The sequence below is a fragment of the Zootoca vivipara genome, chromosome 9 (genome assembly GCF_963506605.1).
Source record: "Zootoca vivipara chromosome 9, rZooViv1.1, whole genome shotgun sequence".
In the NCBI taxonomy this organism is placed as follows: domain Eukaryota; kingdom Metazoa; phylum Chordata; class Lepidosauria; order Squamata; family Lacertidae; genus Zootoca; species Zootoca vivipara.
The window spans coordinates 61,287,765-61,411,796 of record NC_083284.1 but is presented as its reverse complement, the minus strand read 5'-3'; the positions used below and the strand labels follow the sequence as shown (position 1 = coordinate 61,411,796).

Here is a 124,032-nt window from a genome sequence, read left to right as displayed (position 1 = left end):
TAAATGTTTGTTTGCACCCTCTTGGCTTGGCACCCTGTGAAGGGGAACTGCCTTCACCACCCATAATCCGACACTGCTCTAGAAAATGCCGAATTACAGGTTTAGAACTCATAGGATGTAGTAGTAGTAGTCTTCTTCTTTGGTGATCAATTGTAGCGGAGTAAGATTGTCTTCCATAGACACGGTTTTAACAATGAGTCCGTAAGTGACTATGGAGGCCAATTCTGGATCCACACGTCCTTCCACAGTGAGGACATAGGTTTCCGGGCGGGAGTTGATCACGGTGTGGATTTGCCAAGCATGCCTTCCTCTTAGCATCCACCTGGTAAAAGCTGTTCTCCAATTGGAGCGCTTGCAGGCCAGTGTTTCCCTGTTGTCAGTGTTTATACTACTTTTTTTAGATTTGCCTTGAGACAATCTTTAAACCTCTTTTGTTGACCACCAGCATTACACTTTCCATTTTTAAGTTTGGAATAGAGTAGTTGCTTTAGAAGACGATCATGAGGCATCCGCACAACATGACCAGTCCAACGAAGTTGATGTTGAAGAATCATTGCTTCAACACGGGTGATCTTTGCTTCTTCCAGTACACTGATATTAGTTCGCCTGTCTTCCCAAGTGATGTGTAAAAAATTTTGGAGACACCGTTGATGGAATCTTTCGAGGAGATGGAGATGGTGTTTATAAGTGGTCCATGTTTCACAAGCATACAGTAAGGTTGGTAGTACAATAGCTTTGTAAACAAGCATTTTGATTTCCCTGCAAATGTCCCGGTCCTCAAACACTCTGCACTTCAATTGGGAGAAAGCCGCACTCGCAGAGCTCAGGCAATGCTAGATCTCGGCATCAATGTTAGCCCTTGTGGAAAGAACTGCCTAGGTAGGAGAAGTGATCGACATTTTCCAATGTTACATCATTGAGTTGGATTTGTGGCGCTGCAGAGGGGTTATTTTGTACTTGTTGGTGCAGCACTTTGGCTTTTTGGATGTTGAATGATAGATAGGCCAAGCTTTCCGTAAGCTTCTGCAAAGATATTTAGGATGGTTTGGAGGTCATCCTCTGAGTGTGCGCACACTACATTGTCATCAGCATACTGAAGCTCTATGATGGAAGTTACGGTAACCTTACTCTTTTCTTTCAGCCTGCTCAGACTGAAGAGCTTTCCATCTGTTAGATGTATGATTTCTACTCCGATGGGGAGTTTCCCTTCAGCAAAGTGTAGGATCATGGCAATGAAAATAATTAATAGAGTTGGGGCAATAACACAACCCTGTTTAACACCTGATCCCATTGTGAATGGTTCACTTTGAGAGCCATTGTTGCTGTCATATTATCATGGAGGAGCCGAATGATGTTCACAAATTTAACTGGGCAGCCAATTTTCAGAAGGACAGTCCACGTGGCATTATGATTTACAGTGTCGAAAGCCTTAGTCAGGTCAATAAACGCCATATACAGGGGTTGGTTTTGCTCTCTGCATTTTTCTTGAGGCTGTCAAACAGTGAAAATCATGTCCATTGTCCCCCTAGAAGGCCGAAAACCATTTTGGGATTCAGGAAGGGTCACCTCAGATATTGTTAAGAGGCGGTTTGCTAAGATCCTTGCAAGAATTTTGCCGGCCACAGCTAATAGAGTGCTCACTAGTCTAAGAAATTCGTTTCCCAGACTCCCGCTGATAAGGAAGCACAGTTGTGGCTTACTTCTTGCTGGGACTCGGACAGCCCCCTCCAATTTGTACTTTTAAATTGGCATGGCAGACTTATAAAACCGCAATTGGTAAAATCATGCACGAAGTAATGGGTGTGAGCTAAAGCTTGCTTCATAATTTTTATGTATGGGCTTGTTTTTAAGTGGAAGAGGTGTGTAAATGTTTGTTGTCTGAAAGAGGCTGTAAAAGGCCAAAATTTCTCCAGAGAGTAAAAGGAGAATGTGTGGGTTGTTGTTTTTTCTACAGTAACCCTTTTCCTACAGTAAAGGGGGACAGGATCAGTAGGTGGGAACATTGATATACAGTAGTTGTCTTAAATATAATTGATTATCATGGCATTATGGCTTCATTTATTTGCACAATTCAAAGCCTGTAACCAGGATGCTTGAAGGAAAACCTTTCTCCACATAGGCCTGTTGGGCACTGCAATCATAATCTGCTTTGTTTAAGTATTATATTTATTGTTTTTACCGTCTAAGTCACCCTGATAATATTTACATTGAAGGAAGTATGGAATTTTGGAAAGAGAAAAAATGTTAAGCTGAGATGTGATGAATCTCAGTATAGGTAAATTTTCAGGACATGGTGATTAATTAGACTTAATTTGCATCTTAGCTGATGGTCTTTAAATGGCTAACAATAAAAATGCTTTATAGACCTGTACTCTGAATAGAAAGGATTGATTTGTAATTCTTTCCAAAATTAATTGTTCAGCAGCACCATGGGTGATTATTGTGACTTTATTTTATTTTTTTAAAAAAATGTACACCGAAGACAGCAAAATTTAAAAAGAAATGAAGAGAATTTTAAAATATGTTCTTACGATAGCAGTATTAATTTGGTTGTATAGTCCGGTCACGAAGAGTCGGATGCGACTAAACAACAACAACAATAGTCGAATTACAAGTGATCAGAATTGTTGGCACTAAATCCACAGCTGAGCTGTTAAAAAAGATTTATAGCTTCGTTTATATAATTTCATTTGCTGATGTACTAAGCAGTAGAACCCCACCCTTATGAGGGAACTTTATGATCTAAGATTCCACCCTTCACAGGCCTCCAGTGCTGTGAGAATATTTTGCTCCACCTTTGTGAATGTTGGCAACTTCATTAATAAAGACCAGTTTTACTGCATTTTTCTGTAATTAAGATACTGTATATTTAAATAAACGCATGTGCATATACTTGGAAATCATTTCAGGATCACACTGTAAAAAAGGCATTTATCCGTAAATTCCCACATTAACAAAAAATTATCCACATTGAAAATTGTGTTAATACTTTATAATAATAAAGGGCTAAAAATATTTCAAATTCAATATATTATATCCCTGGTGTACTTCTTAAGCATTGCGGTTAAATTAACTTCTTACTCCAAGAACACTGAAGAACTAGCTAAAAGGAATGTACTGATAAAATATCGATATGCAGGAGGATGAGCATGCAGAAACTTTTGTTAGCCTTTCATTAGGCTGCACTTTCAACACAAGGTTGTGCAGTCTTTTCACAGTACTGTACTGGGAAACACACAGTGTTTCAGATCCCATATGATTATCAGGAGCATACATTTTTCTGACCACTTCACTGGTTCTATATACTAGGTCAGTGATGGGCAACCTTTTGAGCTTGGTGTGTCAAAATTCGCCAAAAAACTGAGCATAACTCGGGTGGTGTGTCAATTCGAGAAAAACACCACAATTTCACGATATTTAGAGTTTAAATAACAAAAATGTATAATTGTAATATATAACTGTATTTAATAAACCAAAAACTAATTATTTAACTTATTTTTTAAAATAATAATATTTTTTAAAAAATAATAATTACCCCCCCACACACACTGAGCTACTCTCACAACGGCTACCAAGCCAATACTTACGGTAGCCATGAGAGAAGGAGGAAGGTAATGAGGCTCAGCAGAGGCTGCAGAAAAATTCCCTCCGAAGGCAGGGGACGTTCCTCCCTGGGATGCCGGCAGCAAGCGCGAAACATAGAAGCCGCTGAGCGGAGAAAGAGGGTTTGAATGCTGCTGTGCTGGCCTAAACGTTGAGAGCAGGGATAGGCTGGAGCAGGGGGCCGAAACATGCCCCCCTGCTGAAGCAGATCCTGAGGAGAGATCTTTCCGCCACCAGCCAGAGATCATCGTGTGTCACTGGAAATAGCTATGCGTGTCAGTGCTGACACGCGTGTCATAGGTTCGCCATCAGGGTACTAGGTAAAGGTAAAGGGACCCCTGACCATTAGGTCCAGTCGTGACCGACTCTGGGGTTGCGCGCTCATCTCGCATTATTGGCCGAGGGAGCCGGCGTATAGCTTCCAGGTCATGTGGCCAGCATGACAAAGCCGCTTCTGGCGAACCAGAGCAGCACACGGAAACGCCGTTTTACCTTCCCGCTGTAGCGGTACCTCTTTATCTACTTGCATTTTGACGTGCTTTCAAACGTCAAATAATCATACTAGATGATTATTAATAAACAGTTATATGGGCCAAACTCTTGTATTCAAAGTTGTTCATAGAGTGGTAGACCCATTGAAATTAATACAGGTGACTGGTAATTTAAGTGGGTCAACCCTAAGTATGACTAACATCAGATACAATCCTAAATGTGCATGCCCAAGGCCCTTTGCTTGAATTTATGTTTAATTTATTTAAGATATTTTTCTGCTACCCTTCAATAGAAACAACAGCCCAGGTTATTGCCCCCAGGGTGGGTTACTTTGCTATATTTATTACACAGTATGCCAACTAAATACAACAAATTCCATTACTATGTATGGGCTGATGGATTTAATTAAAAAAAATAATGTTGAATATATGCAAGGCTGGACCCTTGAACCTTGTTGCAAATTTGGCCATGAAAACGACAATGGTACCATCCACCTTACAGCACTGTAGCCTCCAGGATCCAGCCATTTCCACTAAGATTCCAAAAGTACATCCTTGCATATGATGAAGTAATCTACCCTCTTTACAGCAGTGTGCCATGTCTGTCCTGCTCCTCCCACTTCTTACCGTCTTGCAGCTGCCAGGTGATCCAGCAACAGCATCTTCAAACATGCATTACAGTCTAGGCTTTGAGGGAAGACTGAACCATTTCTGTACAGCTACATTGCTATACATAATAAGGTATCATTGGGACGCAAGTGCAGGGGTGTAGCTAGCTGCTCCAGCACCCAGAGTGGCAGGGGCGGGGAGATCCAGCCATGGGGGTGCTGCGGCGATCTACGCACAGGGGCGGCACAGTGAGCTCCCCACGGAGTTCGCCTGGTGGATGCAAGCCCTACCCTGCCATTTCAGGAAGTGCGGGGCCCCAAGCCACTGCGTCACTCCCAGGAGAGACACTTGGCTTGGGCACGCTGCAGGCCAGACCCCGCGGTTAGTGCTGACCCCCGCAGTGTGCCATTTTGTCACCTGCCTCAAGGATGACACCCAGGGCAGACCGCACCCCCCGCACCCCCTTCCTATGCCCCTGCGCGGGTGGCACTGGTCTAAACCACTCAGCTTCTTAGGCTTGCCGATCAGAAGGTTGACGGTTCAAATCCCTATGATGGGGTGAGCTCCCATTGCTCTGTCCCAGCTCCTGCCAACCTAGCAGTTCAAAAGCACACCAGTGCAAGTAGATAAATAGGTACCACTGTGACGGGAAGGCAAATGGCGTTTCCATGCACTCTGGTTTCCGTCACGGTGTTCTGTTGCGCCAGAAGCAGCTTAGTCATGCTGGCCACATGACCCGGAAAGCTGTCTGTGAACAAATTCTGGCTCCCTCAGCCTGAAGCAAGATGCGCGCCGCAACCCCATAGTCACCTTTGACTGGACTTAACCATCTAGGAGTCCTTTACCTTTTTACCTAATATGTCATAAACTCACATGGATCCTAATTTATAAAGGTGTTGTATTTTTAATATATAACTTCATGGAATGTATGCAGTACTAAGGTAAACAACCTATATTGTAGTGCAGCTCTTCCTTACAACCTCTAGAAAAACCTGAGGATACTAAACTCTATATTTGCATTTGTACTCACATGTAGAAAATGTGACAACCATAGTAGTCAAGCACCATCTAGTGGCAAGTGTTCATAGTGTCATTTACTGTACTCAGAATTACGGTAGTAATAAAGCCTTTTGTTACTTGAACACAAGCCATTTTCTAGTTTGATTACAAAAATTGTATAGTTTGGTAACATTAAGTTAGCTGTAGCAGCATATGAAATGATCTTCAAGGGCTTAATTGCCACACTGGGAACTGCTCCCATTCTCTTGCTGTCAGATACCACCATAACAGCAGAGCCATATATTTTTCAGATTAAAGGGGTGAGTTGGAATGAATGTACTGTAGACTTTGAAAATATTGTTGCTACAGAAGACATCAAAATTGTAACACACTTTTGTTCTAAACTTAAAAAATAAACACAGTACTCTCTGTGTGACAGTGTGTCTATGTTGGGGAGTGGGGGAGCCCTGGATTTTGGAGTTTTAAATATCAATCTCAGTAACCTATTTATGTGTGTATATAGTATAGGTTACCTATAGTTATACTATCAATTCTAAAAGTGGGAATTGGTGTGTAAAGAGGGGCTATAAAGACCACGGACCTGTTTTTGAACTCCAAATGTCAATTTAAAATAATTAAAATGTGTCAATATCCCTGTGATTCATAGCTGTCAAGTTTTCCCTTTTCTCGCGAGGAAGCCTATTCAGTATAAGGGAATTTCCCCTAAAAAAGGGAGAACTTGACAGCTATGCTGTGATTATACAGCAATCCCGAGAAGTCCCTTGGTGTTCTACTTGCTTTACCCCATTGACATGATATATAGCAGAATTATCGTTGATTTGCCTTGTAAATAGATGACAACCCTAAACCTCAAATGAAATGTTATCAATGCAGGCAAGCAGGCATCTCTTCAACATAAACTAGATGTTTTCTTTATCTCTAAATGATAGAAGAATTAATGGTTTCTTTCTTAAGAGAGTACACTTTAGGGCTTCCTCTTTCCTCTTACCTCACTGGCCCCATTAGTGTTTTACAAGTCTGTTTGTCTTGCTTCATGACAAATGAAGATCAAGATAGATCATGATTTTTAAATAATTACCCAAGGAAAATGAGAGGGATATTCACAACCATCTGGCATTGAATATTTGACCAGACAAAATTTACAAGACCTTTTGAGACATCTGGGGATAAAAAGTAGAAATTCAATTATTGGAGACACATAATTATATACAGATCACTTTTTCCTCAATTATAGTATTTCATGTCAGATAAGATGAATGGTAATGTTAAACAGGTCTGTTTGACATTACAGATGGCAAAAAAGTTTTTCTAAGGATGTTTCCCCTACTTATCATGCAAGTGTTTTCATTTTGTTCTCTGAAAAGCTAATGAAAGCTAATGTGAGCTTTATATGAGACAAAAAATCATGAACAGGTTTAGTTGTCAATTGGTGATGTATTATATGTTTCTGATGCTTTCCTGCAACCTTCTAAAATCTAGACCAATGTCTGAAAGTGGAATTTTATCACATGTATTACAGGATGAAATCTATGTACTTATACAAAAATGTCATATATATATAGGATCCAGCATAATTATAATTTTATAATACAATCCTAAACAGGAACTTCTTTGCTTGCAGAGACAAAGGATCTGTGATGTGCATGCAATGTTTTTGAGTTTGTCAATTGCTTCCTTTAACCCTTTATGTTACCTGTAGCTCTTAAATGTGACACAGTCATTTTATAGGTTTTGGGGGGGGTCAGTCTGGATGACACCCAAGGGTTCCTTCCAGATATATGATCCTGTAGAGGGAATGGTAAACTCTATAAGAGGACATCAGCCAAATCAGTTTCTTTTGTTAAGGCAATAGACTAAACCTTCGTTAGTCAGTTAAGTATTTCCTTTAACATTAAAAAGCGGCTGCCCTGTTGCCATACAGTCAAATGGGAGTAACCCCTGCTCACCTAGTAGGAAGCTACCTCAACTTGAAAGGTACTGTAGAAGAATATTAGCCAGTGTTATGTGTGTGAGGTTGGGCTGCTGCTGGAAGCTGGATACAGAAAGGTGTGTCTGCTCTGTGCTCAGGGCCATCTTTAGCATATGCAGCGCCAGGGTGCAAAGATCCGCCCAGCGCCCCCAAATTTAGTTTAGCTGCCCCCATATTTTTAGAGGGGGCGAACTTAATTTTGTTGAGTTTTTTTGGGAGGGGGGAGGCCAAAGTTGTTGACTTTTTGGGGGGGAGGAAAATCGCTTACCTGTAACAACGACGCAGCAGAAATGCTTTTGTTTCCTGACTCATCGGAAATATTTGACACTACAGAGTAACAGAGCGGTGGAGGAGGGGGGCGGGGCTCCATTGCTTTTCACTGCCGCTGATCGTGAGGGACTGGTATAGAGTAGGTATACATTTGACGCCCCCCAGAATACATTTGCCCCCCCCCCGAATTCAGTGTCCGGGTGCCCGACACCCCTTGCACCCTCGGGTAAAGACGGCCCTGTCTGTGCTGTACCCAAAGCTGAGTTTGGGGCTTCCCTGGAAACTTAAAGGGGAAGCAAGATCAGCTGGAGCATAATTGTTGTGAACCCCTTCATCCTATGCTCAGGTTGTTTATATGTGTAAAGAAAGACATATATCCTAAAGGTAGCATAGTGCCCATTGAACTTCATTCCAAGGAAACCAAACATGGGCTAAACACAGGAACCCCGGAGTCTCTCACTGGTCTGAGATTGGGATGCACACATCAATATACAGTGGTACCTTGGTTGTCAAACTTAATCCATTCCGGGAGTCTGTTTGACTTCCGGAACCGTTCGAAAACCAGGGTGTGGCTTTCGATTGGCAGCAGAAGCTTCCTGCACTCAATTAGAAGCCACAGAAGCTGCTTCAGATGTTCAGCTTCCAAAATTTTTAAGGAAAATGGAACAGTCACTTCCGGATTTGTGGCATTTGGGAGCCAATTTGTTCGGGAGCTAAGCTGTTCAACAACCAAGGTACCACTGTAAATGACTATAGAGTCTGTTGTCCTGGCAAGTACTACCCTTCTGTCACTAGAGGTCAGATCATACATAGTTATGCATACTTGAAAGTCTACACAGAAAAAAATAATCCTCAATATAAAACCATTTGTGTGTGTTAACTAACTCTGAAAGTATCACAAAGTTTCCTAAAATTATTCATGAATTTAAGCTCCCAGGATGGAGAGAAGTATTTGACAAGGATATAGTGGCATAATAACATCACTTCCAGTTTTTCTTTGACACTCTTGTGACATACTGTTGAACCGTGTCTAGATTATTGTTACATGCCCCCAATCTTTGAGTGGTGAGAGATTTCAGAGTGTGACAGAGGGTTTGGTTGCTGTAGAATGAAGGCCACTGGAGATGGTTGTGTCCTTCCGACGGCTGAGTTCAAATAATGTGAGCTAGCTTCTGCTAAAAGTTATTTTTTTAAGCTTATGAAATTATTATAGACACCTTGCTGAACATGTACTTTCACCCTAATAGATGTGACGTGCACTTCGTAATTCATGTGATTCCATCCAGATTTGGTTACTGTTAAGTGCTTTATGTGGGCATGCCTTTAAAAGCACAATTCAAAGTGTTGGTGTTGACTTTTAAAGCCCTAAACGGCCTCGGTCCGGTATACCTGAAGGAGCGTCTCCACCCCCATCGTTCTGCCCGGACACTGAGGTCCAGCTCCGAGGGCCTTCTGGCGGTTCCCTCGCTATGAGAAGCCAAGTTACAGGGAACCAGGCAGAGGGCCTTCTCGGTAGTGGCACCCACCCTGTGGAATGCCCTCCCACTAGAGGTCAAAGAGAACAACAATTACCAGACCTTTAGAAGGCATCTCAAGGCAGCCCTGTTTAGGGAAGCTTTTAATGTTTGATGGATTTCTGTATTTTAGTGTTTTGTTGGAAGCCGCCCAGAGTGGCTGGGGGAACCTGGCCAGATGGGCGGGGTATAAATAATATATTATTATTATTATTATTATTATTATTATTATTATTATTATTAAGAGTGTTAGGAGGGCGGGGTATAAATAATATATTATTATTATTATTATTATTATTATTATTATTATTAAGAGTGTTAGGAAAGTTCATCTGGTTCTAGGCTGAGAATCTGAAGAAGGAAGAAATTATTGTATCTCACCAATACTTAAGTAATGTCATTGGCTTCCACTTTGTTTCCACACTCAAGTTAAAATGTTGGTTCTGAGCTATAAGCAATCCTCAGTTTTCCACCACTTACAGTAAAGGAGTTGCAGCCTGGACCACTATTCTTGCTTCTCCAGACCCCCACCTCATGCTTGGCCCTTGTTCTAAGGTAGGTATAGGGAACTTTTAGCCCTCCAGATATTGCTGAAAGACAACTCCCGTCATCCCTGGCCCATTGGCCAATTTGGCTGGAACTGATAGGAGTTGTACTTCAACAACATCTGGAGAAACAAAGCTGAAGTTAGTGGCACCTTTTAGGCTCTGGGATGAACTCATTTTTAGTAGGCTAGATTAGATATTTAATGGCTGTTTAACTTGATTAGCCAGTCTCCTTAATTGTGATACTCGTTTTAGTCTAAATGAGTTTAACTACTGTTATGTTTCTTTGGTTCTTATTTGATGGTTTTATTAAGTCATTTAATCATTTTAATTATATTAAAAGCTGCCTTGGTTGGCTTTGTTGAATAGCAAGGTATAAATATTTTAAATGAAATCACTGATAAGGAAAGCGTTGAAGAGTGGGAAGAAGAAAATGTTAGGTTAATTTTTTAATATAGTTTGGGGAGGGGAAGATATTATTATTGTTGTTGTTGTTGTTATTGTTATTATTATTATTATTATTATTATTATTAAATAGTCAATTGTTCAAGTAGCCAGACAAGTACCATAATGGTCCTAAGTATGGGTTCTTAGTATAAGAAATAAAGCTGCTCTGTTCCAGAGGGCAAATGGATGGGACTCCCATCCATAGTTAGAAGAATAAAAGTCAGAACCTCTGTGTATGTGCTGTTAGGATTTCATAGTAGATTCTGTTCCACCTTAAACAGGAACAGGCTTGGCAGAGGATGTTGAATGTATCACATGATATATATTTTCGTGGGTTGTACTATTGTTATGCTGTTAGTTAGTCTTGCTTTCGCTTTTGAGGATGGAGACAGACCCGTTTGGTCTATCTTCCGAGATGCTTTAGATGCTTTGTAATAAACGCTTGTAAATATGCAAGGACTTCTCTCTGAGTATTCCTTCTGCTGCTGCTGCTGCTGCTGCCACACCACGCTAACGCTGGAATGAGCTCTGCTGATTGCGTGCTCAGGTCACAAAGACCTTGAGTCGTGTTCCATGGGAATCACCGGGACTGAGAAGAAGAGGAGGCTGCCGGCTGGACCTCCCAATGGTGATATCTCAACAAAGGGTTATGGGCGCCAGACTATGGATTCCTGGACAAAGGATTAACGGGCCCAGTGGAGACGGTGAACAAAGCGTCATGGGCACCAGACTATGGATTGCTGGGCAAAGGGTTCCGTGCCCAGGAATGGAATGGCTAATCGCCCAGGAGGCAGCAGGAAAAGGCAGTGTGTTCCGAAAGCAGCTGGTATGCTGGAAAACGTCGGACAAAGTGGAGAGGAGAAGGTATGTAAAAGCCGGTGCTTTTACAAGCATGCCGCGGCAGGCACGCAAGCAAGAGACTTTGATCTGCGTAGCCTGAAGTTTTATGGCTGGCAGTAAAACTTTCACAGTGATTAAAGACTGTGAGGACAGGGCACTGTGGAGAGCTGCAAGCATTTTTCCCAGTTAGTAAGAGAGAAGGGAAAAATTGAGTTTTTGCACAGCTCTGGCTCTGAAGAGATAATTTTCTTTCATGGTGAAAATTATCAGAATTGGGCAAAATGTACACAGAAAAGGCTGCAGGATGCTGGAGTGTGGTACACAATTGTCGCAAAAAGGGGAAGTGAAAATACCCCAGACCAATTCCCCAGCTGGAGGGAAGATGATTCTTTTGCGAGAGGATTGATTATCACAAGTTTGTGTCCGGGACAATTGATTTATGTTGGTGCATGCAATTCAGCTTGTGAGATGTGGGAAACATTGAAGCTAGCTTTTGGAGGGGGAGGAAGCTGTGATGGCAATTCCCCAAATGATTGCTGGAGTGCTGGGGCACCCGGTTGCAAACCACAGGAAGAGCTGGCTGTGATGTCAGACGTGGTGGGGGTGCAGTCTCCAGTGAATGCAAAAGCTGACGGCGCCACTTGGGAATTGCAGCAGGAGCTGGCTGTCGCGTCAGACCTGGAGCAAGTGGCTGCACAGAGTGCTTCAATTGAAATTGCTGAGGGCGCCAGTTGCAAATCTCAGGGGGAGATGGCGTCATCATCCCACACAGACGTGCAGTCCCATGGGAACGAAGGTCAGTCTTCAAAGTTTTTCCAGAAGCCGACACGTATACAGAAGCTTGCAGGTGCAGCAGCTTTGTCGCTAAGGAGGGGCGAGGGGAAGCCCACAAATGTGAAGCTTGTTGCTAAGGCCCAGCCGAAGGGGGAAGAATTGCAGCCGACAACAGTGTCACGAGGGCAGGAGCAGGGGGGCAGAGAGTTGAAGCCCACAACGGTGTTTACTGCAGCTGGCAAAGAGAAAAAGTCTTCGGCTGGAAAGAAGAAGGGGGGCGGCCAGGAGCAGAAGCCCACACAGCAGCAAAACGGGACTTTGCTGGCTGGAAGAGTTCAAAGCAAGTTTGTTGTCAGTTCCACAATTCAGAAGCACATTTGCAATGACAAAAATTTGTTTACTTGCTTTTCTTCACAGGATGATTTCGTGAAGTCTAATGGAGAACTTTTACATGTGCAGGGAACTGGAGATGTCTACATAAAAGGACTTAACTTGACACTATGTGATGTTTTGTATGTGCAAGATGCACAAAATAATTTGCTTTCCATTTCACAGATGTCTGAAGAAGGGTATGGTGTTTCTTTTGAAAATGGAAGCTGTCTCATCAAGAAAGGAGATGAGGAATTTCTGAATGCTCCAAGAGTTGATAATCAATATGTGTTTACTTTTGATTATGATGATGAAAATGTGGTTTATATACCTGAAGAGGCCTGTGATGCTAACACTGATCAGTTTCTTCTTACAGGTGGTTTTGATCACACCAATGGTCACCTGAGTTTGCAAGAGGTGTCCAATGAGGAGCCTGGAAGGGTTCAGGGTTTAAAGGTTCAACCCTGTGATTCTTTTGCTGATTGCAATAATGTAATTGCTGATGATGGGAAGCTGTCTAGCAGACAGACTTCCACACCCTGTGAAGTGATTCATATTGATCTAGCTGATCAAATGACACTTTCAGGGGATGAAGTTGCAAATGGCCAAGATGGTCAACTGACTCCCTCGGAGTGTGAAGAGGGGTACATCAGGAGTGATGATAATGCTGATCCCATTGGAGTGAAATGCTCCCATCCCAGTGAAGGTGAATTCACTTCTCAGGAGCTAGATGCTTTCCTGGATGAGAAGCGAATTCAGAAGGATCTCCCACATCCCAAAAGTTCTTGGGAGGGTAGTTTGTGTGAGGGAACTGGGAATTCTGGAAAATCAATGCAGCAGGGACTAACACCCTTGTTGCACAGTGCCAATCCAGAGAAGATGCAAAAGGAAGGTATTTCCATGGTTCACCCAGATGGTGATGTCAATCCCAAGGGGGTGGTAAAGGAGGAAATTTCCCTGGTTCACCTAGGTGGTGCAACCAATCCCATGTGGGAGGAAGGTGGGGGAATTTTCCTGGTTCATGCAAATGATGTAATTCACCCAAATGAGGATGTAATTCATCCAGGTGAGGATGGAGCAGCACAAGCTGCAAATGATGGTCAGGATGGTTCTAATTCAGTGGGAGGTAGTGGTACTGCTGTAGCTGGTGATGCAGCAGGCTACAAAGGTGTTGAAACCTCACTCAGACCTGCATTTAAGTCTGACACTGAATTGGGAGAACCACTGCTCACCATTGATCATTTTTCTCTTGAGAAAGAGGAAATGAGTGTTTGCAAATCTGGAGGGGCTACAACAGGCAAACAGCCTGAGAGATTTGCTGTTGAGTTTGCTAAGACTGCTGATGCTGTTCTTAGTAGCTCAGAAAAGGTTTTTAAACCTGCAAGTTTCAAGGAGGTTCAGGAAATGACCTCAAAAGATGCTCAACCATGGCTAGCTGCCATGAAAACAGAGATTGATTCCTTAGATAGGAATCAGACCTGGGAACTGGTCAAAATGGTCCCAGGAATGAAGCTGGTAAACAGCAAGTGGGTCTTTAAGGCCGAAGCTGACCAACATGGCAAGGTAGTGAGGCACACAGCCAAACTGGTCACAACAGGGTTTTCACAGGTTCAAGGTGAAAACAACATTGAGACTATTGCACCCGATGTGAAGTATGAATGCTTAAAGCTTTTGCTCAAGATTGCTTCGCAGGAGAAAATGCACGTATCACATATTGTATTGGATACTAATGATGAAAATGTTTTGACTGGGATTTTGCAGGAGGATCTGTTTTTACTTCCACCTGCAGGAGTGCATGTACCACAGGGGATGGTCTGCAAGTTGAAGAAATCCCTATTTGGTCTCAAGAGGAGTGCCAGGTGTTGGGACACAACACTAACAGAGATGTTGCTTTCTCTAGGTTTTCACCAAAGTATTGCTGTTTCATGTGTGTTTGTCAAGGAAGAGGGGGAGCACAAACTGTATTGCTTTTGTTATGATGCTGAAATGCTTATCTTCTGGAAACACAAGGATTTGTACCAGCGTACACTTGCTAAGTTGCAGGAACACTACACCATGGAGGATCTTGGTGAGGTTTCCAACTATTTTTCTCTAGAAGTTGAGAAAGACACAGAAGGTAATTTTCTGGTGCACCAGACCCAGAAAATTACAAAGGTATTGAACAGGATGGATTTGAGTGATGCAAATCCTGTAGACACACCTATGGTGCCAGGTTATCGGAGAGATGATAACGCAGAAGCATTTTCTGACACCACTTTGTATAGATGTGTTCTAGGCAAGCTATGCTTCATTGCAAAATGTTCAAGACCTGACATTGCTGCAAGCTGTGATTTGCTTGGCAGGCATGCTGACAATCCTACGGTTCGGGATTGGCAAGCTCTGCAGCGCATAGGTTGCTATCTTCGAAGCACTATGCACTACAGGCTGAAGTTGACAAGTCAGAAGACTGGAGGTCTTGAGATTTTTGCAAAAGCAAGTTTCAGAAGTGATGCCACAGGTGGCACAAGCTCTTCTGGCGTTTGCTACTTGTACAACCACTGTCTGATTGGCTGGATGTGCAAGGAGCAAACAATAGTGAGTTTGAGTTCCTATGCAGCGGAACTCAACACTCTCTCATTCTCGCTCACAGATTGCGAGTGGTTGATGCAACTGTTTCAGGATGTCAAAGTCAAGGTGACTTGTCCAGCACAGGTGTATCAGGACAACATTTCCTGTTTGGATTTGCTAGCTTCAGAGGGTTGCAAGCAAAGGTCCAGGTTCTTGCAAATGAGGGTACGTCATGCAAGAGAGTGTACCAGGAAGGGACTGGTTCAAGTGTCCTACATGCCAGGTAATGATTTTCCTGCAAATGTGTTGTCCAAGGTTGTTAATGGAGAACAACTAAAGATGGATGTGCCAAAGCTACAGTTGGGATTACTGATGTTTAAGGTTACACAGAATGGGGGAGTTTTGTTAGGATTTCATAGTAGATTCTGTTCCACCTTAAACAGGAACAGGCTTGGCAGAGGATGTTGAATGTATCACATGATATATATTTTCGTGGGTTGTACTATTGTTATGCTGTTAGTTAGTCTTGCTTTCGCTTTTGAGGATGGAGACAGACCCGTTTGGTCTATCTTCCGAGATGCTTTAGATGCTTTGTAATAAACGCTTGTAAATATGCAAGGACTTCTCTCTGAGTATTCCTTCTGCTGCTGCTGCTGCTGCTGCCACACCACGCTAACGCTGGAATGAGCTCTGCTGATTGCGTGCTCAGGTCACAAAGACCTTGAGTCGTGTTCCATGGGAATCACCGGGACTGAGAAGAAGAGGAGGCTGCCGGCTGGACCTCCCAATGGTGATATCTCAACATGTGCGCGTGCACATGCGTACGTGAGAGAGAGCACTGGGTTAGAAGCAGGCATCAGGGAGAAGCCTGAGAAGGAAAGACATACTTGAATCCGAGGTTGTAGCTATGGGAGAAGCAAGACCTTCTGAGTTGTTAATGCTGTGAACCCCTCCACAGACTCAGGTTGTATATATGTGTAAAAAAGCCATATATCATAAAAATGCTACTGTCTTTGTTGTCCCTCATTCTGAGTGCCTGGAAGTTTGCATCTCCAAGCCTTCGTACACAATTCCCCAGTATAGCACAGAAAGGATCACAGAATGCAGCACAGACTGAATCTTTTGTGAAATTATAAAGACAAATAATGTGGCTAAATACTGACCTCAACACACCTAAATTTACTTCTTGGCTCTGAAATGATGGAATACAGCTGTTTACTAGGATTTATGAGCATGTTCTGTTGTTGTACAGCATGATGGGAACAAAAACATTGTACTCCTGTGATTGTACACATCTTAAAATGCTATGCCAAAATGATCAAGAAAGCCAAACCCTTGGTGGAAGAATCAAAGGCAGAGCTTGCTTTTATTTTTAGTGAAGAATGTTGCCATATTTTCCCTTACAAGATTTCCCAGCAGAAACAATGTGGGTTGGCTGGCAGGAATTAGGTGTTTCCTCTGGGTTAGGTTCCTACTATTGTTAATGAGTGAACTGTTAATGGAATGATCCTTTTTTTGTCATGCTACAGATATCTGCTACCAAACACATGCCTATGTTTAAAAACATAAGGACAGAGGACTGTTCTTTACAGACTTATTTCTCATAACATTGTAGCATGAAGACAAAACCATACATACATTTCTCAATAAAGTTCTTGTTAGCTTATTAAAGTTTTTATGGGGTGCCAAGTACAGAAATATTTTCCCATTTAAAAGCTCTCTTCTTCCCTGCAAGTTTTGTGTGCGTGTGCTAGCAGCAGGGTTAAATTATACTCATAATTTCCACTTTTGAAAGAGTTAATACCAAAATTCCAATGCCTTTCAATTCATTGCTCAGAACACTGAAAGGCAGGAGCATATTTACTTGATATAATACAACAAAAAACCTACAGACCGCATCTCTATGGTTCTCCATATGACTACAGCTCCCATCATTCCTGAGCAGCGGTTATGCTGGGAAGCATAGACATTAGGCAGTACAGTAAAGTCTTGTTTTGAGCAAGTACAGCTATGAAGTAAGCTGGCTCCACTTTCTTAAGAAGAAACAGGCTACAACTTGGAAGTAAGTTAAAAATATATATAATCTTTGTACTTATATTCATGCATTGGTTCGCAGTAATGGCAGCAGCAAATCTATGCAGACAAAATACTTATATTTACAGTCTAACCAGCTTCAGGCTGGTGATGGGTCTCTCTGAAGCATGGGGAAACCAGTCCCTCAACTGAATCTGGCTCAGCGGCTGCAGTCCCTGGTTTGGTGGGTTCAGTTCAAGGGTGCCAAGAAGACTCAGTGGGTTCCTTGTTTTGGTGTTGGGGTCCAGCCCAGTGCTTTTACAATCTGCATTCTTGGACCTCCTGACTCAGCTGGCCCTTTGCCCAACACAGTATTCAGGTTACCCAGGAAAGGGTTCCCAAAGGTGTATGAACTTCCACCCTGCCCTCTCCCAGGCAGGGCCTATTTTGACACCTCAATGGCCCATGTTTATTGTGCCCACTTTTCCATTATACTGAGCCATCTATCCAGAATAGGGTGAGAAATGCCACATATTAATGCTTATCCTCAAAGGAACATGCCACAACCATGAAAGCACAAAAGTCTGCTCCGATGTGAGCACAATTATGTCATAGCTTAAGTGGTTCCGACTACCACATTTGGAGACAAAGGGGGATTCTCCTGCTAGGAAAATAGGCGGCCGTTGGTTGAGGAGGTGAAAATCTAATGGAAAGGGTTTTGAGTTTGGACTGTTCCAGAAAATGGGCCAGCATCCTCTTCCTCTTCCATCTTTTCAGGCCCAAGACCACACATTTTGAAGCAGCTTTCCTCCACATCTTACCCTGCACCCACACCAGAGGAGGTGCCAAATTGAATAAAATGGGGTGGCCCATAGATGTCAAGTTTTCCCGTTTCTCGCGAGGAAGCCTATTCAGCATAAGGGAATTTCCCTTAAGAAAAGGGAGAACTTCCTTGACAGCTTTGGCCCGGCCCCACATAATCGATCACATGACACGCCCCCCCATTAAATGGCAATGCCCATCAGCCCATCAACTGGGGGGGGGTTCTAGTCGCCTCAAATATTTTATAGGGGGAGCCGAAAGGACCTCGGGCCCCTAGGAGTCGGCTCCTGTGACCCGCACCATCCGCACGCGCGAAACGCTCTTTGCGCGAAGCACCTCCAGGAGGCGCCATGACTGCGCCGGCGGGAAACCCAAGCGCTGGCTTTGGGCAGCCTGCAAGCGCGGCGAGCGAAGACCTCGTAGCTGCCGCCGCTTCCTTTTTCCTGCGCTTCAAGAAACCTCCTCCTCCTCTTCTTCCTCCTCCTCCACCGACGGAGCCCAACTGATCGGACGGCGTGTGCAAAGGAGAGAGAGGGCAAGGAGAAGGAAGGAAAGCGGCTGCCCACTTCGGTGAGCTGAGGGGAACGGAGACGGCGGAGCTCCCTCGCCCACGCCCGCCTTCCGCCTCTTTCGGCAGCCGCACTTTCGGCTCCCTGTCGCGGGCGCCGGCCAGAGCCATCTTCGGGTAAGAGCAGCGCGGCGGCGGCTCCTCCCCTTTCGCAACTGCTTCTTAGCGCTGCAAGTTGGCGAGGAGACCGGGCGGCTTGGCCGGCTTCGGGTTGCCGCCTCGGACCGGCCGGCGGCGGGCAGCGGCTCTGTAAGTCGGAAGTCTTCATCCGTCGCTGCACCTGTTACCTCAGGTTTTTTTAAGTGTGTGTTTAAAAAGTACCAGCAGAGCAGTGTTTCCTAAACTTGCGTCTCCAGTTTTTTTGGGCGAGGGAAGGGAACGCGACTATAATTCCCATGATCCCTGACCCCTGGTCCTGCTAGCTTGGGATGATGGGAGTTGTAGTCCCAAAAAAATAGCGGGAGACCCAAGTTCGGGGAAACCCTGGACCTAGAGGAGGCTCTGCTGATCAGAAGAAGGAAAACTCTAACGAGATCAGTCCTACCCTCCCGGGCTTGTTGTGCGCCGCTATTTTCATCCTCATTATCTGTGCACGTCGCTCAAGATCCTCCTCCTCCGCCTGAGAGAGATTGAGTTCACAAGTTAGGTGCCTGACTCGGCTTGCGAAACGGGAGCGGTAACTGCGGGCGCAACCTTGGGGATGGTTAGTAGGACGTTCTAGTCCTCCGTTCGCGTTTATTATCCCCGTGGCTGCGGTGCAAAAATTCGGTGGCATTTAATATCCGGCCCGGGGTTCATTCGAGGGCTGTGCTGTGTGGAAGGGCAGCAGGGTGCAGGAGAGGTGACTGAGGATGTTTCACGAAGGGCTGGGGAGACCAAGGTTCAGTTCCCTAGCTGGCTAGGAAGCTCAATGGGTCATTCGCAAGCTCTTGGCCCAAACCTGTCTCACAGGATTGTTGTGAAGATAAAAGGGGGTGGGGTGGGGAGACAATGAATGACAGGAATGGGATCTCCAAATGTTCGCTGGACTCCCAAGTCCCACCAGTCCCAGCCAGTATGGTGAATAGGCAAGGCTGATGTGAGTTAGCATTGCTGTTTCAGCCCCAGGTTGCAAATTCTTTCCTGGCATTTCCGTCAAGGCGACCAGGCAAGTGGGCTAGTGCGGTGTTTTTGTTCAGGGAGTACAACAACTTCATGGTGAGTACCAGTACCTTAAAAAAACACAAAACACTGCTATTTACAAACCTGATGCAACCACATTTTGGGAGTGTGTGTGTGTGTGTGTGTGTGTGTGTGTGTGTGTGTGTGTGTGTTTCGGGCTTCTATACCTTTCTGGCATAGCTGCCCCTGGCTTTCCAGCTCGACTAGGGAAGCTTTCATTTGCTGCCACAATATTCCGGGAGGGGCCTTCATATGAGAGCTCAAGGCGGACATTGTACATAGTATGGCGAAAGCTGTGTTAGAAACTGAGATATGAAAACTAGCTAAATGGCACCTTAAACCTAGGTTATGGGCATCGCAACGAAATGTCTAGGCACACTTTTTTATAACCAGAATACAAAGCTGAAAATGAATGAACTGCAGCTAAAATGTTATATTCATTTTTCACATGGTCTAGTCCTCATCCGAAGACTGCAAAAACAAAGCCATACTTCCTCTGCCCACCCCATAATATTCTTATGAGGGTCTCTTCTTCAGTCCCCAGACAAGTGGGGAGGCAGGAAAAAGCTCCTCCTTTTCTTCCAGCAGTGGCAGTTTTAATTTGGAAACATAGGCACAGTACTGCTCCCAGAGCTCAGAAACTGCTCGCATTAATGAAATTCCTAGAACAGTGGGAGTTTCGAATGCTGGGAGAAAGTGAAGAGAGAGGTTTTTTCCTTCTTTCATAATGCTGGAACACAGGACTACCCAATCAAGCCGAATGTTAGAAGATTCAAAACAAGCAAATGAAAGTACAGCGCAAAGTTAAAACTGTAAAATTCACTCCCACCAACTTGATTAGCTTTAGAAAAGGATTACTATATACAACTTCATGGAGGATAAGCCTATCAATGGTGACTAGCCACAACAGCTATACCTGTATTATGTTTCCATTAGATGTATAAATGACCTGATAAGGCAGCTTTCTTTGCACTGTTGGAGGCATTATGCTTCTTTATGACAGTTTTTGGGAATCACAAGTTGGGATAATAAAGTGCCAGTGTTATCCTTCCATCCCAAACTGGTTTTTTGCCACATGGCATATTGTGACCCATCCTTTCACTTTCTGCCATATTAAAGTGGCAGCAGCTGCTGCAGGAGGAGGTGCTGAAAAGGCCATTTTGGCTTCTCTGGAAAAGTTGTGACGGCGTGTTTCAATAAAATATTAAAGGCTGCAATTTAAAGAAGCAATATGCATGCACAGGAAAACTGCAAATACAACTACAACTTTTACCACAGCAGTTTCCACTGCTGATGAGACAAGTTAGCTTTAAAAGGCAGTTTGGCTTTTAGTACCGGTAGTAGTAAGTGCTGACCTAACAGTGTCAAACACAGTTTCAGTTATCTTCACAGTACTCCCTTCTTGTGTGCAAATTGCCTCTATTGGTTGCTGTAAAAATGCTCTGACAATTTAGCTACTAATGGGTTTATATGTCACTAATAAGTTGCTAAAGCATTCTTTGACCAGTTTCATCTGAGACACATGCTTAATCTTTCTTGGCATACCAGCCCACACATTTCTTTGTCAATCATTTGTGATCTACAAGGAAAAGGAAAATAACAAACTTTTCTAAAGCTAGCCCTAACCACTGAAAAGGGTGTTAAAAACTATTTCATGTATACTTTATGTTTTAGAATTTACACAGTAGATCACTCTGTAGTTCTTTTATAATACAGTGGTGCCTCGCTAGACGAATTTAATTCGTTCCACGGGCCACGGGTCTTTTCTTATAACGAAAAATTTGTCTAGCGAATCCCATAGGAATGCATTGAATTTTTTTTTATTTTTTGCCCATAGGAACGCATTAATTGAATTTCAATGCATTCCTATGGGAAACCGCGATTCGCTAGACAAATTTTTCATAAAACGAATTCGTCTAGCGAGGCAACCTCCGCTCGGAAAATCCTTTCGCTAGGCGGAAATTTCGTTAAGCGGGGCATTCGTTAAGCGAGGCACCACTGTACGTAGTGTTACCTGCACAGTGGTAAACAGTGTCCCCCAATTTATCCAATTTCTGCCTCTTACCATTTACAACACTCTGGGTGGCAGGAAGAAAGTCTTCCTGTGATTGATAGGAATCTAAATCTCCCTAACAGAAAAGGTTGAAAGTCTGGGAGTTGTTCTTGCTTTTGTTCCAACCCTGCTTTTTGAGAAGATGGTTGCCAGAGTAGCTAAAATGCTTTCTTTCTGCTCTGTTTGTTTCAATGCCTTGACCTTTCTTGAGTAGAGAGGAACTTGCAATACTAATCTATGCTTTCTTAACTTCCAAGCATAGCACTCTAAATGGGGCCATTCCTGAAAACAACTCAGAGGTTTTAGCTAGTGCAAAATATTGCCACACATCTCCTTACATATAGGGAACAGCACGGTTATATACAGTCAGTCTTGCTTTAGCACAGGGGTAGGCAGCCTGAGGCCCGTGGGCCGGATGCAGCCCATTCACTTTCTCAATCTGGTCCACAGGTGGTCTGGGAATCAGCGTGTTTTTACATGAGCAGAATGTGTCCTTTTATTTAAAATGCATCTCTGGGTTATTTTTGGGGGCATAGGAATTAGTTCATCCCCCCCCAATATAATCCGGCCCACCACATGGTCTGAGGGACAGTGGACCCCGGCCCACAGCTGAAAAAGGTTGCTGAGCCCTGCTTTAGCAGCACTAACTGGCACTATGGTTCAGTTCAAGTTGCTGCTGCTTAGGCTTAGCTATAAAACCTTTCATGGTTGGCATCCAATGGTGCCACTTGTTCCCTACTGCAACTTCAGTCCACTTAGCGATGCTGTTGCAGCAGGTTTCCTGTATTGGACTAGATTACCTTTGATTGTACCTTCAAAATCTATTATTGTTCTCATGCTGTTCTCTAGTCCTTACTCCACATGAAATGGAATTTGTTGTAGAGACTTTTACTCTAGGAAGGGAACTCAGGCGGGGGCAGATCAAGTGACAGTACTTTTTCTGTGCTGGCCTCACCACTATAGAGCTCTCTCTCCTGAGATATATTATCAGCTTCTTAGTGCTTCTTTTCTAAAAAAAATATATGTTTAGGGGTACTCTCATTTTGACTCAAGAAAATTACCATTTATAGTTCAAATTGGGAAAAATAAAGACAGTAAATGGACAAAAGTATAAAGATTCACAAAATGTTTAGGGGTATACGTACCCCTGCATCCCCCCATAAAAAGAGCACTGAGCTTCCTCCTTGGTAGTGCTTAGGTGGGCTCTAAAAACATGTATTTTTAGGCTTTATTTTAATGGGATAGTTTTATAAGCAGTAGACTCAGTAATCCTAGCTGGCTGCGATACATTGATCTGAAATGTTTTAACTACTGCTTCTGTACATGTGATTACAGGTGAAACTCGGAAAATTAGAATATTGTCGAAAAGTGCATTTATTTCAGTAATGCAACTTAAAAGGTGAAACCAATATATGAGATAGAGACATGCAAAGCAAGATATGTCAAGCCTTTATTTGTTGTAATTGTAATTATTTGTCGTTAGGCGGGTCAATTATAAATGGAATGTAATTAATGAAATGTAATAGCAATGTTTATTTTTGTATTATTGTAACTGTTTTATTACTGTGGAATTTCCAAAAGAAAGCATTTGTAAAAATTAAAATAAAAAATAATAAGTTTCATTACTGAAATAAATGCACTTTTCGACGCTATTCTAATTTTCCGAGTTTCACCTATATGTTGTTTACATATTGTATGGTTTTAAACTGTTTTAATTTGTATAAGCTGCTGTTCTCAGCAGCACCTTTCTTTCCAAACTGGCCTGCCAGCAAGTTTTAATACCACAGATGCTACTTCTTTCACAACTCTTTGGCCTCTGGATTGTTAGTTTCAGGACCAAGAAGTACATTTGCAGGTTCAACTTTGGCCCAGATGCCTCTACTTGCTGAGCCAAATTGAGGTTTTATTTTTACATGACCACAGATGGAATTAAGAAAGTGCTGATTTAAGCCTCATGCGCAAAGGGGCCCCTTGTCCATTTTTGTGTGTGTGGTAAATCATGTAAATCTAGCTTCCAAACAAAACCATTTCAAAATGAAAGACATAGTGTATGCTACCATCATTGTTGAATCTAATGCCAAACAGTTAAATTTGCATTCTACCAACCAAGTATGTAGTGACCAGTGTTAAAGTAGGATTTGGCTGCCACTATAGTTTGCTTTTGTGTGTGAAGGGATGGGTGGGTGCCATCTTATCCTTGGCTTCAGGCGCTAAAATGTGGGCCAACAGGGCCTGCCCAAGACATATCCCACTAGAGGCCACCGTCCCTGTGTCTCAATCCAGCACGGTCCACTGCTTGCACCCTCCCTCCACCACAAAAGCAGATTTCTAGTCCCATTGTCATCATGGTGGTTTCAAAAAAGAAGCCAACCTTTCACTTGAGTATTGCATATGGGGGGTGGGCAGCTACCGCTGGTGGTGGTCCAGAGCTGAGCAGGAACATCATTAGTGAGCCAAGCCCAGACATTTTAGATATTTTCAAAATGTCATTTTGTATTCTACGAAAGGAGGGGAGGGAAACTTTTAAAGCCTGTTGCTGCCCTACCACACTTCTGGAGTGTGTTGTTGTAGTCCTTTAATACCTCCAAAACACATGAGTGTAAGAAGTACCTGCTGGGTCAGACCAATGATCTGTCTAGTCTAGCCCAACATCTTTAATGACTGCTAAACTTGTGGCAGCCAGTTCCATAGTTCATACCCCGTGTAAAGAAATACTTCCACCAGTCTGTCTTGAATCACCTGCGCAATGAATTTAATTAAATATCTGGAGTATTTGTTATTAAATATTTCTCTCTAGTCAGTTTCTTCAAGCTGTACGTGATATTATAAACCAAGGGTCAGCAACCTTTTTCAGCCGTGGGCTGGTCCACCACCCCTCAGACCATGTGGTGGGCCGGACTATATTTTGAAAAAAATAATGAACGCATTCCTATGCCCCACAAATAACCCAGAGATGCATTTTAAATAAAGCAACACATTCTACTCATGTAAAAACACACTGATTCCCGGACCGTCTGTGGGCCGGATTGAGAAGGCGATTGGGCCGCATCCGACCCACGGGCCTTAGGTTGCCAACCCCTGTTATAAACCTCTTAACATATAACTACTTTTTTTACCTCCCCTGTTTAAAGTTCCAAAGGTAGTCCTTCCTAATTTTGGTTGCCCTTTTCTGTACCTTTTGTAGTTCCACTACTAGAACTGTATGCAGTATTCCAAATGTGGCCATACCAAGGATTCATATAAAGACATTAAAATACTGGCAGTTTTATTCCTGATCCTCTTCCAAATATGCCAGCAAGATAATCCCCTTTCCCTCAGGGCTCTACAACCCTTTCACATTTTTCCTGTTTTGTGAATTCAATCTTCCGTCATTTAGTGACTTGCCACACAATTGGGTAGTGAGTGATTTTGCTTCATAATACTGCTAACTGTGTGAGGGTAAGGCTCTTGCTGGTGGTGCAGATCAAAGTTAGCCCAAATGCTGCACACTGGCCTTAAACAGGGTTGTTTTTTTTAAATACACCTGGAAAGGCACATAGGTATGTAGGTATTTTGTGGATATACTTATGATTTTGTGGTGTCTGACGCATATACCGCAACCAGAAAGGTTCAAATGCTAATATTTAGTTAACAAAATTCATATACAGTCGTACCTCGGAAGTCAAACGCCTTGCGAGTCAAAGGTTTTGGCTCCCAAACACCGCAAACCTGGAAGTGAGTGTTCCGGTTTGCAAATGTTCTTTGGAACCTGAATGTCTGACGGGGCTTCCGTTGCTTCTGATTGGCTGCAGGAGCTTCCTGCAGCCAATTGGAAGCCATGCCTTGGTTTCCGAATGTTTTGGAAGTGGAATGGACTTCTGAAACTGATTCCGTTTGACTTCCGAGATACGACTGTACTGCTTGATTGTAGTAACACCCCTAACTAAGCATTTACAAGAAATATTAAAATTGCCAATAAAAACAACTAAAAAATCTAAAAATAATTAAAACAAACAGCAAAAGAAATTAAAATGCACCAGCATTTACGTATATGGCTTGGCTAAACAAAAATGTTTTAAGCAGGCACCTTATTCTGGGGTTTTAATTTTGTGTTTTTCTTAGTTTTTGAGCTTTCAAAGGAGCACCATGCTTGGACTTGAGCATGATTAATATGCTGCTATCATTTGTCGAGGCATTGTCTTGCCTATCCAAAAAAAGGGAAAAAGAAATCCAAACTGGATATGTTGAATATTAGCACAAAACGTAACCAACATACCCAACTGTACTCTACAGGTGAAACTCGGAAAATCAGAATATCGTCGAAAAGTGCATTTATTTCGGTAATGCAATTTATTATTTTTTATTTTTATTTTTACAAATGCTTTATTTCAGAAATTCCACAGTAATAAAACAGTTACAATAATAAAAAAATAAACATCGCTATTACATTTCCTTAATTACATTCCATTTATAATTGACCTGCCTAATGACAAGTAATTACAATTACAACAAATAAAGGCTTGACATATCTTGCTTTGCATGCCATCCATCTATCTCATATATTGGTTTCACCTTTTAAGTTGCATTACTGAAATAAATGCACTTTTCGACGATATTCTAATTTTCCGAGTTTCACCTGTAAGCTTGGAATGAAAGATTTGGCTGGTTATTAATTTACAATCCATATGTAGTTTGTTGACTGGCTTGTTTCTACGTTCCTTCCCTTTCTGACTACTGTCTTTCTCATTCTTTCTCCTTTAACTCATCTCTTTGATTTTCTATTATTTGCATCTCTCTGGACCATCCCTTCTTCCATCTCTTTGTTCCTATTTCCACCACCACCCTGGCACCTATCTATTGATTCATTAAAATTATATGCTTCCCTTCCTTTAAAAAGTTTGAGGTAAGCTAAGGTAACAGTAAGCTAAAATCAAACACTAAAACAACATAATACACAAAGATACAATGCAGCCACTGAAAGAATTAGGCAATGGAAACAATTCTCATTGTTTTCATAGTGCAGCAAGTTTAAAATAACAGAGATGCAGTACAGGAAATGAAAAGCTAGCCTGGCAAGATGTGAGAGGGAATTTTCAAAGACAAAATTTGCCCCACCCCTCAATATTTCTTACTTTCACAATATTTTTATTTTGCTCTTTTTAACAGATCTTCTCAGTAGGTATCCATAGAAATATAGGCTGTTGTTGTGGTGGTGGTTGTTGTTTTGTGCCCCCTCATCTCAGTGCCCTGTGTATGGGAATCACCCACACCTCCCTAAATTGGCGCTGTTGGTCGCAACTAAGAATACACACATGGGTCTGTGGAGAAGAACTTAGTAGGCTCAAATGGGAGAAAGTAGCCCTTCAAATATCTTGGTTCCAAGCCATGAAGGATTTTAAGATCATCACCATTTCTGATATGAACCTGGAAACAAATTGGAACTTGAGTAGTTCAGTAAGGAAGTCACACACTCCTTATGCTTATTTAAAAAACAATGACATTAATAGGTGTGTTCCTGATTAACAACCCAGACTCTGCATTTGGAACCAATATCACTATCTGGACACTCTTCAGAGGCAACTATGGAGAATACACAACAGAAGCCCAGATGTGCTATTACAAGGGTGTGTGTGTCACCTAGCCATGTTTGCAGTCCTCAGAAATGAGCATACTTGGTACATTGACTGCAGTTAAGCAAAGGCTCCCTTGGTCACAGCTGACGCCTGGGCATTTAGGGACAATGCTAAGTCCAGAGGAACCCCACATTCCTTTTTATGATCTCTTAGACCATGAGTTCTTCCAGCTTTTCCCCCTCTAGGCCCTTTGATTTGTATCACCTTCTATAGGATCTGAACAGTCAATGGCAACTGGAGATCTGACTGCTTACACTACTCTCCTGTAGCATTAGAACATCTCAGCCAATCACTTCTTACAGCCATATAAAAAAAACCCCTTAGCGTATTATAGTGGAGATGGCATTCTATAAACCTTTTGTTCTTGGCCCGTTTTTCCGCAGATAGCTTTTGTGTGTGTTAATCATGAACGAAATAAAGACATATGAATTGGGGGTAAGGAGGGGAACGCCACACAATAATTTTAAATTGGCGTATATTTTGCATGTTGTGGATTTAGACTTCCGAAATTTCACTTCAGCATATGGAGGTTAAAATGCTGGTGTTTGTAACAATATAAATACGTACAACATTTTATATGTTCCTATTTAAGAGATTAGAAAATAGTTAGATGCTGAGCCATCACATGCAATTTTCATATGGGCGCTCAGATAGCTAAACCACTGGTGTCCGTCTTGAGAAGTGCTTCCTCCCTCCACTGCATGCTACTTCCTCTTTCTCATAGTCACAGGGTATGATGGTGGTTTCCCCCTTCCTCCTCTGTGGGTTTTTTCTCTAACTCCCTGTTTTTTCCTGATTGTCTTTCATCTTAGTCTCGGTTCCCTTGAGGCATTGATCCTCTTTGTCCATGTGCTTCGTCTGTTGGTCACTTTATGGAGTGAGCTGAAGAATAATAATTTCATGAGACTGATTTCCTGCTAGAGAGAGCAATTCTATTCCATATAGTTTCCTGCAGTGGGCACAGAATCGCCCCTCCATTTGTGCAGCTGCCATGACGTGCTGGATCAGAGACCAATGGAAGAGAAAAAGGGCAGGCAAAAAGGTGGGTGAGGCAGCAGTAGTATTGCAGTAGTGATTTTTAAATCTGCCCCGTACAATTACTGTGCATTCCTATAAGCATTTTATGTTCTTTTCTCTCTGTCTTTCAATAACAAAAGCTTGGCCACATCATCATAGCCAACCTCTACATGCTGGGGCTATCATTTGTGTGTCTACTTATAAAGTGGGGTGAGGGCTCAGGTCTGGATACACACCACAAGCTTAAAGTAAATCTGTCCCCCCCCCCCAATAATCCTGAAACTGTAATTTATCCCCCAGAGCTACAGTTCCCAGCACCCTTAACCAACAGTTCTCAGGATTCTTACACTGTGTGTATGGTCTATATGTAACTTAATGACATACTTAAAACAGTTAAACAAGGGCAGGGACACCGAGCTCTCTTGTGTGCACAAATTACTTAATACGCCTCTCAGTCCATTTCGCCAATCATGTTTCTCTCTTCCTTGGCTCTGATACAAGTGAGCTAGGAATTCTCCTACAGGCTACTTTTACTGTTAAAAATAAAACATAGGCACTGCTTTATTTGCGAGTAGGAGAGATACACGGATGAAAAGAACAAGGGGTTTGTCACTGTCATGTCCGCTTTGATCCTGAAACTCCTACATGTATCTGACTTTTGGTAAAATGAATTCCTATATTTCCCAACATAATGTTACTGAAATCAGGGACATATAATGGCTAAAACAGGCACAGGCAAACTCCTGCCCTCCAGATGTTTGGGACTACAATTACCACCATCCCTGACCTTTTAGCTAGGGATGATGGGAATTGTAGCCCCAAACATCTGGAGGGCTGCAGTTTGCCTATGCCTGGGCTAAAACATGTAAGAATGGAAACTGTTTTACTTTCTGGAGTGTTGTCTAATTTTGAATATATTGCATTAGTAAATTTTATAGCTAATGGTTGGATCCAAAGTAAGTTGGCCAGACTTGGGTTAGTGGACCTACCGTGTTTCTCCAAAAATAAAACACCGTCTTATATTTATTTTTCCTCCAAAAAACGCACGGTGGCTTATTTTCAAAGGATGTCTTTTTTTTATTAAGTATGGTACAGTTTAACCTACAAGGTTAAACTGCCTATCACTATGGCTTATTTTCGGGGTATGGCTTATTTTTCGGAGAAACACGGTATGTGCAAACTTTATGTGTTTTGCCCTTTTCTTTATTCTAGAAATACCAAATATCTATTGAAATTGCATGCCCAGATACTATATACTATATTCTGCATTTGCTCTGGACACTTCCTCTATTTGCGGACAAATATGGTGTTCCATAAAGCGTGACGAGACTTTGCGTGGGTGGTTGCTCTATTAAGTTGATTTTCAGGCAATATATAGTTGCACGTGCTTGGCACAGCTGCCTCCAGAAAGCAAAAAATACCACAATTTCAGTCACCTCGGAATAACGTATCACTCTACAGAAGCTCATTTGGGGAGACAGTTATGAAAACAAGTGAAAAGATCTTGTAAAATGGCTGCCTTAGTCTTATCCAGCACCTACATAATGTGGTAGACCAGCGTTTCTCAACCGCTGTTCCGCGGCACACTACTGTGCCGCGAGACGCTGGGTGGTGTGCCGCGACGTGCGGCGACGAGAAGGGCGATTTGCAGAACTACCGTACCTATGTGCGGAGAACCTTCTCAGCATGGCTGCGTTTGAGCGCGCCCTTCACAAGATGGCAGCGATTCCTGTCATAACCCGCCTGCCTGCCCCGCCCGCACCACCACCAGTCTCCGCTCTCTCTTTTATCTCTATGGTTCCTCCTCGAGCGTCCCTTTGACTTAGTTGTCTATGGTCTTCCGCACCCAATCGAAAGCCGTCGAGCGCTCCCCCTCCCCTACTCACCATCTCTGCAGCCGCAACCTCAGCCCAGACCCCCCAGAGAGGAAAAAGCAGCAGAACCCCCAGTATCCCAACATGCACCGCAACCTCGGGACGGCCCAGCCGGGTTCGACGGGAGGAGCGGAGCCATGTGGAAATGAAACGATGCATTTTGTAACGCATAAAAATCGCACAGGGACTCCATAGGTGCAAAGAGAAGAGCCTCTTTTGTCCAGCCAGCATCCAAACTGTCACTCTGTCAGGGAGTGAGCGGCCTCTTCGGCGAGGAGCACGTGCTGGCAGAGAAATCAGCGGCTTGTGAAGCCTTATTACAGGAGATTGCAACCAACACAGCAATTGGCAAGTGTTTCTAAGACTTACAGTCATAATTATAGTCAATATAGGGCGGCACAGAGTTAAATTTTTAAACTTTTTTAATGGTGGTGTGCCGCGTGATTTTTTTCACGGAACAAGTGTGCCGTGGCCGAAAAAAGGTTGAGAAACACTGTGGTAGACAGCATTCTCTGAAGAAGAACTCAGATTAAGATCTCCTGATTAATTTAACCCAGAGGAATTGATGATGCAGTTTTCACAGAAGACTAGTCTTTTCCTTTCGCCTTTTTCTTCTGGTCTTAGCTGGTTGTGGAAGGTTTAGCATAAATAACTGTTTATTGCTAGGTAGCATGAGCTGTTGTCAATAATTTATCTTAGATTTTGATACTATTAGAGGTTGGCATGGAGGAGCCCGGTGCTTGCAAATGCCACATATGGGGGGAAAGTTAAGCAGATTTTATGATATGGTATTGCCTCACCCTGCAATAGGATTCTAATCAGTGTGTGAAATGTCACATACCACCTTCTGAGTCGCAGTGAAAGTAGAATGTAACTTCTTTTAATGACACAAGAAATCTGTATTGCAGTTATTCTGGTCAAGTTCCAGATCTGCCTTAAGCCCCATTGGTTTCATTTGGAAAGGTAAGCAGGCACCTGCTTGAAGCCCATGGAACTTAAGGAACAGCTTCAATGAACATAGAGGGACTTATTTCCATGTAAACATGCATGGAATGTGAGAGAGTTCTTTTTATATTTTACTATATCATAGCCTGACGGAATGGAAAACTGGGACCCAGAACCTCAGGGTCTGAGGAGAGCTATCCAGGACTGTAGACCCTCCAAGTGTCCCAATTTTCCAGGGACAGTTCTGGAATTACAGAAGCCATACTGGTTTCTGATCTGATCCTGGAATGTCCTGGTTTTCTTTTCTGTTTTCTCCTTTCCCCCAAATATCGGGAATATAATTAAAAGTGGTGGAGAGATCAGGACCCCCCCCCCATCCTTATTGGAAACAGGAGCCTTTGCTGTGTGTAGGTGCAAAAAAAGAGTCCCGTTTATCCTGAAAATAATATACCTGCACTAAATGAAGCTGGCATCCGAGGCCTTTTTTTATTTTTAAAGGAAAATGTAACAAATCCACTTTAAATCCTTTAATTGCAATGTTTCAGCAGCCAGCATTTTTTTAAAGGAAATGTGTGGAGTGTTTATTCCTTTATTGTAAATTGAGCCTTACACTGCAAGCCTTTACATGTCTACTCAGAAGTAAATTCCATTGTATTCAATAGCATTTACTCCCAGGTAACTGGGTAAAGGCTGTGCAGTCTTACACTGCAATCCTAAGCATTTTTACTCAGAGGTGAGTCCCACTGAGTTCAATCGGATTTACTCTTTGGTATGTTCCTGATCATTCTCAGTTTCTATTACAGTAGAACCTTGGTTTTCGAACGTACATGTAATCTGTTCCAGAAGTCTGTTCGACTTCCAAAACGTTCAAAAACTGAGGATCAAAGGGCTGTCACGTCAGCAAGTTCAATGGGGAAAATTGAGAAATGTGCCTTGGAAGCTGTTCGACTTCTGAGGTGTGTTCAGAAATGGAAGCATTCATTTACGGGTTTTTGGCATTTGGCTTCCAAAACGTTTGGCAGCTAAGACGTTCGAAAACCGAGCTTTGACTGTAGTACTGTAGCAGCAGCAGTATTTCCTGCCTCTTCCCCTGACTCAAGGCTGATTATAGCTAAAATTTTATTTCATCCCATTTATCTGTTGAAGGTATTGTACACGATCCCTTCCCTTTTTTTCTTTACAACAATCCTGTGATGTAGGTTAGGCTGAGAGGTTGCAATTGGCTCAAGGTGTCAGTTGTATGTGTGTATATGACGTATGTGTGTGTGGGAGATCAAACGCAGGAGAAGCTTCCTGATGTAGAATAGAACATTCCTATTTTCATCTGAGAAAAGTTGGAGAGTATGGGACTGTGTGTGTTCAGGAATAATTGGTAGGACACAGGAGCAGTGTGCTTCAAAAATCCAGTATCAACAAAGGCCAGATAATGCAAGAAGTTACATACCGGTATATACTGTAACATATATATGTTATGCAAATTAAACAAGTTGTGCATAATAAGAAAATTCCTTCAGTAGCACCTTAAAGACCAACTAAGTTTATATTTTGGTATGAGCTTTCGTGTGCATGCACACTTCTTCAGATACACTAGAAACAGAAGTGTCAGACCCTATATATATACAGAGGGTGGTGGGGGTGGGTGGGAATGGGAGATGGGCTGATGGGAGTGGTAAACCTGTAGATGGGTGTTAATGGCTGCTGATGGCTGCAATTAGTCCTGGGCTGAGGTGCTAAAGAAAGCTTGATCATGCATAATGAGATAAGAATCCGATATCTCTATTCATCCCAGGTGCTTCCATGGTTTTAAGCTTGGTAATGATTTCCAATTCAGCAACTTCCCTTTCCAGTCTGTTCCTGAAATTTCTCTGTAATAAAACAGCTGCTTTGAGATCTTGTATAGAATGTCCTGGGAGATTGAAGTGTTCTCCTACTGGTTTTTCAGTCTTATGGTTCCTGATGTCAGATTTATGTCCATTTATCCTTTGGCGTAGGGTTTGGCCTGTTTGTCCAATATAGAGAGCTGAAGGGCACCGTTGGCATTTGATGGCATACACAATGTTAGAAGATGAGCAATTAAATAGTCCTGAGATGGTATGTTGGATGTTGTTGGGGCCAGTAATGATGTTGTCCGGGTGTATGTGGCAGCAAAGTTGGCATCTGGGTTTATTGCAGGCTCTGGTACCAGTGTCCATGTTAAGTCTGGTGGTTGTATTATTGTGGGTGAGGAGTTGTTTAAGATTGGGTGGCTGTCTGTAGGCAATGAAAGGTCTTCCTCCCAGAGCTTGAGAAAGGGAGCTGTCATTGTCCAGGAGAGGCTGTAGATCTCTGATGATGCGTTGTACTGTTTTAACTTGGGAGCTGTATGTGATGACTAGTGGTGTTCTGTTATTTTCTTTTTTGGGTCTGTCTTGCAGCAGGTTCTCCCTAGGTATCAGTCTGGCTCTGTTGATCTGTTGTTTAACTTCATCAGGTGGATATTTTAGTTCTAAAAAGGTTTGCTGTAGATCTCTTAGGTGAGATTCTCTGTCTGTAGAGTTGGAACAGATACGGTTGTAACGTAGGGCCTGGCTGTATACGATGGATTGTTTGGTATGTTTGGGATGGTAGCTAGAAGCATGTAGATATGTTTGTCGGTCAGTTGGTTTTCTGTATAAGGTGGTGTCTATATGTCCATCCTGTATTTTTATAGTAGTGTCCAAAAAATGTATTTCTTGCATAGATTGGTTCATTGTTAGGTTGATGGTGGGGTGAAAGTCATTGAATGTCTGGTGGAAGGTTTCCAGGGTCTGTTGTCCATGTGTCCAGATAATAAAGATATCGTCAATGTATCGTAGGTACAAGAGAGGTTTGAGTGGGTAGGAGTCTAGGAAACGATGTTCTAAGTCTGCCATGAAGATGTTGGCATACTGTGGGGCCATGCGGGTGCCCATGGCTGTGCCGCTGATCTGGAGGAACAGGTCATCACCAAATTTGAAGTGGTTGTGGGTAAGGACAAAGTGGCAGAGTTTGGTAGCAAAGTCCGCTGTGGTTTTATCTGAAATGGTGTTCCTTATGGCTTGTAAACCATCATTGTGTGGGATGTTGGTGTACAGAGATTCCACATCCATAGTGGCTAGTATAGTATTGTTAGGAAGATTGTTCAAAGATTGTATTTTCCTCAGAAAATCTGTGGTGTCACGTACGTAGCTGGGAGCACTGATAGCATATGGTTTCAGAACAGAGTCCATATAGCCGGAAACACCCACTGTAATGGTGCCAATACCTGAGATGATGGGGCGTCCTGGATTTCCTGGTTTGTGTATTTTAGGTAGAAGGTAGAAAGTTCCTGGTCGAGGTTCCGCTGGTGTGTTTGTGAGGATCTGTTCTTGGATGTGTAGGGGTAGCTCCTTGACAATCTTGTTCAGTTCTTTTTTGTATGCTTGTGTGGGGTCTGAGTCCAATTTCATGTAAAAGGCAGTATTGGAAAGTTGTCTGTGGGCCTCTTGGATGTAATCAGTTTTGTTCATGATGACGACAGCTCCACCCTTGTCTGCCTCTTTAATTATAATGTCTGGGTTGTTCCTGAGATTTTCTATGGCTCTCCTTTCAGCATGGTTTAGATTTTGTTGTAAGTGATGGTGTTTTCTGGTCACATCCGTTTGGATTCTGTGGCGGAAGCAGTCGATGTACAGATCTAGTGTGGTATTGCGTCCATCAGGAGGGGTCCACGTGGAGTCCCTTTTTGTGTAACATCTTTTCGGTGGTGGTTGGTGGTCGATGTTCTTTTTGTTACACCATGGAAGCACCTGGGATGAATAGAGATATCGGATTCTTATCTCATTATGCATGATCAAGCTTTCTTTAGCACCTCAGCCCAGGACTAATTGCAGCCATCAGCAGCCATTAACACCCATCTACAGGTTTACCACTCCCATCAGCCCATCTCCCATTCCCACCCACCCCCACCACCCTCTGTATATATATAGGGTCTGACACTTCTGTTTCTAGTGTATCTGAAGAAGTGTGCATGCACACGAAAGCTCATACCAAAATATAAACTTAGTTGGTCTTTAAGGTGCTACTGAAGGAATTTTCTTATTTTGCTTCGACTCAGACCAACACGGCTACCTACCTGTAACTAAAGTTGTGCATAATTACTTACCTTTTGCATAATCAGTTTTGATGGTAAAGGACAAAGAGCTATGAGGAAAACTGTAACCACACCTTTAGTCTTTAGACGTGCTTTCAAGCATCTGTTTTGCAACATTTGCTGTTTCTAAAAAAGAGATGCAAGATCCTTAGGAAGTCAGATTTTGCAACCAATTCCACATTATTCATTTGCTGTTGTTGCTTCTGCAGAATTGTTAACATGCAGGCAGCCTTAGAAATAGGGATGGCCAACATCAGCTTCTGTAATATTTATTTTTTTATTTCATAAAGTTTATATGCCTCTGGATTGTAAAAAACAAACAAACCCAGCTACCTCAAAGTGGTTTACGAAAGATAAAACTAAAATAAAGAAAAATTAACATAGGCAAGCAGTTAAAGGCCTCTGTTTTCTAGGCCCAGTATAAATACTAGAGCCTGGTTATAGCATTCTGTGTAACTGTTGTGAAAGAAGACTCCAGTTCAGCCTTGAAAAGGAGGAATCTTCCTAATATGTGTAGCATTTTGTCTGGCTCAGCTACATTTGCCTGAGACTTTGAGCTAGTGATTTGGGAACATTGTGGAAACAGAGAAATGTAATTGAGGGGGGATTTGTTAAAGGTGAAGGAAAGCAAGAGGGTTAAAATCAGGAGTGGGGAACTAGATCCGGACAGCTGGCCAGTTTGTTAAATCCTACCCCCCCCCCAGCCAAGCCACCTGTTGGCAAGTTTTATAGGGGGCAGGGGCAATCACTTGACATTACAGTGGTGTTAGGTCAGGCATCCCCAAACTGTGGCCCTCCAGATGTTTTGGCCTACAACTCCCATGATCTCTAGCTAACAGGAAGATGGGAATTGTAGTCCAAAACATCTGGAGGGCCGAAGTTTGGGGATGCCTGTGTTAGGTGATCCATTTCCTTCTACACAGTATGGAATCAAACGGTGCACACAAAGGCACAGCCTGCAAAGCATAGGCAATAAGCTGATTAATGGATCTTGCAAAGTGCTAGGCATGGGACTTTGCAAGACAACAGTAAATGTAATTTTATAGACTGTTGTGGCTTACATTTATTCAGAAATATGCCAATGTAATCCACTTGAGCAAATAGACACAACCCAGAAGTTACATCCACTTTAGGAATCTAAGAAGTATAGCTGTGTATGTGTGTGTTTATTCAGGAGCGGATCGTAATAATAATTGAAAGGCAGATTGGCCCAGTTTGCGCATAATGCTAAACCATGGCTTAATGTGAACATGCAAGCATGCAGGCTCCTGAAAGGCAGATCACATTTGCCGTCTTTCCCTGGTCCTGCTGATGCCATGCTACTGATGTCTATGCTATGATTTGGCTTAGTAGGCGTCACCTGAACTTGGGTTTGTCCTTGGTTTACAGCTTGTGGTTTGTCTGTAGCGAGAGGAACAATGTCCTCATGTTCAGATGACATGCTACTAAGCCCCAGGTAGAAAGCAGCAGTAGGACCAGGGGAGGAGCTTACCTCTCTGGGAATCAGCACACTTGCATGTTTGTGTGCTAAGCCATGGTTTGGCTTTGCATAATGTGTGAACTGAGTTACTGACTCACAACTCAGTTAAACCAACATAATTCAACCATAAATATTTCGTGTTTAAATATGAACATCCATGCATACAAATATTGCATATTCCTATATAAAGACATAGACTCATCAAGCCCATTATTCATCTTGTAGGCAAAATAATCCATTTTAGGATGGAGTTGAGAAATTAGAAACATATCTGAAAATGCTTATTTATCATTTCGTCATTCTTTAAAACAGAATAGCATCTGCAAGACAAAGGAGAGCTTCAGAGTCTTATTTCCTTTTGTTAAAAACAGATGAATGTGTTCTGATCTGACTTCTTCTTTTTAGTGTTCCATAATGCATTCACATTTTCCCTTTTACCGGTAATACATTTTTTTTCCTGTTTCCACTTCATATGACAGTCTTTGCTAGAAATATATTTAAATGACCTTTTTTGGCAGCAGGTAGAGAGTACAAAACACTGGTGGAAATGTATTCAGCACTAAAGGTCACGTTAGAAGTATATAAGGAATTGGAGGGAAATAGATATTGAGCCCATTTTTTCACCCATGCAATTATATATTTAGCAAAATTTGTATAATATACCAACATTACCGGTATTATCTGTGTAACTTCCATCAAAAGTTATTTTCCAATGCCCCGGAAATCAGCAGTCATAACTATGATTTAGACTTACCTTTTATATGCAGTGAAAAGTTGGTTTCTGTACAAGCTGCACAATATTTGAACACCTTAGTTTGTCCAAAGACCACTGAACATAGCAGATTCTATGCTGATGGCCATTTTTGTAACCAAAACCCACCATTTTTTCCTTACCCATTCTCAGTATAGTTCAGGAATTTGCTCAGCTTGGCAGTGTTTCTGTCCCCAAGGCATGGGGGGTGGGATTAGTGCCATGCATAGATTCTTGTCTTTCTTTCTCATCAGTTAGCAGAAGCAGCAAAAATTATGCAGATCAGTAAATAAATTGTAGAAGGCATTATGCAAAACAAGGGAAGTCATTCACCGGTGCCAGATTTGCATGATCGATGCTGGCTGTAGGAACATGGGAAGCTTCTTTATAACTGAGTCAATCCATTGGATCATCTTGCTCAGTACTGACCACACCAACTACACAGATTTCAGGCAGGAAATATTCTGAGTTCCACCTGGAGATGCTAAAGATTGAACCAAGGACCTTCTGCATGCAAAGCAGATGCAAAGCTATGGCAGCATCAAGCTTTTGTTGCTAAATTCGGCACACTAGTGCAGAGTTTTGCTTCTATGCAGAGAACACAGCAATAATGTTAAACTAATTTTCAGCTACTTCATTCAGAAGAATCTTTATTTTGCATCAGCCACTAGCCATAGCAATAAAATGAAATGAAATGTACTGAAGAGAGAGGTGAAAAGATAGAGGCAGTACATGTGAAAAGGATCTAGGAGTCTTGGTAGACCACAGACTTGACATGAGTCAGCAGTGTGATGCAGCAGCTAAAAAAGCCAATGCAATTCTGGGCTGCATCAATAGGAGTATAGCATCTAGATCTAGGGAAGTAATAGTACCACTGTATTCTGCTCTGGTCAGACCTCACCTGGAGTACTGTGTCCAGTTCTGGGCACCACAGTTCAAGAAGGATACTGACAAGCTGGAACGTGTCCAGAAGAGGGCAACCAAAATGGTCAAAGGCCTGGAAACGATGCCTTATGAGGAACGGCTTAGGGAGCTGGGTATGTTTAGCCTGGAGAAGAGAAGATTAAGGGGTGATATGATAGCCATGTTCAAATATATGAAAGGACGTCATATGGAGGAGGGAGAAAGATTGTTTTCTGCTGCTCCAGAGAAGCGGACACGGAGCAATGGATTCAAACTTCAAGAAAGAAGATTCCACCTAAACATTAGGAAGAACTTCCTGACAGTAAGAGCTGTTCGGCAGTGGAATTTGCTACCAAGGAGTGTGGTGGAGTCTCCTTCTTTGGAGGTCTTTAAGCAGAGGCTTGACAGGCATATGTCAATAATGCTTTGATGGTGTTTCCTGCTTGGCAGGGGGTTGGACTGGATGGCCCTTGTGGTCTCTTCCAACTCTATGATTCTATGATTCTATGAACTTACGGTAACTATACAAAATAAATTTTGGAGGTGTACATCAATAATCAAATAATGGATCTTATTTTAATTACCCCCACTAAAAACCTTGCAGTTCTTGCTGCCACCTGATCATCATGATCTGCTAAAAGAAAGAACACAGTAGCAATGGTTGAGCGACCCAGCATGGGCAATAATAGAGGGGTAATAACCTCACTCCTCAAATCTTTGTAAAGAGTGCAAGCCAGAAGCACATGTGGCACTAACTCAATACTGCCACCTCCACATGGACATAACTGTTTCTCCAGTGAAATTTTTTGAAATCGACCCTCAAGTACAGCCGAAGGCAGTACTGTACATTAAATCTTGTGAAAGTGAAAATGCATCTGTATTTTGGAATTGTTAAATTTTGATAGGGTGCCAGAGTGTCAAAATGTCACTCTATCATTGGGTAGGATGCAGAATCTTTGGAAAACTTACCAGACTGGCCTCCAGTATCTATAACTGAGGTCAATAACCTTATTTCACAGTTTAAAAATAATAAAGCACCAGGCTTAGACTATTTGCCCCCAGAACTGTTGAAATCTAACATCGACTGGTGGGCCTCCCTGCTGGCAGTAATACTCTCGTTTATTTATTCATCCAGTTTATTTCCTTAAGTCTGGGCCACAGCGGTAGTCAAAAGGGGCTAGTTCTATAGACCAATTAGTTTGCTACCTGTAATTAACAAATTATATGCAAAGTATCTTTACAATGACCTACTTGATTGGATAACTGATGAAGCTATTCTTGCCGAAGAGCAAGCAGAATTTCGACATGGCAGACCCACTATAGACCATTGCTTTGTACTAGCCACTTCATTTGTTTTGGCTTCCTTCAGCTGGTTTGTTTGCAGTATAAACGTACCTCTTGGAAGGGGATGTTTTGTTTTTAGACATTTTTTGTTTTGTTTTGGACACCACAAAGAGTCATTTTGTATTTAACATCATCTTAAGGAGAAAGAGAAACATTGTTTTCTGTAGGACTAATCTTATAACAGTGTACTGTATGTATCTATAGTTGTCTGTGTTCTTACCCCTACAGATATATGAGATTCATGTTAAGAATTAAATATATGCTTGAACCATGATTACAGACATCTTCATAGAATCACAGGAGGCACCACATGCGTCATCTAACTTAACCCCCTGCAATGCAGGAACCTTTTGCCCAAGGTGGGGCTTGAACCCACAACCCTGAAATTAAGGGTCCCATTCTCTACTGACTGAGCTATTCCAGCTGTCATCATCCCTTCCTCAACTTTACAATAAGCCTAATCATTTCTCACTTGCGATGGCTGCATCCTTCAAATCAGTCTAATTAAACCTGTGATCAGCAGCAATTTTTCCTGAAGTGCCGCTTTGAAAAGGGAGCAAAAGTGCTGGAGTTCTGCTACTTTATGTTGGTGACTGAGTTTTTGCTATCTAATGTCTGTCTTTCCATGGGTCAGATCTGGTGCAGAGTCCTCTGTTTGCAACTTCAAGATGAAACCTGATTGCAAGTGAGCAAAGGTGCCTTTTTCCTGTTTGTTTGCTAGTGGTTGTAGCTGCTGAAAGACACTGAATTTGATGTTGAGCTGGGCTGAATTCTGTGTATTAATTGGTACATGAATTGTAAAGTTCTTCTTCCGTGTCCACAAGCAAGTCTGTTTGATTTTCCTATCATTTCTTTCACCGCAGTTCATAGATTGCTGTAAGTGAGAGACAAAAAGACCCATGTTTTAAGGACCTGAACTGATTTTGCCATTGACTCATCCTGTGCAGCTCAGCTTATTCAGCAGCCCAGTGTTAAAATTTCCTGTGTGGAAAAAGAGTGTCCTAAGATAATTTTTGAGGCTTTTAGATGTACAGAAGAGAATGTTTAGGTTCATGTACGCATAACTTACTTTTATATTACCATAAGGGTAATGAAAGGAAGGGGTAGGAGGGAGCGCAGTGGTATTATCTCATTTTGATAGACTGTGGGTTGTATCCAGTGAAGTCACTCTGTTCGCACAAGGACTTCTGCAACAGAAATTCTCCTCCCTCTCACCCCTCTTCCACATGCCTCCAGATCTTTTCTGGGGTTTCCCCCTACCTTCCAGAGCAGATTTTTTGGGGAGGGAAAGGAAGGAAGGAAGGAAGGAAGGAAGGAAGGAAGGAAGGAAGGAAGGAAGGAAGGAAGGAAGGAAGGAAGGAAGGAAGGAAGGAAGGAAGGAAGGGTAAGCTCCCTTAGACAAATAGAAGCCCTTGCACAGAAGGAATGATTTCATTGGATACAGTAGGAGCAGACTTTGGTCTTTGAGATTTTAGCGGTGCCCTGTGAGAGACCAAAATTCAGTGCTCCTCACCTCTCGCTTTCCGTTATTTACATTTGGCAAGCATAGATCTGTGTTACTTGCTGGCCCTTTCTCTTGATCAAAGGTGGCTGCTGTTGTTTTTCCAAGTGTTCAAGTAGTCTGATGATTACTGATAAGTATGAAGTGCACACCTCACTAAGCTCAAATGAACCTCAGATTGAGTGGTGGTTGCCATTATGAGGATATTCAGTACAGTTGTACCTTGGAAGTCGAATCGAATCCATTCCAGAAGTCCGTTCAACTTCCAAAATGTTCGAAAACCAAAACACTGATTCTGATTGGCTGCAGGAAGCTCCTGCAGCCAATCAGAAGCTCCGGAAGCCCCATCGGTGTTCGGCTTCCAAAAGAACTTTTGAAAACCAGAACGGTCACTTCCGGGGGTTCGATCGTTCGGGAGCCAAAACGTTTGAGAACTAGGCTCTTTGAAAACCAAGGTATGACTGTATTCAGAATATCTTGGGCTGCATGCATACCACCTTTCAGTTTTCTTTCTGTTGTATTTTGATACACACATTGGTACACTCGAATATTTTTATGTGTATAACTCTGATGCTTAACTGTTACATTTTCACCTATGGAACTTGCACCAGATATGTGTGTTCATACTATGTTGCTTTTACAAACAAAATGAAAGTTAAGAGACATAAATATCCCAGCAGCCAGAGAAGCTAAACATCTGAAACTCTCTCTGACGTCTCTAGTTGTGATTGCAAGTCCTTAGTATCTCATCTAGTCAGACTGGCCAAGCAAGGGCTGGTGGAGCTGGGAATTAAGGAAATTTGGGGCGGACCGCACTCTGAAACTCCCACAGCTATTGCAAATGAGATGAGCCATTTGCCTCTCAGTTTCTATAGGATGTTATTAAAATGTACTGCTGCTGTGTGAGGAGAGCTTTTCAGCAGGGAGCTACACTAAAAGCAAAAATATTAAGACTGGATCTATGCGGGTAAGTTTGGCTACACTGGATAATCTAAGAAGTAAAAATGTTGTAAATGTTCAGCTCTTTTGACATCAAAAGTTGCAATGGAAGTTGTGGCACTGATTTGATATAAGAATTTGAATGCCAAGCTGAATTACTTACCCATTACCTCATTATTTTGCACTTTAACAGTGGCCAGACAGGATGTTCAGGTGGTTTCATATATACATCATGAGACTGATATCCATTTCCTCTTGTCAAAGTGCCAAGTATGGTGGTTAGAAGAGTACTTGCTTCTGGATATATTGTGGGTTTGATCGTCATGGTAAACCGTTGCTGATAAAGCCATCCAAGTATAATCATAACCTTTTAAGGTTATGAATAATCAGAATAATCAGCCATCTTACTGTAATGTGGAAATAAGTTCCATAGGCAAATGCTATATTTGGAAAAGAATTTCTTGTTTCGTTTGGGTGGTGTTCAACTAAATTTTCTTCAGAGTAGATCCATTGAAATTAACAAACATGACTTAAGTTAGGTCCATTTACCCCCAATGTGTATACTCTGAGTAAAACTTGGTTGAATCCCACACCTTTTATTACATGTAGATGAACCTGAGATTTTTGTTTTAACTGTGTGCATGTAGGGGGAGGACACCTTCATTTAAGCTGTTCTTTTAAGGAAGATGATGATCAGTTCCTCGTCCTTGTTTAACCATTTCCCCCCCATGTTCTACAGCTCTAGACAATTCTACCTGAGGAGGCAAATATTGCAGGCCATATTGTTTAGCAAAATATTATAAATATATCATAGACATAATGGAATATAGGCATGTCTAGCCTGTAGGACATATCCCACACCCAAAAGTTGATAGAATTAAAACTATATAAATATATAAAATTTATTTAAACCATACAAATAAGTAAAATAAAAGCAGCACGGCACTAGCTCTTTCATTAAATTCTTAGCTTTGCCCTTCATTTTTTAAAAGGCAAACTGATTCATAAAGGGAACTAGGGAAGATTGGTACTGTGTAACAGCATGTCTTCTTTTGAAGAAAGTAGTTTCTGAAAGCATTTAAAAAAATTGAAATCACCAAGCAGACTGTGTGTGTGGGCTGCATACAAGGGCGAGACACTCAGACATACAGCACCGGCTATCTTCTGTCAGTTTCTCTTTTAAAGGAAGTTAATGCTGGCTGGGTCTACATATACTGCAAAATGAGATGCTAGAACGTTGAGGTAATAGAGTGGACTGTGTCCAGATTAGAGATGAACAATATGACTTTCAAATTCTCCTCTCTCTCTCTCTCACACACACACACAAATGAATCCCAACAAATAAGACGGTTTTGTGCAATCCCTTTCCTGTCGTGACCTCCAGCAGGAAGCTAGCAGGTATTCATTTGGGGGCAAAGGTAGGAGGCAAGGAAACAATATTCCATTCTGCCTGAATACACATTTAATATAGAGCTCATTAAGTCTATGCTCTTGTTGTAAATTTTAAGGTTATAATTGTTCATAAACATGTTGTGAGGGACAGGGGATATCGCGAAGTCCCTCCCCTCCTGAGTTCAAGCCCGTCCCCGAGCAAAGGGGAAAGCAGAGAGAGTTCCGATTCCAGTGGGGAAGCAGGAAGTCGTGTCCGAGGCTCAGGCAAGGTAGAGGAGCCAAGGTCCCAGGTGGGACAGGAAGGGGCAAGCAAGGGGGGAAGACCCATCCCCCCAACTCCAGAATTACGCAGGAAGAGGAGGGGCAAGAGGATGGGTCTGCCAAAGCTTTTGTGTTGGAGAAAGACGCGCCAAAAGCCATTAGGAGGTTCTGAAACCGACTGACAACATCGCTCCGTGTAAATAGCAATGACTTGAGCACTGTAAATACGCAGCACCAATAAAAGAATAAAATGCAGAGCTGCGTAGCGTCGTTACTCTGAAGTAGTCCACTCCGGCCACTGTGACAGCAACCTCCTAATCATTTTTGGGCTACTTTGGAGTTGCCGGGATGAGCGTGTCAGAGGCGGAGAAGTGGCGGCAGATCGCTGAGCAAGCCCAGCTAGAACTGCAACAGCTGTCGCTGCAGGCGCAGGGAGAATTGAAGGCAGCTAAAGAGGAGACTAAGAAGGTCCAGGACGACCGGCTACAACTTGCGGAACAGGTGAGAGAGCTTCAGGAAAAAGAGCAGCATTTAAGGGCGGTGGCGGTAGACCTCCAAAACAAGCTGGATGCAGAGAAAAACAAGGCGGGAGGGGCACCCCAAGTCCAAGTGCTGCCAGGAAGGAGAGCCGGGACCCTAGTAAGCAAGTTCAACGGAGACCCGAAGGAGTTTCAGGGCTTTGAGACTGAGATTGTGTATGCTCTTGAGCTGCACCACGATGAGTTCCCTGATGATGAGCACAGAGTAGCGTTTATTGTGGAGCACCTTACAGGGGCGGCCAGGGAGTGGCTAAGACCGTTAATTGCAACAAGGAATCCTTGCATGAAGAATGTCAAACTGTTTCTAGAAGGTTTGAAAACGATGTATTCGTCCGATAGTCATATGGACCAGACTAAGGAGGAACTTCATAATTTACGCCAAGGAAATATGACAGTTCGCGCGTATTGGGCGAAATTCACCATGCTGGTGCACAGATTGGGGTGGGATCTGGAGTCGGCCCCGATGCAAGCGGCGTTCTACTTGGGGTTGCATGAGGAGGTGAAGGATGAGCTCTCGAGAGGTCCAAAGCCCAGTAATATGGATCAACTGAGCAAAGCGGCTCTGGCGGTGGGGGTGAGGCAGGAATCCAGGTGGAGCGACAAGCAAGCAACGCGCGCAAAGCGGGCTTGGTTCCCACGGTCGCAGGAGAAGCCACTCCCTCAACAACCCTTTCAAGCCACGCCTGGGGCCAGTCAGGACCAGGAACCCATGCAGATTGATAGCGCGCGCGCGCGGGCTTTTCAAACCCCAGCGGCGCCAAGGCGCAAGGAGGGAAGGGGTGGGAATTGCTTTCTCTGCAACTCCCCCCAGCATCTCGTCAGAGACTGCCCACATCGCAGGGAGTGGCAAGGAAAGGCGGGAACGGTTGTGCCCTCCCCCACTGACGCAGCACCACAGCAGGGAAACGGGAAAGCCTGGCTGCAGGAGACAAGGGGCGGCAGCCAGGCACAGTCAGCAGACAACAGCCCCAGCCCACCCACCCGCACAGAGAGGAGCAGAGCCAGCCCACCCCTCCCAGAGCAGGAGTGGTTCTAGAAGTGACGCTCACACTCCCAAATGGCTATCCCCTGACAGTCCTCGCCTTAATTGACAGTGGGGCGTCAGCGAACTTCTTCTCGAGGAACTTTGCAGAAGAGCACCAGATCCAGCTTCTGCAGCTGGATTTTCCTCTGCACGTGGCAACCATTGACGGCAGAGAGCTGCTGGGAGGGGCCATCACTCATCAAACCCCCCCCATGAGAATGACGGTTGGAAGGCACTCAGAGACACTGGCATTCAACGTCACCACCATCTCAGACCCCCCAATCGTTTTGGGCATGAGCTGGCTGGCGCGCCACGACCCCTCCATAAGTTGGCATCAGAGATGCATCACTTTTGGATCGGACTTTTGCCTGGAACATTGCATGCAGCACCAACCAGGGGAGGGGCCTCCGATAGCCACGGTGGCCACCATGCACGTCAAAGGGGGTGAGGCGATACCCAAACCATACTGGGACCTGCAGGAGGTCTTCAGCGAAGCGGAGTCCGACCACCTGCCCCCACACCGGCCTTTTGACTGCCAGATCAACCTGGTGCCAGGGGCAACTATACCCCCAGCCAAGCTGTACGCCATGTCAGACCAGGAACTGGAGGATCTGCGCGCTTTCATCGACAAGAACCTCAAGCGGGGGTTCATCAGAGAAAGCAAGGCAGCAGGGGGCAGCCCGGTCTTCTGGGTGGACAAGAAAGACACGCAACAGCGCCGTCTTGTGGTGGATTTTAGACGGCTGAATTCGGTGACAGAGCCAGTGGCTTTCCCCATGCCCAGAGTGGATGATCTCCTGACAGCGGCACGCAGGGGCAAGATTTTCACCAAGCTAGACCTGAGGGGGGCGTACAACTTGATCAGGATCCGGGAGGGCGATGAGTGGAAAACCACGATGTTCACGCCTCTGGGCTCTTTTGAATATCTGGTGATGCCCTTCGGGTTGCAAGGGGGCTCAGCATGCTTCCAGGCCTTCATGCACCACGTCCTGGGGTCCCTACTCTTCAGGAAATGCTTGGTCTTTCTGGATGACATCCTTATTTACTCCAACGACCCAGTGCAGCACGTGAAGGACGTCAGGGAGGTGTTACAGCGCCTGAAGGAGAACCACCTGTATGTGAAGCTGGAGAAGTGCAAGTTTCACACCAAGGAGGTGGACTTCCTGGGCTACAAACTGTCAGACAAGGGGCTAGCGATGGACAAGGACAAGGTGCAGACCATCCTGGACTGGCACAGCCCCAGGACGCGCAAAGATGCCCAACGCCTACTAGGCTTTGCCAACTTCTACAGGAAGTTCATCAAGAACTTCTCTCGAGTTACGGCTCCCATCACTGACTGCCTGAGAGGCAAGCAGAAGTTCAGGTGGACACCAGAGGCGCAAGCAGCGTTCGAAAGCCTCAAGAGGGTGTTCGCCTCAGACCAGAACCTGTTCCACGTGGTTCAGGACGCGCCCCTACGCATTGAGACAGATGCTTCTGATAAGGCTGTGGGCGCCATTTTGTTGCAACTGGACGCCAACAGAGAGTGGAGACCCTGTGCCTTCTTCTCCAGGAAGTTGACCCAGCCCGAGCGAAACTACACAGTTTTCGATCGGGAACTTCTTGCGATCCACGCGGCGTTCCAGCACTGGAGGCACTTCCTGGTGGGCGCCAAGCACCCCATCCAGGTGTGCACAGACCACAAGAACCTGGAGTTCTGGAGAACTGCCAGGGTGCTCAACCAGCGGCAGATACGGTGGGCAGAGTTCTTCTCGAACTTCAACTTCTCCATACACTACATCCCGGGAGAGCAGAATGTCAGGGCGGATGCCCTCTCCCGCAAGCCAGAGTACATGGAGGAGGAGGCGCCACCAGCCCCGAGGCACATTTTCCCCCCGTCGGCATGGTCCTGCGGAGCAGCAGTGGTGAGCGAGGCAGAACTCACAGCACTGACGGCAGCGGATGAATTTGCCAACCGCATCTTCAGAGAACTGAGAGGGGGGAGGGAGCAGGCAAAAGACTTTGCAGAACGCAGAGGGCTGCTTTTCTACAAGGGTGCGCTGTACCTACCCACCACCCAGCTTCGACGTACGGTCCTCAAGCAGATGCACGACAACCCAACAGCGGGGCATTTTGGAAGGGACAAGACCACTCACCTAGTCATGAGACACTTCTGGTGGCCTGGGGTGAGGGAAGATGTTCGAGACTATGTAAGGGGCTGTAACACCTGCCAGCGGGCGAAGGTGGTCAGAGCAGCGCCGCCAGGGTTGCTGGAGCCCTTAGCCACGCCACACAGGCCGTGGGAAGTGGTGTCCATGGACTTCATCACAGATCTGCCTTCGTCCAGGGGTAAGACTGCAGTGTTGGTGGTGGTGGACCTCATGTCCAAAATGTGTCACTTTATACCGTGTGCCAGGGCAGTCTCGGCAGAAGAGACAGCCAAACTGTTTGTTGATCACGTTTTCAGACTGCATGGATTACCTTTAAGGGTTATTTCGGATCGTGGCCGCCAATTTGTTTCCAGGTTCTGGCGGCGGCTCATGAACCTCCTGCAGGTGGAGGTCAGCTTGTCAACGGCTAGACACCCGCAGACCAACGGACAAGCGGAGAGGGTCAACGCCATTCTGCAGCAGTACCTGAGATGCTACGTCAGCCAGCGGCAAACGGACTGGGTGGATCGCCTGCCACTAGCAGAATTTGCCTACAACAATGCAGTGCACGTCTCCACAGGGGTGTCGCCCTTTAAGGCCAATTACGGGCGCGACCTCAGATCTTTCCCAGAGAGGGAGGGGGAGGAGGAGGAGGAGGGCCCGCAGGCTGAGGATTGGGCAAAGGAACTGGAGACGGTGCACCAGCAGCTCAGAGAACACTTGGAGAGGGCCAAGGAAGCGTACAAAAAGGGGGCAGATCGCCACAGGCGACAAGGGGAGGTCATCAGGGTGGGGGACAAGGTGTGGTTGTCCTCGGAGGGCCTTCCCACCAGAGGGAGGTGCAAAAAGCTGGCACCCAAATGGCTGGGCCCCTTCACGGTCACGCAACAGGTCAACCCGGTGGCATACAGGCTGGCACTGCCAGAGGACATGAGGGTGCATCCAGTGTTTCATAGATCGCTGCTGTCGCCGTACAGGGAAAGCAGCAGGCTCCGAGACAGCGAACAAACCCCCGAGGGAGGGGGGGAGAGGGAAGGCAGGGAGCAACTCAATGAGGCCACGGCCATCCTGGATTCAAGGTGGGGGGTGGGGGGCCTGGAGTACCTCATGGCATGGGAGGATGCTCCACCGTCCCAGAATGAATGGGTCCCCGCCACTCAGATACAGGAAGAATTCTTGGTGGAAGAATTTCACGCCCTCTTTCCCCACAGACCCAAGCCCTGGCACATGGAAAGGGAGGGGGAGGAGGAGGAGGCACGGGAGAACAGCTCACCATGGCGCTGGGAAGCGGAGTTTGAGGAACCAGAGGATGAGGTATGGGTGTCGCCAAGATCCACCCAGTCAGAGGAAGGAGCAGATTGGCAAAACATTTTTACCCCCACCAGCTCTGACGCCACGGACTTTTTGGGATTCCCGTCCTCCCAGGCGGAAGGGGGGGGGCTCGCAGGACTGGGGGGAGGTGTTCACACCAACGGGCTCGGAGAGCACCGAGTTTTTAGGCTTCCAGTCGTCACCGACACCTGGGGGGGGCCTGGGGAGGGGTGAAGGAGAGCTTGGGAGGGGGGTGGATGTGAGGGACAGGGGATATCGCGAAGTCCCTCCCCTCCTGAGTTCAAGCCCGTCCCCGAGCAAAGGGGAAAGCAGAGAGAGTTCCGATTCCAGTGGGGAAGCAGGAAGTCGTGTCCGAGGCTCAGGCAAGGTAGAGGAGCCAAGGTCCCAGGTGGGACAGGAAGGGGCAAGCAAGGGGGGAAGACCCATCCCCCCAACTCCAGAATTACGCAGGAAGAGGAGGGGCAAGAGGATGGGTCTGCCAAAGCTTTTGTGTTGGAGAAAGACGCGCCAAAAGCCATTAGGAGGTTCTGAAACCGACTGACAACATCGCTCCGTGTAAATAGCAATGACTTGAGCACTGTAAATACGCAGCACCAATAAAAGAATAAAATGCAGAGCTGCGTAGCGTCGTTACTCTGAAGTAGTCCACTCCGGCCACTGTGACACATGTACATGAATGTACAGGCACATGTCTGAAGCAGCACAGGAAGACAGGCCTAACTGACACCATTTTGACTCTCTCTGACCAGAATCACACACACATTTCCACATGACTTATCAACTTGGGAGCCATAATCCTGTAAGCCGGAGGCTCTGCCAACTAGACATTTCCCCATAAATGGTGCCAGACTACTAGCCATCTCATTCAGAATGGAAGACTCCTCTGAACAAAAGATAGTGATCAACTTTTAGGAAACTGTTAATTTCTCTTTGTGTTTAGGAATTCACACCTGGGAGGGGTAAGAGGAGGACCAGGAGAGGTGTCAAAGGTGCTCAGATTTCTACCTTGAACCCTCCCTTTTTGTGAGGTATTGATTACGTAGCTGTGATGTAGGAATCATGTATTTTGGGGGTGTTTCTTGGTGATGGGAAAACTGATAAAAGTGGAGATTCTCTTTTGTTCTGGGTTCCTTCCTTGTTCTCCTGCGTGAGGGGAAGGACCCTGTTGCAACAGCAAAAATAAAAGGCTTTGCTTCTCAAAATTCTCCTGTTGGCCTCTGTTATATTCTCCAACCGATGGAGAACCCCATAAGGACAGATTTTTGCATATTTCACTCTTATGTTTTATTCTCTACAATATTAACCTCATCTTCAACACTAAAGCAGCTGAAATGTACTGTTCTTCATACCCACTGAGTATAGGCTTCCAGTTAGAGGTAACATGCCATTGCAGACCTCTGCGAAGGTAAACGTTGACCTTTCTGCCTAATGTTTAACTGTCGGAAGAGCCAGCCGGCAAAGGTGCGAGACAGATGCAAAAAGTACACAGACAAGTGCTGAGAGAGCTCTGAGCGAAGTGCTGTGCTTACTCCTAGCCCCAGCTCCTTTATTCAGAAATTCTCCCCTCGTAAAATACATTAACCATTAACACATACATCACTCATGCCAACAAGGAAGATGTGTAAACAGACAGACTGGCGCCAGTGGTCCTGTGGTCCTGTGGTAAATCACTTGATGGATTACCCCCCAATAAACCTGTGCCTTGTACAGAGAACTCCATTTGTACATTCCCACAGAGTATTTCATGTGTACATTCCCACATTTAACTTTTCTAGATTTCTGAGTTACTGCGTCAGAAGAGGAATTTCACTGCATTTTGCATAGTGAACTGATAGATGCATGGCAGTAAATATAAGGCAGACTATGTTACACAAAAATACGACACCAACATATTTCTTTGCTTTTAATTTATTTTTAACAGGATTGCATCTTCAATGGCTGGGGAAGGATTGATCAAGTGGCTGAAATGAATATGAACACTATCCTGGAAGAGATTCTGATTAAAAGATCACAACAAAAGAAAAGGACATCTCCTTTAAATTACAAAGAGAGGCTTTTTGTGCTTACAAAATCCATGTTAGCGTATTATGAAGGTCGTGCAGAGGTAGGAAACTGGGTTTAAATTGCGCATTTTTGCCAACTTGTGTATTTAATATTTATGATGCTGAACTTTGCTACTTTTCATACTGAGTTCATGCAGTTGGTACGGGATGAAAGGATCATAACCTTTATACAGTATTAGTAGTTTACCTTCTGTGTGCAGCGGCATACCTAGGGGTTAGTCAGGTTGCCGCTTGCCAAGGATGCAGGCCCAGCAGGGGCACACAAAAAACCCCACCTCTACACTCTGGCTTGGAGTGGCTAGAACTCCTACTGCCCACACTTCTGCCCACTCCCTGGGCTGCTACTCCATGGCTCTGGGTGGCCAGGCAAGGTACAGAGGTTCCTCTGGGCATGTTTGTGGAGGAATCCAGTCGTTGGTGTGGGCTGTCACAGCAGCTCTCCAGGGCCCCCTCTCCATTTGGTAGAAGTGGAGCACCCAGGGAGGCTGCGCAGCGGAGTAGCAGTCCAGTGAGGGAGGAAAGATGGAGAGAGCAGGGAGAGTTGCAGGAGGAGGAAAAAGGAAGGGAGGAGGCAGAAGGAAATCAGTGAGTGGAGAGAGGAAAGCAGGAAGGCAGGCAGATGGACTGATGGAGGAGAAGGGGGGGAGGAGCAGACCAGACCCAATGACCATGGAGGAAATCATTGGCACAAAAGGCGACAAAAAGCAAATGTTTAAAGTTTCTGGTCCATAGTCTCTCCTGGTTTTGGAGGTGCCGATCAGCTCCTTGCCAAGGCACAAGGGAGCTGAGGTATGCCTCTGTCAGTGTGAGATGAGATAGAGTGCACTAACAAAGCTGGAAAATGGTTTGCTTGTTGCAAAAGCGGCTGCCCTGAACAAAGGAATGAGCATTGAAATTGTAGCGGGCAGGGGGAAAATAGGGAAGTGGCATGTTGATTCACTGCATTGTCTTATGGGGGGAAAGAACTAGCTGGAGTTGAATATAAATGATATAATATCATTTTCTTAAAATCATTAAAAGGGGGGGCTGTAACATTTATGCGTTGTGAAATCACTTTGTATGTGACGTAGAACTTATCTCAAATGACTGCATTACAGAACTGCGCCAAAGTGAAGTGGTACAGGTCAGTCGGTGACACACTTACTGTAAATCCTGCCAGGGTTCGTTGGGAGTCAACATCCCAAATGGGTAACGTGGTTGGAATCCTAAAGTCAGGAAGAAGCAAGCTAGACGAGGGTAAAGGAAAGCAGTGTAGTCTAAGGCCCAAGAAGCAGAGTATGAAGAAAGAGCAGTAAGCAGCCAAGGTAGTTTAAATAATAAAAACAAAGAAGCAAATGTTACAAATTATAGGAGGACTGGTGGTCCGTTTAGGAACTGATGGCATGGGCTCTCTGGTCTGGGCTTATTCACTTCTGCCTTCCATCAGGGCACAGAAGGTTAAGGTTTTTATAGCCAACTTTAACAGCACTCTTAGACTGTGGGACTTTAAACGCATCACTGGGTAGTACAGTACAGCCAGCAACTCCTTCAGCAGACGTGGTAGGGCACTGGAGAAAAGCATGTCCTGGCTCAAAACCCACAGAGCCTTACAAACCCTTATTAACGTTTAAATTGTGGGATGCGCGGTCTGTGTTGCTATGGAAAGAAGAGTGGCAAATGGGTTGTTCCCCCTTCTTCCCCTCCCTGCTTGAACCCTTGTCCCAGGAGGTTTTGTATGCTCTTTATAGGCATGTGAATCCTGCCCGTGTAGCTGCTGGGTGCCTTTCTCCTTTCTCCCCCTCTTGTGCTATGCTCCAAAAACAGTGGTTGTGATGTGTAAGGGGATTCATAACACTTCCAGTATGGCTGCCTGGGGCCTGGCAATAGCGAGGTTGCTTTTATTCATTAAAATCGTTCATAGACCACTTCCCACTCAAGGAACCTGAAGCAGTTTACAGAATAAAATTCTAACACTCAAATGTTAAAAAAACATATAAAATTAAATAATATACATAAAATCAACAGCAAGCAATAAACAACACCAGGGATATACAGTGTTTAAAATGGGCCAATAAGCTAGTTGCAAAAAATGTGTTTTAACCATGGATCCCTCCTGTATAGCAGGCAGCAGAACATTGCAAAGAGCGAGCATTCCACAGAGAACAACTGTTTCGGTGTCATCGCAAAGCAACATGTTGTAAAATGTGGCCCCACTAGCAAGGCCTCGTGTGAGGATCTTAATACCCTAGTTGGTACCCTGGTCCCAGGTTTATGACTTCATAGGCCAGCAAAAAATCCTTGAAAATGGCCCAGTAGATAACAGTGGGCCAGCACAGTTGCAGCTTCCAAACCAATCCCAAGGCCAGACCAAAGAGACCACACGAGAACATTCTCTCAGCCCCACTCACCTCACAGAGTGTTTGTTGTGGGGGAGGAAGGGAAAGGAGACTGTTAGCCGCTTTGAGTCTCCTTTGGGTAGTGATAAAGCGGGATATCAAATCCAAACTACTACTCTTCTTCTTCTTCTTCTTCTTCTTCTTCTTCTTCTTCTTCTTCTTCTTCTTCTTCTTCTTCTTCTTCTTCTTGTCAAGAAGTGAAATTACCTGTGCTTAGCTGTGCTCTTTGAAAGCTTATTGGAAGCTTATTATTATTCCACAGCATTCGGAAATGCATTGGATCCCATATATTTCTGGGACAGATCACCTTTATGGGTTCTGCCACCCTTGCAAAGGCAGGGGGACTGGAATCGCAAGCCTGAACTTCACCAGATAACTGTCTGACCATGACAATGGGGTAATATGAACCCCTCCACCTAATATCCAGGACTGCTGCCCTTCACATGAGGCATGGAATAAGTTGAGGGGATGCTTTTCCCCATTGTCCCAATGACCACTTGAGACAGCTCCATGGCTGTTATGGAGGCCATGAAGCCCCAAGACAGCCCAGTCAAGACAGCCTCAGTGTGAATACCGAAGTACCCCAGAACCTATTGATGGCTATACAAGTGGGGCTAGAGAACTGGGAGTATTTTGATGTCACCATGTGAGTGCAGGGGGTATACTGTGGGCACCCCTGACACTGTGAGCTCATTGATCCCTCTCCAGTTGTGTGTGGTATGTGGACATTGGCACTGGTAATCCCTGATTGGTTGGCACTGGCAGTATTTTCAAGTACAAACTAAGGAAGAACCTGGGGAACTACTGAGGCTATAAAGTACGACAGAAAAAGCAGGCATACCTACACAGTATTCTTCGTTTGTGCAGTTACATTATTGTATGCAGAATATGTTTCAAAATGGAAAATGATTACTTAGTACTGAAACTTCACAAGGGCTTGTACTGAGCAGTGCCTGGTTGGATGCATGCAACCCAAGACCAAGAAACTAAAGCTAAAAAATTCATAAGGGATTTAATTTTTCATGGGGTGGGGAGAGCATCTTAAGTTAAATGTGATGAGTATGGTATCTTCCAGATGTCAGTAGTTCTGTTTTGGGAGGCTGAGGAGCAAGGCAAATATGTTTCCTGGAGAATTAAGACAACAAATCCATTTTTAAATTGTGAAGAAAAAGAATTCTTATGTCAACTAAGCAGAGCTGTGCTGGTGCAGATGGACTCTGTGTATTGTTATAATGTGAGAGCCATTTAAACCAGAGGCTTGAAAATGATTTTGCTGATTTTGAAAAGGAAATGCTGATTTGAGGTATTGAGGGTTCGCCCCTATGCCTACTTTCCTGTATGTACCGGTAAGGATGAGACATGTATAGGATTCTGTTGGCTAAGGCATTTCATAGGTCCTGCTTTTCAGAGGATTTAGTGTAGCTCAATGAAATGCTGGTGTTTGACAGATGCTGTCCCAGTGCAGTAGTCTCAAATCCATATGTGTTTTAATCAAAATATTTGGATCCTTCTTTTCTATCCAAAGATATCCAAGATGGCAGTCTTTGTAGTTTTTAAAAGCAATTCAAGCATGAAATCAAGCACTTTCCCCCTTCTCCAGTAGAAACAACTCCCCGGCAATCAGCACAGCAGATGTAGAGCCTCTGATTTGAAACAGGATCTCATGCAGTTCTGCATTTGCAGGCAACAGTAAGCCAAACCTTCTGGCCTATCATGGTGTACCAAGAACAAGCAGCATGCTAGTACATGCTGCCCAGACACTCCCGTATCACACTCCACTGGTGAAAGTGGGACAAACAAACCTTGATCTGAACCAGTGATTGTGGTTTGTGACTTCCTAACAAGCCATGGTCACTGACCAACACGAAGCCAGCCATGGTTTGTTCCTGACTTTCTGATTTTGGCTTGTTAGGGAGCAATGAACCACAATCTCTGCTTTAGATGTCATGGTAAGCCAAGGATTCCTGGTTTGTTTAGCCTGTTTCCACCAGGAGAGAATTGAAGCTGGAATAGGGCAGCCTGTGGCTGCATGTTGCTCATTCCTGTTAAGCCACAATCAGCCGGAAAATCTGGCTTTATCTTAATGTCTGAATGCAGAGTATGTACACGTAGTCACTTAAAAAATGTCAGCATGTTCAGTGCAGGTTGAGCTAGCTGCCCAATATTTTACTGCCACAAACCTGCTTTTGTTTTGCAAATAGTAATCTGTGCATTTATCTTTCTCATGGTCCTCTTTGGTCTAGAAAGGGAACTGCTTGGTCAAGGAAAAGAACTGTGAAGATTCTATGATAATTACCTTGGTAAACAACAACAACAAAAGCAGATGGGGCAGAAGGCTTTGAAAGGTCTCCATTGCATTAGGGTGTGTGGGCTGGTTCTAGTTACTCAATGCACAATGCTCAGACGCAACAAAATCATGGTGGATCTTTTTCAAGGAGCTCCCATGTTTCTTAGTAACCAAAACCACAGACTTCCCAGAGATGAATAGAAAGCTGCTTTTGTAAATTTTGGCCTAGCAGTCAGTGGTGGGACCCACATTATGGGGGCCCTGAATCTTGAGCTGTTATGGGGGCTCCTTCACAACGAGCAGCGAGGTCTGGGTAACCACCGTTATCTTCTTCAGTGGGGTTGTTCCATGACAGATCACCACATTATTATTATTTTACAATTAACTACTAGATCTCAGATTTTGATTAAATTTACTGTGCTGGATTATCTCACATCTCAAAGTCACTGATGTGAATAAAAAAATTCCTATGCCTTATAGTTTTTGAGTTATGGAGGGGGATGAAAATTAGGGAAATGTTATACAGTATATACATGCATGTTGCATCAAAGAATGATGAAATTGAGTCTACTAGAGCCCAAAATTTTAAGTAATGTGGACTAAGGTCACTTCTGGAGGCCCTCTAAGATTAGGGGCCCTAAAGCTTAAGCTTCATTACTTTCATATTAGATCCGCCCCTGCCCGCAGTTAGCAAAAATACTGTAAATGTCAAAGGTAGGATTCAATGGCTTAGCCAAGCTGATGTTTTCATAGTACAGTACTGGTGACACAAATCCATTGTAAACACAGCAACATAATTAAGGCAGGTATATAATGGGTTTGTATCTCCAGTGCTGGCAAAAGTGGCTGCTCTGTTCTCACTGTCATCTTCCAGTATTTTCAAAACAGTGCAAAGCCTTGAAATAACAGTACTGTACATTGTATCTGTCCACTTTCCTCCAGGTTCAGCAATGCTTCAGTAAAGCTGAGAGACTAATAATATAATTAGACATTCCTGTTCCCAGACAGTGAGGTCTAGGGCAGGCATAGGCAAACTCGGCCCTCCAGATGTTTTGGGACTACAACTCCCATCATCCCTAGCTAACAGGACCAGAGGTCTAAATCCTGGGTTCCAATCCCCCGGTCTATAGCAGGGTACCAAACTACCAGGCCAAAACAACCCTGCAAGGTAGAGCTGTTGCCCCCCCCCCCCCTGAGCCAGGGGGAACTCGTGTTTCTGGACATCCTTGGGATTCATGAAAACAACAGCCAAACAGACAAGCTCTCTGCCTTCTGAGCTCCAAGCCCACAAATTACTTGGTAGCATTGTCCCAGTCAAGTACCAGATTTGGAGCTAGATTTATTTCAAGAAGCCACACCAAGATAAACGAAGCAATTTCTTAAGGAGATTATAATCATAGGAACATAGTACCAATAAGAAGGCAATTAAGAAACAGGCTAATAGTGTAAAAAGATAGTTGAAAATTTAAGTACAGTCGTACCTTGGTTCTCGAACGGCTTAGTTGCCAAACAAATCGGCTCCCGAATGCCACAAACCTGGAAGTAAGTGTTACGGTTTGCAAACGTTTCTGGGAAGCCGAACATACGACATGGCTTCCGCTTGAGTGCGGGAAGCTCCTGCAGCCAATTGGAAGCTGTGCCTTGGTTTTTGAACAGTTTGGGGAGCTGAACAGACTCCCGGAATGGATTAAGTTGGAGAACCAAGGTACCACTGTACTGTGTAGAATGGAAAACAACAAAGCTAGCTTGCCTCACCCTAGCACTACATGTTAGAGTCACTTAACCAGGAAGCAGCACCCAGGCACATATAGGTGTTGCAATCCACAATATTCATACCAAATGGGGCACCTGACAGAAGATCAGAACCATTTTTATAAGAAAGGGTCTGGATACAAGAGGCAGTTGTTGCTTAGCCCATCAGTGCCTAAGAATAATTTCTAGTGCTAGAAGGTGTATGTGCTTAATTATGTCATTAATTTCTGCCACAGGGTGGGAAGAGGGAACTAATTAATAGGACTTTTCTTCCCAGTGATCTAAAAGCCATTTTAAAATAGGCATCCTGAATTGGTGTTCCTTTGGCTTGCCTTCACGCTTGCCTTCTGGCCACTGTGGTGAAACTTGAGTTCATGCTCTTTTCCTCCCCAATCTTCTGTTTTAATGCACCAGAGAAAGAAACTAGAAGTTTCTGGTTTTAAACTCACCACAGTTCCTAGTGAAACTAAGGTTTATCCTTTGTTGTTCTCAAACCAGTACTGAAATAAACTGCTATTTAAATAAGCCACAGTTTTCCAAGATCCAGTGGCACAGAATCTGTAGTTAGTTCAAAACCAGAAACATATTCTTTCAATCTCTTCCTCTTGTGTGCTAATAAGGATTGGTGAGTGTAGATCAGGCACCCCCAGACTTCGGCCCTCCAGATGTTCTGGACTACAATTCCCATCATCCCTGACCACTGGTCCTGTTAGCTAGGGATCATGGGAGTTGTAGGCCAAAACATCTGGAGGGCTGCAGTTTGGGGGTGCCTGGTGTAGATCGTGTAAACAGAGAGCTCGCAACTCTTTCAGATAGCAGGGAGCCTTGTCTGAACTGAGCCTTCTATATCTACTCAAATTAAAATAAAATGATTTTCTCCACCTTCAACCCCAGCATGCACACATTGAAGGTGCATTGCCAGTCATTAAAAACCTTCATTTGGTAACCCCCCACAAAGGAAGCATCAACCAACCCACTGTGATTATTAACAAGCTACAGGTAGGTAGCCGTTTTGGTCTGACGTAGTTGAAACAAAATAAAAAAATTCCTTCCAGCAGCACCTTAGAGACCAACTAAGTTTGTTAGTTGGTCTGTAAGGTGCTACTGGGAGGAATTTTTTAATTTTATTAACAAGCTGTCAGTTTAACAATGAATGGTCATCCAGCATCTGTAATAAAACTAAGAAAAGTTGCTGCCAGTGTGCTTGCTGATTCTGAAGTGGTCCATTGATCTTGTGTGGGTGATACGGTAATTTACCTGAATTGAATCAGGTGAATCTGCTTTGGAATCTGAATAGGGTAGATTCCTCCTCCGTCTCAAATAATAGCATGTAACTTACTGATCGGATGCCATATTGGAAATACTACATGGTGAAGATTTAAACTTGTTTGCTTTCCTGAGAACATTGTGGGTGGCTTGACATGAGTGGCAGCACATATACTGTACTCTGTTTCTGTTCATTAATATACATAATTATCCCAGTAAAATATCCTGGGACTCCTTTGGAGTTCATCAGCAGGATAAAATCGCTGATTCTTCGTGAGATCAGCTTGCCTGAAATATTTTTTGTCCACCACTCTTCAATATGTAGCTGTCCAGGTGTGTGTTAGCCTTCTCCTAGGACAGGCATCCTCAAACTGCGGCCCTCCAGATGTTTTGGCCTATAACTCCCATGATCCCTAGCTAACAGGACCAGTGGTCGGGGAAGATGGGAATTGTAGTCCAAAACACCTGGAGGGCCAAAGTTTGGGGATGCCTGTCCTAAGATGTGCTTCTTGACTGTGTCTTGGATCGCACCTCAGAGTCATCAGCAGACTGTACTGGCTTCTCAGCAGACAAATCAACATAAACAAAGTTTGCCCAGGATACTGCTGTCCCATATAAAAGCATCCATTAACAATAGCAAGCTTTCTCTACCCCACCGCACCACCACGTGTGTGTTTTAAAGCAGAGATGGGGAAATCTATAGCCCTCCAGAATTTGCTAGGCTACAGTTCCCATCTTCCCTGATAGCTGGCCATCCTGGTTGGGGCTAATGGCTGTTGGAGCCCAGCGATATCTCAAAAGGGCCACAGGTCCTTTGTGTTGAAAGATGGGTCTGCATAGCCATATATGTGCTCATGTAAGGGAAGAAAGTATGTTATTTTCATTGGAGTGAGATTGACTGGACCCCAAACTATTTGTTGGGGGGGGGACCTGTAGTAAAACAATCTAAAATAATACTAACATGCAGAGTTGTTTCTTGACGTTTTCCATAAAGTTTGCTGGTGCTGATATGTGCGCAACTTGAGCTGTGTTATTCATTTATTTTTAAGAACTGTAGGCTGTTTCGCATGCATATTTTTAGCTTATCTAGATTCATGCATCCTGACATACTTCCTGATTCTGAGCAGTGAAGCGAGAACACTGAGTTCACACTTTTTGCTTCTCAGCAGGCATTGCTCCTAAACGGTTTTTGTTGGATTTTCTTGATTGAGCATGCGACAAATGCAGTTTACCAATATTTTCAAAGCGACTTTTCAACGACAGTACTGTAGTGTAGCAGAGTGGGAAGAGAACAGCCTTTCTGCAGGGAGAAAGTTTTGTCACTTCCAGCGAATGTCTGCTGGGTGTACATTCCCACACAGGAATTGTACTGCAAAGTAATGCAATGTGTCATTGACTGAGGCCAAGGGCTGGGTGTGGCTGGCTGTTATAGCCAGGGAGTCAACCAGAGGGAAGAAGTTTCCCCTCTGGTCCACTGTCTAAATCGCGCCCCAAAGCTTGCCTGCAATTGGCCGCAACCACGGAGGAACCGCAGCAGCCAGCACAACTGGGAGAGGAGGAGGTTATGCCCTTCTCTGCCCATGCTGAAACCAGAATATCGCCCCCAAGCACAGCTGCGCCAGGCTGCAACCATCACTCCTCACCAGCCGGCAGATAAACAGCTATTCCCACATACAGTAGGAGTTGTACAACAGAGTTTAAATGGTTGGTAAGATTTCAGAGCATTGCTTGCAGGAAGATTTTATTTATAGCCGTTTATCTCTTTAAAATTCTTGCTAGATGTGCATTGGATTTTTAAAAGGGTGAAATGAAATATCCAGGAGCAACACATTAAAGCCATGTAAGGTGTACATAGTAAATGGAAAAGAAGTGCGTATTTATTGCCACCAACTATTGTGTGGAAAGATTTTGTGTGCTGCTCCATTCTTTGTTGTGAATTGGGTGTTAACATGTGCACCAACAGCTTTTATTTTCCCTTTTCTCTGGTTTTGGTCCCTTATGAGCATATAAATTTACGTATGTATGCTTTACGTAGGGATGCTTTCCATCTTCATAACTGGACCACTTCCAGAAGACCTGCATAAAGAACAGTCAGCCTGTACTTGTACAAAAATTTGTTTCATAGTTATATTATGTCCGCTATTTACTGAAGATTCAGTCTAGTTTTTTATTAATAGTTTTTTAAACTGAATTTTTCAAAAAGAAACAAAAACAGTCAAACCATACAAACTAAAAAACTTGCGAGGAAGTTATATGACACTGAACCAAACCATTGATATTCCACACTTGGGGCTATATTTTCCCCTCACTTTCCTTACTGCAAAAAATTACACTTTTTTTGGAAAAATATTTGTTGGGCAAATTTGCCATGCCCACTTGAATTATGCAACCTTAATTTTATGGCATGCGATTGATTCCCGCTTGCACAATAGCAACAACCTTGACTTAAACTTAGTTAATATGGTTCTAGTTACAGGTAGGTAGCCGTGTTGGTCTGAGTCGAAGCAAAATAAAAAAAATCCTTCAGTAGCACCTTAAAGACCCAAAATAAAAAATAAAAAAATGAAATTAAATAAAATAAAAACTTTGTTGGTCTTTAAGGTGCTACTGAATGAATTTTTTTATTTTAGTTAATATGATTAGACAGCAAATAATATTGTTGCTTAAAATATTGACTTATGAAGGTTTAAGACACATGGCTAGTTGTGGATCAGACATTGGTATGCAGAAATCTTCTTGACATAGTTGTGTCAGTCTCTGAAGAATGAATCATAAATTCATTTATGGGAGTCACTTGCAAGAACACTCCTAGTAATGAAAATTGCACAAAGAAATGACTTCAATAATCTGAGTAAGAAATTAAACCCTATGAGGGTTTTTTTTACTGTGTCTTCTGTCTTCTGCAGTCGTTGACAGCTATCAGTAATTATGATGCATTTGTGCTCCACCTTCAGGAATGTCAAAGCCGTTGAGCAATGTGTTGTTAAGTTTCACTTGAACAAGAATTGTGCTGTGCCCTCTTCTGGCATAGTCCGTAAAATTGAATTTTGCAATATCTCTGAAATTTGTACTGTAACCTCATGCATTTAAAAAATGTGACCTCATTACACATTTGTTTGACATGTTGCAGAAAAAGTACCGAAAAGGATCAGTGGACATTTCCAAAATCAAGTGTGTGGAAATCGTGAAGAATGATGCTTTAGTTATTCCCTGTCAAAATAAATACCCATTTCAGGTAAGTTTCTAGGGTTGAAAACGGAGTCAATTCCATAAATAACTACAAAACAATGTTATTCAGTCTAGTCCAGATGTTTGGACTACAGCTCCTATCATCCCAGACTATGGGTCATGGTAGCTGGGACTGGTGGTAATTGTAGTTCAGAACATCTGGAGAACACCTGGTTAAGGAAAGCTGCAATACAGTCCATACATTTCAACAAACATCTAAATATTAAAATATCCAGCCAAACCTCTAGGTATAGTGTAGTTCTTTTACATAATTCCAGCTAGACCACTTCAAATAATATACCGTATTTACTCGAGTCTCATGCACCATCAAATCTATTGCACACCTCAATTTTCAGAAACTTGAAACCAAAAAAAGAGGATTTGCTGGCAAATGTAAATGTGCAATTGAATCTAATGCACACCTTAATTCTTGCAATGTAATTTGCCTGAAAAAGGTGAGCATTAGATTCGAGTACATACGGTATGTATATATATTTCGTGTTACCATGCTACAACATTGTTTTATTTGGAAATTCTGTAGCTCATATGTTACAATTGTCTAATCCCCTTGAAGCTGTTCAGGTTGGTGGCCTTCAGGACATCTTTGTTCTCTCAGGCTTCTTATATCTTTTCTGTTCTTTTTCCAGCCACTCTTTTCTATTCCCTTCCCACCCACTAGTCAGTTTGTCATCTCAATCAGTCAACATGTCAAGGGTGCATCCCAGTCAAAGGAATGCACATGGCAGTTAACTATTTATTGGCAATATAACATAGTTGCTTCTACAGTTCTGGATATCTGTGCTCACCAATCTAACATCTAGGCACATGCTCTACGGAGCAGTTGCAGCAACACGGGACCACTCCCCCTCCCCCTTATTCTAATGCGCTACATGCATGCAGTTGGAGACTGCACCTGCGTGGGCACTTCCTCTGCTACCATCGCTTCTTGGGGGAGCGGGTGGCGCTGTGGTCTAAACCACTGAGCCTCTTGGGCTTGCTGATCAGAAGGTCGGCAGTTCGAATCCCTGGAACAGAGTGAGCTCCCATTGCTCTGTCCCAGCTGCTGCCAACCTAGCAGTTCGAAAGCATGCCAGTGCAAGTAGATAAATATGTACTGCTGCAGCGGGAAGGTAAACAGCATTTCTGTGCGCTCTGGTTTCTGTCATGGTGTCCCGTTGCACCAGAAGTGGTTTAGTCATGCTGGCCACATGACCCGGAAAGCCGTCTGCGGACAAATGCCCGGCTCCCTTGGCCTAAAGCGAGATGAGCGCCACAACCCTATCGTCGCCTTTGAGTGGATTTAGCCATCCAGGGGTCCTTTACGTTTACCTTTACATCCCTTTTCAATGCCCCCCCCCCCCGGTTCTGCGAGACAGTGGTGCAGGAGACGGTGGGGCCTTCACCTGGTCCTTCACTTGCCTGATCTATCCCTTTCTCTGACCCATCCTGTGCGCCACCCTCCAGCTCTGAAGCTTCTTGCTTCCTGGCTGGTACAAGTCCCCACAAATAATTGCCCTGCTCTCCCAAGTCAGACTCCAGTCCCCCCTTTCCCTGCTGCACACTCATCAGCATCCTGCCAGTCACTGCCAGAACGTTATGTGTAACTGAGTTATTAAGGGCTGCTTTAGGGAACTTCCACCCACCCCTTAGGGTTTCTTCATAAAGATGTTTGGGCATTTGCAAACACTGAGTTTATCTTAAGTTTACTTGTACCTCTGTCTTGTCTATGTGTCAGTGATGCCTAAAACAATATTCGGAGTGGGGAACCCTAAAGAGATTGAAAATAAATATACCAGTGTCACAATAGCATCATACATATCTATGATGCGACCACAAATTTGAATACTGTGTACACCTTGCCTCAGTAAGGATATGCAGAGCTGGAAAAGGCTCAGACAAGGAAAACCAAATGATCAAGGAGATGGGACAACTCCCCTATGAGGAGAAACGCAACATTTTCTGTTTTTTAGTTCAAAGGGGGAAAGTGAGCAAGGAGACGGTTGAGAGAAGTTTGGGTCACTCATTGAAGCTGAATATTGGAAGATTCAGGACAGACAAAAGGTTCACACAACACTTTGTTTAACTATGGAATTGTCTCCCAGAAGATGTAGTGATGGCCACCAACTTGGATGAACACCACCTGCCTGGGCAGATGAGCGAGACAATCAGAAACAGTACCTTCATCTTGACAGAATTGAGCATTAGTTTACTGGTCCAGACTGTTATGGATCCCAAGCACAAATTTTGCACTTATTGAGGAGATATGAGCTGTACAGTAGTCAATATAGCACAGCCAATATTGCCACTCTTATAATAACTTTTCTCTTCTTCGTCCTTTCCAGGTTGTGTATGAGAACAGCACGCTTTATATTTTTGCTCCCACTGCATACAGTAGAGATCAGTGGGTAAGGAACTTGAAAGAAGGTAACTGCAGCTGTTTATAACATTTGCATACGAGTGGAGAGAAGGAAAGAACCTGATCTAAAAGGCTAACAAAGACCTTTCTCACATGCACATACTGATGCACCCCCAGCCAGCATTATTTAAAAACAGAAAATAGCATTTTGCATATTTCTAGTGATATATTTCTTGGTGGGAGGGAGAAGAAGTCAGTTGAAAACTATGCAGGGTAAAACAGTGAGAAGGGGATCATAACTACTTGTACAAGTTATGTCTTCATAAGAAATAATATTTCAACATCTTCAACGCTTATTTCCCTCTTCTTGGGAACCATAATAATAGATCTAGATACCATCAAATGCATCTTCCTTAAACACTTCCCTTTTGGTTAATGCTAATGTTGGAGCATGGTACATGCAGGAGAAAATAAGCTGCTTAACCCTTCTTGCGTCTATCAGCAAAAGCCTTCTTCAAGGGCAAACATTTTCGCTGCAGCCGTCTTACGGTCTTATGATCTTGAGCGAATTCTTTTTTAAGCTGAGGGGTATTTGCAGGAGAGAATCAGTGGACAAGGGATTGAGCACCTCTACCCATTGATTTTTTTCTCTTGAAGTTGCCCTACCAGTCCTTGCCCCGTGCGTATGTTATGGGGCCAAAATAGGACTCCCAGTGCTATGGTGCTGAGTAACATCTAATTCCATCCTAAGAATTGTGGGCCTGTAAGGAAGTAGGAATCTAATGGGAGGACTCTCAGCACTTCACTAAATTGCAATTCCCAGAATTCATTGGGAGAAGCCGTGATAGTAAAATTGATGTAAACTCAATATAAATTTCAACTAGAGGTTGAGGCATAATTTAAAGTCTTTGACTGTGCAGAATACCCACTTTATCTACTATGTTTTCGATTATTAGAGCAGCAAAGCCAAAAAATAAATAGAACTTTATCCCACACAAATGTATCCCAAAATAAGGAAGTACTCGGAGCAAAGCCCAAAACTTCATTTTACCATAGATGATTTGGTCATTAATGAGATGGCAGGTCATTTGACTTTTAATAATGTCTGAATAATGCCTGTTTGCGTAGATGTTTTATATTTCGGTGGAGTTTTTCATGTTCGGGTGTACTTAATCTCTGAAGAGTGGCGATGTGTCAATAAGGATGGTTCCCTTAAGGACTTCCGGCGAGCTGCGGACATCTTAGGAAGCGCGGGATAGCCCCTCGGGGAATCCCGAACTTAACGGAGCCTATAGAGGTCACGCGAAGGCTCCGCGGACCTCAAAAGCCTCAGGGGGGGTTACCCTGAGGGTCGTGGCACCCAGCAGTGCCCTGCGTGCTCTCCTGCACCCGGTTTTTATTGCTTAGGAGCCGGGTGGAGGATTGAGCTGCGGGCGCGAAGGGGGAGACACCACTGACTCCGTTAAGTGCAGTCTCTGGCTTCCGATGGTAAGCAGCAAGTTTCCTTAAATTATAAATAATCCGAGTGAAAGAAGAAGGTGGCAATTTGATTTGTTTTGAGGCTAATATTCGGATTTGTGAAGCTGTGGGGCGCAAAAAGGGAGTCCGTCCCAGCAGCGGGGGAAAATGGCGCAGAAAAGAGATCGGAGGAGCTGAGCGACGGAAAGTGAAACTGACTGCCTGCGGAGTGAGTTTTGCAGAAGTCCTTGATTACATCGTAACAAGGCAAGTTCTGAAGGTAGAAAAGATTTGCCTATAGTTTTTATATTGATACTTTGTCTCTATCTTGGTGGTGGAACTGCAAGCGATCTGGATACTTTATATTTTCTGCGCTCTAGCCCTGAAATCTGAGGGGCTTTGAGCTGCCTGAGAGTGTTAACAATATCGCTGCAGCACTGAAGGAGGGGGAAGGCGAAGGCTGACTTTTTATATAACTGTGATCAAAGCTAAAAAAGTTTCCCACTAACTTTGAGGTTTGAAGGGGGGGTCGATTTTGGATTAAGCCAGCAAGAGGCTGAAGAGGGGGTTTATCGTTTTGGAACTGCAGATCTGGGGTCTTTATTCTTCCCTATTTGGATTAAGCCTACAAGTGGCTGAAGTATTTGGTTTGCTTGGGGTTTCACCGGATTTCATATGTGGATTAAGCCTATAAGTGGCTGAAGAATTGCGGGACTTGGCTTCTTTGTTTCAGGTTTTAAAAATTAAAGGTGGACTTGGCCGTCTGAGGGCTGAAGAGGGAATCTGCTAAAAAGGGATTGAATTAATGTAACTGTAAATTGCTGCTCCCCTGTCTATCAGGAGTGGAAAAGTACTGAAAGGGCTTGAGATTAGAGAGTGTTCCACCCAGTGGCAGAAGGAATAATAGTTGTATTTAGGTTCTGGGACCAAGCACAGCGCCATCTGGGGGCCGATTGGGTACTGCAGTTATACTGCAGGAATTTATCAGTACTGGTCCCCCTAGTGGTGAAGAGGGGAACTTCCCCTCTTTTTTGGTTTTTTTTTGTATGAGAATGGCTGGCAAAGAAGAAAAGAAGGCGGCAAGCACACCGAAAGATAGAAGAGGCTCAAAACAAGAAGAAGTCAAGGACTTAGAAGCTTTGTGGCAAAAAATTAAAGATGAATTTAAACATAGTGAACAACGAATGGACAAGAAATTGGGAGAGATTGATAAGAAGATCGAAGGGGCTGTGGGAGAGCTCTCGATTCAGATAAAAGATTTGTCGGTGAGATCCAAAACAATGGAAGAATCAATTAAGAAGACTCAAAAAGATGTAAAAGAGGTCAAAAAAGAAACAGACAAAGTGAAAGATAAAATGAAGAAAATGGACCGGGCACATGAACAAATGCTTGACAACTTAGCATTAATTGAAATGAAGCAAAGACAGCTGAATTTGAAACTGAGGGGTATTCCTGAAGAATCGGGAGAAGACATTAAATCAAGGATAATTGCTGAATTGGCAAAATGGATGGGAAAGACGGATGAAGAAGTGAGTCAGACAATTGTAAATGCATTTAGAATTAAGGTAAAATCAGCAAAGGCCAAAGCAAGGAAAGCACCTGGTGATTGCGTGGTGATCTTTAATACAATGGAGATGAAAAATGAGATTTTAAGTCTGAGTTTCACCAATAAGCTAATCATCGGTGGCAAGCCTATAATCGTGTTTAAAGAAATTCCAGGAAGATTTTTGAAAAAACGCGACAATTATAAAGCAATGGTGGCCCTGCTTAAGAAAAATGGAATCCAACATAGATGGGAATACCCTGAGGGAATGATGTTTTTCTACAAAGAGAAAAGACATGTGTTGACAAGCATGCATGATATCGGGAAATTTTTGAGAAAGTATGAAATTTTTTTGGGAGAGTTGGAACCAGATCTGGCTGTTCTAGCCGAAGCGACAGCGGAGGAGGAAGAAGAACCAAGACCACAAAGAAGAAGAGGAAAGAAAAAAGAAGAAGATGAAGAAAAATCAGAGGAAGAAGATCAGAGGAAAGAAGAAGAAGAGGACAAAGAGTCAGAGAGTGAAGAAGAAGAAGAAGAAGATAAGGATTTAAGTAAGAAACCCGACCAAGACTAGATAAAATTCTCTCTTCCTGATATTAGGAAGTAAAATGGCATTGAAGATACATTCCTGGAATGTGAATGGCTTGAACAACAAAGCTAAAAGAAATAAAATTGATCATATTTTGAAGAAGAAAAATTTGGATATAATTTGTCTCCAGGAAACACATGTGGCGAAAAAACATAGTTATATTCTTAGAAATAAAAGGTTGGGTAAAGAATTTATAAACTCGGCAGAAAATAAGAAGAGAGGAGTGGTTTTGTATATAAAGGACAAATTGGATCCGAAATTGACCTTTAAAGATGAAGAAGGAAGAGTGATAGCGGTCCAAATATCGACCCAAGGAGAAAAAATGTTGGTGGTGGGAATCTATGCACCGAATGAGAATAAAGCTGAATTTTACAAGAATTTGGAGGAAAGGTTGACAGAGTTCATGGATCAAAAGATAGTGCTTATGGGTGATTTTAATGGAGTGACAGTGCCAGAATTGGATAGGACAAAGAAAAGGAAGAATGAAGGTAAATTACCAAGATCTTTCTTTGAATTGGTAGAAAACCTGGGCCTAGTGGACATTTGGAGGTTAAAGCATCCTACGATTAAACAGTTTACGTTCTTCTCAGAACCAAATCAAAGTTCTGGAAGAATAGATCATATATGGATCTCCAAAGAACTAGTGCCCAGGGTGAGCAAAACAGAGATAATACCACGAACACTGTCACATCATAACTCAATATTCATGGAATTGAAAAGCAAAGACCAAAATTCCTTTAGGTGGAGAATGAATGAAGAACTTTTCGAAGATAAGGAGGTTGTGACAAAAGCTAAGAATGTCCTGAAAGACTATTTTTACTGGAATTTACATAAAGACACTGGACTTGACATGGGATGGGATGCAAGCAAAGCAGTGATGAGAGGCTTTCTAATACAGCAAAACAGTTTTCTGAAACGAAAGAAAGAAAAGAAGAAGGAAGAAATTTTGAAATGTCTCATGGAAAATGAGAAAAACCTGATAGATAAACCAGAGAATCAACAAATTAAAAATAACATAAAGATGCTACAGACACAATTCTCTATGTTGATCAATCAGGAGATAGAGTGGAAAATAAAGCAGATGAGACAAAAAAATTTCGAATCAGCTAATAAAACAGGAAAACGGTTGGCTTGGCAATTAAGGAAACGTCAAAATCAAAACATAATAACTAAGATAAATATGGAGGGAAGAGCGACTGAGGAACCAAAGGAAATTAAGAAAGCCTTTCAAAAATTTTACAAAGAGTTGTATTGTAAAAAGAAAGAAGAGGAGAAGAAGATCAGTGATTATTTAAGAAAATATGGTTTGAAACAAATTCCCGAAGAGGAAAGAAAGAAACTTAATAACAGGATAACAGCACAAGAAGTACAACATGCAATAATGAGAATGAAACAAGGAAAAGCCCCAGGACCAGATGGATTATCAGCGAAATATTATAAAGTTTTAAAGGGACAGTTGGCACCGATTTTAGAAGAAGTGATGAATGATATTCTTGCAGGAGGAAAGATCCCAAATACATGGAAGGAAGCGTATATAACATTGATTCCAAAGCCAGGAGCGGATGGCTTAGAAGTCAGAAATTACAGACCAATTTTATTATTGAATAATGATTATAAGCTTTTTGCAGATATAATGTCTAAGAGACTGAAATAAGTTTTGAATGAAATGATACATAAGGATCAAGCTGGTTTTCTTCCTGGTAGACAGTTAAAAGACAATGTTAGACATATAATAGATGTAATAGAGTACCTGGAAACCAAGATCGACAAGCAAGCAGTATTAATGTTTGTGGATGCAGAGAAAGCATTTGATAATATATCTTGGCAGTTTATGAAGAGGAATTTGGAATCGATGGTTGGGAAAGATTCTTTTTTGAACGGGATCGAGGAAATATATTCAGAACAAAAAGCAAGATTGATAATTAATAATACATTAACAGAATATTTTGACATCACAAAAGGAACTAGACAGGGATGTCCTTTATCTCCTTTATTATTCATCATGGTCCTGGAAGTGCTATTGAATAGATTAAGAGACCTTTCCGCTATCAGAGGAATCAAAGTAGGTGCAAAACAATTTAAAGTGAAAGCCTTCGCGGACGATTTAGTCTTAACATTAGAAAACCCTAAGGAAAGTGTTGCAGAAGCTATAGAAGAAATTGAGAAATTTGGCCAACTGGCAGGATTTAAATTAAATAGACAGAAAACAAAGGTTATGGTAATGAATATGACGAAAGAGGAAAAGCAGGAGTTACAGCTAAAATATGGTTTCGACGTGGCAAAAAAGTAAAATACCTCGGAATATGGATGACAGCAAAGAATATTAATCTATATAGTGACAATTATGAACCAGTATGGAGAGAAATAAAGAAAGACCTGGAAAGATGGACTAATATGAATATGTCATTCTTAGGAAGAATAGCAGCAATAAAGATGAACATTTTACCTAAAATGTTATTCTTATTTCAAACTATACCTGTTGTGAAGGGTACAAGACAATTCCAAGAATGGCAGAAGATTTTGTCAAGATTCGTCTGGCAGGGGAAAAAGCCTAGAATAAAACATAAAATTTTGGTAGACAGAAAAGAAAGAGGCGGATTCTCCCTACCAGACTTGAGACTTTATTATGAAGCGTCTTGTATGTGTTGGATAAAAGAGTGGATAACTCTAAAGAATACGGACCTGCTAGATTTGGAAGGCTTTAATAATAGATTTGGATGGCATGCATATTTATGTTACGACAAAAAGAAGTCTCATACTGGGTTCACAAATCATGTGATAAGAAGATCTCTGTACGAGGTATGGGAAAGAAATAAAATGCTGTTAGAGACTAAAAAACCATGGTGGGTCTCACCAGTTGAGGTATTAACAGTTAAGAAAGTAAATATGGAGGGGAGGTGGGCCACGTACGAGGAAATCTTGACAAGGACTGAAAAAGGATGGAGACTTAAACCCTATGAAGAAATTAAAGGAGTTTTAACAGGATGGATACAATACCATCAAATAAATGATGTTCTTAGGGAAGATAGGAAAATAGGATTTGAGGACAAAAGGTCCAAATTTCAAATAGAAGTGCTAGAAGGCAAAACAAAGCTTCTGTCAAAAATGTATAATTTGCTGTTAGAGTGGTACACAAAAGATGAGTTGACAAAAGAAGTGATGATAAAGTGGGCAAAGGATTTTGGGCATAATATTGAATATGACGCGTGGTTGAAATTATGGAATCAAACTTTAAGATTTACAGCATGTACTGCCTTGAAAGAAAATGTGTATAAGATGATGTATAGATGGTATTTAACACCAGTTAAATTAGCTAAAATGTATAGAATGAGTGACAAAGCTTGCTGGAAATGTAAAGAGGGAGATGGTGAATTGTATCATATGTGGTGGACATGCGATAAGGTAAAAAGATTTTGGGAGATGTTGTATAATGAATTGAAAAAGATGTTTAGATACACTTTTCCAAAAAAACCGGAAGCATTTTTGTTAGGAATAATAGGAGGAGAGATTAGAAAAGAAGATCAAGTATTGTTTATGTATGCGACAACCGCGGCTAGGACTTTGTTAGCCCAAAAATGGAAATTACAGGAATTACCAACAATTGAGGAGTGGCAGACAAAAATGATGGATTATGCTGAACTCGCTAGGTTGACTTGCAAGATCCGCGACCAAGGGGAGACGAGGTTTCAAAAAGACTGGAGTAAATATGTGGATTATATGGAGAGAAACTGTAATCTTTAAAAACACTTGCAGGATTGAAATAAATCCTACGAACTGATTAAAAAAGTCAAAAAGGAACTGCAAAAATGGAGTCAACAAGAAACCCGCATGAAGGGAGGGGGGGAAGTCGTAGCTCGGCAGAGCAAGATGTAAGATGAAAAAATAAGATGTTTTGTATAAAAGATTGTTTTCTTTTTATTATTTTAATTGGATAAATTGGAAAATGGAATAAAAATTTTTTATAAAAAATAATAATAAGGATGGTTCCCTTAGGCTAAAATATGAACAGTGCCGAAGCTAGAAGATTAAATTACTAACAAAACATTGGCATTTTGGCCTGAAATGTTGGCATTTTATTTTTTTTGTAGAAATAAAGAACAACAATAATATAATGGTTAAGTACCACCCTAAATTCTGGACAGATGGAATCTATCAGTGCTGCAGACAAACAGAAAAATTAGCACCTGGATGTGAAAAATACAACCTCTTTGAAATTGGTAAGTGCTTGTATTCATTGTACCAGGGTGCCCAGACTTCAGGCACCCTCATATCCCGGAACCCTAAAGTACACCAACTGGAGCTAGGTTGCAAACTAGTGGCTCAGGTAGGCAGACATACACTAAGGATTAAGAGTCAAAATCTCTGAGCACATTTTCAGCCCAAGACTTTTTGATCCGTATCAGAACCAAGCTCACCAAGCCAAGCGTTCTTCTTCAGCAATTTAATGTGGTAGTGGGGAAGCTTTTTAGTTGCTGCTGTGTTGGAATCTAACTCCATCTGTGTGTATCTGAAGAAGTGTGCATGCACACGAAAGCTTATACCCAGAACAAACTTAGTTGGTCTCTAAGGTGCTACTGGATGACTTTTTAATTTTTTTTATTTATCCCATCTGTTCGGTTTCCCTCCCCGCAGCCTCCCAGATTGTTCCCCTTCTTCTCCTCTCAATTGTGTCTCTTTATGTTCAGCTGCTCTGGTTCCAATTTGAACTTTCAAAAAATGAAAGAGGAAATGGGAAGCATGTCCCTCGACGTACTTTTGGAGGCAGGTATATGGTAATGATCCTTGCCAGCTTATAATGAAAGCCAAGGGCGCCAACTCTATGGGGCTGAGGGTATTCGCCCCATAGCGTGTGGTGTAGTGGTTAAGAGCGGTGGACTCATAATCTGGTGAACTGGGTTCGATTCCCTGCTCCTCCACATGCAGCTGCTGGGTGACCTTGGGCTAGTCACACTTCTCTGAAGTCTCTCAGCCTCACTCACCTCACAGAGTGTTTGTTGTGGGGGAGGAAGGGAAAAGGAGATTGTTAGCCGCTTTGAGACTCCTTAGGGTAGTGATAAAGCGGGATATCAAATCCAAACTCCTCCTCTTCTTCTTCTTCTTCCCATCCATATCTGTTGAGGGGACGGAGGAGGCAGAGCGCAGAGCCAAGAGCAGAATGGCTTCAGTGGCTGGCTTCTCCTGAACACAAGAGGGGAGGAGCCGCCGGCCACTGAAACGGTGCTTCACTGGGCTCCGCGCTCAGCCTCCTCTCGGTGATGTGTGCACAATGCATGTAGTATGCATAATGTCACACGCATGCAACTCGCGCCAGGTCTATGGCGTCGTACACGGTGCCTCTGATGAAAGCAGTTGTGAGCAGCAAGGTTCGTAGACTTTGTGGCCATGCATAAGGATGCAGCTTTGGCAACCCTTGTCTTTAATAATTGACAGTCAGTCTTGCCAGTCTTGTGCAAATCACCCAGAGATATGTCAGCAGATCCCAATCAACCTTAAGATCATTCCTGTTGCGTACTATTTATGGACCTACATAGACCAGGCATCCCCAAACTTCGCCCCCCCCCAGATGTTTTGGACTACAATTCCCATCTTCCCCGACTACTGGTCCTGTTAGCTAGGGATCATGGGAGTTGTAGGCCAAAACATCTGGAGGGCCGCAGTTTGGGGATGCCTGACTTAGACTCATACTATAACCAGGGTGATTGCGGCCACGTCCATAGGGGTTCCTATTCCTGTTTAAATGCTTCTGCCTGTGGTGGTGATATTATTATTATTATTATTATTATTATTATTATTATTATTATTGATTTTATATACCATCCCAGGGACCTTGGGGTCCCTTCCAACTCATATGATTCTATGATTCTTCTGACAGCATGGTCAGCACACCACACCATACAGTGTCACCATACACATTTTCAGATTCTGCTTTGAACCACAACAATGGTTGATGTTGGTGCTAAATTAACTTAATGGGTTAGACCCAGTGTGGAAAATTTGCACATCAGAAGCGGGGGCGAAGAGTGCGTAAAATTCTGTGGCTCACTTCCATCTGTGTTGGTTAATCCATAACCATTTCTAATGGTTAATCAATCAGCAACATGATAAGATTAGGGGAAGTGCAACCATTCTGATCTTTAAAAAATCTTGATGTTATATACGTAAGCCTTTAACAGATACCTCTAAATTCAGACTCTGATATCTATGGTTTGTTTTAGGTATGAAGACTTTGCCTCCATCAATGCCCGATAAAAGTAAGGTAAGGAGAGAATTCAGAGCACTAAGCAGCTACAGCTGATAAGAGTTAATGGTTGCTAGTCTGATATCACCAGTGGTATCAGAGGTGGTTTATCTCTGAGTTGCTGTGGATCACAAGTAAAAAAGTGTTGTTGTGCTCAGGTACTGCTTGAGCTGCCTATTGGCACCTGACTGTTCACTGTAAGATTTTATGGGTCTTTGGTCTGATTCAGCAGGAGTTGTCTTATGCTTTTAACTTACGTTCAGTTCTGTACTATTATAGCTGGAACTATATATTTCAGGTTGTTGTACAACCTGAAATATAGGTAATCCAAGTCCAATGGGGGTCTGAGTAAAAGCTCCAACTCCTAATGGACTCAGCAAACACATGTTTGGAAACGTGTATCTGCTGAGGCAACATATAATTTATACCCCGACTGTCATGCGCTGTACCATATGCTATGCTTAAATATTCCAGTATGCTGTATTTCCATACAGATGCCAGTACTGTATTCACAGGCATATGCTTATGCTAGATCTGTGCAAACAGGTTTCTGTCTCTTCTGTCAAAACTCCCAAGCTAATTCTTAACAACCAAACACCCACACCCTGCAGCTTGCCTCCCCCCACCCCCTCCCCACCCTGCAAAAAAGAAAGGGCACATCCTACCTGTTCTAAACTTGCTAACCTAAGCCCAGGTCTTTTGTAACACAGTTGTGCTAACCGTCTGTTGTCTTAATGGCTCTCTCCCCCCACGAGGTTTTCTCCCAAGGAAATTGGTTGTGACTTAATTAACACTTAACTCATGTTAATTTTCTAGGATTAAGAGGTGTCTCCCTTTAAGATGTCTGCCTGACTTAATTAGTTTTTACTTATGCTAATTCCAAGGGCTTTGAAGTTGGTCTCACACAGATCACACACTGATCTATCTTAAGACAGAAGGGTCTGACATCCTGTTTTAACATACCAGTTCCAATTAAAGTCTGACATTTATTAAATCCAGGCATTTAGCCCTCCCCCCCCCCGACCTATCACAAAAACCTTAATTAAATATAATGATTAGAATCTTAAGTGATAATAGTTCTAATACCTTGTTTCATTTTCAGAGAAGGCCCCCACCCCCTGTTCCCCAGGAAGAAGAGGAGGAAGAGGAAGAAATAGTAGTAGCCATGTATGACTTTCAGCCCATGGAACCTCATGACTTGAGATTGGAGAGAGGTCAAGAATATACCATCCTTGAAAAAAATGACATTCATTGGTGGAAAGCAAGAGATAAATACGGGTAAGGAATGCGACCATTATTTCAGCTTTTTAATACTGCCAGAAATGGATGGTACAATGATTCCGATAGACGTAACTACATTATGATGGTCATTACTAACATTTTAGTAATGTTGGGAAAGATTGAGGGCACTAGGAGAAGGGGACAACAGAGGATGAGATGGTTGGACAGTGTTCTCGAAGCTACCAACATGAGTTTGACCAAACTGCGGGAGGCAGTGGAAGACAGGAGTGCCTGGCGTGCTCTGGTCCATGGGGTCACGAAGAGTCAGACACTACTAAACGACTAAACAACAACAATGAACATTTTAATTGTTGGTGAATGGGTGTCCAACCTGTTTTTGCTCAAGAGCCAGCACCCCTCCAAAGGTTGTGTGTCAGCATTCCTGTGTACACATTTGCATGCATGCATTCCAGGAACTTGCCCGAAGGCAGCCACCACCTACGAATGGACTCATGTTTGCTGATGCGCTGGCACAAAGAAGACTTCTATCACATGATGCAGAAGGGAGCTTCCTTCACCCCACTCCTTGCTTGCAATACACATGCAAGAGAGAGGGAAGATCTTCTGCTCTTCTTCCTGTAGTTTCCCGTCAATGCCTGATAAAGTGATAATGATCTATAACTGCTGTTCTCACCACTTTGCCTGCTCTCTAGAATGATAGAGATTGTATATCTTCATAAGGCATTGACCTGAAGCTTTTGGAACCACAAAAACACACTATATTTTTTAAATAAATAACTATGGCACAAATGTCAGGGGATGTTGTCTCTAGGTATGACTAAAAATGTCTCCGGGGGGAAGGCCATATGGGTCCATGATTTCCATTTATCTACTGTTTAATATTTAAAAAATCTCCTAAGTGATGTAAAACATAAAAATAATACCGTTAAAATAAAAATACAGCATAAAACAGTAAACAGTAGTATAAAAGGAGGAATTCAGACACAAAAAACAGAGTCTGATCATATGGGTCAGGGAAATAATCCTGGAGAAAAAGAGATGTATTTCCAATACATCTGAAGCAACTTAACGGGCAGAGGGAAGGGCATTCCATAGTATAGGGGCAACAGCAAAAATATGCTATCATATTCAGCAGGGTTTCCCCAGATGATTTAAGCATCTGTAAAGGGACATGTGGTCTTTCAGGTGACTTGGTCCTGAGTTCTTTAGGGCTTTGTGTGTTAGCAACCAGAGCTTGAGCATGTATCAGTTCCTTCAGCAAAAGTGTAATATGTGCAATAAGTGCTCCACTCAACATGCTGCCTTCTGTGTTTATCATGAAGATTAAATAGATGGATCCAGAATTTGATTGATGCACCTTCAACATGCTATAAAGAATATATTTTAAAAGATGTTGGGAATAAGAGTGCACATTAATTTCTTGATTTACAATGAGAATGAGCATTGGTTAAGAAAAATGTTAGTAGCACTAATACGTATGTTGAAAGCAAGCTCATATATTATTCGTTCTTTACTATCCTGTGCATTGCTTTGAGTACCCTGTGTGGGCTAGATAGATGACTGTGGAATTTATAAATAAATGCAAGTTTATTACTCTGACATTGTTAATATAATATGTGTTTTCTAAGCATGGGTTTCTTTTGGTCACTTCTAGAAGCAAAGGATATATTCCAAGCAACTATGTAACAGGAAAGAAGTCCAACAGTCTAGATCAATATGAGTAAGTAATTCTTAAATGTAATACCCAGGAGCAAAAATTTCTGTATGTATTTTGGCAACTGAATAAAAATAATTGGCTGAATCAAGTGAGCTCTGACATCCACTTCTACAGTATTCTTCTTTCACCAGTTTGAGAGTAAGCTAACATTTAAAAAAACACTCCTGACCGGTTCCAAAACTTCATAAAAGCTGTTGTTCCGTAAAACACGTACTGATACTTACCCTCTTTATTCACAGGAAATCAACACTGTAGGGTAGCTAGGGCCACTTCATATTTTACATTAAGAAAAATTGATATATGCTTATATAAGTACACATCACAAGAAAATAAAGCTAATTCAGAACTCCTTGTGACTTGTTACAGATATAACACCGCTATTTTATTTACCATGATTAAGATATTAAAAGCAGTTTGTGGTTTGAGCGCCCCTTCACACCTCTTCAGCACAAACATTCCCACACATTTTCCTTGTCTGTCTTAATCATGCTTCTTTATTAACTGAGAGAGAATCTGGTTAGCATTAATGTTTTCTAACAATGCAGATATTTAACACGAAACCATGGTAAACAGAAATGTGGTGTGTGTATTTCTGTATGCATTTATAGGGAATAAACACAGAAGAGAGAATAATGGCATAGGGAAGGAGCTCATAACCTACAGTATTCCCAAATTCTTAAGCATGGTTAAGGGATCAGCAGGATGTCTGAATTGGATCTGTTCCGTTATGCTTTTAAAGTATAAACATGGCCATACTACAGATGTCACATATTAGAGCTTTTGATTCCCCCCCTTTCTCTTTAGATGGTACTGTCGAAATCTAAACAGAAGCAAAGCTGAACAACTCCTAAGAAATGAAGTGAGCATTTGCTTTATAATATTTTTAAGTACTCTACAACATAAAAACTTAAACCAACTTAATTTCATATGCTTGAATGAATCATAAATCATTCAAATAGGAAAAGTTTGATGAATGAAGTTTTCATTTTTTTATTGGATTTTAGGATAAAGAAGGTGGTTTCATGGTGAGGGACTCTAGTCAACCAGGTTTATATACAGTATCCCTTTATGCAAAATTTGGAGGGTAAGTTGCTCAATCAACAGATTATACCGCTGCCGCCCCCCCCCCCCATTACAATTTCTTGCTTGTATGCTTCCTCTTTTAAGACAAACCACACACATTTTTATCATCAAACCTTTTCTGTAGAAGTAAGCTGAAATGTGTGCCTCCAGTCATTTATCCAAACAGGTCATTGCACCAACTAAATTAGATCAAATGGTGTCCTAGGATTGGTTTTATTATCCTAGTTAGTTGGAACTGGCCTCTTCTTTGGTAATGGAAGCTTAGAATAATTAAGAAGGTGGGAAAAGTCTCTAAATTAATTTCTGATGGGCTACATGACCACCCGCATTAGAGTCAGAGCTTCTCTCGACTTCAGTCCAAAGTCACATCCACATCTGCAAAGGCTGGCGTTTGCTGACCTCAAATTCCCATGAAACTGTGAGGCAGCCCCTCATCCCCTTGCCTCCATTTTCCTGAGGAACTCTCCTTGTTCGCTTAAGCCTCAGAATGGACCCTGTGCATTGCCTTTGCACATACCAAGGATACACTTTATGTAAGTTGCTGAAACTATCATCGGAAATATATATGTAGCTGTAAAGTTCACCAGAAATGTATTTGTTTGTTTTCTTTAATGTTGCTTCTTATTCTTCCTTCTCTCTCAATTTGAATTTTAAAAATGCTGGTATCTTAGAAGTCTCAGATGGACTGAATAACTTTACTAGCTTGTAGGGTTGGTCTCACACATGTATGTTTGTGCCTAAGCTACCTGGCTACTTCTACTGTAGCTGCATGCACTAGGTTTTCACAATCGTTGTGAACAAAAGAGGCAAAGACTGTAATTCTTCTTTAGCAGCTCACTTCAGTTAACAGTTTCAGGGCAAAGTTTGTTCCTAAATGACTCTACTGATTGAAAAACACTCGTAAATGTTTTAGTAAAATACTTTATTAGCAAGATACATAACATAATTATGTCTAGTGTAAATGAAAAACCAAATTATTCTTATTGTTATTTTTAGAGAAGGGTTATCTGGAATAAGACACTACCATATAAAAGAAACGATGACATCACAAAAGCAGTACTACCTAGCTGAAAAACATTTATTTGACTCCATTCCTGAGCTAATTGAGTATCATAAACACAACGCTGCAGGTAAATGAGTCCAAGATTCTTATCACTCGAATGAATGCTGCTTAACAATCTAGTTGCATAACTTCGGGAGACAAGTACACCTTCCTAGCTAGAGAGCCTATGGCCCACTGCATAGGTCTGCACTTTCAAGCGCTGTGTCCGAGCACTCCCCACCCCTGCCACTTTCTGTAGGAAAACCCACTCTTTAATGCTAAATCGGAAAAAATGGCAATTCGGGTTTTCCATGGATTGTTGTTTGCTCTAATTCAGCAGTGAAGAGTGGGTTTTCATGGGGAAAGTGCTGGGGCAAAAGAAAAGAAAAAAGTGCTGTGACTGAAAGTGTAGGTGTGTGTCTAGAAATGCGATCCGAAAGGAAGTCCAGATGAACCCTGCGTACCCAGTGGGGGTTTTGGATTTGTTTTATGGTAATATTCCATGCTAAATCACACTTTGCCCCTAAAATTCCCTTCAGTTTCAAAAAATAATTCAGCATTGGGGTGGCCTGCTGCTCGAGAAACAAGTTAGACATACACTTTTAGTTTTTAAATAATAACTGGGGTATTTTCCCTGGATACTGTACGTTTGGTATTTGTGCAAGAAAGCAAACTATTATTCTGTAACCCTCCCGTGCTCCCCATCTTATTTGACTTTTTTTTTAACCTTTGTGGTTCCAAATTATCTTTGTAACGTATGCTATACACTTGAACATATTAAACTGCAGGCTGCTCCTAATTTTTTAAGCTTCTGAGAACACTTATTTTATTATATCTTAACATATCTGACAGCAAAGTGAATGATTATTAATTAACAGAAATGTGGCAACCCAATATCATGGTATGCGCTAATAACAGCAGGACTACCGTACATTACTACCCTTCCTAATTCCTGATGTAGTCTCCATATGGATTTCCTCCAAACTTCCAGGTCTTGTTACAAGGTTACGATACCCAGTGACTCCAAAGGTGAAGCCCTCCCCAACTACGGCAGGATTCAGTTATGGTATGTTTACACACCTACATAACAAAAGATTTATTTTGAAAGTGTGGGGATCACATTCTGTAAATCTACAAAGAGGCAATTTTGTTTGAAATTGAGTATCTTCTTATGTTCTTGGTAACGGATAGTTCAACATCTGCAGTGCTGAAAAGCCTTCTCAACTCTGTAAGCCTACGCTTGATGAAATTAGACATGACAGTCATGTGATGGCCCTTACATGCTTGTTTTTATTGACTAAATAACAGCCATGGGATGGGGCAATCTGGATTGAGGACCACTGCATGAAGGATGAGGGGTTTTTTTTTAACACTTTGCCCCCGCCCTGGTCCTGATTTAGATCCCCACTTCCATGGTTGGTCCAGGGAAGTTGACATTGGCACTTGTAATCTTAGCCCAGAGCAACTAACAGCCACGGGAACAAAGAGTTAAAAGAGCCCCCTCCCTACACCTCTTGGAAAAGAGCCTTCTCATAGTTGCTGTTTGGTAAAGAAGAAAACAAACACACAAGCGCCACTCCTGTGATTGGGTTTATGTCTCCTTTAGGCCTTAAAATTGCCTTTCCCAGGACAATATAGTAGGATCTATTCTTCCCCTTCTCTATGATTATTATGATAGGTTAGGTCCAACAGTAATTCATATGAAATATAATAGAGTGTAACTAGACTAAGGGGAAAAGGGGAAATATTGGCACTAGAAAGATGCTGGAACAAGAATTAATCACCATGTTAATGACAGATGGGATGTGAAGTAATGTCTTAAATTACAAAAGCATAGTCCGACACATTAGGGGTTGAAGCTTTCTTGGGAAGTACCCAGAGAAGTACCAGACCGCAGTGCTTGTATTTTAGCAAACAAAGGCTGGGTTGGCTTCTGTCAAGTGTGAGAAGCATGAGAGATGTTGCTTCAGAAGGGGCAAGTGGATTACAGTACACAATCTGCATTTGTTGGTTTGGGCCTATCCACACCTTCCTCTTGTTGCGCTCCAGGTTTTCTCTTGATTGATGTTTGCTCTCTGATTTAGAACTGAATAGTGGGTTTTCTATGGGAAAAGGAGCAAGGACAAGAGGGGATACTGCTTGGACCCCTGCCTAGAAAGTCAAGCAGAAAACTGCTTGGACGAGCCCTCAATAAAATGTCTCCTGTGAAAGATTTGTATTAGAAAGTTGGGAGCTTAGGTATAAAAGGTTTTAGATTTCTTTAAATAAAAAAACAAAACTACAAGAACCTGTTGAGTGGAGAGGATTCCTGAAGATCCAGTTGCTGTGGAGTATTCTTCTTTGAGAAAGATGTCCCAACTACAGTATCCATTTTTTTAAGGAAGGCTTTGAGAATGAGAAGTGGGGATCCTGCAGCGAGTGCCAAATTTCTCTGGTTGTGGGAAAGGATGGATCATGGTTTTGGCTGAGTCAGAAAAAGAAAAAGGGAACCCGGGGTGGGGGCATAAGCATTGTCTTCCCCTGAACACCTTTTTTTTATTTTCCTCCCTTGTAGAGAAATGGGAGATCAATCCTGCCGAGCTCACCTTCATGAGAGAGTTGGGCAGCGGCCTTTTTGGTGTGGTGCGCCTTGGCAAATGGAGAGCGCAATATAAAGTGGCCATCAAAGCAATCCGAGAAGGTGCAATGTATGAAGAGGACTTCATAGAAGAAGCTAAAGTGATGATGTAAGTAGCGTGTATAGGTGCTAGGCTTTGCTTTTAAAACCCTAAAGAGCCTGGTCCTTATGTATCTTCTCCCTAGGGTATTTGCATGCACCTTTATTTATTTAAAGTATTTTTATTCCACCCTTTGGCTGAAAAAGCACTCAGAGTATATTTGGTGTTTTGTTGGAGGGGATGCCAGGGAACAGGAAATTATGTTCACATGTGGTAGGGGTTTAAATACTGTATGTACAATTTTTCTGTCAAAAGGTCTTTAAGGAGATAACAGAAATCACTGGGTTAAAGCTGACTGAAAGTCCAGAGGTAGCATTATTATCAATTTACGATGGAGTGGAAGGTTCGCAGGCTACGAAGGGCTTGCTCACAAAATTATTGACAGCTGCACACATTATTATAGCTGGGAAGTGGAAGGGGCGGGCAGAATATAAAATAGAAGAATGGTATAAAGAGGTGTGGGATGTAGCTATTTTTGATAAAATAACATGTGCCATTAAGGGAAGATGGGGACTCAGCAGGAGAAATGATTTTGAGGAGATATGAAGGGTGTTTGTAGAATTTGTACTGTTAAAACAGGAAGGGTCAAACCATCGCAAGAGGTGTTGAAATCTTGGAAGGTTGGATAGTTACAGTAGAATGGTCTCGGTGGTGGGGTGCACATTTTTATTCTTATTTATTTATGATTATTACTTTGTCAGAATAAATAAAATAATTTTAAAAAGAAAAGACTCTCATTGTGTCCCACAAATATCAGGAGTGAAAACCTCAGCTCAGTCTTTAGACATGATGCACACGAAAAAGTGAATGGAGGGAGTAGGAAAAAAAGTAACTCAGGCACAATTCTTAAAAGTCATAGTGATAAGTCTTAAAATGACCAGCTGGGATAGAAATAGTTTGGGGAGCTTTAGGGAATGGCCAAAGACTGCTGGTCACTCAGCAGAGGCAATTAAATATATGGATTTTAATTCCTTTCAGGAAGTTGACGCATCCAAAATTAGTCCAGCTGTATGGTGTCTGCACCCAGCAGAGACCTATTTATATAGTGACAGAGTTCATGGAGCACGGCTGCCTCCTGAATTACCTTCGGCAAAGACGTGGACACTTTACTAAAGACCATCTGCTGACAATGTGCCAGGATGTTTGTGAAGGGATGGAGTACCTGGAGAGAAACAGCTTTATTCACAGAGATCTGGTAAATAATATAATGAAGAGTCTTTATATTTTGCTTCATGTAGAAAATGTAATTATTAAGGAAACAGTGTTCAGAATGCCTGTTTTTGGTGGTTTATAAATATTGTCTTACTCAGTTGGGGTGGCCCAAAGGGAAAGGAAGGCAGGATTCTTATCACTTAACATATGCCAGAGGTTTTCAACTTTTTTTGAGTCCACGGCTCCCTTAACCACAACCACGTTCTTTCTGCAGCACTCCTGTGGGGCTCAGGAGCCCAGTTATGTCACCCCTTACCTGCAGAGCTGGCAGCCTCTCACCCTTTTTTGAACACCTTCCCTTGTGGAGTGTTCCCTCAGCCTCCTCTCCTCTCCCCTCTCCTTGGGAGTCCTCCGGGGAGCTGCTGTTGCCGTCCCTGGTCTCTGAGCTGCCCCCCCTCGCCCCAAAGAGAGGTGCCTCTTAGAGGCACAATTCGTCTGCAGAGCTTATAACCAGAGCTGCTGCAATAAACAGCTGTGCAAACCTTGGGGAGGCAGAAGAGGGCATCAGAAGTGGGAGGGAAAGAATAGTAGCCAAGCTCCTGCTCAGGAGTCATGCATGGCACTTGTTTGAGATCTTTGGACATGGGACAGGATACAAATGTAACTAATAAATATGTTATTTTGACTCTCAGATAATTAGGGAACAGTTAGCCTTTTCTTTTTCTTACGCTTTCATGTGGAAACTCCCAAGAGATTTTCAGACTGGGGACTAATTTCAGACAGGTGTATTGGCATGTGAGAAGGAGGCACCAAAGCTACCTGCCATCTTTAGCCACCCCAAATATCAGTATGTGATGTTCAGTTGGCTGAATTATTTTATGAAAGCCACTTCAGTCCTAGCTGAACTTGGGATCAGGCCAACGAGAGATTATTATGCAATAAATTTGTTAGGGTCTACAGTCCCTTTTTGTAATTTTTGCTACAGCTCCTGTCCCTCCTGCCTCTCATTCTGCTGCTTTCAATGGCATCCAAAATATGCCTCCACCTAAGGCAACAACTTGAGGTGTGCTAGGGTTGCCTCTGCACAGTTGCAGTTTTCAAAATTTAAGCTTAGCACATTCTTATCCGGCTGTATCATCACTGCAAATATTAACATGCCTGTGTTTTCCCTCAGGCTGCTAGAAACTGCTTAGTGAATGAATCAGGGGTGGTGAAAGTGTCTGACTTCGGAATGACAAGGTACTGGCCCCTGGAATTTAAGTGGAATTGATGCATTTTGTATGGGCAAATGTGAAAATTACAAGTACCTAGACTGAGCTGGCATTTGTACCTAGATTGAACCTGCATATCTTGCTGTCTACCAAGCCAAATGCAGCTTTGAAAGGGACTCCTGAAGACGCCCGAGGGCGGTGGGACGGGGGGGGATCAGATGATGTCATTGTGATTGGTGGATTTACTCATAGATGGAGGCCTGCAGCTGCTGCATACCTGAAATTGCAAAAAAGGGGGGCAAAGGGTTGCAGTTGTCAAATTCCTGACAGCTCCTAATAGACTAATAAATGCGAGTACAAGTACAGATTACAAGTTGTTGCAGATTTAAATATTAGTTCCATAGTGAATACTTTCAAATGATATTCGTGAAGTTTACAAGTAGCCACTAGATGGAGGTGTGAACACTTACCTCTTGATGGGCTTCTAGGGCTGGTTTCAGACTGGAGGAATCATAGTGTTTTCCCTTTTTAGGTATGTGCTTGATGACCAGTACACAAGCTCTTCAGGTGCTAAGTTTCCTGTGAAGTGGTGCCCCCCAGAGGTTTTTAATTATAGCAGGTTCAGCAGCAAGTCAGATGTCTGGTCTTTTGGTAAGGTGGCAATGTTTTTATTCTATTTAAAATGTGGAGGTATTGGCTACAAACTGACCACATAATTTGTACTTACTATTTAGAATTGGGGTGGACAACACTTTGGCTAGTGGGCCAGATTGTTATCTCACCTACCCTTTGTGGACCAGGTTTGACAGGTGGGCAGAACCAGCCATTTGTCAACCACCTGACCTTTTTTACCTTTAAGGGTCTCAGCCCCTTTCAAAGCACTCTTTGAGAGAGGGGTTTCTGAAGATCTGATAAGCCGAAGCATCATGTGATAGTCATGGTTGTCTGAATAGGCCATCAAACCTTCTCTGAGATGTTACACATAATGTCACAGTGGCCTGGGTGGGCTACTTCAGAGTAACGACTCCACACGGCTCTGCATTTTATCTTTTTATTGGTGCTGCGTATTTACAGTGCTAAAGGCAGTACTATTTACAGAGACACATCTTATCCGCTTGAGTCAGAACCTCCGAATGGCGTTTGGCGCATTTTTCTCCAACATAACAACTTGGGGAGACCCAGCCTCTTCCCCCTACGTTTTCTGCGCAATTCCGGAGTTGGGGGGATAGGTCTGCCCCCCTTGCTTCCCCCTTCCTGTCCCACCTGGGACGATGGCTCCGCTACCCTGCCTGAGCCTCGGACACCACTTCCTGCTTCCCCACTTGAGTCGGAACTCTCCCTGCTTTCCCCTGCGCTCGGGGATGGGCTGGAACTCAGGAGGGGAGGGACTTCGCGATATCCCCTGTCCCTCACATCCACCCCCCTCCCAAGCCCTCCTTCTCCCCTCCCGAGGGGCTCCAAGGGAGTCGGTGACGACTGAAAGCCTAAAAACTCTGTGCTGTCCGAGCCGGTTGGTGTGAACACCTCCCCCCAATCCCGCGAGCTCCTTCCTTCCGCCTGAGAGGACTGAAATCCCAAAAAGTCAGTGGCATCGGAGCTGGTGGGGGTAAAAATACGCTGCCAGTCCGCCTCTTCCTCTGACAGGGTGGACCTCGGAGACGCCCATACCTCTTCCTCCCGGTCCTCAAACTCCGCTTCCCATCTCCACGGTGAACTGCTCTCTGCAACCTGTTCCCCCTCTCCCTCTCCCTCCCTTTCCATGTGCCAGGGCTTGGGCCTGTGTGGGAAGAGGGCGTGGAATTCTTCCACCAAGAATTCCTCCTGTATCTGAGTGGCTGGGACCCATTCATTCTGGGACGGCGGGGCATCCTCCCATGCCATGAGGTACTCCAGGCCCCCCACCCCTCTCCGTGAATCAAGGATGGTCGTGGCTTCATTGAGTTGCTCCCTGCCTCCCCTCTCCCCCCCTCCCTCGGGGGTCTGTTCGCTGCCTCGGAGCCTGCTGCTTTCCCTGTACGGTGACAGCAGCGATCTATGAAAGACTGGGTGCACCCTCATGTCTTCTGGCAGGCTACCGGGTTGACCTGTTGCGTGACCGTGAAGGGGCCCAACCTTCTGGGTGCCAACTTCTTGCACCGCCCTCTTGTGGGAAGGCCCTCCGAGGACAACCAGACCTTGTCCCCCACCCTGATGACCTCCCCCGGTCGCCTGTGGCGATCTGCCCCCTTCTTGTACGCTTCCTTGGCCCTCTCCAAGTGTTCTCTGAGCTGCTGGTGCACCGTCTCCAGTTCCTCTGCCCAATCCTCTGCCTGCGGGCCCTCCTCCTCCTCCTCCTCCTCCCTCTCTGGGAAAGATCTGAGGTTGCGCCCGTAGTTGGCCTTAAAGGGCGACACCCCTGTGGAGACGTGCACCGCATTGTTGTAGGCAAATTCTGCCAGTGGCAGGCGATCCACCCAGTCCGTTTGCCTCTGGCTGACGTAGCATCTCAGGTACTGCTGCAAAATGGCGTTGACCCTCTCCGCCTGTCCATTGGTCTGCGGGTGCCGGGCCGTCGACAAGCTGACCTCCACCTGCAGGAGGTTCATGAGCCGCCTCCAGAACCTGGAAACAAATTGGCGGCCTCGATCCGAAATAACCCTTAAGGGTAATCCATGCAGTCTGAATACGTGGTCAACAAACAGTTTGGCTGTCTCTTCTGCCGAGACTGCCCTGGCACACGGTATAAAATGGCACATTTTGGACATAAGGTCCACCACCACCAACACTGCGGTCTTGCCCCTGGACGAAGGCAGGTCTGTGATGAAGTCCATGGACACTACTTCCCATGGCCTGTGCGGTGTGGCTAATGGCTCCAGCAAACCTGCTGGTGCTGCTCTGACAACCTTTGCTCGCTGGCAGGTGTCACAGCCCCTTACATAGTCCTGAACATCCTCCCGCACCCCTGGCCACCAGAAGTGTCTCATGACTAGGTGAGTGGTTTTGTCCCTTCCAAAATGACCCGCCGTTGGGTTGTCGTGCATCTGCTTGAGGACCTTACCTCTGAGCTGTGTGGTGGGCAGGTACAGCGCTCCCCTGTAAAAAAGCAGTCCCCTCCTTTCCTCAAAGTCTTTTGCCTGCTCCCTCCCCCCTCGCAGCTCTCTGAAGATGCGGGTGGCAAACTCATCTGCTGCCGTCAGTGCTGTGAGTTCTGCCTCGCTCACCACTGCTGCTCCGCAGGACCATGCCGACGGGGGAAACACGTGTCGGGGTGCTGGTGGTAACTCCTCCTCCATGTACTCTGGTTTGCGGGAGAGGGCATCCGCCCTGACATTCTGCTCCCCCGGTATGTAGTGGATGGAGAAGTTGAAGTGCGAGAAGAACTCTGCCCACCTTATCTGCCGCTGGTTGAGCACCCTGGCCGTTCTCCAGAACTTCAGGTTCTTGTGGTCCGTGCACACCTGAATGGGGTGCTTGGCACCCACCAGGAAGTGTCTCCAGTGCTGGAATGCAGAATGGATCGCCAAAAGCTCTTTATCAAACACCGTGTAGTTGCGCTCTGGCTGTGTCAGCTTTCTGGAGAAAAAGGCACAGGGTCTCCACTCTCTGTTGGCATCCAATTGCAGTAAGATCGCGCCCACCGCTCAGTCTGAAGCGTCTGTCTCGACGCGTAGGGGCGCGTGCTGTACCACGTGGAACATGTTCTGGTCTGAGGCGAACACCCTCTTGAGGTCCTCGAACGCTGCTTGCGCCTCCGGTGTCCACCTGAACTTCTGCTTGCCCCTCAGGCAATCCGTGATGGGAGCTGTAACACGCGAGAAGTTCTTGATGAACTTCCTGTAGAAGTTGGCGAAGCCTAGTAGGCGTTGGGCATCTTTGCGCGTCCTGGGGCTGTGCCAGTCCAGGATGGCCTGCACCTTGTCCTTGTCCATCGCTAGCCCCTTGTCTGACAGCTTGTAGCCCAGGAAGTCCACCTCCTTGGTGTGAAACTTGCACTTCTCCAGCTTCACATACAGGTGGTGCTCCTTCAGGCGCTGCAACACCTCCCTGACATCCTTCACATGTTGCACTGGGTCATTGGAGTAAATAAGGATGTCATCTAGAAAGACCAAGCAGTTCTTGAAGAGGAGGGACCCCAGGACGTGGTGCATGAAGGCCTGGAAGCATGCGGAGCCCCCTTGCAAACCGAAGGGCATCACCAGATATTCAAAAGAGCCCAGCGGCGTGAACATCGTGGTCTTCCACTCATCGCCTTCCCGGATCCTGATCAAGTTGTACGCCCCCCTCAGGTCGAGCTTGGTGAAGATCTTGCCCCTGCGTGCCGCTGTCAGCAGATCGTCCACTCTGGACATTGGGAAAGCCACCGGTTCCGTCATGCTGTTGAGCCGTCTGAAATCAACCACCAGGCAGCGCTGTTGCGTGTCTTTCTTGTCCACCCAGAAGACCGGGCTGCCCCCTGCTGCCTTGCTTTCTCTGATGAACCCCCTCTTGAGGTTCTTGTCTATGAACGCCCGCAGATCCTCTAGTTCCTGATCTGACATGGAGTACAGCTTGGCTGGGGGTAGTGTGGCCCCTGGCACCAGGTTGATCTGGCAGTCAAAGGACCTGTGGGGAGGTAGGTGGTCAGATTCCGCTTCGCTGAAGACCTCCTGCAGGTCCCAGTACGGTTTGGGTATCGCCTCACCCCCCTTGACGTGCATGGTGGCCACCGTGGCTATCGGTGGCCCCTCCCCTGGTTGGTGCTGCATGCAATGTTCCAGACAAAAGTCCGATCCAAACGTAATGCATCTCTGGTGCCAACTGATGGAGGGGTCATGGCGCGCCAGCCAGCTCATGCCCAAGACGATGGGGGGGGTCTGAGATGGTGGTGACGTTGAATGCCAGTGTCTCTGAGTGGCGTCCCACCGTCATTCTCATGGGGGGGTGTCTGGTGGGTGATGGCCCCTCCCAGCAACTCCCTGCCGTCAATGGTGGAGACGTGCAGGGGAAAATCCAGCTGCAGAAGTTGGATCTGGTGCGCTTCTGCAAAGTTTCTCGAAAAGAAGTTCGCCGAAGCCCCCGAGTCGATTAAAGCTAAGACCGTCAGGGGATACCCATTAGGGAGCGTTAGCGTCACTTCTAGAACCACCCCTGCTCTGGGGGGGGGGGTGGGCTGGTGCTGCTCCTCGCTGTGCGGGTGGGTGGGCTGGGGCTGTTGTCTGCCGATTGCGCCTGGCTGCTGCCCCTTGTCTCCTGCAGCCAGGCTGTCTCGTTTCCCTGCTGTGGTGCTGCGTCAGTGGGGGAGGGTACAACCGTTCCCGCCTTTCCTTACCACTCCCTGCGATGTGGGCAGTCTCTGACGAGATCCTGAGGGGAGTTGCAGAGAAAGCAGTTTCCGCCCCTTCCCTCCTTGCGTCTTGGCGCCGCTGGGGTTTGAAAAGCCCCCGCGCACGCACGCGCTATCAATTTGCATGGGTTCCTGGTCTGTGCTGGCCCCAGGCGTGGCCTGGGAGGGCTGCTGGAGGAGTGGCCTCTCCTGCGACCGTGGGAACCAAGCCCGCTTTGCGCGCGTTGCCTGCTTGTCGTTCCACCGGGGTTCCTGTCTCACCCCCACCGCCAGAGCCGCTTTGCTAAGCTCATCCATATTATTGGGCTTTGGACCTCTCGAGAGCTCATCCTTGACGTCCTCATGCAACCCCAAATAGAACGCAGCTTCCATCGGAGGCGTGTGAAGATCCCACCCCAGTCTGTGCACCAGCATGGTGAATTTAGACCAATATTCGCGAACTGTCATTTTTCCCTGGCGCAAATTATGCAGTTCCTCTTTGGTATGGTCCAGATGGCTATCACTCGAATACATTACTTTTAAAGCTTCTAGAAACAGTTTGACATTCTTCATGCAAGGATTTTTTGCCGCTATTAACGGTCTAAGCCACTCCCTGGCTGCCCCGGTAAGGTGTTCCACTATAAACGCTACCCTGTGCGCATCATCAGGGAATTCATCATGGTGCAGTTCGAGGGCATACAAGATCTCAGTCTCAAAGCCATGATACTCCCTCGGATCTCCGTTGAACTTGCTTACTAGGGTCCCCGCTCTCCTTCCTGGCAGCACTTGGAGTTGGGGCCCCCCTCCTCCCTTGTTTTTCTCTGCATCCAACTTGTTCTGGAGGTCTACCGCCACCGCCCTTAACTGCTGCTCTTTCTCCTGTAGCGCTCTCACCTGTTCAGCAAGGTTCTGCCTGTCCTCCTTGACCTTCTCCGTTTCTTGCTTAGCCATCTTTAATTCTCCCTGTGCCTGCAACGCCAGTTGCTGCAGGTCCTACTGGGCTTTCTCCGCGATCTGCCGCCATTTCTCTGCTTCTGGCGCGCTCATCCCGGCAACTCCAAAGTAGCCCCAAAAAAGATTCGGAGGTTGCTGTCACAGTGGCCTGGGTGGGCTACTTCAGAGTAACGACTCCACACGGCTCTGCATTTTATCATTTTATTGGTGCTGCGTATTTACAGTGCTAAAGGCAGTACTATTTACAGAGACACATCTTATCCGCTTGAGTCAGAACCTCCGAATGGCGTTTGGCGCGTTTTTCTCCAACATAACAACTTGGGGAGACCCAGCCTCTTCCCCCTACGTTTTCTGCGCAATTCCGGAGTTGGGGGGATAGGTCTGCCCCCCTTGCTTCCCCCTTCCTGTCCCACCTGGGACGATGGCTCCGCTACCCTGCCTGAGCCTCGGACACCACTTCCTGCTTCCCCACTTGAGTCGGAACTCTCCCTGCTTTCCCCTGCGCTCGGGGATGGGCTGGAACTCAGGAGGGGAGGGACTTCGCGATATCCCCTGTCCCTCACACATAATCTCTTCAGTCCAACTAATTTTTCTCCAAATGGCTTATTCTCAGTCTTACTGTTCCAGTGTCAATTCTAAATTATCTTAGAAGACTTGGGACCAGCAGGCATAAGGAACAATAAGTAACTTTTTAGGAATTTTTTAAAAAAATTCCTTCAGTAGCACCTTAAAGACCAACTAAGTTTATATTTTGGTATGAGCTTTCGTGTGCATGTATCTGAAGATGTATCTGAAGATGTATCTGAAGAAGTGTGCATGCACACGAAAGCTCATACCAAAATATAAACTTAGTTGGTCTTTAAGGTGCTACTGAAGGAATTTTTTTTTTTTGCTTCGACTCAGACCAACACGGCTACCTACCTGTTTTTAGGAATTATTTTCTATTAACATATTTGCCATTACAGATACATCATGCATGTTCTAGTTTAAATAACATCTCTCTGGTAATCAGCCAACAGTCTTTTTGTGTCTCTTAATTTTTCAGGTGTTCTCATGTGGGAAGTATTTACTGAAGGCAAAATGCCCTTTGAGACAAACACAAACTATGAAGTAGTGACTATGATTAGCCAAGGACACCGTCTATTTCGGCCAAAGTTAGCATCTAAGAATATTTATGATGTGATGTTGCTGTGCTGGCATGAGGTACAGTACCTTATATTTTAGTTGTACATCTCCATGTGATCCCTGATATACAATACAGGAATGCTTTATACTTAACTATGAAGGCAGAGAACAATCAAGGCTAAAAAGAACAAAGCAAAAAAAGAAGGCAGGATAGCTCAATCAGTAAAAGCATGAAACTCTTAATCTCAGGGTTGTGGGTTTGAGCCCCACATTGGGTAAAAAGATTCCTGCATTGCTGGGGGTTGGACTAGATGACCCTCGGGATCCCTTCCAACTCCAAAATCCTGATTCTATATAATTTGAAAGTATAAATCTAGTACAGACCCAGGGTTTCTGTACTGGAGCAAACTGGATTTGCACTGACTTGTCTCCCCATTAATGTAGTGGCATCTCATGGTTTTCTCAGACCTTCCCCTCTTTAAATGCTATTTCCCCCCCAATCATTGGAAAGTCCAAAGGGGCAAGGATCAAAGAACCCTGCATTTACTGGGGGAAAGGTAAAACAGTGAAACAGGGAGGGCATCATGCTCCAGTGTGGACAAGCCTTTTGAGTGGAATTTGCATGGTTCCTGAATTGTAAGAATGACCAACCGCTACTTGATGGAATCACTTTGGAGGCACAGGTGAGAGAAATGCCATCAAAAAAAAAATAGAAAGGGGGAAGTAATTAGAGAACCCGTGACACCAAGAAGTGACTGGCCTTCTTATAGAACGTTGCACCTTCAAAAAATGGTTTTAGGAATCAAGTAGAATTGCTTACATCACATACATGCAAAAGGTTACCCTCTAACAAAATAAAACCTTTATCATTGTTAGCAAATTCATACTGATACTCCTAAATTCTGAGCTCAGTTGGAGGATGACCTATATGATTTAGTAATTGCAGTGAAGAATGAGAAATTATTTGCTTCACTCTGTTCTAAAAATAAAATAAAAATCCCCATACTTTTTACTCATTCATTTTCCCTCTGTAACTTGGGTTGGATGGTCTCTAATGTTATTTTAAAAACAATTATTTTATTCATTTGCAATTGTGCCCCCCCCCCCCAATTATCTGAGCAGTACACCAGGTGAATTAATGGAAAGGTGGTAGCGGTGGAGCAATCCTCTCTACTACTGTATTATTAGCTTTTACCTGCTGTTTTGTTGTTGTGTTAATAAAAATATTGTTTTAATCAGAGTTAAAGAATTGGCAGCTCACAACAATAATACTATCTATTAATTTCTAGAAACCAGAGGGACGCCCTACATTTCAGGATTTGCTGCAGATGATTGATACCATAGCAGAAGATGCTTCCTGAAAAGGCATGAGAGGAACAAAGTTGTTCACAGTAGAGACAGCATCATGAAAAGAAATGCTCCTAGATGTTGCTTCAAAGGGCCACATACAGAGACAGGACAACAGTGCAGTGTTTCCTTCTGCTTAAAAGGAAGTGTTTTACCAAGATAGCCATAGTTTGCTCAGCCATTTAAACAGTCTGTGGAGTAGACACTGATGAGGTGGAAATCATGGTTCTTGGCTGGGGGAAGAAACAGGATGGAACCACACTTTGAGCCCTAAATTGCAGAGCAGTAACTGGATTTTATAAAGTCTCTTCCCACTTCTGTCAACCAAATGTTGAGGAGTGGCAAGGACTAGATTCTTCAGCAGCAATGTTTCCAAGGCTTTCCTGAAAATGCAGTGCCACATTGGCTCACCAAAGCTATAAATATTGCCGTTAGCTCATGATCTTGCAGTGCTCTTTTGTTTTGCTTCCTTTCATAGTTGGCACTGCAACACCTCTCAGCTGTTCCACCTCAAATGAAGGACAGTGTTCTTTTAATCTTCTCTCCTGGACTTTTTCTACAAAATAACTATAGAGGCAGACCAGAGGCTAGTCCTATGATACTGCTACTGGACAGAGTGCTGGATTCCAAATCCCTCTTCACCAATGAAACACTTATGGGGATTGTGGGCCAATTGCTATCTTTCAACCTAACCTACCTCACAGGGTTGTTGAGAGGCCAAAGGGAGAGAGGACAAGAGAATCTCGAGTTTCTTAGAGGAAGGGTGGGATTAATTTTTTTTAGAAGTTCTAGTGGATGACAAGCTGCTGCAATTCACCCTGAGCCTATGGATTAGGAAAATGTATTAAATAAAGAAGAAAACCTGCTGGGGGGGGGGACTTTGACAGCATTCATATTTATATATATATATATATATATATATATATAGTTCACATCCTGTAAATATATACACTGCACACATGTATTTATATGAATGGGACTTTAGGTTTTCTTGAGAGTTTTGCAAAGCACAACTTGTTGAATTCTTTTTATGTTGCACATGTAGTTGAACACATCGCCAAGAGTTGAAAGAGTAAAGTTTCGAGTTCCGCTTCCGCTCGCAGGAATGGCTGACCCTTTTTCCATCCCTCCGACCTTCATGAGGAATTTGGCGGTTGCTAGGGGAGTAAATGGCAACCTCCCCACCTCTCCGGGGGTTACGGAGAGGGGCCGCAGGCCCGCAGATGCCCCTAAACCCACCCCGACTGTTCAAGGGGTGGGGGGGCCTGGGCTGAAAGCACTTATGGAGGATCGGAACTCCCCAGACGCCTACCTGTGTGGCGGGATCTCCATGATTAAAGAAGATAATTGGGCTTAAATTCATGGACGCGCTTCAAAAGGAAGGGCAGAAGCTCTGTTTATTGCCAAGGAATTTTCGCTGCTGAGCGTGAGGAGTGAGGGAGTATATCATCGGCAAGAAAGATTGATTGGGACGCCACGAGAAGGGAAGTGAGTCTTTTTAATTTTTTCCCATACACTCTACGAGTTATTTCATACCTTCCCGGACGTGATGTCCTGTTTGTTTGGAACAAATGAGAAATGGAACTTAACTGTGTGAGTTGGACTTTATAAAACTATTGATATTATATGGTTAGAAGCTGTAAAATTGTTGAAGAGAGGGCCCCCCCTCCAACTGGACAATCGGAGTGCGGCTGGAAGCGTTTGGATTTATGAGGTGTGACGTACTTGGAATTTGAACAGCGATCTGAAGTTAAGTTCAGCTATAGGGCAAGGAGAGCTATAAATTTATTAAGAGTCTGTACATAATGTGACAGCTGTGCCTATGCCCGGAAAAGCTGTAAATTTTACTATGATCGTTTGTAAAAAAAACGTTGAGAAGAAAACGAAAGTGATCTGAGCTTTTTAAGATGGCGCTGTTTTGTGTTGAAGGACCGACGCAAGAGGAAAGCACTCCAGATAAAGAGGATTTATGGGGAGGCCAGACTGATTAAAACTCACACAGGAGAATGAATATATGGGAAATCTCGTTTGATGCTTATTTCAGCAGCGGTGGAAAAATTGGATGAAAGAAGAAAACATTTCAGTGACTGCAGGGGAAAGATCGAGATTATCATGGATTATGAGTGACTATTTGGACTTTAGAACAAAGACGGCAGTAGACAGTTGCGAGAAAACCCCAATTTTTGAAGCATGGGAACTCCAAAATTTTATATGATTTGGCATAATATTCGGTTTAATTGATATGGATTTGTATAATTTGGAATAATGGATGTGATATAATTGTGTTTTAATTGGAAAATTAATAAAAATAGATTATAAAAAAAAAGAAGAGTAAAGTTTCAGCGTTATTACAAATTGAAGAGTTATTGGTCAGTGTGCTGCAGTTGATAAAATGCTCTTCACAACCCTCATAAAATATTGTACCAAAAATGTGTCTATTAAATAATATGCATATTGTTTGAAATCTTGATAAAGGCTGTGCCACTGATTTTTATTTCCAGACTTGTCTGGAATTAATTTTAACACTCTTGCATTAGGATTCCCCCAAGATGTTTTGCTGCTCTGGTCTGCTGTGCTGCACAGTGGGACATTCAAGTCTTCTGCAACATTCTACTAGACACCCAAGCCACCTTAGATGCAGGAGAGAAACTATAACTCAAAAAGGTAGGCCTCCTGACAGCGATTACATCAAATTATGACTCCTTGTAACCATGGGCTCCATACTATCCAAATTACATCCCCAAGGATAGCAGAATTACCTGCATAAATTCAAGCAGATGACATTGGAATAATTGCTATTTTACATAATACAGTGGTACTCGGTTTTCGAGTGTCTCCGAAGCCAAACGTTTCGGAACCCAAACGCCGAAAACCCGGAAGTGAACACTTCCGAGGCACGTTCCTCAATTTTCTCAATTGAATTTGCCAACCACCCACTGCACTTCCAGTCTTCCGGAACAGATTACATTCGACAACAGAGGAACCACTGTTATTACCTTAGAAAAATTCTAGTCATGGGAAGAGGTGAGACAAGTCTCCCCTCCCCCATTTTTTCAGCTATGTTGCTGGCTTCTGAAATCTCTGTCTACGCAAACTTTCAAGCGTATCTCTAGCACAGCTAGAAAGCAGCTATCCTTAAAATACATATTCTCAGGAAGCTGAATGCTATCCACTACCAACTTTTTCCAAAACCTGCAAACTTGCAGCATAGAGCTCGTCCCAACTTCTGCTTGTCCCATGCATAGAAAGGATGGGTCCGAGAAGCTTTCTGCTTGTCTCATGCTTTCTAGGCACAGATGCAGGCAGCTTTGTCTTTGCCCCGCCCTTCCCCCCCTGGAAAACCCGCTTTTAAGCACTAAATCAGAACAAATGGCAGTTCACGGAAAATCCAATTACTGTTTTCCGATTCAGCACGAAACCATGCAAAAGCTGTCTTCGTAAGAGTGATATCACGGCAGCAAATCGGTTTTTTATGTACTTTCCATGTTAATTTGTGAAAAAAAGAATTGTCAAGATAAGCCTTCTCCAAAAAAAATTCAGTTCAGGTTTTTGTACACAAGGAAAGGCTTCTTTATTGTTTTATGAAAAATATTCCCATATCTGTTTATTTGCTTCATTCAAAAACAGCTACCGTATGCCAGGTCATATGGAACCAGACCCCCCACCTCTCTACTCATCATTCCCATTGCTAAAGGTTCCTGCAGGAACCAACACAAATTCCCCAAAACACTTCCTCTCTCTCTCTCTCTCTCTCTCTCATTAAAAAAAGAAGAAGTGGGCACAAGCACATTTTATTGAAACAATATTAACCACCCACCCACCCCTGTTTGGACATCATCATAGTACCAAACTTAAAATCTTTATATCAGAAAGTTAACATCTTAAAAATAAGTTTTATTCAAATGTATCAAGTCAAAATGTTTGTACACACAAAAAATCCTGAATGACATTAAAGACTCCCCTGCACATAAAAGTACGCTTCTCTGATAAACATTTCAAAATATAATGTTTGCTCTTTTAAAAAAAGATGTTAACACTAGGTAAATAAGAGTGTGAATGAATAAGGTATTTCCTCATCTGATTTTTTTTTTACTTAAACCTTTTTAAAAAATAAAAAATTCTAACGCGGACAAATGCCGTACCTTACAATAAATAAATAAATTTTAATCTACGGCATCTGCTCTGACTGTAAAGAACTCATTTCCAGATAACTTACGTTATCTTTAGTCACCTTTAGTTGGAACACTTTGTAGAAAATGATCATACATATTACAAGATGGAATTAGTGCTCAGGTAGGAATGTAGTCTGAGGTTTTTCCTGAAACTACTAAAAAGGTTATCATGTCTGTTCTCCAGTAATGTGTAACTGATTCCTCATCCCTTTTACTGCCTCCTTCATTTGAGAACAAATTCAAGCTTTGACGGTGTCAGTAAGTGAAAATATGCTTCCGTACCAGTTCATTCAGTGCTATGCTAACTGGCATATGAGAGACCTCTTTCCCCAACATACAGTTCTTTGCAAGAATTTTGAAAACTAGAAGATACTTTCCTCCCCTTTTGGACATTTGCTGAAAAACTGTGAATAATAAATTTCCACTATGCTTAGGTGACAACATTCAGGGAAGTCATGATTCTTACACACAGCAGCAAGTTGGCCAAGAAAACCACTATTCTCCCCCCCCCCAATGCAATGAAACCATAAAGTGCTATCTATGAAAATATGTTATGTATACAATTCAGTTCTCTTTACCAAGAGCACCACAACTGTCACTGAAGTTCATTTGCTGCCAAAGATGGGAAGTGCGCGCACAAAAACATCATTATTTCCATTTCTGATCATTGAGGACACCATCACAACCACTTTCTGTCCTTCCAGGTACCACTCAGAGGTGCTTTGGTATACGTTTTCCAAAGATAACTTAGTGGTGGCCACCCCTTTGTTCATTTCCTCGACTGAACAGAATGTCATCCTCATCACAGGTCAAGGCTGGAGCTTCCATATTCTCCAATAAAGTATGATGAGCCTCATAACCATGGAGAGGCAAGATTGGCTCCTTTTTAACAGAAGATGTCAACTGGATCCAGGTGGTGCTGACGTTTTTAAAAGCATGCAGGAAGAAGATGCCTATAATTATGGTGAAGAAGCCACTCAAGGTCCCAATGATATCGCCAAGCTCCATGCTATTCCATTCCTTGAAGAGGATGACAGAGCATATCACCACCATGGTTGTGAAGCACACATAATGAATGGGTGTCACTAGAGATGTATGAAACACATCCAGTGATTTATTGAGGTAGTTAATCTGAGTACTGATAGACACCACCAAAACAGCTGCCAAAATATAAACCAATGGATGTCGGAAGACGGGCTTCTGATAAAGCATGTCTTTAATAGCAATGCCCAGACCCTTGACAGAGGAGACTGAGAACACACCAATTACTGAACAAATGGAAATGTACACCAGTATATTGCTCTGGCCGAGCCTTGGAGCAACACCAAAAATGAGGACCAGCGAGATCACAATTACGATAGTGGCAAATGCAACAAACACTGTTTGAGAGAAAGAGAAAGGAATATAATTAATGTGTGTGAAGAAGCAATTCATAAAATCACAATCTGGTCACCTCCAGATATCCATGAGCAAAGGAAATATTGCTATTCACGGTGAGGGGGTTGGGAGGGCCAATTCTGCTTATTCCCCCAGCAGCACTCAAAAATCTCCATAAGTCTGGGAGACCTTTTCAAACAGCATAGAAAGCGATGTTGATGGAACATCATTGCTTCCTCCTCTTCCACAAGTGATTCGTTTTAGCTCTGGATTCAAGCCAGCATGAAAATCACGAATTAAAGACAGCATAGCTCCTCCCACTTCCCCACATGGAAATATAGTTCCATGTATACATTTAAAACCTCTCCATTATCCTCTGCAGACCAAGGAAAGGGCTCTTGTGTACAGAGGAGTGCAAGCGTAACACTCCTGCAGTGGGAGTTGTATGCACTCATCGGGCTCTAGATCAGAGCCAAATATGTTTCACCTTCCAAGACTCTATGGAACTCTGCTTGCTTTTGCAAAAACCTAAATTCAGTTCTGCAAGCAGGGCCATTGCTGCAGAAGAAGCCACCTTTCTCTAAGCAGCGCCACACTGCATTCTATGCAATTGTACATTAAGAAGAAAGCTGATTACCATTTCCCTTGGCCATTTTGTCAGGTGGGGACAGTCACCCACTTTTCATCACCATGAAGTCAGATGAAGCATTTTTGTTTGCCCGCACAGGCAAAGACGTAGAGCTTTGCAAGTGTCAACGATCGGCTGACAGGCAGTGGCAGCAAACACCACTTCTGGCAGAAGGCCATGTCTTTACCTGCGACATGATGTAAAAGGTAGGCCTAGCTGACGTGGCCTCACAGGCCCAAGGGCTGGAGGTTCCTCTCTGCTGTTCTATGCAAATAGCAAATGCACGATGGATCTCTTCATGAATCAAAGTTTCTCGGCCAAGGGAAGTTTAAGAGAAAGCTCAGCAACCAGGAATGCACTTTGCACCCAAAAATTCTGGGTCCAAAAGAACCTTAGGCATGATGAGAGCTGGGAAAGCGCTCTGGCGGAGCCACAATAAACAGTACAGCTTTTAATGGGCCAAATTGCTTTGGTATAAGGGTGCTTCGCATGACCAACATTGCCTCAGAAGCGAAAGAAAGCCACTGTGTGCCTCCACCCCCCAATTCCCTCAGGGCAAAAGTGCAAAGATATTTGCTCAAGCAATTAAGCGGGCAGAGTACACAGTAATGTCAAGCTTGACTGCCTAACACACCCCTGGACCTGTCTGCATTGAAGAACAGAGTATGGGCCCCACCCAATGTTTACTTTCCCCTGCTTTTATTGTTTGGTACTAGCAGCAGAGAGGCTGAAAGCACAGTGTCGCGTGATACCAGTGCCCGATCTGAACATTCACATATCACAATTGCAAAGAGCCTGGGAGCAATGGGGAGACAGGATGCATCCACCTAGTGGGGTTGCCAGTCTAGCGTCCAGCCCCATCTAACATCCTATATTGGATGTAACATGGCAATGGGGGTCTATGTATTGTAGAGTACACTATGCACAGTCCACAAAACACCAACCCTATGAATGAGCTGGTTCTGCAGTAAAGCAGAAACTTCAGCAAGGTAACATTGCATTTACTTGTCCCAAGCCAATCATCTGAATGACATACCTGGGTCTTTTAGCTTTATCTCCATTTCATCCAATGATGTAACCTGTTCCTCTTCAGGTGCATGAATCACCATCACAGTGGACCCCAAAATGCTCAACACAAAATGCTCAACCTTCCCATGAATATTGAGCTCTTCATTCAAAAAATAGGAAGATAATATTGCACTATTTGGATTTAAACAAAAAGAAAAACCACCTTAAATATAGCATATAACAATATCTCGAATGTCGAAGCTATAAATACGGCAAATAAAAAAAACCCGAAGTTCAGAACAACCACAATGAATAAGAACAAAGGAAAATACAATGCATATTTGCAAAGTAAGATAAGGCTAGTTCGTGTGTGTACATATCTGTGGCACCACACCCTAAAGAATATTGTAGGGCAGTGACCTGAAAATGGGCATTTCCTGCTCTTGCCGATTCTGTGGAATGCCATTCCCTCTGCCATATATGAGCTAGCAACCATCAGCTGCACCTGATGTCTTATGAAGACTTTTTTTTGCCCAGACTTTCCCTGACCCATAAGAATGGGTCCTGCTTTATATTTATGAATCTCTTCAATCTATGTTCCTTTCCGTTTAAAGAAAGGGGGGGGGGGGAAGACTATACAAAGGATGTGTTTTTTTCACGCCTGCATCACATGCACCTCTTCTACAGCACAGAAAGGGTTGGACAGGTGCAGGTGTACACTAGCTCTCCTAAAAGGCAAGTCATCATCTCAGCTGGATAAGCACCCATAATTTGTTCATCAACTCACTGTTTCCGAGGCACAGTATTTCAAATATCACCTAGTGAAATCAAAAGCTTGATGCCACTGGGCTTAATGTGGAATTTAATGCCATATGTGGTACAATGTCACATTATGAAGAAAGGCACCTGGTTCTGCAGAAAACATGGGGATATTTCCATTTCTTTCAGCTGATTTTTAAGCAGTTGACAATATGCTCTTCTCAGAAGAAATATTGTATCATGTATTTTACGTATGAAATGTAAAAAGGAAGCTGCTCTCAGCTGTATCAGATTCAGACTGTAAAACCACTGCCACCACATAGGCCTTCCCCAGATGGACACCTGCGGGCCAATTAAACCATTGGTGCCTGCCAATGTAATTTTTATGCTAGGCAAAAGCCTTTTTTAAACTTGTTACAATTTAATATTTTCATCATGCTGCTTTTAGTACATACCTGTACACTATAATCATTCTTTTTCTATTTTGAAAGAATGCCTAAATAGACTTCTGCTCTGGTTCAGAGAGGCTGCTCTTATTTTTGTTGCTTTGGGGGCAAGGCGCCCCAAGAACTTGCCTGGAGGACGTGGTAGAAATATCCACAATAAAACAAGAGTGGAAAAGCTGGCAACTTGCTAACTCGCTTTCGGCCCAGTCAAATGACTGACTTCAGAGTGCTTAACAGAGTGTACTGGATGTTGCTATGAGCAAAATAAATTTGTACTGACCTTATGAGAACACTCAGTGCACCCAAAGGGGTGACCAAAGTGGCTGGTGCAAAGGCATAGGCGGCAAAGTTCGCTGCTTCCCCTATTCCCACTGCAAAAGGAACTGCTGTTAGCCAGGCAACTGAGATTTCCCAACAGTTGCAAGAACCTTGTTGTAAATGTATGCCAATGGTTCCAACCTATCCATCCAACTTATCCATCCAGTGACAACTTTGAAGCATGAAGTATTGCTGCTCAGGACCTCAATACTTCAGGAACCGCCTCTTTCCATATGAACCTACCTGCACCCTGAGATCATCTTCTGAGGCCCTTCTTCATGTGCCTCCTCCTAGAGAGGTGTGGAGGGTGGCAACACGAGAACGGGTCTTCCCTGCAGTGGCTCCCTGTCTGTGGAATGCTCTCCCCAGGGAAGCTCGCCTGGCGCCTTCATTATACACCTTTAGGCGCCAGGCAAAAACGTGCCTTTTTAACCAGGCCTTTGGTTGACCTGAACGACATCCTATAACCTTTTAAAATGCGGCTCTTTTGGGGGGGGGCAGTTATTGGGTTATTGTTTTTATCTTGAATTCGTATATTGTGATCTTTTCTGTGAACCGCCCTGAGACCTCCGCGTGTAGGGTGGTATATAAATTCAATTAATCAATCAATCAGTTGAGAAAGATCTTAAATATATGTGCAAAGAGCGTTTGTTGGAAATAAAAGTGTTGTGCCTTTCAGAAGTAGCCCCTAAACTATAATCTCATTGAATGTAAAAAAATGAAGTTATTGTTCTGTTCTAAGAGTCCCTCATCCTTGCTTAGATCTTCAGGGTGAGGATTAAGAGGTCACAGGTTCCCTATCACCTTACTGCTGGGAGACATGAATGCTGCCAGAGGTATTTATGGAAGACATCTGCTGTGGGAACAACAGAGAAAGATTTCTCTAATAACACAACTATAGTAGTGGCCATCTTACCCAGCACCCATCTTAAGTGAGGCTGTCTGCTGCACCATCTGAGAAACCTAGCCAAATCATGGGCTAAGGAAACACCATACATTTTAAACACATCACCCCAGCCCCCCGCTCCAGCAAGGAATCCTGGGAGCTGTAGCTTAACCCTCACGGAGCTACAATTCCCAGCATCCTGAAGCTACATCTTCCAGGAAGTGTGCTTTTAAACTACCTTAAATGTATGGTGTGTGCACAGTCATGGTTTCCAAACAAGTATATGCACATAAGCTTTAAACACCAGTGTGTTCCTATTAGAAAAACTGCCATTTGGCAGTGTGTGGAGTTGCCTGTATACAAATAGAGAAGCTCTTTAATACTCACTTGAAAGCAGCCCTGCCCACCACAGCCATTCCTTCAGGTAAGAGTACCCACCCTGTCCTTAAAAGAGAGAGAAAGGCACTATTTTCAATGAAAAGAATGAAGGAAAAGCCATAAAATATTTGAGGTATACCTTCTAGCTTGTTTTTATATTTTTTAAAAGTGCTCTCTTATCCAAGCAAACCTACTCAATTACTCTACCTGGCAGTGCCAAAGAGAAAAGCTGGATGGAAAAACAATCGAAAGTCTAGGGAAGTTATTTTAATGTGCAGTCATTACATTACAATGCCAACATTGAAAAGTAGTAATACCGTGTTTCCCCCTTTTTAAGGCGTAGTCATAAAATAAGCCATAGCAGCATTTCTAAGCATTTGAGAAATATAAACCGTACCCCGAAAATAAGCCATAGTGATAGGCGCTGTGCGGAAGAGAGCACTGAGCTCCCCGAGTCAGCAGCAGCAACGCCGGCCGCAGCAGTGTTTGCTGAGTCCTTCCTTGCTTTTGGCACTTGGTTACTGTGCTGGCTTGGGATGGTGTGTGTGCAATTGCTGTTGCTGCTTCGTGTTTTTCAGCTAGATTCTCTGGGTTCTAAGCACTTTCCCCCGTTTGTTTGTGAAGCAGTACTCGGCTGCAGCCCCTGCCTCTCCTGGCGGCTGCATGAATGCGAGGCTGGTCGATCCCCAGGAGGCTGCAGTTGATCGCTATCTCCTTTTCCATTTCTTTTGTCTTTGAGCACCCGGCCCCGCCCCCTCTCCCCTTCGTGGAATGAAGAACGGAGTTTTAGCAGCATTTCCTCATTATAAAAAAAAGGTCAGGAACTTTTACTTTAACCTCAAAAATGGGATATTTCCTCTCTCTAAAAACAACTCTGACCTGAACACCAATAAAACGGGGGTAGATCACCTCCAGTTTATAAATCCGCAAGTAGATCGCAGTCTCCTGGAAGTTGGGCTCTATACTTTGGCTGATTGCAAGCCTTTGCATCTTTAAAAAACAAAAACCATGCGCTTCTCAGTCTTAATTTTCCTTTAATTCATCCCCCTATACCCTCCTTCAACCATTGCCTCCTTCCATTCCTTACCCCCTCCCTCTCTCCCCACTTCCCTCACTCCTGTGCGATCTCATTTAGTCATATACTTGCTTTTTCTGTTGTGTTGTCTATTTTATATTTAATATTATTACCCTTTATGATGTTATTTTTTCCCTTGAGATAATTATTTATTTTTTATCTTTAACTAACTTTCCTTTCCATATTTTTCCATATATAACTCAACACTTTCCCATTCCTTCTTAACTCTTTGGATAGAGTGCCCCCCCCCATTATTGTTGTTAATTTTGCAATTCCTGGGTTTTTTATGGAACCGAACAGCTCGGGTGCTTCAGAATGTGCCTTCTGTTGCTACAGGGCTATGGGGCTTCACTATTTGACCCCCCCCCCAGGTTGGGATTTTAAAAGTAGTTCTGTGGGTCCCAGGGCGCAGAATCACCCCCGATCCTTTCCTTTGTCTAAACAGACCTCTTCCCCCCTGATTTTGGAAGGCTGTGCTTCAAGGGTGATACCAGGGGTTTTTTAAGACCTGCGCCTCTTAAGGATTGTTACGGTCCATAACTTCCATTGCTTTCTACAGGGTTGGGGGTTTAAAGCACTGCCACCCCCACCCTGCAGGCGCTCGGAACTGGCAGCACCAACAACGCGCCCAGCAGCGCGCAGAAGAGAGCACCGAGCGTCCTGAGCCAGTGGGTCCCAGTTGTACCAGCACTTTTTTTAAAAAAAGACACCCCCTGAAAATAAGCCACTGTGTGTTTTTTTGAGGGAAAAAAGTTATAAGACGGTGTCTTAAAAAAGGGGAAACACGGGTTAACAGGAACAAAGATTTACATTTTGTATTATTTTCATGCCGCGTCAAGAACTTATTTAGCTGAAAAGTGAGTCAATATTGCAAGCTCCCAAAACAAACTGCTCACAAATTCATTATTATTTATTATTTATACCCCGCCCATCTGGCTGGGTTTCCCCCGCCACTCTGGGCGGCTTCCAAGAAATACCAAAATACATTAAAATATCACAGATTAAAAACTTCCCTAAACAGGGCTGCCTTTAGGTATTTTCTAAATGTCAGGTAGTTGTTTATCTCTCTGACCTCTGATGGGAGGGTGTTCCACAGGGCGGGTGCAACTACCAAGAAGGCCCTCTGCCTGGTTACCTGTAGCTTTGCTTCTCGCAGTGAGGGAACCGCCAGAAGGCCCTTAGTATTGGATCTCAGTGTCCGGGCTGAACAATGGGGGTGGAGATGCTCTTTCAGGTAACACATAAGTTGTTATCTACTCTTCACAGCACTCCAACTATGACTGCTTGGACTACTGCAGTGTGCTCTACACAGGGGTACCTTTGAAGGTGACCCAGAAACTACAACTAATCCAGAATGCAGCAGCTAGACTGGTGACTGGGAGCAGCCGCCGAGACCACATAACACTGGTTTTGAAAGACCTACATTGGCTCCCAGTACGTTTCCAAGCACAATTCAAAGTGTTGGTGCTGACCTTTAAAGCCCTAAACGGCCTCAGCCTAGTATACCTGAAGGAGTGTCTCCAACCACATCGTTCAGCCCAGAGATTGAGGTCCAGCGCTGAGGGCCTTTTGGCGGTTCCCCACTGTGAGAGGTGAGGTTATGGTGAGGTTAAGGGCCTTCTCGGTAGTGGCGCCTGCCCTAGGGAACGCCCTCCCATCAGATGTCAAAGAAATTAACAACTATCTGACGTTTAGAAGACACCTGAAGGCAGCCCTGTTTAGGGAAGTTTTTAATGACTGGTGTTTTAATGTATTTTTAATCTTTTGTTGGAAGCTGCCCAGAGTGGTTGGGGAAACCCAGCCAGATGGGCAGGGTATAAATATTAAATTATTATAATTATATTATGACAGTTTCAAATACACATTTCAGAAATACAAGCCATGCTTTTGGACTTGAGCTTTTGAACATTTAAGAGAGGTTGGTTACAACTTTGAATGTTATAAAGCACAGTGCTATTTTTTTCTAGAAAAAGAGGTGTGATAACTCACCACAAACACCTCCCTTGTTCTGATAATGGCAATGGCACCCACCTGAGAGGTGCTAGAACTGAGTTCCGGTGAATTCCGGCTTTTTAAAAAGCCTTGTATAAAAGAATAAGTATTTCTTACCTGCTCTAGTGAACCCCTTTTCAGCCAACTGCAAAAGGCCCTTCTTTTTCAATATAAACCTGGAACCAACAAAGATACTTGAGCCTATAGCCAAGGCGACACCTACATACAAGCTGTATTTGCTTCTTGTGGGCACAGAAACACTCAGCTCGGTTTCATTGGCATATCTGCCGGAATAGGCAAAGAAAGAAGCTTCTAGCTTTGTAACATTGAGAACTTGACACCAGGCATGATGAGAGTTGGGGCAGACCAAAGGAAACACGTCACCTGGGAAAAGAAGAAAAGTACGGTATATATATGACTGAAGCACATCAAATCCACACACACAAAAGACTAAAAGCAACTATCCACGTCTGTAACAAACGAAAACTCTTGCCCCCGCTCCAGGTTTTCATAGAGCTTAGTACTACGTTGAGCCGCCCAGCTTGCAACAGGCAGGAAGCAAATAATAATCACTGAAAACATCCATTAAAAATGAAAGCAAAGAATAATGCGATACTTAACGATGCATAAGAAGGCCATAACTACATCAAGCCTCTGGAATTTGTCTTTATATCCCACTTGTCTTGGAGCAAAGGAACAAAACGAGGAAAGTTTTCCCAATTTTGAATTTGGCCCGACAACCAAGTAAAACAGTTCTAAGTTTAAAGATGAGGGGAGAAGATTGATGAGAGATTCCTTGTTTTCAGGAGCAGCTTCTAGAATACCAAAGTGATGCACTGAGATAGATAGCATCGTATGGACAACTGCCAGCCTGCATCTGCTCAACCTATATATTTCTATAAACGAAAACAACAGTACGCATGTAGTTTCTCACAAAAAACAAAAACCTGACCCAGTAAAGCCATCCCTGGAATTAACACCGGGGAATACATAAACAGCCCTGGGATAAATATTATGGATGGTAGATAAAATACCTTAATAAATAAAATAATCAATATGAACATATTTTCCTAACAGATCTCTCCTCGCCGAAAGAGAATATTTTACTTCTAAGAGTCTTCTTTAGAATGCACAGGAATATAAAACAGGGCCACATGCTGATTCGGACCACTCGCCCATCTCATCCTGTGTCACGTACTCTGACTGGCAGCAGGTTCCCAGGGTCTCTAGCATGCAGCAGAGTGATGGTGACAGGCAGCACCATGTCAGCTGGGAGGGGGAGGCGTAAGAAGGGAAATAGCTGAAGGCAGAATTTGTGTCTGAATAGTGTAGGAAGAGATGCATAACACTAAACAGGGAGCTAAATAATCAGCAGTCCTAGGTTACTTTCAGACATTGGTTCCGTTGCCAAATCTCGCATTAGTTGAATTCCATGCAAACTAATATGGGTCCGTATAGTTAAAGCTATGGTTTTCCCAGTAGTGATGTATGGAAGTGAGAGCTGGACCATAAAGAAGGCTGGTCGCCGAAGAATTGACGCTTTTGAACTATGGTGCTGGAGGAGACTCTTGAGAGTCCCATGGACTGCAAGAAGATCAAACCTATCCATTCTGAAGGAAATCAGCCCTGAGTGCTCACTGGAAGGACAGATCCTGAAGCTGAGGCTCCAATACTTTGGCCACCTCATGAGAAGAGAAGACTCCCTGGAAAAGACCCTGATGTTGGGAAAGATGGAAGGCAGAAGGAGAAGGGGACGACAGAGGACGAGATGGTTGGACAGTGTTCTCGAAGGTACGAACATGAGTTTGACCAAGCTGCGGGAGGCAGTGGAAGACAGGAGCGCCTGGCATGCTATGGTCCATTGGGTCACAAAGAGTCGGACACGACTAAACGACAACAATATGGGCTTTACTTAGTCTGGAGGGGAAAAGTTAATTGGCACCGGGTGGGTGGGCCCCTCATGAATATACATTCCACGGAAGAAAGTCATTCATTCATGAACCTTTCATCATGATCCCCTGTCATCCAAGTACCGGGGGTGGGGTGGGGAATGGGAGGCAGCAGGAGACAGATAGTCCCTTCATTTCAGCAAGGACTTGAGCGTAAAGCAGATTCCCTCTTTCTTCCTTTTTTAAGCAAATGGTTTTGGTTACAGATGGGCAACAGAACGACGTCTGGGTGGGGGTTTAACAGCTAGAGGAGATTGCAGACCACAGTGCTGCTCATTCAAGCATTTGAAAAATTCAAATGCTACCTACGTCTAGCGATGCAATTCTTGGCACAATGAGGGGATGAAAAACACATTGGCGGCGGCGGGGGGATATCACCACAACTTACAGTGCACATTCTTGGTTGTGGAGAGAGAGGTCCCCTTAAAAGAGGAGAAGCAGGCTCTACCTTAATAGTTGTCCCAAACAGTTAAATAATGAAGTTATTGCTCCTCTTTAAAGAGGAGTCTGGAATCCCGTTCCTTCCTTCTCTCAACTGCTAGGAGGTGAACAGCACGAGTCAAGGAACACGGGTAGATGGACAAAGGCACTCAAATACTAAATACATACTAATGTCACCGCAAGAAGCCTCCTCAGTAATATTTCTCCACATGATATTCCTTTGAATATATCTCATTTCTGAAGCAAGGTTGCTTCATCACATGCACAGGTCCCCTCAATGCCCGAGGTCTAAAGTGCTATTTATTCATCATTTCTGAGGTAAAGATATTTACCATTCAGAAGTCAAATACACATTTACATATATCTGCAGGGCAAAATATTGCATCTCAAAAAAGGAACTGTAGTCTGGAGTAACACACACACAAACACACACACAGGAATATTGGTTGTTGCTGGAAACAGTAGCAAAATCCTATTAGACCAGTGGTCTCTCAATGTTCTTTTGAAATGAATACATAAATGGAAAGTATTAAGTGGAGATCAGCTGGGTAGCAGCTTAATGTTTTTTTGTGTGTTGTTTTTGTTTAAATGTCTTTGTTATGTCTTTGGTTACTCTCTTTTCTCACAAATACTGTAATTAAATAAGTTAAGCTTTTATATTATTGCTATAGATTTGAATCCTTGAATATCTTGTATTGTGAAGATATGGAAGTTTTAATATTAAAATGCCACTGAAGTCAGAAAACGCACTGAATTCATCTTCTGGAAGTGGTATGACAAGGTTTTTATTCGAGCAGATATTTCAGCTAGGAATTCAACATAAGTCTAATTTACTGTGTGACAGAAACCAAGGACAGCGCAAATAATAATTTTCTTCCCCCACACTAAAATTTGATATAAAACCCGAATTACACTCGTCGCAATAGCAGACTTCAATTGTTGTGTAAAAAAAGAAAATGATACCTGGCAAAACGACAGCAGTGTTTTGGTGCTTTCAAAATGGGGCTTAATATTATACAGTACATGGCCTGTTCTGATATTGCAAATGGGTCACTGGCAGCAAGTTGGCTTTAACATCAGATTTTCCTCAGAAAGGGTAAATAGCAGACGAGGATAGCAAGGGTTATGTACTCCTTCCCTTCTTAATGGAAATAAATACTGGTACCGGTACTTCAAATAAAGTACTGTAGTGTGCTATTATCCTCTCAAAACTAAAAGGGCAGATAAAGATTTTCCACATGAGCATCTCCATCTCACGTTCCCGCCAAAAACCGAGAGACAAAACTGCAGCCCATCAAGTTCCATTCAAGGCAGTCTGCAAGTTGAACTACCTGCTACCTAGAACCTCAGAGATTAATGGACAGACTGCAGTGAGGACCTGCAAAGCACTTTTGGGAAATGGAGTAGGCCTAATGGGTGGGAAAACATCCACGCAAACTGAGATAATTATCAACCAAATTACATGACTGGCAGCTAACTTTTAATATGTATACAAGAGGAGGGAGATGAAGGGAGGAGTAGGAAGCAAACACCGGGACAATGACTCGCAGTGTTTACATATTTCAGAATGCTGCAGTTTCACTGACCGAAGGGCTGCATTGTTTAAATTGCTTTGATGACTACTCTCAGTTTCAACAGAAAATAACTGTGTGTGTGTGTGTGTGCGCCCAGTCAGATTGAGTCAGATCAGATTTTCATTTCAATGAGACATCTTGCTTTCGGTGCCAGACATTTGCCACCTCACTTCCTACGAAACACACTGCTCTCATAGAATCAACAGAGCAACACCGCTTCAAATATACATTCTGTGGGGCTTTAAATCGAGGGCTTATAAGCTATTCACATGAGCTTTTTTGTGGAACAACTGCAGTTATAGAATCACAGAATTGTAAAGGAAAGGACCCCGTGGGTTAGAGAGTCCAACCCCTTGCAATGCAGGAATCTCAAGTAAGCATCCATGGCTGATGACTATCCAACCTCTGCTTTCTGTCTCAGGCAGAAATCACACACCGTTTTCACATCACTTGAGTGCTGTGCCCCACAGTGGAAGAAGCCATTAGCTCCAAACTGGTTCTGCCAGTGCTTTATAGAGATGTTCATGTGTTCAGTTCAATTGACAACACCCATCATGTGACCTGCTATCATGCTTTCAATGGATGCTTCCCTGACAAGGTAAGAATAAAAGGTAATTTAACAAGTGGCAAACCTTTCACTAGGTAATCAAGCAATTCTGAAAGTTAGCACGTGAACTACATCCATTATATTGCTGATATAAATATCAAAGGGCAGTACCTTTCCACCTGGTAATAAATTACATCATATTATACCATTTCCCCTGTGCAGTTTCCTATACAGAGGAACCTCCGTTTTTGAACGTAATATGTTCCAGAAGTCAGTTCGACTTCTGAGGCGTGTTTGAAAACGGAAGCATTCACTTCCGGGTTTTCGGTGTTCGGCTTCCAGGCTTCCAAAAGGTTCAGCACAATGCCGGATTTACGTATAAGTTAAACAAGCTATAGCTTAGGGCCCCACTCTCTTGGGGGCCCCCCAAAAAAAAAATTAAGGAAAAAAATCTGGATGTTCATTTCCAAAATATAAGATTAAAAACAAATAAAATAAAACCTACATACAGCAACAGTGTTTTGTGTTGTGTAGGCTCCCATGATGTAAGTAATGGGCCCCGCCTGGTAACCTGCTCCCTAAAATATCACTGGTTTGCTCATTTCTATATATACGGTGCCTACATTCTGCATGGAATGTATTTCAGTTCAACAATTACTTTGATAAAACACATATTTTGTTATGTGCAAATGGTCCATAAATTACCATATAGCATATATTCAACACAAAAAACAGCAACAATTTGTTGTTGACAAAGGACAGCTGGACATATAAAGGGCCCCATTACCTTCAGGAGCTTAGGGCTTCATCAAACCTAAATCCGGCCCTGGTTCGGCAGCCGAGACATTCAAAATCTAAGGTTTGACTGCACAGTGTATTGAGCAAAACCACTTCCATCCTCTCATTATCCTATTTCATCCTTTTTACTATAATCGCACACTCATGGAACTACATTTTTATTCGTTACCTACTCTTGCAGGGCCTTTCTACCATAAGTGTAAATAAACCATCTATCATAAAGACACTGCTGCCTCTGCTGCCTCATCCCTAAGGAAACACAAACCCTGAGTCAGTGGAGGACCTTGGGGTCTCCAATTTCAGTGGCGCACCGTGCCAAAACTGGGCACCCCGCTGCCTCTCACGCTTCATTCTAAATAATAGCTGTGCAGCCAAACTGGTCGCACTCCCCTAATTTGCCTCTGCCTGGATATGTGGCCAGAAACCCTGAAATCTCACACTGCTCAGAGGCTGGAGTGGCACAAAACAATACAGTATAATACAGCTGAAATATGGCTATCCATACAATCTTCGGCATTAATTATTTCACTGCAGTTGAAACAGAGGTGCTTTCTTCAAATTTTAAGGGTACTGTATTGCTTTATTAGTGGCTGGGCTCATGCATTTCATATTATTACTGTATAGCACTTGCAAGCTGCTCTTTGATTTCCCCCCACAAAAATTATAAAGAGCGGTGCACTGTGTAAATACAACAAATAATCTATAATGCTGCCCTCGACCCTTTTTATGGAGACACCCATTCAACAGGGCCAGCTTTCCCATCCCTGCACCACACACCAGAGCGAAGTTTAACCTGTTGCATTTCTGCTCCCAGCCAAGCCGTTTTAGAAACTGAGAGATGAAAGCTAGGAGCTAACACCTTAAACCTAGGTTATGGGCACCACAACGGAATGTCTAGGCACACTTTTTAAATAACCAGAATACAAAGCTGAACAATGAATCAACTGCAGCTAAAATATAATGTTCATTTTTCACATGGGCTAGTCCTTCCCCTGCCCACCCCCCTAATATTCTTAAGAGGGTCTCTTCTCCAATCTTCAGAGAGTAGCTGGAAGTGGGTAGGCAAAAAAAGGTCCTCCTTTCCTTCCACTCTGCTGTTTTAATCTGATATCTTTAGGCGCAGCACTGCACCCAGAGCTCAGAAACTGCTGGCGCCGATGAAATTCCAGGTCGCTAAATGCGTCTAGAACCACGGGAGTTTCAAACACTGCAGTTGAGCTCTGCAAGAAACGTTGGCCGCTCTAGGCAGGCAGAAAGAAGGGGATTTTGAGAAAGCGAATGCCTCGGAGGAGCAGGCGCAGAGACCATGGATACCAACTCTCTGGGGCCCTGAGCACCCAAAAACTCCCCATGAAGGTGTCAGGCACCCACAAATTTCGGTGCATGGCCCCCACGGTTTCGGGGCCAAGAGACCATGCTGCCTCCAAAACCTTGAGCAACTCGCAGAATTAGGGCTTCGACCTAACAGAAGCAGAAGACATCAAGAAGAGGTGGCAAGAATACACAGAGGAATTATACCAGAAAGATATGGAGGTCTCGTACACCTCAGGTAGTGTGGTTGCTGACCTTGAGCCAGACATCTTGGAGAGTGAAGTCAAATGGGCCTTAGAAAGCATTGCTAATAACAAGGCCAGTGGAAGTGATGATATTCCAGCTGAACTGTTTAAAATTTTAAAAGATGATGCTGTTAAGGTGCTACACCCAATATGCCAGCAAGTTTGGAAAACTCAGCAATGGCCAGAGGATTGGAGAAGATCAGTCTACATCCCAATTCCAAAGAAGGGCAGTGCCAAAGAATGCTCCAACTACCGCACAATTGCGCTCATTTCACACGCTAGCAAGGTTATGCTTAAAATTCTACAAGGCAGGCTTAGGCAGTATGTGGACCGAGAACTCCCAGAAGTGCAAGCTGGATTTCGAAAGGGCAGAGGAACCAGAGACCAAATAGCAAACATGCGCTGGATTATGGAGAAAGCTAGAGAGTTCCAGAAAAACGTCTACTTCTGCTTCATTGACTATGCAAAAGCCTTTGACTGTGTCGACCACAGCAAACTATGGCAAGTTCTTAAAGAAATGGGAGTGCCTGATCACCTCATCTGTCTCCTGAGAAATCTCTATGTGGGACAAGAAGCTACAGTTAGAACTGGATATGGAACAACTGATTGGTTCAAAATTGGGAAAGGAGTACGACAAGGTTGTATATTGTCTCCCTGCTTATTTAACTTATATGCAGAATTCATCATGCGAAAGGCTGGACTAGATGAATCCCAAGCCGGAATTAAGATTGCCGGAAGAAATATCAACAACCTCAGATATGCAGATGACACAACCTTGATGGCAGAAAGTGAGGAGGAATTAAAGAACCTTTTAATGAGGGTGAAAGAGGAGAGCGCAAAATATGGTCTGAAGCTCAACATCAAAAAAACCAAGATCATGGCCACTGGTCCCATCACCTCCTGGCAAATAGAAGGGGAAGAAATGGAGGCAGTGAGAGATTTTACTTTCTTGGGCTCCTTGATCACTGCAGATGGTGACAGCAGTCACGAAATTAAAAGACGCCTGCTTCTTGGGAGAAAAGCAATGACAAACCTAGACAGCATCTTAAAAAGCAGAGACATCACCTTGCCGACAAAGGTCCGTATAGTTAAAGCTATGGTTTTCCCAGTAGTGATGTATGGAAGTGAGAGTTGGACCATAAAGAAGGCTGATCGCCGAAGAATTGATGCTTTTGAATTATGGTGCTGGAGGAGACTCTTGAGAGTCCCATGGACTGCAAGAAGATCAAACCTATCCATTCTTAAGGAAATCAGCCCTGAGTGCTCCCTGGAAGGACGGATCGTGAAGCTGAGGCTCCAATACTTTGGCCACCTCATGAGAAGAGAAGAATCCTTGGAAAAGACCCTGATGTTGGGAAAGATTGAGGGCACTAGGAGAAGGGGACGACAGAGGACAAGATGGTTGGACAGTGTTCTCGAAGCTACGAACATGAGTTTGACCAAACTGCGGGAGGCAGTGCAAGACAGGAGTGCCTGGCGTGCTATGGTCCATGGGGTCACGAAGAGTCGGACACGACTAAACGACTAAACAACAACAACAAATCAAAAGAAAGAACTTCCCCTGGTTGGAGCAGAATATCCTCGGGTGTTCATTCCCCCCTTCCGCCTCTCGATGTGGAAATCAGGCATCAACAAGGGGATGTGGGGTGGGATGCGATTTTTTGGGGGGAGGGGTTACCCCGCACGGCAACGACTGACCTTCGCGGCACGCGCTTCGGAGGGGCGCCGCTTTCTCCCCCATGGCACTTTCTCCAAAGGCGCCCTGCGCCACAATCGCATCCCCTACGCACGGCTCTCGCAACCGTGCCAAACGCAGAAAGCTCTCTCCGCTTCCAACGCCAGCCAGCCCGCCCCCTTTCCGCTTGGAAGACGGAGCACTTTCTCGCCGCCTCTCCCTCGCCGGCCAATCGCAGCCCCGGGGCGGACGTGGAGGGCAGAGCGCGGGGACCTCCCAAGCGCCTCTCGCTTCTTCCACATCCCCGTCCTCCTCCTCGCCAGTCCTCGCCAGTGATGCAAAACGGCGAGTTGGCCGGCGAGGGAACTCCTCGCTAGCCCGCGTTCCTGGTATGGCGAAGCTCCTTGCAGAAGTGGTGTGAGCCTCGCCTCAATTCCATTACTTGTACCCACTCCCATCATCATTCGGAGGGGGTAAAGTTCTTCAAGGCTGAGGCATCAGAGCCTCTACCCAAAACCAGTTTCTCCAGAGTCATGGAGGATAAACCTTTCTCTTCAACCAGGCTGGTTAACACACTCAAATGTGTTTGGGGCAGGGGGCAGGGGGGCGGGTTATTGGTTCGTTTTTGTTTTATTATGTACTTTGTATTCTCATTTTGTGTCTTTCTTGTGAACAGCCCCTGCAATCATTGGCTGAAGGGCACTGGGCAGTATACAAATTTAATAAACAATACTATTCTGAAGAATAGTGTGCATGCACATGAAAGCTCATACCAATGACAAACTTAGTTGGTCTCTAAGGTGCTACTCGAAGGGGAAAAAAATTTAAAAAATTTTGTTTCAACTACGCCAGACCAACACGGCTACCTACCTGTAACTAATACTATTCTTGTTTACTAATCTGATTTACTTTCTCATAATGTTCTAGCTCAAGAGCAATTGAGAAGATGCATCCACACCACAACCATACAGTTTGTATTCTGCTATTTTTCTGGGAAAGGAAGTGCTGGAACTCATCATGAACACCTCTTTCGTTCTCTTAGAATGGCAATGGCGCTCACCTTAAAGAAAAGCCCTGACTATTACCCCGTAGTCAGGCTGCTCCAACTACACTTAAACACACACAGGCAGGTTCCGTGTGTAAATGCCATCAGTGCGGGAGGGGCTGCTGAGGCTGCTGGAATCCTGCACCCTTTACCAAGGGAGTAAACTCAATTTAACTTAATAAAAATATACTGTTGTGTATACAGGGTTGCACTGTCAATAGAGGCTTTCCACTTGCGTTAGTAATCCAGTAAGCAAACACTTTAAGCCTCTCTGCCACCAGCAGCGATTAGTATCAATGCTGTCTTAAGTCTGCCTTCAGAAAGTGAAAAGGAGCCATGATCCCTGAACATCCTTACTTTGTTCTGAGTACAAACAGGTGGTTAATTTGTGTTGGAAGCAATGAATCCATGCTAACTACCGTAAACAGGATTGTAAACAGATTGAGGAGTGGGAGCCTTGGCTTTTCACAACCCAAGAGATAAGCGTTATTACCTAAGATCCAACTGTTCTTAATGGCACAAATGCAGGTGGTCAGTTTTTTTAAAAAAGTCAGCAACCTTTGTAAGTTGCATCTGTGTGCACCTTTGGTCTTTTAACATGTAGGATTTCCAAAGAAATAGCAATCTTAATTTATTGTGGCGGGGGAGAGGTTTTTGGCACCTTAAAGGCCAACACATTTATTATGGTACAAACTACGTACAGACCCATTAATCAGAAGCATGAAGTTATGAGAATATGTACACATGGTGGAGGCGAATTGTGAACAGGTCAGAAAGAAGTGAAATATAGAAAGTGCATTAGGTGATGATTATACTATTAACTGTGGCCATTCACAAAAACCTGTTGTTAGTTGATAACCAACTTTAAGTAGGCCAGTTAACAGATGTACCGCAATACGCCTTTCAGTACAAAAGTGATAGCACTGAAACTCTTGAGCAACAATAATTTGTGGTTTCATGTCGCAGTCTTCCTTTAAAGTACCTATCTCAAAGACTGAAATGTTTCTCTGCTGGTTTTGGATATTGCCATTTTGGATATCGGTTTGTGTTAATATTGTGTGTGTGTAGAGACAACAGTAGCATAAACTAGTTAACTGAAACTGTATTCCTTTGATATTTACTGATTCCTCTCCTTTTAATTTTCCCAATAATAATTTAATTTAGATTATAAACTTGTTGAGGCAGAGATCCGTATCCTATTGTCCACTGTCAGGTGTCATACACGCTAATGGTACTTACATTATGTTATTTATTATTATTAGTCTGGTACAGTACAGTGAGTTAACTTTACAATGTGCCTTTTTAACTACAGAGCAGACTTAAACATTTGATTTGCAAACCAACATGGGGGCCTCTGTCCAGAACCATATATAGTATTTGTTATCAGTTAACAGCACAACCACATCCATGTCTGTTTAGAAGTACGGTACTGGTAAGTCCAGTGGAATTCAATGGAGTTAAGTCCCAAGTAATAAGAGTTAGGATTGTAGCCTAAATTGCTAACTGCTAAGTAGAGACCGAATTCAACAATGAAGGCTCAGCAAATAATACATACTTCATACATATTGAGTATTATTGAAGAAGATTTTGGGGTCCAGGAGCAAAAAAGGGCATATTATTAGGACTGTTGTTTATTTTGAACTATGCTGCCATTGGGGAGCAGAGTAGTATACACCAGTGTCTTTCATAATTCTAAAACTAGTTGATCCTCTGTAATTGGTTTTGGGATTGTGGTCTTGTTTCTGGTTTTGGAGGTTTGTTTTGAAGGCTGCTTACTTCGGCCTCAGTAACTCCTTTAAATGGCTATTACAGTTCTGTGTAGTTGGTTGTTTTAAGCAGAGACCCATAAGTGAAATCTGACTTGTTGCAACGATTGACACATTTACCTATAAATGCAGGAGGAATGTCCATCTCCTTACTAGGAAAATATGTAGCTCTATGATAACCAAGGCAGGCGGTAAATATGAAACAATAATTATTATAGTTCTAAGTTGTTGAATATAATGAATGATATGTTGAAGTGCATCCCACACCAGCTCAGAGTGGTACCGTAGACCTGGTCCTGGCAGTGGAAAGACGTAAAGAATATTCCCTTCTCCTCCTGCTATGCTACACAATGCTTGATGGCTACTAGCCCCTAACCCATTTTAAAACTATATTGTGGGAGTCATGCAATTGGAAGCATACCCTGCTACCCGAATACCCCCTCAAAGCATTAATAGCAGTGCTATTTTTCTGGGGACATACACATACCCCTAAACATTTTGTGAATCTAAGTTTGGCCTCATTGAAGGGCAGTATTTCAATATGAGTAGGAAAATGAGAGTACCCCTAAACATTTTTTTTAATAAAAGAAGCACTGATTAATAGTACATAGGAGGATAACAAATGTAGAGCTCTGTTCACAGAACCAAATGTAGCAATAGGAGCACCAGTCCAACTAATGTTTCCAGGAACAACACTGTCACGGTGGCCGGAGTAGGCTACTTCAGAGTAACGACTCTACACAGCTCTGCATTTTATCTTTTATTGGTGCTGAGTATTTACAGTGCTGATGGCAGTGCTATTTACAAAGACACATCTGTTCAGCTTGAATCAGAACCTCCAAGTGGCTTTTGGCGCGTCTTGCGCCAGCATAACAACTTGGGGAGACCCATCCTCTTCCCCCGACGCTTTCTGCGCAGTTCCGGAGTTGGGGGGACTGGTCTGCCCCCCTTCCTTCCCCCTTCCTGTCCCACCTGGGATGATGGCTCTTCTACCCTGCCAGAGCCTTGGGCACCACTTCCTGTTTCCCCACTTGAGCTGGAGCTTTCCCTCTTTTCAGCCTCGCTCGGGGCTGGGCTGGAACTCAGGAGGGGAGGGGCTTCGCGATATCCCTTGCCCCTCACATCCACCCCCCTCCCAGGCCCCCCTTCTCCCCTCCCGAGAGGCTGCACGGGTGTCGGTGGTGACTGAAAGCCTAAAAACTCCGTGCTGTCCGAGCCGGTTGGTGTGAACACCTCCCCCCAATCCCGTTGGCCCCCTCCTTCCTCCTGGGAAGAGGGAAAGCCCAAAAAGTCCGTGGCCTCCGAGCTGGTGGGGGTGAAAATCTGCTGCCAGTCCACCTCTTCTCCTGACTGAATGGACCTCGGAGATGCCCATATCTCCTCCTCCGTGTCCTCAAACTCTGCTTCCCATCTCCATGGTGAACTGCTTTCCCCCTCCTGTGCTTCCTCCTCCTCCCACTCCCGTTCCATGTGCCAGGGCTTGGGCCTGTGTGGGAAGAGGGCGTGGAATTCTTCCACTAAGAATTCCTCCTGTATCTGGGTGGCTGGGACCCACTCATTTTGGGATGGCGGGGCGTCCTCCCATGCCATGAGGTACTCCAGGCCCCCCACCCCCCTTCGTGAATCAAGGATGGCCGTTGCTTCATTGAGTGGCTCCCTGCCTCCACTCTCCCCCCCTCCCTCGGGGGGCTGTGCGCTGCCTCGGAACCTGCTACTTTCCCTGTACGGAGACAGCAGCGATCTATGAAACACTGGGTGCACCCTCATGTCCTCTGGCAGTGCCAGCCTGAATGCCACCGGGTTTACCTGCTGCGTGACCGTGAAGGGGCCCAACCTTCTGGGTGCCAGCTTCTTGCACCTCCCTCTGGTGGGAAGGCCCTCCGAGGACAACCAAACCTTGTCCCCCACCCTGATGACCTCCCCCGGTCGCCTGTGGCGATCTGCCCCCTTCTTGTACGCTTCCTTGGCCCTCTCCAAGTGTTCTCTGAGCTGCTGGTGCACCCTCTCCAGTTCCTCTGCCCAATCCTCTGCCTGTGGGCCCTCCTCCTCCCCCTCCCTCTCCGGGAAGGATCTGAGGTCGCGCCCGTAGTTGGCCTTAAAGGGCGACACCCCTGTGGAGACGTGCACCGCATTGTTGTAGGCAAATTCTGCCAGTGGCAGGCGATCCACCCAGTCCGTCTGTCTCTGGCTGACGTAGCATCTCAGGTACTGCTGCAGAATGGCGTTGACCCTCTCCGCCTGTCCATTGGTCTGCGGGTGCCGAGCCGTCGACAAGCTGACCTCCACCTGCAGGAGGTTCATGAGCCGCCTCCAGAACCTGGAAACAAATTGGCGGCCTCGATCCGAAATAACTCTTAAAGGTAGGCCATGCAGTCTGAATACGTGGTCAACAAACAGTTTGGCTGTCTCTTCTGCAGAGACCGCCCTGGCACACGGTATAAAGTGGCACATTTTGGACATGAGGTCCACCACCACCAACACTGCGGTCTTGCCCCTGGACGACGGCAGGTCTGTGATGAAGTCCATGGACACCACTTCCCACGGCCTGTGCGGTGTGGCTAATGGCTCCAGCAACCCTGCTGGTGGTGCCCTGACCACCTTTGCTCGCTGGCAGGTGTCACAGCCCCTAACATAGTCCCGAACATCCTCCCGCACCCCTGGCCACCAGAAGTGTCTCATGACTAAGTGAGTGGTTTTGTCCCTTCCAAAATGACCCGCCGTTGGGTTGTCGTGCATCTGCTTAAGGACCTTACCTCTGAGCTGGTTGGTGGGCAGGTACAGGGCTCCCCTGTAAAAAAGCAACCCCCTCCTTTCCTCAAAGTCTTTAGCGTGCTCCCTCCCCCCTCGCAGATCTCTGAAGATGCGGGTGGCGAACTCATCTGCTGCCGTCAGTGCTGTGAGTTCTGCCTCGCTCACCACTGCTGCTCCGCAGGACCATGCTGATGGGGGGAAAATGTGCCGGGGTGCTGGTGGCAACTCCTCCTCCATGTACTCTGGCTTGCGGGAGAGGGCATCCGCCCTGACATTCTGCTCCCCCGGTATGTAGTGGATGGAGAAGTTGAAGTGCGAGAAGAACTCTGCCCACCGTATCTGCCGCTGGTTGAGCACCCTGGCTGTTCTCCAGAACTCCAGGTTCTTGTGGTCCGTGCACACCTGAATGGGGTGCTTGGCGCCCACCAGGAAATGTCTCCAGTGTTTAAACGCAGCATGGATCGCGAGAAGTTCCTTATCAAACACCGTGTAGTTGCGTTCTGGCTGTGTCAGCTTTCTGGAGAAAAAGGCACAGGGTCTCCACTCTCTGTTGGCATCCAGTTGCAGCAAAATGGCGCCCACAGCTCTGTCTGAAGCATCTGTCTCCACGCGTAGGGGCGCATCCTGCACCACGTGGAACAGGTTCTGGTCTGAAGCGAACACCCTCTTGAGGCTTTCGAACGCTGCTTGCGCCTCCTGTGTCCACCTGAACTTCTGCTTGCCTCTCAGGCAGTCAGTGATGGGAGCCGTAACCCGCGAGAAGTTCTTGATGAACTTCCTGTAGAAGTTGGCGAAGCCTAGTAGGCGTTGGGCATCTTTGCGCGTCCTGGGGCTGTGCCAGTCCAGGATGGCCTGCACCTTGTCCTTGTCCATTGCTAGCCCCTTGTCTGACAGCTTGTAGCCCAGGAAGTCCACCTCTTTGGTGTGAAACTTACACTTCTCCAGCTTCACATATAGGTGGTGCTCCTTCAGGCGCTGCAACACCTCCCTGACATCCTTTACATGCTGCTCGGGGTCCTTGGAGTATATGGGGATGTCATCTAGGAAGACAAAGCAGTTTTTGAAGAGGAGGGACCCCAGGACGTGGTGCATGAAGGCTTGGAAGCATGCTGAGCCCCCTTGCAAACCGAAGGGCATCACCAGATATTCAAAAGAGCCCAGAGGCGTGAACATCGTGGTCTTCCACTCATCGCCTTCCCGGATCCTGATCAAGTTGTACGCCCCCCTCAGGTCGAGCTTGGTGAAGATCTTGCCCCTGCGTGCCGCTGTCAGTAGATCGTCCACTCTGGGCATTGGGAAAGCCACCGGTTCTGTCATGTTGTTCAGGCGCCTAAAATCCACCACCAGACGGCGCTGTGGCGTGTCTTTCTTGTCCACCCAGAAGACCGGGCTGCCCTCCGCTGCCTTGCTTTCTCTGATGAACCCCCTCTTGAGGTTCTTGTCTATAAACTCACGCAGATCTTCCAGCTCCTGATCTGACATGGAGTACAGCTTGGCTGGGGGTAGCGTGGCCCCCGGCACCAGGTTGATCTGGCAGTCAAACGACCTGTGCGGGGGTAGGTGGTCGGATTCTGCTTCACTGAAGACCTCCTGCAGGTCCCAGTACGGCTTGGGTATCGCCTCACCCCCCTTGACGTGCATGGTGGCCACCGTGGCTATTGGAGGCCCCTCCCCTGGTTGGTGCTGCATGCAATGTTCCAGACAATAGTCTGAGCCAAACGTGATGCATCTCTGGTGCCAACTGATGGAGGGGTCATGGCGCGCCAGCCAGCTCATGCCCAAGACGATGGGGGGGGGGGGTCTGAGATGGTGGTGACGTTGAATGCCAGTGTCTCTGAGTGTCGTCCCACCGTCATTCTCATGGGGGGGGGTCTGGTGGGTGATGGCCCCTCCCAGCAACTCCCTGCCGTCTATGGTGGAGACGTGCAGGGGGAAATCCAGCTGCAGAAGTTGGATCTGGTGTGCTTCTGCAAAGTTTCTCGAGAAGAAGTTCGCTGACGCCCCCGAATCGATTAAAGCTAAGACCGTCAGGGGATAGCCGTTTGGGAGCGTAAGCGTCACTTCTAGAACCACCCCTGCTCTGGGGTGGGTGGGCTGGCGCTGCTCCTCGCTGTGCGGGCGGGCGGGTTGGGGCCGGTTTGTGCTAACTGTGCCTGGCTGCTGCCCCTTGTCTCCTGCAGCCAGGCTGTCTCGTTTCCCTGCTGTGGTGCTACGTCAGTGGGGGAGGGCACAACCGTTCCCGCCTTTCCTTGCCACTCCCTGCGATGTGGGCAGTCTCTGACGCGATGCTGGGGGGAGTTGCAGAGAAAGCAATTCCCGCCTCTTCCCTCCTTGCGTCTTGGCGCCGCCGGGGATTGAAAAGCCCCCGCGCGCGCGCTCCTCCGATCTCCATCGGTTCCGGCTCTGAGCTTGGTCTGGGCGGGACTAGGGGTGGGCCCTGGGGTGGGGTTTGGTGATGTGGTCTGTCCTGGGAGCGTGGGAACCAAGGTTTTGCTGCGCGTGTCGTTTGTTTGTCATTCCATCTGGATTCCTGTCTCACCCCCACCGCTAGCGCCGCTTTGCTTAACTCATCCATAGTCCGCGGTTTAGGACCTCTCGCCAGCTCATCCTTAACGTCTGAGTGCAACCCCAGGTAGAAGGCTGATTTCACTGGCTCAGTGTGCAGATCCCACCCCAGTTTGTGCACTAGCATGGTGAATCTCGCCCAGTAGTCCCGAACTGTCGATTTTCCTTGTGTTAAGTTATGAAGCTCTTCTTTTGTGGCTTCCATTTCAGAGTCACTCGCATACATGATTTTTAAAGCTTCTAAGAATAGTTTTGCGTTCTTCATGCAATCATTTTTTTGCGCGATGAGCGGTCTGACCCATTCTCTGGCGGCCCCCGTCAAATGCTCTATGATAAAGGAGACTCTGTGCGCGTCATCTGGGAATTCTGCTGCATGCAGTTCCAGCGCATAATTTATTTCTGTCTCAAAGCCTAGGTACTCTCTCGGGTCGCCGCTAAACTTGGTGACTAGGGTCTGTCCCCTCCTCACTTGGACTAGCTGGGGCTGGGGCACCCCCCCACCTCTCGCAGCTTTTTCCTCATCCAGCTTTTTCTGTAACTCCACCACCATCACCCTTAGTTGCTTCTCAGTTTCATCTTTCGCTCTCACCTGTTCTGCCAGCTTGTTCAGCTCCTCCCGCGTTCCTCGCGCTTCCTCCTGAGCGGCAAGTAATTGCTGGTGTGCCTGCGCTGTCAGGTTCTGTAATTTCTGTAATTCCTGTGCCGCGGCTTCGGCCTCCAGCCTCCACTGCTCAGCGTCTTGCGCGCTCATCGCGGCCGCTCCAAAGTAGCCCGAAAGACTTGGAGGTTGCTGTCACGGTGGCCGGAGTAGGCTACTTCAGAGTAACGACTCTACACAGCTCTGCATTTTATCTTTTATTGGTGCTGAGTATTTACAGTGCTGATGGCAGTGCTATTTACAAAGACACATCTGTTCAGCTTGAATCCGAACCTCCAAGTGGCTTTTGGCGCGTCTTGCGCCAGCATAACAACTTGGGGAGACCCATCCTCTTCCCCCGACGCTTTCTGCGCAGTTCCGGAGTTGGGGGGACTGGTCTGCCCCCCTTCCTTCCCCCTTCCTGTCCCACCTGGGACGATGGCTCTTCTACCCTGCCAGAGCCTTGGGCACCACTTCCTGTTTCCCCACTTGAGCTGGAGCTTTCCCTCTTTTCAGCCTCGCACGGGGCTGGGCTGGAACTCAGGAGGGGAGGGGCTTCGCGATATCCCTTGCCCCTCACAAACACAGTACTTTTTTAGTTGATATTTTGATAAGAGGAGTGAGAATTGCTTCATTAATTTTTTAAGTGGTTTGTAGATGTCAGAATTTTTATGCAACTACTGATTTAGGGAAATAAAGATTATATGAGAGAGAACACCTGGTTAAGAGGGTAGCATGAGTAGTTACTGCATAAGTAGCTCAGCTTCTATGCCTGCTTCTATGCATGGGTCGGTGTGTGTGAAATCCATATGATCGATGCTTCCTCTCCCTAAAGAAATTGGCTGGGTGTTAATACTACAACCCTAATCCTGCTTT

The 124,032-nt window shown here is 44.2% G+C and overlaps 2 protein-coding genes across 5 annotated transcripts; one reads left to right on the top strand and one right to left on the bottom strand.

Moving 5' to 3' along the window:
• Nucleotides 1-18,247: 18,247 nt before the first annotated feature.
• TEC (tec protein tyrosine kinase) lies at nucleotides 18,248-96,151 on the top strand. 4 transcript variants are annotated; one of them, XM_060278885.1, is made up of 18 exons: nucleotides 18,248-18,518; nucleotides 50,709-50,891; nucleotides 61,661-61,765; nucleotides 64,101-64,182; nucleotides 71,793-71,921; nucleotides 73,920-73,960; nucleotides 75,045-75,220; nucleotides 76,839-76,904; nucleotides 77,706-77,760; nucleotides 77,906-77,985; nucleotides 78,981-79,114; nucleotides 80,018-80,092; nucleotides 81,581-81,752; nucleotides 82,722-82,938; nucleotides 84,070-84,134; nucleotides 84,639-84,757; nucleotides 91,387-91,544; nucleotides 92,756-96,151. In XM_060278885.1, exons 2-18 carry the CDS (start codon nucleotides 50,754-50,756, stop codon nucleotides 92,825-92,827), a joined length of 1,884 nt encoding a protein of 627 aa, XP_060134868.1. In that variant the 5' UTR covers nucleotides 18,248-18,518; nucleotides 50,709-50,753; the 3' UTR covers nucleotides 92,828-96,151. The 4 variants fall into 4 exon arrangements, with proteins under 4 accessions (XP_060134868.1, XP_060134869.1, XP_060134867.1 ...); XM_060278886.1 differs by lacking the exon at nucleotides 18,248-18,518 and adding an exon at nucleotides 18,565-18,650; XM_060278884.1 differs by lacking the exon at nucleotides 18,248-18,518 and adding an exon at nucleotides 18,663-19,598.
• A 499-nt stretch (nucleotides 96,152-96,650) lies between these two features.
• On the bottom strand, nucleotides 96,651-114,556 carry NIPAL1 (NIPA like domain containing 1). The gene is made up of 6 exons (XM_035111954.2): nucleotides 114,416-114,556; nucleotides 105,970-106,236; nucleotides 102,795-102,851; nucleotides 101,484-101,574; nucleotides 100,027-100,190; nucleotides 96,651-98,364 (listed from the first exon to the last, which is right to left on the bottom strand). The coding sequence occupies exons 1-6, from the start codon at nucleotides 114,456-114,458 to the stop codon at nucleotides 97,733-97,735; spliced, it is 1,254 nt and encodes a 417-aa protein (XP_034967845.2). The 5' UTR covers nucleotides 114,459-114,556; the 3' UTR covers nucleotides 96,651-97,732.
• Nucleotides 114,557-124,032: the final 9,476 nt, after the last annotated feature.

Excerpts from the sequence above, each read along its gene's own strand:
- TEC (XM_060278882.1), top strand. The coding sequence starts at position 28,219 with ATGACGTGCTGGATCAGAGACCAATGGAAGAGAAAAAGGGCAGGCAAA. Across the intron at positions 84,135-84,638 it reads TCTGACTTCGGAATGACAAG|GTATGTGCTTGATGACCAGT; the intron begins GTACTGGCCCCT and ends TTCCCTTTTTAG. Across the intron at positions 91,545-92,755 it reads TGTTGCTGTGCTGGCATGAG|AAACCAGAGGGACGCCCTAC; the intron begins GTACAGTACCTT and ends ATTAATTTCTAG.
- NIPAL1 (XM_035111954.2), bottom strand. The coding sequence starts at position 114,458 with ATGGGGGAGAAAGCGGCGCCCCTCCGAAGCGCGTGCCGCGAAG. Across the intron at positions 101,575-102,794 it reads GTGGGCAGGGCTGCTTTCAA|TGGGAATAGGGGAAGCAGCG; the intron begins GTGAGTATTAAA and ends TTCCTTTTGCAG. Across the intron at positions 98,365-100,026 it reads GATAAAGCTAAAAGACCCAG|TGTTTGTTGCATTTGCCACT; the intron begins GTATGTCATTCA and ends TCTCTCAAACAG.